The 144179-nt window shown below is 42.1% G+C and overlaps 2 protein-coding genes across 5 annotated transcripts in view; both read left to right on the top strand.

Annotated features, from left to right (window-relative positions):
• The first annotated feature begins 27491 nt into the window (after positions 1-27491).
• On the top strand, positions 27492-88588 carry LOC127003894 (protein TEX261-like). Its single transcript, XM_050871002.1, has 6 exons — positions 27492-27668; positions 39304-39383; positions 51551-51704; positions 52645-52712; positions 66999-67113; positions 80665-88588. Exons 1-6 carry the CDS (start codon positions 27596-27598, stop codon positions 80781-80783), a joined length of 609 nt encoding a protein of 202 aa, XP_050726959.1. The 5' UTR covers positions 27492-27595; the 3' UTR covers positions 80784-88588.
• Positions 88589-110646: 22058 nt separating this feature from the next.
• Positions 110647-144179, top strand: part of LOC127003873 (uncharacterized) — a 56714-nt gene continuing 23181 nt past the window's right edge. For 2 of the 4 annotated variants that reach the window (XM_050870989.1, XM_050870981.1), the window contains exons 1-3: positions 110647-110842; positions 123399-123521; positions 126562-126684. In XM_050870989.1, the coding sequence (XP_050726946.1) occupies positions 110648-110842; positions 123399-123521; positions 126562-126684 (441 nt within the window). In that variant the 5' untranslated portion in view covers position 110647. Of the gene's footprint in view, positions 110843-116514; positions 116629-123398; positions 123522-126561; positions 126685-144179 lie in introns of those variants that run through there. The other 2 variants (XM_050870996.1, XM_050870993.1) reach the window with 2 other exon arrangements.

Raw genomic sequence — 144179 nt, 5'->3', positions numbered from 1 at the left:
CAAGAAGGAACACTCCAAGAACTCAACGAACATCTAGAAGATCGCTTCACTTGATTACAGCTACAGCTAAAAGCAGTACAAGATGGCAGTGAATCATTGCGAAGAGAAATGACTGATGTGACCACGAACTTGGGACAACGCCTGAAAGAAGTGGAGAAAGAACACACAAATCTTCAACAAGAAATGGAGGTGGTACGGGAGACGACACACAAAGAAATATTAGAAGTAAGTGACAGAGTGAAGGCTCTTGAAGACTGCTTGGCTGGACACGGACAGCCAGTGCCTGCAGGGGCTAGTTGTACCAAGATGCTTCTCCTACGCAAATCCGGGGTAGTTTGAGCCCTCTTACGCCTGATTTTACCCCCGCGAGAAGTTCCACCAGCCCCATGAGTCTGCTGGGACCACCTGTCAGAAGGAAGCCTCAGGAGTTTCATGGCAAGATCTCCTGGGAGGCTTACCGCGCTCAGTCTGAGCTGTTGGCAGCTCGGAAGGGATGTGATGGCCAAGAGTGCGCGGTTCAGCTGGCCACTAGCCTGAAAGGGGCGGCGCTGGAGCTCCTTGCTCAACTCGACAATGCGACAAAAGGCAGCTACAGCGGGCTGGCACAGGCGCTGGAGCACCGATATGGGACCACGCACCAGAACAGGCTCTTCAGGGTTGGGTTCAGAACCCGCAACAGGAGGCGCGGCGAGTCTCTTCAGGAACTCGCTCAGGACCTTGAGCATGGCGCACAAGGCATACCCAGGTGCCACCCCTGCTGACGGTTTTGCTGCGTGATCAATTCATCGATGCCCTGGACAGCCCTCAGCTGAAGATACAAGTGAACCAAGCTAAGCCAACATCAATGCAGGAAGCTCTGGCACGTGCCATGGAGTTTGAGTCCTTTGTTAGGTCTAGCTTGTCAAGCTTCAGGGACGACTCGACTTCTGGCTTTAGGGCACGAAAGGGCGCTGTCAGCGACACAGACAGGTTCAAGGAACGTGCTGGTACTGCGAAGGTTGGACACAAGGAGAACGAATGCCATAAGAGGAAGAAGGAATATGAAGGTGGCGCTAAGAAGAAGCCCAGGGAAGGACCCAAGTGCTGGACCTGTGGAGAAAAGGGGCACTGGAAGAATGAGTGTCGGAAAAATGTGCCCCAACGAGCGATCACCACTCAGGAAACTAAGAAGGACTGGTTCACAGGGGCAACGACCAGTCTGTCCTGTACATGCCCCGAAGATATCAGTGTGCAGGAGAACCACCATGACAAGCTGCCAAGTGGAGGGCAAGGTTGACGGAGTGTTGTGGCCTGTGGTCGTCGACACAGGCTCGGAACACACATTGGTGCGGCCTGACATGGTGAGTCATCGTCGGCTTCCTAAGACGCCGCATCGACTGTGCAGAGTCACAGGACACTACGCAGAGCTCAGAGGCCCAGTGGACGTGAAGTTTGAGCTCGGAGGAAAGGAAGAGTTCCTCTCTGTGTACGTGGCCTATGGATTATCTTGTCTCCCACAGGTGCGAGCTGGACTTCCGCGCTAAGCAGCTGACTGTAGGAAGGAAGGAGGTGCCACTGACGACTGTGAACAAGGAAGACCTGCCAGTGACGGTCAAGCGCACCACCATTATTCCTCCGAGGTCGGAGATGCTGTTACCTTATCAAATTACAGGTGCCCCCAGCTAGCCTGTGTGTGGTAGAGAGTGGAAGTCGATGCCCGGTAGAAAACAGGGTGATTGTAGGCAGAACTTTGGTAGACCCTGCTGCAGGGGAAGTGCCTGTCGTCGTGGCCAATGTCTCCTTCAGCCCAAAGAAAAGAAAACAAGGGACCATAGTGGGGTTGTGCCAAGAGATCGACCAGGAACCGAGAACCTGTGTCTGCAGGAGAACCCTGACGAAGCCACAGGAGGAGCTGCCCGACTACCTGCGCGATCTGTTTGCCAGGAGCTCGCAGTGTCTAAAGGAGCTCCAAGTGGAACAGCTCAGGGAGCTTCTCGTGAGGAATGCAGTTGTGTTTTCCACAGGAGACCTGGTTGAGCACCACATCGACAAAGGTAGCCACACCCAGTGAAACAAGCTCCTCTAAGGATGGCACCAGCCCGTCGCAAGGAGATGGATGAGGTGATGGATGATCTCCGGCAACAGGGGTTAATCGAGGGGTCCAGCAGCCCGTGGGCGTCTGCTGTAGTGCTCGTCAGGAAAAAGGACTGTTCCCTCAGGTGCTGCATGGACTACCGAACCCTCAACGATCTCATCATCAAGGATTCATACCCACTCCCACGGATCGACGACACGCTCGACGCTTTGGTGGGCTCCAAGTGGTTTTCAACGCTAGATATGAAGTCTGGGTATCACCAGGTCAAAATGGCGGAGCAGGACAAAGAGAAAACTGCTTTCTCCTACGATCAAGGCCTGTGGCAGTTTAAGGTGATGCCCTTTGACCCGTGCAACGCGCCGGCTACGTTCGAGCGGCTGATAGAGAGGGTGCTGGAGGGACTACACTGGAAGACGGCACTCATCTACCTAGATGACGTGATTCTTTGGCCAGACCTTCGAGCAGGAGATGGAAAGGCTATCAGAGGTTTCCGCCCGGTTTAAAGCTGCACACCTTAAGCTCAGCCCGGAGAAGTGTTGTCTGTTCCAAAAGGAGGTCCAATACTTGTGACACATCGTGAGCAAGGCTGGAGTACGCACTGATCCTGAGAAGGTGGCTGCGGTAAGGGACTGGCCGACACCCACCAACGTGAAGGAGCTGCGGAGCTTCCTCGGGTTGTGCTCATACTACCGCAGGTTTGTGAAAGGCTTCGCTACGATTGCTGCACCACTGCACCTCCTGACGAAGAAGGGGCGCAAGTTTGAGTGGACAGCGGAAACTCAGGTTGCCTTTGAGAAGCTCAAGGAGGCCCTCATCAGCTCGCCCGTACTCACCTACCCAGACCCCTCTAAGCCTTTTATACTGGATTGTGATGCCAGTGATGAGGAAATTGGTGGAGTGCTGTCCCAGGCATGTGCCGACATGGAACGGGTTGTGGCCTACTTCAGCAAGAAGCTCACTCCAGCCGAGAAAAACTATTGCGTGACCCGGAAAGAACTCCTGGCAGTAGTCAAGAGCTTTGACTTTTTCCATGCTTACCTGTACGGTGCAACTTTCACCATCCGCACGGATCACGCTGCATTGCGGTGGTTGAAGTCACTAAAAACCCTGAGGCCAGCTTGCTCGCTGGATAGGTAAACTAGAGCAACATCACTACACTATTGTGCATCGATCTGGGCTAACACACGGTAACGTGGACAGCGAGCCAGCGCCCTGCCTACCTGAATGTCAACATTGCCTCCAGAGGGAAAGCGTCCAGAATATGTGCCGCCGCACTACAGTGGAACAGACAGCGGAGGTACCAAATGAAGACTTGGGAAAACTGCAGCGGGAGGACCGAGATCTGAGACCAATTATGGAGTGGCTGAGTCAGTCGTCAACGCGACCTGGATGGGAAGTAATCTCGAGAAAGCCTACCAGAATTACTGGATTCAGTGGGACACTCTACGGATGGACGACGGGGTGTTGCAGCGACGCTGGGTCTCTCATGATGGTCTTGACCACTACTGGTCCACGGTGCTACCTGTGAAGTCCCGGGAAGGCGTCTTGAAAGAAATGCACGACAGCATCACCAGCGGACACCTTGGGGTAAAGAAGACACTGAGTCGCCTGCGCCAAAGGTTCTACTGGGTTGGCATGAGGAAGGATGTGGAAGAATGGTGTCACGCGTGTGAGGTGTGCTGTGCAAAGAAGCGTCACCGTGCCCCATTGCAACTATACCAGGTTGGAGCCACCATGGAACGGGTGGCAGTGGATATAGCAGGACCCTTGCCTCTGACGACGAACGGAAATAGGTACATCTGCGTCACAATGGATTACTTCACCAAGTGGCCGGAAGCCTACGCCATCCCTGACCAGGAAGCCACTACCATCGCCAAGGTTTTGGTGGAGTTCTTCTGTCGCTTCGGTGTGCCTAACGAGCTCCATTCCGACCAGGGAAGGAATTTTGAGTCAACAGTCCTTGCGGAGTGCTGCAAGCTCCTGGGTATCAAGAAGACCCGGACCTCTGCACCCACAGTCAGATGGAATGGTGGAGAGGTTTAATTGGACGTTGGGCCAGGAGTTGGCCAAGCAGTGCAACAATGATCAGTCTTCATGGGATCAGAAGCTGCCTGCGCTTCTCATGGCCTACAGGTCTGCCGCCCACGAGACTACGGGGTATTCGCCGGCAAAGCTGATGTTTGGACGTGAGCTGCGATTGCCGGTGGACCTACTGACAGGAAGGCCTCCTGGGGAAAGCCTTCAAGGGACGCCTCCAGTTTTGCCCGTCAACTAGAGGACCGGCTGGAAGAGGTGCACCATCAAGTCCGAGGTGCCTTGAAGTTCTCCGGGAGGCCATGAAGCGCGGTTACAATATGAGGGCAAGCCACGTTGACTTCAAGGAAGGAGACCGAGTCTGGCTTTACAACCCGCAGAGGAAGAAAGGACAGTCTCGAAGTTACAGAGCCCTGGGAAGGCCCTTACACTGTGCTACAACGCCTCTCCGACGTGACTTACCGAATCCGGAGAACGGAAAGGACCAAGCCGAAAGTTGTCCACGTCAACCGCCTATGGAGGTACCACGGTCCGGGAAACTACACCTGGAACAACTACAGACACTCAGCAGCCGACGAAAACGCAAGGGACGTCCAGGACCGAGAGGAGGTCGACGACGACGTAGGCCTTCTGGACCTTTCAGCCGAGGAAATAACCTCCCGGCTTCGGCAGATGTTCCAGGGACACCCCGAGAAGCGGACGACGACGAGGCGCACCAGGAGACAGACGTGCAGGAGGCACCGAGCAGAAGACAGAGACAACGCAGGCGTCCACAGCGATACGACGATTATTATGTTTTTGATTAATTCTCTTACGTTTGTATATAGTTAAGTGTGTGATCGGGACGATCACAATTAAGAGGGGGCGATAGTGTTGTGCTGGAAGCTTCCCCCGGCGACCATAGGCCTCTAGAAGGCTCCCGGAGAAACGAGCAAGGGGGCGGAGGGCAAGGCGAGCCGTCCGCGCCCCGCGGGGGGCGGCCCGGGGCCAGGCGGGTAGGGTTGCCAACTCGCATATATTTTTGCTACATGTTCTTGTATGATCTAAAATACACTGTAACATTCAAGACTGTACTGTTCTGGATATATATAGGAGAAGAGGGCGAGAGAGGCCAGTTCCAGTCATAGTAAGCTAGTGGTTAGTGAAGTGTCAGAGTGAAGTGTACTACTGAGGAAGAATATTAAACTACAGAAGCGGTGCAAAGTGTTTACATATCCAACTCCCACGGAGTCTCCTGACGGCGACACGGAACCCAAGTAACACGTCCGGCATAACAGTATCTTAATAATTTACTGCATGTAAATAACGATTAGTAATCGGAAAAAAAATGAAATCGTAAATAATAACTGTTGAATGCGATACTGGGCTATTTTGCATATTAGGCTACCCATGTTATTTACATGCAACACATCAAAATTCCTTGTGTATATGCACTTACGGAGTCGGATGTCACTTTACGTAGCTGAATGAGATGAAATATGGGTATCTGAAAGGCACAGACTTACATACTAGACTGCTCGTCCTCTATCTCCCTGTATTGTGCTGAGAGAAGCCGGCCTGGGGCCGTGGGTGTGCCCAGTTCATCCAAAACCGACGACTTCACACACCTCACTCCCACCCAGTTTCCTGACCCCAACATTCATTTTTAAGAAAAACAGAGACCACCATCATCTTCCTGAGAAAACTCTGCATCACACTAACATAGAATTGTGACAATAATGTAGTAATACACATACGAAAATCAGAGTTAAATGAAGTAGGGAGTACACATTTTCTTGCACTTATTTCCCTTCAACTCCTTAGTTCTCGGCTGGTTTTCGTCGCATCACTTTTATAAGCCCAGATTTAGACCCTAGGTATATTTTTACCTCGGAACGTACCCTACACCATCAGAAGCAGAAAAGCATGCAGATTTAGGATCTTGGCTTATAAAAGTGATGCGACGAAAACCAGCTGAGTACTGAGGAGTTAAAAAAGTGCAAAATTTATTGCAGTGTGATGCAGGAAGATTTTTCTTAAAAAGCCTTGGCGAGCAGTCTAGTATGTAAGTCTGTGCTGAAAGGCTATAAATCGTTCGAGTATGATCAGACTATACTGCTTGATATACAAGTTGTTCTCTTGTGTGTTAGTATGGTAGTTATCGATGCAAATCGGCATGTTTGCTATTCATTTAAGAGGGCCTGAGGGTTTTTTGTATACACATACATCAAAATATGTCACTGAAAATATAAAGTTGATCATCATGCAATTGCGAACCAACAATGCGCAGTTGCCACATCTACGTTCGCGAGTGGACAGACGAAATGAAACGGACTATACTACTATTACTTCTACAACGGGATACGCTTTTGTAGCGAGATGGCCCTTTCGCTTTCACCCTCCCCCCACCTCATTGCGCATGGGATTGGCTGTGTGTGGGTGCAGCTTAGGCCACTGGGAGGGCCTTTGAAAGGAATTCGTTTTGCCTACTCCGGATAATCCCTATTCCAACTGGTACTGTGGTGATCTTGCTCATTCTTGTTACTCTCTCTCTCTCTCTCTCTCTCTCTCTCTCTCTCTCTCTCTCTCTCTCTCTCTCTCTCTCTCACTCTCTCTCTCTCTCTCTCTCTCTCTCTCTCTCTCTCTCTCTCTCTCTCTCTCTCTCTCTCTCTCTCTCTCTCTCTCTCTCTCTCTCTCTCTCTCTCTCTCTCTCTCTCCACACACACACACACACACACACACACACACACACACCATCTGTTATTTCCTCCTCCTCCTTTTGCTGCTGCTCTAATTAACCTTTTCCTTCTTCTAGCCCTTCCGTTAAGTCTCAGGAATAGTCATTACCAGCTTGGGTTTGACCTTCCGAGGGGTGACGGGAGCTGTCAGTTGACTTCTTTCACTCGTGCAGCAGTTTTCGAAACTTCAGTAGTTACTCTAGTTATTTTCTTGGATATTTTTCATCCCAGGTGATAAAGCAGTCATTTGCGATGAGGACCGAACGTCTCATGACACAAATCTGACGGTAATTGACGACATAATAAATGATTAATGAGAGCACCTATATTTACCCACGGGGCTCGCAGCCTCCGGGTTTCTCCTTCTAAAACGGAAGGGACTCGCGCTACTCAAGCGTGTGGCAACTATACTACTACTACTACTACTACTACTACTACTACTACTACTACTACTACTACTACTACAACTACTACTACTACTACTACTACTACTACCAACAACAACAACACTTCTTATAGTACGTAGTGACACCAGGTAGGCAAACAATAATGTCAGCAGAGGAGTGAAATAACTTCAGAGAAAAAATCGAGACAAAAGCTCCAGACAGCGACCGACCAAGTTTGGGTGGCGAGTGGAACATCAGTGCGCCGTTTGGGACTCATTCCACTGGTATAGATTCCTCGAGAGTGACTTTCTGATGGACGTCCAGGAAAATCTTCTGACATTTTTCCCCACCATTCTGCCTTCAGGACCAGAATTGACACTATAAAACCTCCCACGTAAGAATAAAAATGTGGATGCCACTTTACATGTTGCATTCCGAGTGACGTTCGCCCCAAGTATATTAAGAAACTACACTTCGGAGTCTCAAAGGATTCTGCCAAGCCTTCGCGTTCGTTCTGCGCATGCAAATTTGCGTCATAGTTTGCTCTCCACAGTTTTTTTTTTTCTTTTTTTTTTTGCTGACCTCTGGTCACCTCCGGGAATACTGAGGTCATGACAAAAATATCAGTATGAAAATATATGCAAATAAGACGAAGAGTTCAGGATTTTTTTTTTTTTTTTTTTTTTTGGTATGCATAAAAATGTTTTACATGCATGAGGTCATGACCTCATGACGTAATGCAAATAATGAATATAAAAATGCCCTAGCGGCCTTATTATTAATCATTGAAAAACGTATTGCCACATTTGAATACGGGCACAGTACTTTAAATAACGTCCATATTGAATTTTTCAAAATTCCCGTACGTCATGAACTGCTGCGGCTGTGTTGACGTTACGCGTCATGGTGTCACCATCATATGCGATTTCAGACGTTTACTTCCTTCTTAAATGTATATTATTTACCTTTTGAAATATCTGATATAAACGATTGTTTTCCTCCTCATTATCAATACACACAGCAATTTTCAAGTCCATATATTGTGTTTTAGATTATGATGAATGTTTTTATTCAAAATTTCATGTTTCGAGTTTGGAGTGGCCAGTATCGGCCATTATTTCATTCAATAGTTAGATGATGACTTCTATATATGTTACTCATGAACATCTATTGATTTTTCTTTCAAACTCTTTTAAGAAGATTCGAAAAAAGGCATCTGAGAGGTGGGATACTTTTGAATAAGTGCAAGTCATCTGTGAAATTAATGGAAGGAAAAGCACTTTTATTGTGGTTTATCGACCTCCAGATTCAAGAGCAGAGGTGTTTATTGATGAATTTCGCACATACCTGGAGTCTGTGGACATGGTGAGTGCAAATGTGTTCATCTGTGGTGACTATAACCTATGGATCGATGATCCTGAAAATTCTTTTGCATGGCCTTCACTGAGATGATGGACTCTTTCAACCAGATCAATAAAGTGAATGAGGGGACCTCTATGGGGGGACATGTGTTAGACTTGGTTTTCAGTGCTATAGACTGCGATCGTGTGCAAGGGATGTGTGTCTATGAAATATGTAGTATATCCCCTGTGCATAAATTGGTAACCTTTGAAATTTCAAATTCGAAGGAAGCAGTGCAGATAAAAAAAAATACGTTCAGACAGCGAAGAAATTTTCAACCAGAAATATTGATAAACTCTGTGATGCAGAAATTTACCATTAAAAGTCGTGAAATCTGTGAACATGGCTCGGTGGTATGTGAAAATTGTGTTACCTACCTGGTTAAGCTATATAATGGTATAGCTAGAGATGAGTATAACAGCCTCTGCCCTCTGATTGAAAAAGAGATAGTGTCGAAAGATCATGCGCCTCGGTTTGATGCGGAAATACTGAGGCCATATGACGGAGGCTTAAAACAGATGAGGCAAGAAGAGCATACCAGGAGGCAAGAAATAAAGAAAACCGGCTTGTGATAAAGCGGAAAAGAGAATACTATCGGAACAAGGTTGTGGAAGCAGGGCCTAACATCAATAAACTATATAAGGTGCTTGACAGTTTGACTGGAAACAAAAAAGTTAACAAACTACGGGATGTGTTCGCCGATGATGTGCTGCCAAACATGTTTCTAGACTTTTTTGGTAAGAAAATTGAGAAAGTTATCAGAAACATGGTCTAAGAAGGTAAGGTCGACCGATGCGCAGCCCGTCGATGACGTCACGAGAAGGGAGCCTCTCAGCCGCGGTACTTCTCCCATTCTCTTTCACAATTCAGCGGTAACTAGGTTATTTTCAAAAGAGGAAGTGTATCTCTCTCTCTCTCTCTCTCTCTCTCTCTCTCTCTCTCTCTCTCTCTCTCTCTCTCTCTCTCTCTCTCTCTCTGTGTGTGTGTGTGTGTGTGTGTGTGTGTACACACACACCTAGAGAGAGAGAGAAAGAAGAAAAGCAGGAGTGAGAGCAGTTAAGTAAAAGACAGTGAGCGGAGAACATAACGGTGTGAGTGTGACTGATGGAGTTGCCAGCCTGCTGCCTCGCTCTGCTGTTTTTATACCCCGTGTTACGTCACGATTAGGAAGGGGAAGATGCGCGGAATGGAACGAGCTTTGGGCCGCCCGTCGGTTGACCTTACTTAAGACCCAAATACACTGCCGAATTTTTGGCTCACGAATGTGCTCGAATATGCAAGTCATCCTGTGTCGCGAACAAGTTCGGCATCTTTCTTGCCTGTTCTTGGCCGTTCGGGGACATGTCTGCGTCTACCACGCGACTTTTGACAATTGGTCACGACCACCACTAAAGTTTCATGTTGCATGAAAAATTCGCAGCCGTTCGCTGAATGTGCACGAATGCAAAATGGCCGCCGAAATGTCGCCGAAATGTCGCCGACATGTCGCTGACAATTCGGCGTCCGATTCGCGGTGTTCGGCGAATTATCGCCGAATTTTGACCGTTGAAATTTTAATTTTATTGGCAAATTTGTCGTCGACATGTCGCCGACTATTCGGGGACATGTCTCCGACATGTCGCCGAATGGCCAAGACTATTCGGGGACATGTCCCCGAATATTCGGCGAACTAATCACGACACGGCAAACGGGTCGCGGAGGGAGGTGTACACGGGGGTCTGTCTATCTAATTATCTATCTATCTATCTATCTATTTATGTATTATCTCTCTCTCTCTCTCTCTCTCTCTCTCTCTCTCTCTCTCTCTCTCTCTCTCTCTCTCTCTCTCTCTCTCTCTCTCTCTCTCTCTCTCTCTCTCTCTCTCTCTCTCTCTCTCTCTCTCTCTCTCTCTATATATATATATATATATATATATATATATATATATATATATATATATATATATATATATATATATATATATATATATATATATATATATATATATACAAACAAAATAATACGATAATAATAAATAGTAAACAAGAAAATATGAAAAACAAGAAGAATCATGAATATATAAAATAGGTATGGAACTAACATTTTCATTTACTTCATAATTAATTTACTATTTATTACTTTATTTATTTCTTAATATCATTACTCTGCCATTATTTAATCTTTGTTTCATTTTCAGCTATTTAGATTTATTTCTTCTTTCAGTTACTGGTTTGTTTACTGATATTACGTAAACATTCATTCATTCTAAAATATTTGTAGGAGAGCAAAACAAAAACGTCACATTTATACATTTTATTACACATACTATCATACATATTACCACACATATTACCACACATGGTATTTACTCGCCCACAATTCTGTCCTGCCAGGCCACTGCTCCCCGGGTGTTGTAGTAGTCCATGAGGTAGGCGCGGATTCCCGTGCTTTTATATGCCACATGGGCATCAGATGATCAGCTGTCAGAAATCTTGGCACTGTCGGAGAATTGTCCCCGACATGTCGCCGACACTTCGGAGACATGCGAAGACAATTCGGAGACTTGTCGCCAGTTATTCCGCGACAAAAAAAAAACGTTAAAATTTCAGATTTTGAGCTCGGCGATATGGACACCGAATAGTCGGCGACATGTCTCCGAATTGTCCCCGAATTGACTTGAGCATTCGCCGACATGTCGCCGAATGGTCACGAACTGTAAGAATCTTGGTCATGTCGGCGAACCGGTCGCCGAATTTTTTCACGAACTGATTCGGCGTCAAGTTCGTGGCCAAAATTCGGCAGTGTATTTGGGGCTTTACTTAAGCCCCGGCCGGTCACACTGTGCCGACTCTAGGCCACGTCAACCCAGCGACTTTTCCATTTGACAAGTTGGTTCCCACGCTCCAAGAATGGGGGGGGTTATTAGGGGTCTTGGTGTTTTGCCGACTGTCTGGGATATTCGGCCAACTAGTTGCCAGCATGTCGTGCTAACCCTCACGACTCCATACTCCCGTCACGACGTCGGCGCAGCATTCGGCAACAGTTTCAAGACCTCTTTCAAGACATGCACGAACCTTTCACATTAACATCCAAGAACTCGTGTACCCTAGAACCGTGGGTAGTCGTGACCCAGAGTCAGCACAGTGTGAACATTCATTCACGAACTTTATTTAGATCATGATCAGGAACTTTAAAGCCGCCAGTTACCATGGACCCGCTTTGGAAACTCCAGTCCCTGAAATTAAGTTACCAACTTTCAACAAGTGGATGTGGCTGTGGTGAAAACTATCGTACACATGGTGAAACTGACGTACTGTGATAATGATCCCTTGCCGATAAGTGACATCATTAAAAGAGCGGAAACTTTAGTGATTTCTCAAATATTATGACTGAGATGGTTAACATTAGTATTGAAAATAAGACTTTCCCGGAGAGTGAGAAAGTGGCGATCGTGAAACCTATAGTCAAGGGTAAACTGGATCGACAGTGTTTTAAGTTCCTTTAGACCAGTATCCAACTTGACGTTTCTATCTAAGATACTTGAAAATGTGATCTTAGATCAGCTAATGGAGCATCTGCTAGTGGTGCAAGCTTTGCCGGATAATCAATCTGCTTACAAGAGGCTTTACTCAACAGAAACTTCTCTCTGTTCGGTGGTAAACAATTTATTTGTTCTCATGGATGAAGGGAAGTGTGGTGTTCTGATTTTGTTAGACTTGAGTGCTGCGTTTGACACAGTGGAGCCAAGTTTATTGCTTCAGGATTGTAGAAACATTGGAATTGTGGGTGGTGCGCTGGATTATCTGAGGATCTTCTTTGAGAACAGAACATACTGTGTGCAAATAGGTAAATTGTTCTCTGCTCATAAAATTTTGCAAAGAGGAGTCCCTCAAGCCCCAAATATACTGCCGAATTTTGGCTCACGAATGTGCGCGAATATGCAAGTCATCCTGTGTCGCGAACAAGTTCGGCATCTTTCTTGCCTGTTCTTGGCCGTTCGGGGACATGTCTGCGTCCACCACACGACTTTTGACAGTTGGTCACGACCGCCACGAAAGTTTCATGTTGCATGAAAAATTCGCGGCCGTTCGCCGAATGTGCACGAATGCAACATGTCGCCGACATGTCGCCGACAATTCGGCGTCCGATTCGCGGTGTTCGGCGAATTGTCGCCGAATTTTGACCGTTGAAATTTAAATTTTATTGGCAAATTTGTCGCCGACATGTCGCTGACTATTCGGGGACATGTCTCCGACATGTCGCCGAATGGCCAAGACTATTCGGGGACATGTCCCCGAATATTCGGCGAATTAATCACGACACGCAAACGGGTCGCGGTGGGAGGTGTACACGGGGGTCTGTCTGTCTATCTATCTATCTATCTATCTATTTATGTATAATCTTTCTATCTATCTATCTATCTATCTATCCATCTATCTATCTATCTATCTATATCTGTATCTATCTATCTATCTATCTATCTCTCTATCTCTCTCTCTCTATCTATCTATCTATCTATCTATCTATCTATCTATCTATCTATCTATCTATCTATATATATATATATATATATATATATATATATATATATATATATATATATATATATATATATATATATATATATATATATATATATATATATATATATATATATATATATATATATATATATATATACACGGAATAAAATAATACTATAATAATAAATAGTAAACAAGAAAATATGAAAAACAAGAAGAATCATGAATATATAAAATAGGTATGGAACTAACATTTTCATTTATTTCATAACTAATTCACTATTTATTACTTTATTTATTTCTTAATATCATTATTCTGCCATTATTTAATCTTTGTTTCATTTTCAGTTATTTAGAAATATTTCTTCTTTCAGTTACTGGTTTGTTTACTGATATTACGTAAACATTCATTCATTCTCAAATATTTGTAGGAGAGCAAAACAAAAACAAGTCACATTTATACATTTTATTACACATACTATCATACATAATTATTACCACACATATTACCACACATGGTATTTACTCGCCCACAATTCTGTCCTGCCAGGCCACTGCTCCCCGGGTGTTGTAGTAGTCCATGAGGTAAGCGCGGATTCCCGTGCTTTTATATGCCACATGGGCATCAGATGATCAGCTGTCAGAAATCTTGGCACTGTCGGAGAATTGTCCCCGACATTTCGCCGACACTTCGGGGACATGCGAAGACAATTCAGAGACTTGTCGCCAGTTATTCCGCGACAAAAAAAACGTTAAGATTTCAGATTTTGAGCTCGGCGACATGGACGCCGAATAGTCGGCGACATGTCTCCGAACTGTCCCCGAATTGTCTTGAGCATTCGCCGACATGTCGCCGACATGTCGCCGAATGGTCACGAACTGTAAGAATCTTGGTCATGTCGGCGAACCGGTCGCCGAATTTTTTCACGAACTGATTCGGCGTAAAGTTCGTGGCCAAAATTCGGCAGTGTATTTGGGGCTTCAGGGAAGTGTACTGGGTCCAGTCTTATTGTATGTGTACACTATTGGACTTTCACATTTGCTAAGAAAGCATGGAGTTGATTTTAAACTGTATGCCGATGATACACAGTTCTATCTGTCGCTGAGTGACGTGGAAAACACTGAAGATAAGCTGAGCAGAATTATGGATGATGTTGGGGAATGGATGAATTCTAGGCAATTGAAGCTGAATGAGTATAAAACTGAATGCTTAAGGATGTCAGTACGTTTCTAGGGTCGAAAAAAAAATTGAAAAAAATAGGAAAATTTCTAAAAAGTAACCTACAACACTTGGGAACATCCTCCCGAGAGATCAGCGTCATCTGAATGTAAACAAATCACCCGCTGGGATTTAATTAAGGGTGGGTTTTAAAATCTCGCATCCCTTGGTAAATTCCTTATGTTCTAAGTGTAACTTTTCCCGTATATATGCGCCGATTTCTTTCATTCAAAAAGCATTTTAATCAGGAAGGATGAGATATGAACGCTTGCTATCGTTTGGATCTATACAATAGCAAAAAAAATTTTTTTTTAAAGTTCGATGAAATAATATAAAAAAAAATTGACAAATATTTTTCAAAAATCAAAATCAACTTCAAACATTATTTTGATAGCAGACCCTATTTCTTACACATACTATCATAAGCTGCAGTAGGAGAAGAAGTGCAAAGGAGGAGATATTTTTTTAAAGTGCAAAATCATGGTTTTGAGATATCAAGTGATGAAGTTGAAATATTTTGTGTATTTTACCTATTCCAACTGGGGATTTGAAATCCACAGGATATATACTTCAGGATATGAAGAAAAAGCAGACATGGTTTCCTTTATTTACTTGCATTGGTTGTGTAGACAGGCTGCTTTGTTTACCCAATGATACGTCTTTTTTACGGGGTCACAAATGAATGTACCCGAATTTGACCATATTTCGCCATATTTCAAAGTAAAATCCAGTGTTCTACTGTGTAAAATCAATAAAATATCATTCAAAAGACATCTGAGGTGGAGTCCCATATGGACTGGTAAAGGCCTAAGAATATTTGATTCCTACATTTATAAGCGGCATGAAACATCACCTGCAATACATTGTTCTTTCATGTATTATATAATATTTGTCAATACTTGTGCATATTTCACTTATTGTTCCCATTTTATCTATGTACAGGGATTGACAGTAGAAGTAAAACTTTAACGCGCGTTTCCCGTAACTTTAATTTTGATAAAGTTATAGGTACAATAGTTGCATCTGCTCTAAGATTCCTTGCTATATTTTTATTTTCTTTGCTTTATTTGAAGGCTGACACTTTTACCTAAATACTTTGGCAGCATTAGGTTTTTATGTTGAGTATCTGATTTTTCTGGCACTATTAATGCTTTATTGCAGAGGAACACATGGATAGGGTACATTAGTAATGTCTTCATGGATTACACAATAGCCCTACAACAGTGAATCTTCCAAAATTTCATGTCCATGTCCAGAGTATTTCTCAAAAAAAAATTGCAAGGCATAAGTCATAATATCAACGGAGTAGATGCATGATGAAAATGTTCATTTTTTATGCATGAAAATATTGTTATGCCGGACGTGTTACTTGGGTTCCGTGTCGCCGTCAGGAGACTCCGTAGGAGGGGGAGATATGTGAAACACCTTGCACAGCTTTTGTAGTTTAATATTCCTCCTTAGTAATACAATTCACTCTGACTCTTCACTGACCACTAGCTGACTATGACTTACTATATATATATATATATATATATATATATATATATATATATATATATATATATATATATATATATATATATATATATATATATATATATATATATATATATATATATATATATATATATATATATATATATATATATATATATATATATATATATATATGTATATATATATATATATATATATATATATATATATATATATATATATATATATATCTATATATATATATATATATATATACCGAACAGCACAGTCTAGAACGTTACAGTATATTTGATCATACAAGAATGAACATGTAGCAAAAATCTGGACGAGTTGGCAATACTTCCCGCCTGGCGCCCGACCGTGCCCCGCGGAGCGCGGGCGGGGCCTTGCTCCCCGCCCCCCTGCTCGCTCCTCCCGGAGTCTTCCAGAGCCCCATAGACCCCGGGGAAAGCTTCCAGCACAACACTACCCACCCCCTCTTAAGTGTGATCGTCCCGATCACACACTTAACTATATACAAACATAAGAAAATTAATCAAAAAACCTAATAATCGTCGTATCGACGTGGACGCTTGCGTTGTCTCTGTCTTCTGTCCTCTGCCTCCTGCGCGTCTGTCTCCTGGTGCACCTCGTCGTCGTCCGCTTCTTGGGATGTCCCTGGAACATCTGCCGAAGCCGGGAGGTTATCTCCCTCGGCTGAAAGGTCCAGAAGACCTATGTCGTCGTCAACCTTCTCTCGGTCCTGGACGTCCCTTGCGTTTTCGTCGGCTGCTGGGTGTCTGTAGTTGTCCCAACTTCGTGGTCACATCAGTCATTTCTCTTCGCACTGACTCACTTCCATCTTGTACTGCTTTTAGCTGTAGCTGTAATCCTGTGAAGCGATCTTCTAGCTGTTCTTTGAGTTCTTGGAGTGTTTCTTCTTGTTGTTGCTGTGCTCTTTCTTGTTGTTCTTTGAGTTCTTGGAGTGTTTCTTCTTGTTGTTGCTGTGCTCTTTCTTGTTGTTCTTTGAGTTCTTAGAGTGTTCCTTCTTGTTACTGTGCTCTTTATTGTTGTTCTTTGAGTTATTGGAGTGTTTCTTCTCGTTGTTGCTGTGCTCTTTCTTGTTGTTCTTTGAGTTATTGGAGTGTTTCTTCTTTTTGTTGCTGTGCTCTTTCTTGTTGTTCTTTGAGTTCTTGGAATGTTTCTTCTTGTTGTTGCTGTGCTCTTTCTTGTTGTTCTTTGAGTTCTTGGTGTGCTCTTTCTTGTTGTTGCTGTGCTCTTTCTTGTTGTTCTTTGAGTTCTTGGAATGTTTCTTCTTGTTGTTGCTGTGCTCTTTCTTGTTGTTTTTGAGTTCTTGGAGTGTTTCTTCTTGTTGTTGCTGTGCTCTTTCTTGTTGTTGCTGTGCTCTTTCTTGTTGTTCTCTTGAGTGCTTGGAGTGTTTTTCTTGTTGTTGCTGTGCTCTTTCTTGTTGTTGCTGTGCTCTTTCTTGTTTCTTCCCCTATAGTCTCAAAGCTTCCAAGAGTTCAGTCAACACGTCGTCCCTCTGGGCAGCTTGGGAACGAGTCTCCATGGCGAAAAAAACAAATGCCTACACTCCTGACGCCAAATGTTATGCCGGACGTGTTACTTGGGTTCCGTGTCGCCGTCAGGAGACTCCGTGGTGGGGGAGATATGTAAAACACCTTACACAGCTTCTGTACTTTAATATCCCTCCTTAGTTGCTACAATTCACTCTGACTCTTCACTGACCACTAGTTGACTATGACTTACTATGACTGTGACTGCCTCCTCTCGCCCTCTTTTCCTATATACATACCGAACAGTACAGTCTAGAACGTTACAGTATATTCGATCATACAAGAATGAACATGTTGCAAAAATCTGGGCGAGTTAGCAACACACCCCGCCTGGCTCCCGACCGCGCCCCGCGGGGTGCGTTCGGGGCCTTGCTCCCCGCCCCCCTGTTCGCTCCTCCCGGAGTCTTCCAGAAGCCCATAGACCCCGGGGAAAGCTTCCAGCACAACACTATCCCCCCCTCTTAAGTGTGATCGTCCCGATCACACACTTAACTATATACAAACATTAGAAAATTAATCAAAAAACCTAATAATCGTCGTATCGCCGTGGACGCCTGCGTTGTATCTGTCTTCTGTCCTCTGCCTCCTGCGCGTCTGTCTCCTGGTGCACCTCGTCGTCGTCCGCTTCTTGGGATGTCCCTGGAACATCTGCCGAAGCCGGGAGGTTATCTCCCTCGGCTGAAAGGTCCAGAAGACCTATGTCGTCGTCAACCCTCTCTCGGTCCTGGACGTCCCTTGCGTTTTCGTCGGCTGCTGGGTGTCTGTAGTTGTCCCAACTTCGTGGTCACATCAGTCATTTCTCTTCGCACTGACTCACTTCCTTCTTGTACTGCTTTTAGCTGTAGCTGTAATCCTGTGAAGCGATCTTCTAGCTGTTCTTTGAGTTCTTGGAGTGTTTCTTCTTGTTGTTGCTGTGCTCTTTCTTGTTGTTCTTTGAGTTCTTGAAGTGTTTCTTCTTGTTGTTGCTGTGCTCTTTCTTGTTGTTCTTTGAGTTCTTGGAGTGTTTCTTCTTGTTGTTGCTGTGCTCTTTCTTGCTGTTCTTTGAGTTTTTGGAGTGTTTCTTCTTGTTGTTGCTGTGCTCTTTCTTGTTGTTCTTTGAGCGCATGGAGTGTTTCTTCTTGTTGTTGCTGTGCTCTTTCTTGTTGTTCTTTGAGTTCTTGGAGTGTTTCTTCTTGTTGTTGCTGTGCTCTTTCTTGTTGTTCTTTGAGTTCTTGGAGTGTTTCTTCTTGTTGTTGCTGTGCTCTTTCTTGTTGTTCTTTGAGCGCATGGAGTGTTTCTTCTTGTTGTTGCTGTGCTCTTTCTTGTTGTTTTTTGAGTTCTTGGTGTGCTCTTTCTTGTTTCTTTTCCTGTAGTCTCAAAGCTTCCAAGAGTTCAGTTAACACGTCGTCCCTCTGGGCAGCTTGGGAACGAGTCTCCATGGCGAAAAAACAAATGCCTATACTCCTGACGCCAAATGTTATGCCGGATGTGTTACTTGGGTTCCGTGTCGCCGTCAGGAGACTCCGTGGGGGGAGATATGTAAAACACCTTGCACAGCTTCCGTAGTTTAATATTCCTCCTTAGTAGCTACAATGGACCGTATTGGCTATACAGGCAGTGCCACATGTGGCCACTCAAGTCCAAGCTGCATTTTCCATAGAGTTCAAGTTACAGACTAGAGTGCGTCTGAGGCTGTCTCAGGGATACACGGCCATTATGCCGTCGTCGCTCCAAGCCGATGATTGCACAGTGCACACACTTCACTCCTACCCGATTTCAGTTTTTCTCCATGTCAAATAGTAGAGTCAGGAAATCAGGTAAGAGTAAAGTGTGTGCAGTCGTTGGCTCGGAGCGGTGGCGGCACCAAGGCCATGTATCCTAGGGGCAGCCTCAGACGCACTCTAGTACAAAACTTGAGTTCTATGGAAAGTACTGCTTTGACAGTTCACTGAGTGGCCACGTGTGGCGCTGCCTGTATAGCCAATACGGTCCATTCACTCTGACTCTTCACTGACCACTGGCTGACTATGACTTACTATGACTGTGTGTGACTACCTCCTTTCGCCCTCTTCTCCTATACATACCGAACAGTACAGTCTAGAACGTTACAGTAGATTCGATCGTACAAGAATGAACATGTAGCAAAAATCTGGGCGAGTTGGCAACATTTCCCGCCTGGTGCCCGACCGCGCCCCGCGGAGTCTTCCAGAGGCCCTTAGACCCCGGGGGAAGCTTCCAGCACAACAATATGTAAAAAAAAATCTGAAAATTTTGTTTCTTTTCAGAATGGAATGAAAACTGGTAGATATAGTCACTATAATGCCCACAACTTCCAATCCAAAACGTATCATCCTAGGACAGAAACTGTAGTTTTTAACCTTCTAAACGTACTGTCGTCCTTAATAGTGGGGAAGAACAAGGATTTCAGGAGGCTAGATATTTCCACTCTTCGGATTAAAGATGATAGTATGACTGTAAAAAAGGCAGTCAAAGATTTAGGTGCACATGTGATAATTGACTGCACTCTATCATTCAAAGAACAGATCAATCAGGTGGTGAGAACAGCGGGCTACCTTCTAAGAAATATTTCATTTGTCATGAAATACCTGGATGATAAGACCATGAAGATGCTTGTATATCATGTAACTAGTAAGCTGGATTATTGTAACTCACTTTATTATGGCCTTCCTAAATATCTGCTGAAGAAACTACAGCTTGTCATGAACAGAGCTGCAAGGCTACTAAAGGGTCTGCCGCCACGTGAGAGAATAACACCTGCACTTATAGACTTGCACTGGCTACCCATTAAGGCACGAATAGTCTACAAAATATGTGTCTTGACTTATCAAGCAATGCGACTCGGTAAACCTGGATATATGAGAAACTTACAACAGGATTTTCATTTGGACACCACAATGTCACAGACACACTGCAGAACAGTATAAACTCCATGAGCCCAGAGTCAACCTGGAACTGGGTTTTAGAGCGTTTGAGAAGAGTGCCCCACGGCTCTATAAATTTACCCGAAGACGTTAAGAACAGTTGCAATCTGGCAACCTTCAAGAAAGCACTGAAGATTCACTTATTCACTAAATTCCACGACGATACAAACATGAAGATTGAGGACAACTTTCGGTGCTCACATTATTGTTATAATGTTGACAGCCCTGTGGAGCGCTGCTCTGGCGGCGGACCGAGGCCTGCAACCTCATCAACGGTAACAACGGTAACAGTAGCTCAGGCTTCCCAGGTGGCCGGGTGGTTGCCTGGAGGTAGCCGCTGCCAGGATTGGGCTCCGGAAGGACTGGCGCACCGTGCCAGTATGCTACAATCCAGATGGAGCGGCCACTTACCAGGAGCAGGAACACTACCTCTCCTCCTTCCCGTGCACCTCCAGTGTTGGTCATGGGGTACTTGAACGCTCACCACCGCTGCTGGAACCCTAGCCTGCCTACACACCACAGGCACAACCCGGGTAACATCTTATTCCGGGTCCTTCAGGGCTCGCCACACCTGTGCCTCCTTAGCCAACCAAGTCCGGCAACTAGGTACCACCCCCACACTGGAGCAGCATCGGTCCTAGACCTGTTCCTCGGCGACCCAGCACTCAATACCCTAGTGTTTTCTACAGACCCTTACATGGGGAGTGACCACCTCCCCATCTTAGCATCTCTCCCTCAAGGGACACCCAGGCCTCACCCAGGATGCTTGCCACGGTGGAAAATAACAGCCACTGAGTGGCCAAAATTCCAGCAGGCCCAACAACCCCCCCCCCCCCCCCTTGGCCTCTCCTCCCGCCCACTGGGGGAGGCAGGAAGTGCCCTACACCAAACACTGGAGGGAGCTGGACGAGCAGCATTCCACCTCATCACCCGCCGCACCCCCCGTCGCCCGGGGAAGGCATGGTAGCTTAGAACGACACCTGCCAACAGGCAGTAAGGGCCCGTCGCCGAGCCTGGAACCAGCTGCGCAGGACACCGACGCCTCTGGCAGGCCAGGAGTACCGCCGCCTCGATGCCATCTGCTCGAGGACCATCCTCCAGGCCAAGAGGAAGGCATGGGGATCCCACTGCTCCTCCCTCTCCTTCTCTTCTTCCACCAAGAGGACGTGGGACTTTCTGCATGCCATGGAAGGCAGGAAAGTGTGCCAACCCCTTCCCCTCACCAATAACACCCAAGCCCAGCTGGACGATGAACAGAAGGCAGAAGTCCTGGCCAACTTGTACCACACAAGGATAGGTGTTGCACCCACCCTCCATCTGCCCCAGCACATCTACAGCACTATAGACGACGCCATCAGCTCTCCGGGCATCCCAGAGCTCATTCAGTCCTTCACCCCAGCAGAAACAACCCAGCCAAAGGACTCCCTAAGACCAGGAAAAGCCGCAGGCCACGACCTCATACCATACGACTTCCTCACATACCTCACTCCCGACATCCAAGAACAACACCTGCAGATCCTTAACACTAGCTGGCGGACAGGAGAGTTTTCTTCCTGCTGGAAGTTGTCCACCCTCATCCCTATCCTTAAACCAGGCAAGGACTCGTCGCTGCCATCAGCTTATAGGCCCATAGCCCTCATCTTCTGCATTGGCAAGCTGATGGAGCGCCTGGTGGATTCCCGACTGTCCTGGTGGGTGGAAGAGAAGCGCCTGCTGAGGGGGGAGCAGTGCGGCTTACGTCCCCACCGGAGCACCCTGGATGTTCTGGCGCAGATGGATTACCACATCTGCGACACTTACCGCCGCCGACAGGTCATGTCAGCCATCTTTGTTGACTTGGAGGGGGCCTTCGACTCGCCACCACACGAGGGAGTCACCTACAAGCTGGCCAGCATGGGGATTACTGGCACCATCCTCCCTTAGGTTAGAGACTTCCTCTCTGGCTGCTCCTTTCAGGTGGCGGTGGGAGCCTCCAAGTGATCATCACACCCAATACGAAGAGGTGTGCCACAGGGTTCTGGCCTCAGCCCCCTGCTATTTAACATCCTCATGTCGGACCTCCAGGTGCCTCACCACTCACATCTCCTCATGTATGCTGATGACATCACCATCGTCAGCAGGGCACCAACACTGGTTGAGTCACGGCAAAACCTCCAGGAGGCTGCCATGCACAACAATGGTGTAAGGCACTAATGTAGATAAAATCCTGCATGTAGGAATGATATGTGTCGAAGCACAGATCAGCATCGGACCACCGGATGTTTAACGACACGTAGCTGCTTATAGCCGTAAGAAGAGAGTATTACTGACGGTAGAATCAGCAAGAATCAGCACCGGAAGGTCACGAGTTCCGGCGAGTCATCATCGGAAGATGAATGCTTCCGGCGAACCAGCGACGCACATAAAACTTGCGACAAGCAGTTTAGTGATTCTCACCTTTGTTAGGATGAAATATGTAACGAGCAACCTTTCCGAGCTATCCTTTTCAAATTTCTCGGAATTGGAATCGGCTGTTCATGACTCTCTACCTGTTTACCTTGCCCCATATGTACATTACCCTTCTATTGTTGTTCCTGTGGTTATTTTTGTCATCATTGTCATCCCCCTGTTTTGCCTTGTTAAGCGGGCTCTGACTTTGTACACCCATCTTCAGGCAAAGGTGGCAATATCCCGCTGAGTTAGTATACATTGCGAGATTGTAACATGGGTAGGTACATTACTTCTAAAGGTCTGATGGGTCGCAAGGTCACGACTTTTAGGTGACCGAGCGATGTAAGGGACTAATGTAGATAAAATTTCAATCTTGTACATATTAATGTAGGAATGATATGTGTCTAAGCACAGCTCAGCATCGGACCACCAGATGTTTAACAACACATAGCTGCTTATAGATATGAGAAGAGAGTATTGCTGACGGTAGAATCAGCACCGGAAGGTCAGGAGTTCCGGAAAGTCATCACCGGAAGATGAATGCTTCCGGCGAACCAGCGACGCACATAAAACTTGCGACAAGCACCCAGGGAGGCAGAAGAAAATAGGCGAGGGCACGAGACAGAAGCCTTTGTTCTGGGTGTGCTCTTTTAGTGCGACTCCGCTCACTTTGTAACTATAGATGTAAAACTGTAATATACATATACATATACTAAAAAAACTTAAAAATCACACACCTTTTAATGTCCCAGTGAGAGAGAGAGAGAGTGAACTAAGTGAACTAAGGCTTCCGCTCGGCCATACATATCTACATCGCTTAATTAAAGGCTCTTTTTGTTACCCAGATAACTTTAATCAACGTATGGTGCAAGCAACGGTAACTCCGGCCTGACTAGTGAGGTAACAGTGTGATCTAAACACCAACAACAAAGTTACACGTATCAGCCTCAATAACCACTTAAAAACTTTAACGATGGCAGCCTGGGTGACCTCCTGGGGCCTCACCATCAGTCCACACAAAAGTGCCCTAATGTGTTTCACCCTCAAGAGGCTGCCAGCATCACCTACAGTATCCCTAAATGAAACACCCGTCCCCTACGCCAGAACACACAACCTCCTGGGGCTGTTGCTGGCAAAGGTGGGCAAGTGCTGTACTTAGTGCGGTAGTGCGGTAGTACCGCATCACAAAAAAAGTACCGCACTACCGCAAAATTTCTGAAAATACCGCACTACCGCGGACCGCACTAAAAAAATCCTGCGTTACTTGGAAAACTATCGAAGACGACAATAAATTTTGCGGCGCGGTATGCTCACATAATTATTTTTTTTTTTTTTACAATGAATCGGACTCAATCAGTCAATCGGTATCAGTCATCAGAATCAGTGATTCGGTCATTCTGACTTCCCAGATATTGTCAAAAATTAAATACTAAATAGACAGACTAAACTACACTGCGAGTCTCCTTCAACCCGCGCGGTGCCGGCCATTTCTATCCTGGACCCGTCCGTGGTGCCGGCCGATTTTTCATTTTTTTTTTGTGAGCTTAAAAAATCCTTAGCAATTGTAAGATAATGGAAAAACATGCAAAAAGTGGTTTAGCAAAGTGATTTTTTTTTAAACCCACCTTATATACCTATGTTGGTGTTGCCTCTTGTTGGTGCATATTAAATGACGGTACTCTCACTCGGTTTTACATAGTTTTTTTTATTTTTTTATTAGTAACTGAATCATCATCAGACATGTCTAATAAGTTGATACCCTCAATACCAAACGCGAATAACTCAGAGTAAATCTGTTCGTCACTCGACCCAAGGCGATGCGCCATGACTGCCTCTGACGATGACTGTACAAGCACTAACATGATCGCCGCTCATGTCCCGTACAAAGTTTTCTTTGATGCATAACATACTATATCTGTTTTTCTTAACTTCATTGTAACTTCTCTATTTTCTCTCTCTCTCTCTCTCTCTCTCTCTCTCTCTCTCTCTCTCTCTCTCTCTCTCTCTCTCTCTCTCTCTCTCTCTCTCTCTCTCTCTCTCTCTCTCTCTCTCGATTGATTCCTTTAAAAACAAGCTCGAACGTCACTTCCTTGAACTTAATATTAACTAGAGTTGAAATGCAACGTTTTGGAGCCATCTAATTAATGTAGAATCACTTAGGTTTAAGGACAGACCACCTAGTCTGAACCATGGGGTCTGTGTGGTCTGATTTTCTATGTAAATCTATGTAAATCTCTCTCTCTCTCTCTCTCTCTCTCTCTCTCTCTCTCTCTCTCTCTCTCTCTCTCTCTCTCTCTCTCTCTCTCTCTCTCTCTCTCTCTCTCTCTCTCTTCAATGCAGCCAAGATCAAGATTGTTTGATAATAATAATAATAATAATAATAATAATAATAAATTATTATTATTATTATTATTATTATTATTATTATTATTATTATTATTATTATTATTATTATCTCCTCGATTCAAATTTCCACGTGGTTGCTTCGCTGAGGCCTGAGATGCCAGTGCTTAGAGCTTTCCCACGGTCGATGTCTCGCTATTACCAGTTGATGTGTTTTGTCTTAATATGTTTGACAGTTTGAATAATGTTTCACACTGTTCCCGTCATGACTTTCCTATATTAGTAATCTTTCGTTTTCGCTCAAACGCCGGAGAATTCCTCCCCTTCCTCCCCTTCCCCTTCACTCTCCCATATCCTCCCTACCTTTCCTCCCTGGCTACTGCAGCTGTTATTCAAGGTCGCACCACCCTTCCTTCCTTCCTTCCTTCCTTCCCACCCCCCACTTCCTCCTCTCTCACATGACGCTGATCTCTCCTCTTCCCCCTTCCCTGTCCCCTCCCTCCTCCCTCGGAGTTGCAGTATTGACCACAGTTGTATTATTTGAAGCATGTTTCCTTTGTTTGGATAGCCAGGATAGGCACTGAAGTATTCTTTTATTTTGACTACCGCTACCGCAGTACCGCACACCGCGTACCGCACTGGGAAAGAAAAAAATGGGATCGCACTACCGCAACCGCACTACTCCGGAAAAAGTACCGCACTACCACAATCGCACTACTGATTTTTCAGTACTGCGCTCACCTCTGGTGGCTGGATGGGCCCCGACTCACCTGGGCCAGCCACATCGATTACCTGCATACCTCCTGCAACAAGCAGCTGAACATCATAAAGAGAATTGCAGGCATCCACTGGAGGGGCTAACCGAGAGCTGCTCCTTCATTACTACCGCACCACCATCAGAGCGCGACTACTGTATGGTAGCAGCATCAATGGGGCAGCAGCTCCCTCCACCCTCGCCAAACTGGACACCGTCCAAAATGCTAGCTCAATTGAGGATCGCAATGGGGGTCATGCGGTCCTCCCCAGTGGTCTCCCTCCACGCAGAGAGTGGCATCGCCCCTCCAACAACCTACAGAATGGAGGTGCTGTGCCACCACTACCACCACATCATGATCCTGCCACCTTCCCATCCCCTCTCAGAGCTGTACAGCACTTCAGGAGTGGACCAGCACGTACGCTCCAGTCTGGCTCCCTGCAGCCCGCCAACCCCTGATAGTAAGGACACTACTGGTGTACCTACTACTCAACCCCATTTCACCACCACCACAACCTATCAGCCCAAAATATTTCCTCCAATTTCACTTCTTCATCTTTTCGTCCTCTCCTTAACCCTGACGGTAGCACCGCCGTCTCATTTATCTCTAAGGCTGAACTCTTCTCTCAGACTTTCTGTAACAACTCCACTTTGGACGATTCTGGGCATATTCCTCCTACTCATCCCTCCCCCCCCCCCCCCTCTGACTCCTTTATGCCTGTTATTAATAAGGGTCTTATTATAAGACATTTCGTCGCCCAAGAACACCTATTTGACAAGGCTTTCGTAGGAGTTGTGGGCATTTCCAGGAGTAGTTTTATGAGCCTGGTGGTAGTTTGACCCTTCCTCTGTACCCTGAACCTGAAGAAACACACATTAGAACCCGACTGACCACCTCTTTGACCTTAAGAAATAGCTGATGTGAGCAGCGAAAGTGTCTTATAATACCGACTAGTAAGATTCTTAAGAATGATGTTTTCTATGACCTCTCTGGCCTCAACTCTCAGAAGGCTTATGGACCTGATGGAGTGCCTCCTATTGTCCTTAAAAACTGTGCTTCCGTGCTGACACCCTGCCTGGTCAAACTCTTTGGCCTCTGCCATTGACATTGGCGACTTGTTCGTCGACTACGGCGAAAGACCAATTCGCCGAAGTCGCCGACCTATTTCGCCAATGTGTGAACGGGGTTTTACTGTCTTAACCGGCATCGGCAAAGCAAATGTACCGCCGTCACACCTGCCATCTCACCACTCGGCGGGCCGGGGTTGGCGCGGTGGCGCTGCTGCCTGGCACACGTCGGCTGCCACCGGCTGATTAGAATGCGTCTCATCGACTTTGATTCGACTTCATGTTTCTGGGGCTAAAACGGTTTTAGCACTTAACGAGGATCATCATTCTACTTCCCTCCCTTCGACTGGCATACTCTAGAATAATCTCACTTCATTCGTGTGTATTCCCTCCTCCTTATGACGAATATTTTAAAAAGGGGGAGTGTATAAAGACATTTATCCAACCTAATCTGTCCTTCTGAGATTGAAATTCCCGGCTATCCCCAGTTTTCAGACGTAGTGCTACATCAGGATTTTTCTCTTTATACTATGCCTAAGAGCTGTTTCCTTTGCCATCAAGGAAAAAAAAAAATTCTCGACGAAGCCAGTACGTCACTGCACGGTGTCGGACGCAGTGTTTACCACTTACCAGGCAGTGGAAAGAACTCCGAGAAGCCGTAGAGGCCGCTCATCAGGCACCTGTAAACTGATAATGCCTGGCTTTTTGTACCTGTTGTCATGGGTGGCCACAATCGTACACATATGCATGGGGACACTTTCTCTAGGTAAGACAAGCGAGGTGTATTTGTGTGCTTATGTAGGCGAATCGTACGATTGATGGTGTGGAAGGAAATCGTGTATTAAAATTAAGAATGAGGCTATTCACCCAGCATAGCTTCGTAAATAAGGATGATGTATTTGAGTGATTTGTTGAGCAGTTCTGCAAATATGTCGATGTCGTGTATTTACTAAGCAAATTGGTACAAACAGGGCCCGAGAGAGGGGGGAGGAGCTGGTATCTCAGCACCAGGGCCCGGCCGCCCGGGCATGATTTGTATAAATTAAGATACTTAGGGGCCCGGAATTACTTGCAGCACCAGGGCCCAATGATAACTATCTGGCACTGGGTACAAATAGTAACATCTCGCCGCCTCATTAATTTAAGAACTACTCATAAACCAACGGACAGTAACCTGTCACTGCACTAATTAACTAAACTATTGGGGAGCAGGTAAAGATTCATTTTGGTACCGTGCCAGTATTTCATTAGCTACCTACCTTATGAAACATCACTATAGTCTGTCTCAACTAAACACACGGTTGTGGGCGCGTTCAGCGTACGAGATCCCTTGTACAGCGTAGCCACGCGTCTCCTAGCCATCGATGTAGAAATGTTCTAATATAAGTAAAACCATGGCAAATATGATCAGCAAATATGCATACACATTTAATCTTAGTATTATAATGTATGAAAGAACAGTTAACTTATTATGGATAAGATATTTATAAGCATATAAAGAAACGTGGCAGATATATTTTACAGTGTTGCTAAAAAAATGCTATACTTATTATTGAGTTTCCCTTACATTTTGAGATGGGTAAGTAGTTTCACAATTATATTTAGGTTATATCGTGAAGGAATGTACGTTAAAATAAGCTGACATAGGTATGAAAAAAAATATACATTCAAATCCTTGTGGCAGTAACACTCCCGGCCATCACCCAGACACTCCCGGCATCCACACAGATGGAGAGATTTTTGTTCGTATAATTTCCCACAATTTCTGTATTATAACATAATAAATCAGGTTGAATAAACGAGAGAGAGAGAGAGAGAGAGAGAGAGAGAGAACCAACGTGGGATTAAAAACGTGACAACACTGTACTCCCACTTATTCCCTAGAGACCTACGTCACAGCTGCACGTTTGGGTGAGCTAGACTATTGCTCTTCATATATCTTTTCTACAAACGTTCAACAATCATGGAAACGTTTTCAAAATCCAATTCAAGGACTATTTATTGTTCAAAATAGGGGATAATATGCACAAAAGCGCAGCCTCCTCTGGCGGCGGCGACGGTGCTGCCGCTACAGCCGCAAAATAGCTCGCAGAGGGTTTAGGGTGGGGGAGCATATTTAAACTACTCCAACCAAACTTTATAACCTGCTAACGGGGGGCTTCACCCCCATCAACCCCCCCGTTCTAACCAGGGGGGCTGCACCCCCTCCTGGACCCCCCCCACACACGTACATGCGACTTATTTCTGCGAGGAGGTATTTCTCGCAACCGGCTGCACCGCCGCCAAAGGAGGCTACGCTTTCATGAATATTACCCCCTATTTTCAACAATAAATAGTCCTTGAATCAGATTTTGAAAGCATTTCCATGATTGTTGAACGTTTGTAGAAAAGATATATGAAGAGCTAGTGATGTTTCATAAGGTTTACTCACCTGGTTTACTCACCTGGTGGGCTTCCCGACCCCACAATCCACATGATGGGGAGGGGGTGCTAGGAAGCCAGCACTGCTGATGCACCAGCTCTCAATGTATAATTACATAGACAAAAACAAATACTAATGAAAGATCTGGATAGTGCATCATCTGCAGTCAACTTGTAATTGAATTTATATGATTAGATGAAGAGCTATAGTCCATTTAATGATACACCATGTATTCGTTATATGCGAGGGTTACATTCTGCAAAAAGCTCGCATAATGTGAATTCCCATATATCGAACCTATCATCCCATGAATTATAGGGGGTTATGTTCCACGACCCGGTTTCAAACCCTCCAACTATTTATTCCGGCACCGTTTCACAATAATAAAGCACTAAAGCACTAAAGATTGCTTCCGGGGAGACACGCCCAAAGTCTATGATTTAAACTGATAATTAGCTACCTGAGGATTCATTTAAGGATCGGAGGGAGGAAAAGGTTAATTATAGGCGAAGAAAGTGCGGGGAAACATTTGCACCCTCCACCCTCTAGTGCGAGTCGTCCACCATACCTCACCAATCAGTCACACCAGCGCCGCTACTCGCATAATAGCAAACTTTTCTCGCATAAAATGAATACTCGGCACATTTAGGTTAGTCACATATGAGTGAATTCGCATATTTTGAACTCGCATATATCGAATACCCGGTGTATTCTAAAAGTTTGTCCCCAAGATGATGAGCTAGTGCTGATTTAAATAGAGATAGAGACTGGAGGGTGACTAGGGATTCAGGGAGGGAATTCCACAAAGGAATGCCTCTGACACTGAAGGACCTCTTCCTTAGTTCGAGCTGGGTCCTAACATGTGCTACTTTGTACTGGTAGCCTCTAGTGGGTAGATCAGGAGTTAGAACAAAAAGATCTGAAGGGGAGATTGCACATTTATTATATTATGAAAGATCTGCCAGTACTTGATCATGTCATGACGGAGCAAACGACCGTGTATTGAGAATAAATTTAGTGATTTTAACCTTTCAAGATAATTTAAATTTTCTAAGCCCCGAATGTACTTTGTCCAATGCCTCTGAACTGACTCTAATAATTTCAAATCTCCAACATAGCCTGTGTTCCACACAGCCAAGGAGTATTCCAATAGGGATGAGTAATGAAGAGGGGGACCATAAAGGAAGCATCACGATTAACTGTTGCTTTAAGGATATTCTGCATAACGCCTCTGGCTTTGTTGACTATATTAGCAATGTGGTGATGAAACTTCGAAGTGCAATCAACTGTTATTCCTAAATCAACAGCAATATCTTTTATATGAAGGGGTATGTTGTCCATGTAATAAAGTCCTGATAGGCCTTAAACTTCCCAGTCCATCTGACGTCTCTCGAATCTTAATAAAACGCACTTGGAAGAATTCATAGTAAGACCCCAGGATTTAGATGTAGTAAAAAGGGAATTTATAGCTTGTTGACATTGCATCATATCACTGACTGTATTTGGGCCAGAATCTGTCTTAGTGTTGACATACAATTTAGGGTCATCAGCAAAGATCTTGGTAGAAGCAGTTATGTTGTGTGTGAGAAAATTTACATAGATAAGAAAAAGTAAGGGGTCAAGCACAGAGCCCTGAGGGACTCCGCTATGTTCCAGTCTTGTATTACTAAACTTATGGTCCACAACAACATTAATTTCCCTGCCATTTAGAAAGTCTCTAATCCAGTCAAGTAGCTTGCCAGTGATGCCCAACATCCTCAATTTCATGAGTAGTATGTCATGTAAGTAAGGTAAGTAATGAAATACTGGCACGGTACTAAAATGAATCTTAACCGGGGAGCATACCCACGGGGCGCGTCACTCCACTCACTCGCTGCCTTCACCCATGATTCTCCTCTCCAGCAATCCACACATTAATCCCGTCTTATCTTAAGCCCCTCTCGGTAGGATTGATCAATTTACCCCAGCCATGAGTTGTGTGGGCGTTCCCTTGGTCTCCTCCAGCCAGGGTTGTCTTGCACAGAAACAACCCTATAAGCAGGATCAACATTCAGGAGGCATGCCATGCCTACAGAGCTAGAGTTGGCATTCACGAACTAAGCCTTGGACCGACCATCAGGATCCACCGGAAGAAGCCTACCGGCGCAATAGGCTGCAATGTAAAAAAAAAAAAAAAAAAAAAAGCGGAATCAGGTCATTTCGCCCATGTGTCATTTCATCCACACCAAAAGGTCATTTCGCCTAAAGTAAATTCGCTCACACACTGGGGGCATTTCGCCCACATTAGATTACAGTTGTAATATTAACCCCTTCCTGGCGGAGGATCTATATATAGACGTTTCGAAATTGGGACTTTTTGTCGGCGCGTCTATATATAGACGTTTGCTCTCATTTGCCCACACTAGATTGTAGCATGGTCTATATATAGACGATTCCTTACTACTAACAAAATTAACAAAATAAATCGTCATTTGGCATCTCAAACCCCCTGACACTTACCGACATTGCCTCTCAAGGACAGTCACCGCTTGTGCTTTGTCGGTGGCGGATGTGCTATGCACATCAGCTAACACTGAGAATTTATGCATTTTTTTTCCTATTTTATTTTATTATTAGTCTATCATGTCAAGGAGAAAGATACCTCTTAAGATGGAAGAAATGACTTCTTTGGTAGCTGAGGATATAGATGCTGATTTTTTGGATGTTTTTGATGATTCTGACTCATCTACTGTCAGTGATTACACTGATACAGAATCTAAACCTTCATATAAATATATCAATATACATATAACCAATCAAACTTAAATAACATCTATATATAGATTCAAATGTTTGTTCAGTTTTGCTGCAGAGTCTATATATAGACGTCAATCTGGAATGCCCACTTGCAGGGAATCTATATATACACGTATGGATGAAAGTTGACGGCGTCTATACAGAGACGTTTTTTTTTTTTGGTAGTACATACATCTTCCCTGCCGCCGGGAAGGGGTTAAAAAAGGTACCGGCAAGTATAGAATATGAACACATGAACTTGTTTTTTTTTTGTTTGTTTGTTTTTTTCACTTTTCACTCCTTTCTTGTGCAACATTTCAGCAAGTCACAGTTGGTAATATCAGGCTAAAAAGTAAAGTATGATATTTTCTTAGAGGCAATGAGACAGGAGTAAAAAAATATCTCCCATTATACAAACCAATAGAAAGAGGAAAGCAAGATTGGTTTAATGCAAGATGTGCAGGTGCAAGGAAAAAAAGGGACAAAGTGTGGAAAAGATTGAAAAGAAATAAGAACCAAAGGAATAAAGAAGACTTTAAGATAGCAAGAAATGAATATGTGAAAATAAGGAGGGAAGAAGAGAAAGGATACAAAAAGGATATTGTTGAAAAGTGTAAGGAGGAACCTAAATTGTTGTATAGATTTATTAATGGAAAAATCAAACTTAAGGAAAAAATAGAAAGACAAAGATGGAAATAAGGTAATTGAAGATCCTAAAAAAAAAGACATATCTGAACTACTAAATGAGGTTTCAACAAGTTTTTACAAAAAGAATCACAATTTAAGGAACCACAAGATAATAAGATAAATGTTCAAATGGAGGAAGTAATGGTAACTAAAGAAGAGATATATAAAATAATGGAGGAGCTGGAAGAGAGGAAAGCAATAGGACTGGATGGAGTTTCAGGTTTTATTTTGAAAGAATGCGGAAATCAGCTGGTTGGACCCTTATATGATATCATAAAGTGGTCAATATCAACTGGTAAAGTATATACCTAAGGAATGGCGAAGGGCTGAGGTGGTCCCTATATATAAAAGCGTGAAAAAGGAAGAACCTCTGAACTACAGACCAGTATTATAGACCAGTATATTGTAAAATATGTGAAAAAGTGATAAAGAAGCAATGGACAAAATTTCTAGAACACAATATAATTACAGAAAAACAGTATGGCTTTAGACAAGGGCATTCATGTGTAACAAACTTATTAAGCTTTTACTCGAGAGTGACGAACATAACACAGGAGAGGGATGGATGGGTAGACTGCATGTATTTGGACTTCAAGAAGGTTTTCGACAAAGTTCCACATACAAGATTATTATGGAAGCTGGAAAATAGAGAAGGATTGAAAGAGAAAATGAAAAACTGGATGGAAAGTTACTGAAAAGAAAGAGAAATGAGTATAGTGGTAAAGGACATGAAATCGGAATGGAGAAATGGAGATAGTGGGGTGCCTCAAGGATCGGTACTGGCACCAATACTTTTCCTAGTACATACGGTATATATAAATGATATGCCGGAGAAAGTAAATAGTTACATGAGTTTGTTTGCAGACGATGCGAAATTGCTGAGACACATAAGAAATAGTAAAGACTGAAATTCTGCAAGAGGACCTAAATAAGATTTGGGATTGAAATAAGAAATGGGAGATGGAGTTTAATGTGAAGAAATGTCATGTTATGGAAATGGGAAAGAGTAAAGGGAGACCAAAATGGACATAGGTATAGAATGGGAGATGGAGAAATATTAAAAGCTCAAGAAGAGAGAGATCTGGGAGTGACAATACAAGATAACCAACAGTCTGAGAGTCATGTAAATAGGATATTCGGAGATACGGATAGAATGGTAAGAAATATATGAATAGCATTCCACTACATGGATAAAGATATGATGAAAAAGATGATTACCACTATGATTAGACCAAAGATGGAATATGCGGAAACTGTGTGGTCTCCCCATAAGAAGAAACACGTGAAAAAACTAGAAAGAATACAAAAGTTGGCAATGAAGTTGGCTCTAGAACTGGAGGGATTGTCGTATGAAGAAAGGTTAAAGGAAATGAACCTGCCAACATTGGAACAAAGAAGAGAAAGGGGAGACCTAATACTAATTTATGTATTGTGGAATAAAATGGAAGAAGTAGATAACGAGGAGTTGCTACTAAGAGAAGGAAGAAACACCAGCAACACACGTGGACACAGTAAAAAATTGAGAAGAGGAAGATGCTTGAGAGACAAAAAACTATAGTTTCCCGCAAAGAAACATAGAGATTTGGAACAGACTAAGTAAAGATGTAGTATCGGCAAAGAGTGTGCACAACTTTAAGAAAAATGGAAAAGTACAGATATGGAGACGGGACCACACGAGCGTAGCTCAGGCCCTGTAAAATTACAACTAGGTAAATACACACACACACACACACACACACACACACACACACACTCTCCACCCTCACAAAAACAATTACGCAAAATCAATTACACGGGAAAGGGCTTTTTTCGTGTGTATAATTTCTTGAAGCTAAAATATGACATGTTGTTTTCCTCTCAACACAGTAATGATATTATGCATGTCCCCAACTCATTGCTCGAAGTGTGAGAAGAAGAGGAAGCGAAAAAACTGTATACATAAGGTTTCGCTAAGCCGCTAACTCTAGCGCGAAATATCTTGCGCGCCATAATACCACTTCCAGTTAGTTCTTGGCGCAATGACTGTCATTTCCATTCCTCTCACATCATAGGCTGGTTTTGCCAAGAAAAAAAAATCCAAGATATAGCTGGTACAGGCGTAACCACAAGGTTTCATATTTGCCGTCGCTTTATGGATTAATTCCATGAATTTTGCTCACTATTTCTTTTACAATTTAGTTCTAATGTTTTTTTTTGTCTTCTTATGTGTTTTAATTGCTAACTGTATATTTTTTATGATTAGAATTATGACGAATGTTACTAAGTTTTAATGTTCTTATGTTTTTATTAGGTTTTAACCCTCTCATGCACCGGGACGCCAATGGCGTTTAAAATCTTTTAGGGCCAAAGTGCACTGGGATGCCATTGATGTCAATTTGAACAAAAATATTACTTCTAAATAGTTATATTCACTCCAATGGCAACATTTTTTGTTTGAGGGTAAGTTTCCTAACCCTCTCCGAAATGAACTAATTGGCAACACTCTCCGTGTCCACAGATTTGAGCGCAATTGAGAAAACATTAACAGTTTCCGTTCACTCTCTCATCAGTCAAGCTGCACGTCTCACTGCTGTGGGCTTTAAACTTTTTGTGGGCTAGCGTGCCCATGCAGCCTAGTGATAATAGTGTTATATAGTGCAATACAGTGATTTGATTGGGTGCAACTTGTGTTCTTTTCTCTTTACAGGCAGTAGCGTATTATATTTTGTAAATTACATAAGTTCGTAAATAATAAAGTAAATAATAAAGTAATTATGATGAATAGAAGTGAGAGAATAACATTTAATGTTTATGCAACTCTACAAATCCTTCCTTGCACTCAGTCTAAAAGCTGAAAGAACTCTCACATTCAGGAGAGTTTAGCGATAGCAAAACTCGAAAGAGTGCTGTATAGTCAAATAGGGAAAATAGGGTTTCGTTCTACCATCTCGATCAAATAAAAAAAAATGGATTTCTAAGGCATTTCTAAGCATTGTTATATAGTTTTACATACACATAAATCACAAATTAAATATGGACTGTAATAATTTAACACACATCCAGGCAAGGGGTAATGTAGGCTCTGTTTTTCCCTATATATCTTGTGTTTAAGCTACTATTACTGCTCTCCTGGTGATCTTAATTGTCTGATGTGATGGTTAGTTGTGTTATTTAATCCCCTAACATGCCCAGTAAGCGAAAGTGAGTGTGTAAAGTTTTGTGGCCTCACCGTCCTCGCCGCGGCCGCCATCACCGTACTTAGCACATAGTATATTCCGTTTCCTGACCCATAACTATTCTATAAAACATCCCTAATCAACGGTTTTAACAATAACTTTAACTGAATATTATTATTAGTGTGGGGACAGCGTTGCCAAGCTTGAAAAACCCGAAAAGCATCTATGTGCATCATACTGAAGGATTATTTCGCTTACTTTAGCACTGTAATGTTCCGTTTGGGAGGGAAAGAGATGTAAAGTTATTCCAATTTTATTAATTATGCTTTCTGTGTCCTAGATTAATGAGTTTTCAGTGCATGTAGGATAACTGTGGTTCTTAACTACCATGATCCTGTCAGCCAAACATCAGACCCACAGGGAAATACGTAGTGTGAATAGCACTGCAGCCTACCATGCATGAATATGACACTTAAATCGAAATTTAATGTTTAGAAAGCAAAAATAAGTAAGTTTCCTTTAGAAAGAGACAGTCCCGTACATCCCGCCCCAGGGACGGTTTCTTTGTTTACATTGCGCAACGTTCGAGCTGGGCGCTACAGACCGCGTATATGCGAGTTTTCACCTACGTTTGGCGAGGGGTGTCGCAAATACCCTACCTGCTTATAAGTGAATCCGTGAACAGTGAGGCCGTGAACGGCGGGGGGCTTCTATATATATTTTCTGAATTTAGGCTAGTGTGTTAGGGCATCGTAGACATCAAACACCCTGCCCGCCAACAGCCAATCAGCAGCGTCCTTACTCAGTTAGGAGCCAAGGATCCAGCTTAAGTGAATGGACTATAGCAATTCCAATTCTATTTCAAGGTGTTTACCACCAACCTCATACTGACTCATCCCTCAAAATGGTTTAAATTCTCAAATGGAGCCACCTTAGTGGTTGTAAAAACATCGACGATGGTTGAAAAATTATCTACCAATTTATGAACTACTTTTCATACACCGAAAATCAAGATGTCTGCAAATAATGTACAGTAAAGCCTCACCATTTGCGCACTCATCATTTGCGCCCTCACCATTTGCGCGGCCTTAATTTACGGTCATCATCCCACCATTTGCGCAACTCGCCGCTATGAACGGCGTCTCGCTGGCAGCAAAATGGCGTCCGCTGATCTTCTGAGGACGTTTACTAGCTGTTTTGGCAGCAAAATGACGTTCGTTGATCTTCTGAGGACGTTTACTAGCTGTTTTGGCAGCAAAATGACGTTCGTTGATCTTCTGAGGACGTTTACTAGCTGTTTTGGCAGCAAAATGACGTTCGTTGATCTTCTGAGGACGTTTACTAGCTGTTTTGGCAGCAAAATGATGATCGTTGATCTTCTGAGGACGTTTATAGCCTCTTCCATTTAGCGTAACCCGTTTCTGGGTCGTGATCTGTAGAGTTCCTCATAGAGTCCCGACAACCTAAGATTTGGACGCCATTATTGGCCCTGTGTTTTCGCCGCGCTTTTCAAACACTAGCACACGCTCTCGCGGCGAAAAGACAGGGCCAGTAATGGCGTCCAAATCTTTGGCTGTCGGGACTCTATCTATCAAGGGACTCTACAGATCACGACCCAGAAACGGGTTACGCTAAATGGAAGAGGCTATTACTAGCTGTTCTGGCAGCAAAATGGCGTCCGCTGATCTTCTAAGGATGTTTACTAGCTGTTCTGGCAGCAAAATGGCATCCGCTGATCTTGAGGACGTTTACAAGCTGTTCTGGCAGCAAAATGGCGTCCGCTGATCTTCCGAGGACGTTTACTAGCTGTTCTGGCTGCAAAATGGCGTCCGCTGATCTTCCGAGGACGTTTACTAGCTGTTCTGGCTGCAAAATGGCGTCCGCTGATCTTCTGAGGACGTTACTAGCTGTTCTGGCAGCAAAATGGCGTCCGCTGATCTTCCGAGGACGTTTACTAGCTGTTCTGGCTGCAAAATGGCGTCCGCTGATCTTCTGAGGACGTTACTAGCTGTTCTGGCAGCAAAATGGCGTCCGCTGGCGAGCTACAGCTGTCTACCACCCGTGCTCCCTCTGCCGCCAGTGAAGAACACTGCCAACGTACACAACATGTCGTTTCCCGCCATAACCCGATCGCCTCTCCTCGTCTCGTGGTGACTGCGAATATTCGATGTTTTCTGCCTCACCTTTGCACCACCATCATGCTGCAAACAGCGTCATCGAAGCCTAAACCCCGAAAGAACCCGATGATGACCATTGCACAGGTGGAAGTGATTAAGAAGGCGGACAGTGGAAGGAAAAAGTGAGAGATTGGCAGTGAGTGTGACGTGTTCCTTGCCAGCAGCCCCCTTTTTTTTTTTTTTTTTTTTTTTTTTGGGGGGGCCGTGACCGCCCATATGTATTTTTCCCTATAGGTTATTAACCCTTTCATTGCTAAAAGCTTGCAGCGGGTATTAGGCGTATTTGCTGGTGGCGCTAAACGCTCGCTGCGACCTCCAGCCGCACTCAAATCTCCCGCTTATGAGAGTGTTCCGACACTAATTCTCACAACACAGGATTGCCAATTGAGTGGATTCTTCACTAAATTTGGTGGAAAATCATGTCAGCCCAGCACGGAAAATCTACGAACGAGCAACTGGTGGATGTTAATTGTTGACCAATATAGTGACATTTTTGCATAGCTGCACCTATCACATGACTGATATTTTGACCAAATAGTTATAAATTTAGCAGCTGGCAATGGTGCCCTGCCAGCCATCAAGAGATCTACAGTAGTTGCCTTACGGCTGACCGTCACGCACTTATAAATGTACGTCCTCACAGGCAACACCCCCCTGAACGTGCCTGTACTTTCTCAGGAGAGGCTTACATTACTGAATTGTATAGATCTTGGCCTCCTCTTTCCAATGGTGTTTTTGTTTTTTTAGCTGTGATAAATAGTTTTTGAGATACAGAGGTTAAAAGAGCGATCACTAGCGTCACTTGCTGGTGGTGCTAAAAGCTCGCTGCGAGCGCCAGTTGCACTCACAGCAAAAAACACCACCTGAACGTGCCTGTACCTTCGCAGGAGAGGCTTACATATCCGAATCTTACAGATCTTGGCCTCCTCTTTCCAATGGTGTTTTTGTTTTGTAACTGTGATGAATAGTTTTTGAGATATAGCGGTTAAAATAGATCCCCTTCCCCTGCTGGGGTGCCCGAGCGCGCCTGAGGGGATAGTTTCGTTGCGAGCGCTTAGCAATGAAAGGGTTAAGTTCGCCATTTGCGCACCTTCAGACCGCCCATATGTGCGCAAATGGTGAGGTTTGACTGTAGTATGTAATCAATATTCTATGTCCTTATCATGATCTTTTCTTTTTCAACAGCTGCAGCACTTTACTACCTTGCAGAGCTCGTAGAGGAATATACAAGCACAGTTGCCAAAGTCATCAGATACTGGATTTGGGCAAGTAATCTATTTCATAAATCACAACATATTATCATAGGACTGGTTGAATATATATATATATATATATATATATATATATATATATATATATATATATATATATATATATATAGATATATATATATACTTGGGTTAAAGGCCATTGAGGATATATGCTTTATTAGAGTCGACAGCAGATTTTGAGTTGTTCTCTTTATAAGTTGTTTTTTTCTATTTCACGCACTGTGGCGCGGCCTTCTGGTTGAAGGTAACGCAGATCCATTTCTCGAGACGTCTTTTGGCCTATGTGGCCATCTTCAGGAGACATTCTCTTCGTTGTGGTTGGAGGAGGAATGACTGAGCTGCTTCTTCTTCTTCGTGGGATTTACCCCCTAAATAGGGGGAACAGGCCTTTGTCTTACGACAGCCCGTCACAGGGGGGAACCCGCCGCTGGCGTGCGGCAGGTATAGGGACGCCTCCGCCGCCGCCACAGCCACGGGTAATAGCCGGTGAGCTGCTGGTTGGCGGGAGTTATATTGCCTCACTGAGCCTATGCAGTGGGGTGCGTGGCTCTCAGCCAATCAGCGCGCAGCTTTGTGCTCGATGTCTTTTTGTAGGGAGTGACATGTTGGGTTGCTGCTGGATGTTTATTACAGGTATCTAAGTGTAGATTAGCACTGCCTCGGTCATCTTGAGTCTCTTGTTGTTTTCTCTTGTCAATATTATAGTGTTATCCTCCATATGTTTTCTGTTCAGGATGAGTCCATGTTCACTGAGGTAGTGTCTTCTTATTGCCCCGTCGGTAAGGTGACAAAACCATAGACCTCATCTGTCGAGGCATAAACCACTCAGAAGACGAAGAAGAGCCACTCAGCATCCCCGAAACCTCACTATGCCTCCTCCTACAAGCATGTACTAAAGAAGCACCATTATACAGACCCAACGGCAAGATGTACGTGCAACGAGACAGTGTGGCCATGCAGTCACCCCTCGGCGTCCTCTTTGCCAAATTCTACATGGGCTCCATCGAAGAGAGGATATTCGCATGGCAGCCTGAACTCGAACCAAAAATCTATGCGAGATACGTCAATAACATCTTCATCAGCGTTGACACCGAAAACCATATCGACAAGTTGATCACCGAATTCAAGACCGACCCCTGCTTAAACTTCACGCATGAAATATAGCAGAACAAGAAGCTCCCTTTCCTAGACGTCATGGTGCACCGTGAGGACACATCCTATTCAACAGAAGTGTACATAAAAGCTACTAACCTCGGGTTCTGTCTCAATGGCATAAGCGAATGCAGTGTAACCAGTGCATTCGTCAAGAGGGCCCTCACACACACCTCCACATGGGCAGCCACGAATACCAAGCTTACGAGAGTTTCCTGGCTCCTCGTCAACAACAGTTACCCGCAGCAAGAAATCGACGACGCGATTAGACGATGACTTGACACCTTCATGAGTCATGAACCACAAGAGCAAGATACACCGAGCATCACCCTATACTACAAGAACACCACGTCGTCAGAATACAAAGAAGACAAGAAGGTCCTTAAGAACATCATCCACAACAACGTAAAACCTACCAACCCCGACACCAAGCTCGACCTCATCATCTACTACAAATCAAGAAAAACTACCAACCTGATCATGAAGAACAGTTGTTTACATTCAACAAGTCCACTACAAGAGGTGAACGTCATGTACCAGCACACATGTACTTTTGGTGACAGTAGTCGCCTACACTCCAGGTACATCGGCGTCACCACCAGGGCCCGAGAGAGGGGGGGAAGCTGGTATTTCAGCACCAGGGCCCGGCCTCATAGGGGGCCTGGCCGCCTGGGCATGATGTGTGCATGGGGAAATGAGAAGGGTGTGGGGAGGGAGTGGCAGAAGGGAGCGTTAGGTCAGGGCTTTGGTCAGGACATGACCATGTCGCCATGATACGCGGCGGTTTCCTATGGTGCGGCCGTTGCTCAGAATCAATTAACCGCGCCATACGCGACTCGACTGTATGTATGTATATATATATATATATATATATATATATATATATATATATATATATATATATATATATATATATATATATATATATATATATATATATATATATATATATATATATATATATATATATATATATATATATATATATATATATATATATATATATATATATATATATGGCCTCAACTCTCAGAAGGCTTATGGACCTGATGGAGTGCCTCCTATTGTCCTTAAAAACTGTGCTTCTGTGCTGACACCCTGCCTGGTCAAATTCTTTTGTCTCTGCCTATCAACATCTACCTTTCCTTCCTGCTGGAAGTATGCCTTTGTACAGCCTGTGCCTAAGAAGGGTGACCGTTCCAGTCCCTCAAACTACAGCCCTATAGTTTTACTTTCCTGTCTATCTAAAGCTTTTGAATCAATCCTTAACCAGAAGATTCAAAAGCACCTTTCCACTTCTAACCTTCTATCTGATCGCCAGTATGGGTTCCGCAAGGGGCGTTCTACTGGCGATCTTCTTGCTCTCTTAACTGACTCTTGGTCATCCTCTCTTAGCCATTTCAGTGAAACTTTCTCTGTTGCGCTAGACATATCGAAAGCCTTCGATAGAGTCTGGCACAAGTCTTTGCTTTCTAAACTGCCCTCTTTTGGATTCTATCCCTCTCTCTGTTGCTTTATCTCCAGTTTCCTTTCCGGCCGTTCTATCTCTGCGGTGGTAGACGGTCACTGTTCTTTCCCTAAACCTATCAACAATGGTGTTCCACAGGGCTCTGTCCTATCACCCACTCTCTTCCTGTTATTCATCAATGATCTTCTTTCCATAACAAACTGTCCGGTCCGATTCTAGGACTAAAGTATGTATGGAAATAGTTCGTATGCATAAAGTTCATACGCAATTGTTCGTAAGGGATAAAGTTTGTTTGAAAATAGTACGTACGCAAAAGTTCGTACGCTAAAGTTCGTATGCAGATGTTCGTATGGTATAAAGTACGTATGTAAAATATTCGTAACAACAAAAGTTCGTCGGGACAAAAGTTCGTATAGAAAAAGTTCGTATGGAAATATTTCGTATGAAATTGTTCGTAAGCAAAAAGTTCATACGCAAATGTACGTCAGGGACAAAAAATACGTCGGTAAAAGTTCGTACGCTAAAGTTCGTATACAGATGTTCGTATGGTATAAAGGATGTATGCAAAATATTCGTAATGACAAAAGTTCGTCGGGACAAAATTTCGTATAGAAAAAAAATCATGTGCAATTATTAAATGCGTAACTGTTCGTCAGGTATAAAATTCTTCTGGGTAAAGTAGTACGTACGGAAAAGTTCGTAAGCATGTTTGTATGGTAATAAGTCGCTATTCCTACACGAAGTTTTTCTATACGAACTTTTGTCCGAAACTCATGAAAAATGGGAGGGTGTCGCTGAGGGCCGACCCTGCCGACAACCACCATCACCACCGCCACCGCCTGCCTCGCCTTTGCCACCGACAACCAACATCATAACCTTACACTCTGCCGCCGCCGCCTTCCCGGTAACGCAAAATAATACACATTGACCACACAGACATGATGAGCCACTGCCTCCAGGAATTATTTCAAGAATAAAGATCTTGTCGCACAGTAAACTAAAATAGTTTCATACTGTACGACTGTTTTTCACCACTGGGAGACCTTTTGGTCGCTCAGTTATGTTAAACACACACACACACACACACACACACACACACACACCTCTCTCTCTCTCTCTCCCTCTCTCTCCCTCTCTCTCTCTCTCTGTGTATATATATATATATATATATATATATATATATATATATATATATATATATATATATATATATATATATATATATATATAGCTATATACAAACTATTTCCATACGTACTTTGTTCCTAGAATCAAACAAACTTTATTCTACGAATTATTGCCATACGAAGTTTTTTTCTATACCATACGAACTTTATCTCTGACGAATATTTGCGTACGAACAGTTGCGTACGAGCATTTGCATACGAACTTTTTCCATACAAACTTTTACGTGTATGAACATTTTTCTAATGAACATTTGCACGACGAACATTTAACTTTACGATTTTTTTCCATTACGAACTTTTGGCATGACGAACTTTATACCCTACGTACTTTATCCTGACGTACTTTAGGCAAACGAACTTTTTCCTACGAATTATTGCCGTACAAAGTTTTTCTATACGAACTTTTGTCCAGAACCCGTCCTGTCCACTCATACGCCGACGACTCCACCCTGCATTATTCAACTTCTTTCAATAGAAGACTCTCTCAACAGGAAGTACATGACTCCAGACTGGAGGCTGCAGAACGCTTAACCTCAGACCTTGCTATGATTTCCGATTGGGGCAGAAGGAACCTTGTGTCCTTCAATGCCTCAAAAACTCAATTTCTCCACCTGTCAACTCGACACAATCTTCCAAACACCTATCCCCTATTCTTCGACAACACTCAGCTATCACCATCTTCAACACTAAACATCCTCGGTCTATCCTTTACTCAAAATCTCAACTGGAAACTTCACATCTCCTCTCTCGCTAAATCAGCTTCCTCGAGGTTGGGCGTTCTGTATCGTCTCCGCCAGTTCTTCTCCCCCGCGCAGTTGCTCTCCATATACAGGGGCCTTGTCCACCCTCGTATGGAGTATGCATCTCACACGTGGGGGGGCTCCACTCACACAGCTCTTCTGGACAGAGTGGAGGCTAAGGCTCTTCATCTCATCAGGTCTCCTCCTCCTACTGATAGTCTCCTACCTCTTAAATTCCGTCGCGATGTTGCCTCTCTATCGATATTTCCACGCTGACTGCTCTTCTGAACTTGCTAACTGCATGCCTCCCCTGCTCCCGCAGCCCCGCTGCACACGACTTTCAACTCATGCTCATCCCTATACTGTCCAAACCCCTTATGCAAGAGTTAACCAGCATCTTCACTCTTTCATCCCTCACGCTGGTAAACTCTGGAACAATCTTCCTTCATCTGTATTTCCTCCTGCCTACGACTTGAACTCTTTCAAGAGAAGGGTATCAGGACACCTCTCCTCCTGAAATTGACCTCTCTTTTGGCCACCTCTTTTGATTCTTTTTTAAGGAGCAGCGAGTTCCGGGCTTTTTTTTTATTATTGTTTCCTTTTTTTGTGTGCCCTTGAGCTGCCTCCTTTATATATATATATATATATATATATATATATATATATATATATATATATATATATATATATATATATATATATATATATATATATATATATATATATATATATATATATATATATATATATATATATATATATATATATATACACACACACACACACATGACCTTGCTGCTCCAGAGAGACCTGGACACAGTGTGGGAGTGGAGCAGGAAGTGGGAAATGAAATTTAATACCAAAAAGTGCAGTGTTATTGAATTGGAAAAGAGTGGAATGAGAGTAGAGGGACATTATAAGATGGGTAAGGATAAGTTAGACAAGAAGAAAGAAGAAAGAGACCTTGGAGTGATGATCACAGAAAACTTGTCTCCAGAAAGACATGTGAATAAAATATCAGCTGAGACATACAACCTGTGGAGGAACAAAAGAGCAGCATTCACATACCTTGATGAGGACATGGTAAAGAAATTAATTGTGACCTTGATACGCCCTAGACTAGAATATGCATCAGTGGCTTGGTCGCCATCACTTAAGAAACACGTTAGAAAACTGGAGAGGATACAGAGAGCAGCAACAAAAATGGCACCTAGGCTGAGTGACCTGCCTTATGAAGAAAGATTGCTGAGACTGAACCTCCCTACAATGGAAATTAGAAGAGAAAGAGAAGATTTAATAGCGGTGTATAGGGTGATGAATGGTCTTGAGAAATTGGATAGAAATGACCTTTTGATAAGAGAAGAGAGAAACTTAAGAAGAAATGGAAAACTGTTGAGAAAAGGAATTTGTAGAAGAGACATCAAGAAGAACAGCTTCCCGCAGGGATGTGTGGGGGTCTGGAATGGGCTGGAGAGGGAAGTGGTACAGGCTAAGTCAATAAGCGCATTTAACCTCTTCACTACGAGCTGTCAAATCGCGCGCCCTTCCCATATCCGAGTACTATACCCGAGAAGAAATAAAACACACACTGGCTGAAATGACCATGACGCAGTATACGCGTCACTCGGATATGCTACGAGAGACGAAATGACGCGTATACTGCGTCATCGGATGCAAGGGGTTAAGGCCAAATTAGACGGAAGTAGTTGGAAAGACAGGACAGCACGAGCATAGCTCCATTCCTGTGAATTACAACTAGGTAAAATACACACACACACACACACTCACACACACACGGTGCACGGAGCTCCGGGAGATTTTAACTTTTTAGCTTTTAGCTTTTTAGTTTTCTTATAACTTTTAGACTTAACGTTTTTATATATTTTATCCTGCTGGCGCTGGGAGGATGCGGGAGGACGGAGCCCCGAAGGATTATTTTAATTATTTTAACTTTTTAACTTTTTGACTTCTTGACTTTTAACGTTTTAGCTTTTAATTGTTTGCCTATTTTACCTTTAACCTGCGACATACAGGGGAGGGCGTTACTGGCGCTGTCCCCGGAAAGAGGTTGGGAGGAGGAGAAAGTGATATATTAGTGGATACAGGATTATAAACATTGAGAACCGGACCGAGCCCGAGATGGCTTTGTTTACGCCGCCATCACATAAACAAGAACTGGCGGCTGATTTCTCTGGATTCGAGGGAAACAGTGAGTTGCAAAATAGACTATTGCAGAGAAGGGTGAAAGGGTTGGAGAGTGATTTTGAAGTGGTGATGAAGATGGTGAGTGAGTTGAGAAGGGAGAGACAAGACGACAAGAGAAGAATAAATGATTTAGAAGCAGAAGTGAAGGAACTCTACATTCAGCTGATAAAATGCTCCGAGGGGATAAAGGAAAACATGGATTCGGTGGAAAAGATGAATAAGGAGCGGAATAAGTGGGAGGAGAAGCGAAGGGATGAAAAAGTGGAAGTGGAGCAAAGACTTAAGAATTTGGAACAGAAAGTTGATAATGGTGGAGAGATGGTGCAGAGTGGGAATGTACGGAGCTTTAAGGAGATTGTGGAGGAGCAGTTGGAGGAGAGGATGGCTGAGAAGGTGGTGAAAGTAATCAAAGAAAACGAGGCACTGGTAAGAGGCACGGTGGAGAAAAAGAAGAGCGTCATTGTGTTCGGGATCAAGGAGAAGACCCCAAACAAATCTGTGAGGGAAAACAACTTGAAAGATATAGCGAGGAAGATCGTACAGAGGGTACAAGAAGAGGGAAGAGACCTGGTGAAAGAAATAGATGACTGTCATAGGATTGGCAAATACAATGGAGAAAAAGATAGACCAATTAGGATTCGATTCAAGGCACAGAGCGAAGCAGAAGAGCCCCTGGCAGGAGCTTGGAAGCTAGCGGGAGAAGAAGACACCAAAATGATGTGGCTGAGGAAAGATCTGAATGAACAAGAGAGAGACAAGTTGAATGAACTTAGAGGTGAGGATCGTGATTTAAATGAGAAGAGATCGGAAGAAGAGAAGGAGGAGGTTTTTTTGGAGAGTAATGGATATGAAAGTGAGGAAGTGGTTCATGGTGACGAGAGAAAGGAGATAAGAAATCTAACAGGAAAGGAGGAAGGATGGAAAGTGTCATATACGAATATCAATGGAATAGTGTCATTGTGGATAGAGTTAAACGACTATTTGAGAGACAAAGAACCTGATATTGTGGGGCTGACGGAAACCAAGTTGTGTGACCCAGTTGAGGTGGTGGGGGTTGGAGAAGGTGAATACAATATATGGAAGAGAGACAGAAAGAGAAAACAGGGAGGAGGTGTGATATTGATGGTGCTGTCCAGAAGACCACCTATCAACCCGGACTCTAGATTCTAGGATTAAAGATGAGCTCCGGTAGGGCAGCATGAGCCAATGCAAGATGGCGCCACTATAAACACTCGCCTGCGCCACAACGGGCTGGGCCGACCATCAGGCCCCACCGGAAAAAAGCCTTAAGCCAACCATCAGGCCCCACCGGGAAGAAGCCGTAGGCCAACCATCAGGCCCCACCGGGAAGAAGCCTTAGGCCAACCATCAGGCCCCACCGGGAAGAAGCCTTAGGCCGACCATCAGGCCCCACCGGGAAGAAGCCTTGGGCTGACCATCAGGATCCACTGGGAAGAAGCCTACCAGCGCAATAGGCCATGACGTAAAAAAAAAAGGGGGGGGGGGGAGGCATTAAGGTGGAGAAGGTGATTGAGGGTGAAGGCTGGGCAGAGGTACTGAAAGTGGAAACTGTGGGTGCTGAAGGAAGAAGGAGGCAGTATGTAGTAGGGTATGTGCCACCAAGAACCAATGCATGGAAGGCCCGAGAATATGAAGTAATGATACAAGACACAGTGAGTTGCTTGGATGGAATGTTAAGAGACAGTGAGAGAATAATTTTGATGGGCGATTTTAATTGCAAAGAAGTAGAATGGGAGGATTGGCAAACACAGGGAACAAAGAGTCGTGGGGAGGAAGACTCCTGCAACTGGCAATGGAACATGTGCTGACGCAATGGATTAAGGAACATACTAGATTCGGGAAAGAAGGAGAGGCATCAAGACTAGACCTGGTTTTTAGCAAGGAACCGGAAGTAATAGAAAATATTGAAATAGACTGCCCAATAGCTAAGAGTGACCATGCGATTGTGGAATTTGAAGTAAAAGAAAAGAGAAGGATTGACTGAAAAGAGGATCATAAAATAGGGAGAAGAAACTACTTTAAGGCAGACTTTGTTAATATGAGAACTTTTTTTGAGAATGCAAATTGGAGTGGGCTGTACAAAGCCAGGAGTATGCAAGACAAGTGGGAGGAGTTTTTAAAGCTGTACAAAGAAGCCGAGAATAGATATGTTCCAAAGGTAACCAAAAAGGATGTTGATAAAAAGGAGTGTTTTAACAAAAGATGCGAGGCGGCTTGAAAAAGAAAGGAGGAAGCCTGGAAGGGATGGAGGAGACGAGGAAGAATTAACGCATGGAACAATTTCAAACAAGCAAGGAATGAATATACAAAGATTAGAAGAGAAGAAAAACGGAAATATGAAAAAGATATAATCGACAAATGCAAAGACCAACCTAAATTATTTTATAGACATGTGAACGGCAAATTAAAGAATAGAGAAACAATCAATAAACTGAAAATGGATGTAACTACATATGAAGACCCAGCAGAGATGGCAGAAGTGATGAACAACAGCTTTCAAAAAGTTTTCACAAAGGAAGACGAATTCGTACAACCACCGGGCCAGGAAAGAGGAAGGGTTACGCAGGAGATACAGTTAACGGTGTAGGAGGTCAAGGAAAGCTTGAACAAGCTGGATGTAAGAAAGGCGACAGGGCCGGATGAAGTATCAGGGTGGATCCTGAAAGAATGTAGTGAGCAACTTGCAGAGAAACTGCACTCCATAATGAATGCCTCCCTGAGTGAAGGAAAGGTACCACAAGATTGGAAGAGAGCAAACATAGTACCAATATATAAAGGAGGAAAGAGAGAGGACCCATTAAATTATTAAATTACAGACCGGTATCACTCACTAGTGTGGGTAGTGGGGTAGTGGGGTGTGGTTGCGAAGATATGTGAGAGGCTGGTTAAAAACAGGTGGTCGGATTTTTTAGAAAGGGAGAGAATTATCTCGGATTGCCAGTTTGGATTCAGGAGAGGGAGATCTTGTGTCACCAACTTGTTATATTATTACTCAAGGGTGACAGATTTAATACAAGAGAGAGAAGGCTGGAGGGATGGAGTGTACCTGGATTTGAAAAAGGCATTCGACAAAGTACCACACAGAAGACTAATTTGGAAAATTAAAAATTGGGGTGGAGTGGGTGATGGACTGATTAAGTGGCTGGAGGACTTCCTAACTAACAGGGAAATGAGGACAATAATTAAGGACAAGGTTTCCAACTGGTGCCCAGTGAGGAGTGGTGTCCCACAAGGTTCAGTGCTGGCACCAATAATGTTTGCTGTTTATATAAATGATATGGTGGACGGAGTGACCAGCTATGTGAGTTTGTTTGCAGATGATGCAAAGCTATTGAGACGAGTCAATGATGTGAAAGACTGTGAGGCATTGCAGAGGGACCTGGACAAAATATGGGAGTGGAGTGGTACATGGCAAATGGAATTCAACCTTGGGAGATGTAAAAAAATAGAGTTTGGTAGGAGTGGTAGATGTGAATATGATTATAAGATGGGAAGTGAGATAATATGCAGAGGAGTGGAAGAAAAAGATTTGGGAGTGACTATTTCAGAGAACATGTCACCGGTCAAACACATCAACAGGATCACGGGACAAACTATGAATTTGCTGAGGAACATAAGGACTGCATTTATGTATTTGTACGAAGAGATGATGAAGAAAATAATAATTACAATGATAAGGCCAAGGTTGGAGTATGCAGCAGTGGTCTGGTCTCCTCAAAAAGAACATAAGAAAGCTGGAAAGAGTACAGAGAGCGGCAACTAAGATGGTACCGGAACTTAGGGATCGGACTTATGAGGGGAGGCTCAATAGCATGGGTCTCACAACCCTGGAGAGAAGAAGAGAAAGAGGAGACCTGATAGTGGTGTACAGGGTGGCGAGCGGGGTGGAGAATCTGGACAGAGAGGACCTGTATGTGTGGAGCGAGAGAGAAACGAGAGGACATTGAAAGAAGTTGAGGGCGATCACGTGTAGGCGAGATGTGAAAAAGTTTAACTTCCCAAACAGAAGCATTGAGCTATGGAATGGACTGGAGGAGGAGGTGGTTTGTGCAAGAAACATTCATGATTTTAAGGAAAAGTTGGATAAGAGAGGATATGGAGACGGGACAGCGCGAGCGTAGCTCTTTTCTCATATGTCACAACTAGGTAAATACACACACACACACACACACACACACACTATCCCCAGAAAAGCATGTAAACAAGTTATTTGGAGAAACCTACAGGATGATGCAAAATATAAGGGTATCATTCCATTATATGGACAAGGAAATGAAGAAAATTCTAACAACACTGATAAGACCAAAACTTGAATATGCTACAGTTGTTTGATCGCCTCACAAAAAGAAGGATATCAGAAAGTTGGAAAGAATACAGAGAATTGCAACTAAAATGGTCCCAGAACTTTTGAATATGACGTATGAAGACAGATTGAAGGAAATGGACTTGACGACATTGGAACAAAGAAGGGAGAGAGGAGAGCTGATCACACTGTATAAGTTGGTAAATAAGTTTGATGAGGTGGATAGATATGATCACTTCTCTACTGCAAGAACGCAGGGGCTGAGAGGACATGGAAAGAAACTTAATACAGGAACCTGTTTGAGTGACTTGAAAAAGTATAGTTTTCCACATAAAAGTGTTGACACATTGAAGAGCTTGCAGGAAGAAGTGGTGGAGGCAAGCAGTGTCCATCAAATGAAGGAAAGGCTGGATGAATGTAGATATAGAGACAGGACTATTAGAGCTTAGCTTGGGCCCTGTAGACTACAAATAGGTAAATACACACACACACACACACACACACACTATATGTATGTATACTTCTTTTCTTAGGTATTTTAGTAATGGACAGAAAAAGAATGGACAACATTGAAAACATAGTTGCTCCACACAGTATGCAGAGGCAGGTGATAAATCAAAATAATCATGTAATAGGAAGAAATTTATTATTTAAAAATTTCTGAGTAATATCATTTTTATATTAATAAAATTATGTGTTTTGAAGAAAATTTGAATGATATATCATACTGAAAGTATCATATTAGGTTTGGACCCCATTAACCAAGCCCTTTAAAAATTAAAACATGCTCATAAGGAGTTACACAATTTTTGCTTGATCTTGTGGTAATAACAGTAATTTTTGGTCAGCTTCATTAAAGATTACTGTTGTCAACAGTATTATTTTTTTAGATATAGATGGTCACATTATATAACTAGTTTGTTTTATGTTCCCTCATATTCAATATATTTTATACCCATGGTATTCATATGTAAGGAAAACATATGGTACATTATTAATCAATTTTAGTTGTCAGATCACATAGTTAATGAATAATTCCTTCATTTTTATAATCTACTTATTATTTATGATATTTTCTTCAACAGGTCACCATGGGATTATATATCCTACTCTTCATATTTGAGAGTTTGCCAACATCCATCATTGCTTGTGGCCTGGTGTCACAACTAGTCCACCTCTCCATTCTCAGAAATTTTCCATTTTTCTTCCTAACATCATTGCCATTCATCTTTGGCATAGGTAAGTGTGAGTTTACTTTATTTGCTGTTATGATTTGCCATTGAAACATAATGAATGCAAAGCCAGTGTGATCCTAAAATAAAATGGTAGCTAAAATATGAATTTTGTAAAATTTGATTTGTATAAATGTTGCAGTCTTGGGACTTTCAAGGAGAGCCTTTCCTAGGTTTAATGAATCTCTACAGGCACATATGGTTCTTGTTCTAAGGTGAAGACCACTAACTCCTCCTCAATGGCCCACACCTACTGTAACATCTAGGTATATCTTTCTTCATCATCATTATTTTTGATGGACACAAACTGATGTGCTGGTGTTCATTGGAAAGTCCTATATATTTTTTTCACGTGGTGAGGTTTTTTGGTGGCAGAATCTGATCTCCATTTATAATTGTACCAATCAAAGTGTGAACAAAGCACAATTATGTACTTCCCCCTTGCCCCTCCCACCAATTCTTCCAGATTTTCTTAACTAATATTACAAGAATCTCTTGCTCTCAGGTCACTTCAATCAAAATAGGCAATTCACTGCTTGCCTTGTGTGAATTTACTTAGCTGTACTAAAAAGATTTGAGCTAATCCAATGTTGCCCTGTCTCCATATCTGCTTTTATCCATTTGATAAATGAGGCAGTTGATGATCCTCCGAGAGGCTCAGGATGTTCCAAGAGCCCATGCCCTCTGAAGATTTACCCGAGACCTGGTTCTACACTATAATTATATTCATAGAGGCTTAAAAATTTTAATATCAAGTTTTCTACATTCAAAGCTTTTGCAGAGTGTAAAGACTTTCCTTAAGCTTATAATCTTGCGTGCTGCTCCTCATTCTCCCACACAATTCTTATCTAATTGATCTTCATCATCATACATCTCCCCTCCATGCCATATATTTTTCAGAGGAATGCTGAGTTTTATGTCTAACAATGGTTTCTTTCTCTTTTCAGTTTTGTTTTTTGCCAATCATTATCTTGCCTTCTCCTACTTCAGCTCATTTTATTACCCAGCATCAGAGGTAAGAGTACCCAGTAATAGCAGTTGGGGATCCACAAGGGTACAGATATTTGATATTAAGGACTCAACTATAAAAAAAAGATACTATATATTTGAATAATCATAGGTAGATTTTCCTGGAGACATAAAAATATATAGTGTGTGTGTGTGTGTGTATTTACCTAGTTGTATTTACCTAGTTGTAGTTTTACAGGGCCTGGGCTTACGCTCGTGTGGTCCCGTCTCCGTATCTGTATTCGTCCAACTTTTCCTTAAAGTTTTGCACACTCTTCGCTGATACTACATCCTCACTTAATCTGTTCCAAACCTCTATATTTCTTTATATCTCTCAAACATCTTCCCTTCCTCAATTTTTTACTGTGTCCTCTTGTGTTCCTGGTGTTTATTCCTTCTCTTAATAGTAACTCCTCATTGTCTAATTCTTCCATTTTACTCAATAATTTATAAATTTGTATTAGGTCTCCCCTTTCTCTTCTTTGCTCCAGTGTTGATAGATCCATTTCCTTTAATCTTTCTTCATATGTCAATCCCTCCAGTTCTGGAACCATTTTTGTTGCCACCCTGTGTATTCTTTCTAGTTTTTTTGTGTGTTTCTTCTTATGGGAGACCGCACTGCCTCCACATATTCCAATTTTGGTCTAATCATAGTGGTTATTAACTTTTTCATCATATCCTTATCCATGTAGTGGAATGCTAATCCTATATTTCTCACCATTTTATATGTATCACCGAATGTCCTATTAACATGACTCTCAGGCTGTTGATTATCTTGTATTGTCACTTCCAGAGCTCTCTCTTGTACTTTCTTTAATATTTCTCCATCTCCCATTTTATATGTCCATTTTGGTCTCCCATCAATCACTCTTTCCCATTTCCATTACATGACATTTCTTCACATTGAATTCCATCTCCCATTTAATACTCCATTTCCAAATCTTGTTTAGGTCATCGTGCAGAATTTCACAGTCTTTACTGTTTCTTATATGTCTTTGTAGTTTTGCATCGTCTTCAAACTGGCTCATATAACTGTTTACTCCCTCTGGCATGTCATTTACATATACTAGGAAAAGTATTGTGCCAATACCGATCCTTGAGGCACTCCACTTTCTACAATTCTCCATTCTGATTTCATGTCCTTTACCACTGTTCTCATCTCTCTTCCCCTTAAGTAGCTTTCCATCCAATTTTTCATTTTCCCTTTCAATCCTCCTTTATTCTCCAACTTCCATAGTAGTCTTGTATGTGGAACTTTGTCGAACGCCTTCTTTAGGTCCAAGTAAACACAATCAACCCATCCATCCCTCTCCTGTATTTTGTCTGTCATTCTTGAGGAAAAGCTCAGTAAGTTTGTTACACATGAGCGCCCATTTCTAAAGCCATATTGTTTACTTGTAATTATATTATGCTCTTCTAGAAATCTCGTCCATTGTATCTTTATCACTTTCTCACATATTCTGCATACTACACTGGTCAGTGATACAGGTCTAGAGTTCAGGGGTTCTTACTTTTTTCCACTTTTGTATATGGGGACCACTTTGGCCCTCCGCCACTCCTTTGGCTCTTCACCAGTTGTTATTGAGCAGTTAACCCATTCAACACGAGGACGCATATACTGCGTCCCTGCTTGCCCTGTACCGTATCCGAGGACACGCATACTGCGTCCTGGCTCGCTTTAGCCAATATACGAGTTATTTTATCTCTATATTTATGATTACATCTCAAAGTTATCAATTAATTTATGTTTCTTTATGTGCACCATTTAATTTTGCCTTTTTTCATATATAATACATGATAAATATGTTGAGTTTATGGCTGAAAACTTGTTATATTCAATAGCGACATTTGAAATTTGGCGTGCGCAGCAATCTTGGATACGGCACGAGGCGCTGTTTTGGCCCGGCCGTAGTGAAGGGGTTAATGATATCATATACCGGTCCAACTGGCTGATTTCTACATTCTTTCAATATATAACCTGATACTCCATCCGGTCCTACTTCCTCTCTTCTAGATCCCCCATCATTTTATATATCTCTTCTTTAGCTACTATAACTTTTTCCATATGAACATCTATCTTGCTTTCTTGTGGTTCATTGAATTGTGATTCTTTTGTAAAAACTTGCTGGAACTTTTTGTTTAGTAGCTCAATCATGTCTTTAGGATCTTCGATTATCACATTCCTGTCACTCAATCTTTTTATTGTTTCCCTTGGTTTGTTTTTTCATTTATGAATCTGTAAAACAGTTTAGGTTGTTCCTTACACTTTTCTTCAATATCCTTTTCATATCCCTTCTCTTCTTCTCTCCTTATTTTCACGTACAGTAAAACCTCACCATTTGCGCACACACCATTTGCGCCCTCGCCATTTGCACGGCCTTAATTTGCGGCTATCGTCCCACCATTTGCGCAGGTGGTCTTGCCATTTGCGCACCTCTCCAGCTGTCCTGGCTGACGAGCTCCTTGCAACAGAAGATGAAAAGGAAGTTGTAGTGGTTATGGTGGCACAGAGGTGAAATGCAATGGAAACACTTATGTGTGTTTGTCTGGGCCGCCATATTTGCTGATGACGTCATCACAGCACCAAGGCGCTCCACCTCTCAAAGCCGGGAGGGAGCAGACGTGCCAAGAGGGCAATCCATGCTGCGGCGTCACGCGTTTGAGAGCTCTCGGAACATTCTGAAAGTCCCAATTCCTTCTCTCAAATGCAGCCCTGTGCTGCGTTTGAGAGAGGGAATCGGGCCGCCCGGACTGCCCTTGGTCCTCTCAAACGCGTGACGCCGCAGCACAAGTTGCCAACTCGGACCACGTGCTGCAGCCCGGTTTGGAAAGGTGGAGCACCTCCATGCTGTGAGGACGTCATCAGCAAATATGGCAGCCCAAACAAACATATATAGGTGCTTCCATTGCATTTCACCTCTCGGTGCCACCATAACCACTGCAGCTTCCTTTTAATCCTCTTTTGCAAGGAGCTCGTCGGCCAGGACAGCTAGTGATGCATGTTTAAATGTCATCATGAAGATCAGCGGACACCATTTTACTGCCAGAACAGCTAGAGAGAGAGCAGCGGACGCCATTTTGCTGCCAGTGAAACGCCGCTGGTCTCGTAGTGACTGCAATTATTTGATGTATTCTGCCTCACCCTTGCACCACCATCATACTGATCCATTAATCTGTTGTACAGGTACAGGTAACTCTCGATTTACGCGAGTATTGTGTCCCTGAAGAGGTCGCGTAAAACAAAAACATATCTATCGAAAAACAGATATTCACTTCATTCAGTGGAGAGAGAGAGAGAGAGAGAGAATATCCATATCACTGAGATATCCACTCAGGCACTCAGCCTCACTCGTGTGAGGAAGAAATGAGGGACATCATGAGCGACTGGCTGGTATTGGTACCTGTACCAAGCCGTCTGGTACCGGTACAGAGCAGTCTGGAACCGGTACCGTACCGTATAGCTGGTACCGGTACCTGCCCACCAATATTGTTGAGTAGCGTGGCAGCGTGGGTACTGTATTGTTGTTCAAGTGGCGCACGGGAAGAACTGAGCTCAGCTGTGTGGCCACGGCGCCGTGTGAGTCCAGTTGCGTGAGACATCTGGTGGCCACTCCATAAAATATCGCATATAAGTGAAAAAATGTGTAAATTAAACATTTATTTGGATTTTGGACCCCGTGTTATTTCAAAAATGTGTAAACCAAACTCGTGTAAATCGAGAGTTACCTGTAATTATTAATTTAATGTGTTTCCTGCCAGCACACCATTTTTTTTTTTTTTTTTTTTTTTTTTTTGCTGGTTGGGGGGGAAGGCTGGCCTGTGACCGCCCTTATGTATTTTTCCCCATAGGTTATTAAGTTTGCCATTTGCGCATTCGCCATTTGCGCACCATATGTGCTCAAATTGTGAGGTTTTACTGTATTCATTTCTTGCTATCTTAAAATCTTCTTTATTCCTTTGGTTTTTATTTCTTTTCAATCTTTTTCACGCTTTGTCTCTTTTTTTTCTTTTTATCCTAGCACATCTTGCATTAACCCTTTCATTGCTAAGCGCTCGCAACGAGACTACCCCCTCAGGCGCACTCGGGCACTCCAGCGGGGGAAGGAAATCTCTTTTAACCGCTGTATCTCAAAAACTATACATCACAGCTACAAAACAAAAACACCATTGGAAAGAGGAGGCCAAGGTCTATAAGATTCGGTTATGTAAGCCTCTCCTGCGAACATACATGCACCATCAGGGGGGGTTTTTTGCTGTGAGGGCGACTGGCGCTCACAGCGAGCTTTTAGCACCACCAGCATGTGACGCTAGTGCTCGCTCTTTTAACCTCTGTATCTCAAAAACTATTCATCACAGCTAAAAAACAAAAACACCATTGGAAAGAGGAGGCCAAGATCTATATGACTCGGTAATGTAAGCCTCTCCTGCGAAAGTACAGGCATGTTCAGGGGGTGTTGCCTGTGAAGACATACATTTATACGTGCGCGACGGTCAGCCGTAAGGCATCTAAAGTAGATCTCTTGATGATGGGGTGCTGGCAGGGCACCATTGCCAGCTGCTAAATTTATAACTATTTGGTCAAAATATCAGTCATGTGATAGGTGAAGCTATGCAAAAATGTCACTATATTGGACAACAATTAACATCCACCAGTTGCTCGTTTGTAGATTTTCCGCGCTGGGCTGACATGATTTTCCACCAAATTTAATGGAGAACCCACTCAATTGGCAATGCTGTGTTGTGAGAAATATTGTTGGAACACTCTCATACGCGGGAGATTTGAGTGCGGCTGGAGCTCACAGCGAGCGTTTAGCACCACCAGCAAATACACCTAACGCTCGCTGCGAGCGTTTAGCCATGAAAGGGTTAAACCAGTCCTTTCTTCCTTTTTCTTTAGGTTTGTATTCTGGTACAAATTCCATAACTCCTGATTTACACACCTCCATGAAAATATACTTTTCTTGCACCTCTCTTGTTCTCTTTAACTCATCCCAGTCTAGCTCTCCATAGTATTTCCGGAGATTTTCTACGTCTGCCTTCTAATAGTTTAACCTGTTTCTTTTATATGATTCATCCCCCTTACTTGTTTCAATCTCTATTATCATGTGGTCACACTTTCTCAGGGGGCATCCTTACCTCAATTCATTCATCAAGTGCATTCCCTTTGTTAACACCAGGTCCAGTCTCGCCGGTTCGTTGTCACTTCTGTGTCTCGTGTTTTCCTTCACCCATTGCATCATCAAGTTTTCCATCATCAATCTTAAAAATCTCTCTCCCCATGCCATTTCACCACCTCCACTTTCAAACATCTCCCAATTTACCTCCTTACAGTTAAAATCACCAACTAGCAAGACTCTTGTTTGCTTTGAGTAGTCTACTCAAACTCTGAGTGGTATCTTCAATCATGGTCTCATATTCTTCTTTACTCCATGAGTTAGTCCTTGGTGGTACATAGGTTGTTATTATCATCATCATTTCTCTGTTTTTGTTCTCCAGATTTACACTCACTATTTCCGCCTTTCCCTCTCCATATACTACTGATTTCACTAATAACTCCTTCCTCGTCATTATCAACACTCCTCCACCACCTTTTCCCTGTCTATCCTTCCTCCATACATTGAAGTTATTATCAAACACTATTTGGATGACCTCATTTAGTTTAGTTTCCATTAAGCATACAATCTTGGGCTCTCTTTCCTGTAAGTAGTCTTGTAATTCTAGTTTACTAGATATTATCCCGTCTACATTCGTATGCATCACACTGAATCCCTTATTTGTTTCAATCTTGTCTAGCTTCTGCTATCTTTCGACTTTTCCCTCATGTACCATTTCTTCACTCGATCTCCCATAACGCTCCAAAAAAATTCCTGTCTATCCTCTTCTGCTCTTTCATTATTTTTCTGTTTAGCCTCTGCTTGCAATTCATTCCATTTCTTTCTTTCATCTTCACATCTGTTTTTCTTTGTATATATTTCCTTACAATCTTACACTTCCCTTAGTTTAGTTGTTCTGTATAATATTTCCTCCACTACTTTCTGCGATTTCAATCTTAGTTTAACTGGCCTTGTTTTTCCTTCTATGTAAGGGCCCATCCTGTAGATTTCTTCCACTTCATCCTCAAGGTCTTTTATTTCATCATCATTTTAAGTTTTTCAGTAAATCTTTCACTGACTTTAGCTCTTCCTTCTCCCTTTTTGGCTTATAAGTTATGTTTTTCTCTTTCATTCTGAAAATTATAACTTTTTTCTTATCCACTACTTCTTTTACTAAATCTTCATTCTTTTTAATGATCTTGACCATCTCCTTTTCCACATTTTCCTTCTCCTTTAGTTGCTTCTCAATTATTTCCTTGAAGTCTACATTTGCTTTTTCGTGCTCTACTTTCCAGGTCTTTATTTCGCCCAGCACTTCCTCCCTAACTCTCTTTTCCTCCTTGTCCATTATCACTTTCAAGCCTTCATTTTATTTTTTTACTACTCCTAGTCCTTCCTTCATCATATTTTTGTATTTTGCCAGCTGTTTTTTCAACTCCTCATTCTCCTGAACTATAGTCTATTCATTTGGGCAAGGCTGCTCACGGTAGCTTAGGCCCGTACCAAGAGTCACGAAGGTTTAGCAACGAAGATCGAAGGGAAGGACGGTGCGTACCTATAGTCATTAGCATTTTTGGAACGAAGATCTGCGGGAGAGACGAAGGGAAGGCAAGGTCTGCCCCGTGTCTTCCCTCCGACCTTCGAGGAAAAATACGTTTATTTTCCAAATTTGGCGTGGCAAATAGTTGTGGTTCAGTTAAAACAACCTGAGAAAATATTTTCCCTAATTTGAAAGTCGTATATTATAGTTGCAGCGAATATGTTTGTCTTGTCTACAACAACGGCATACGCCTTCAAAGCACAGAGGTACCAGCCAGGCGGGAAGATTCATGGCTCACATTCTCCAATGATCTATGGTTTTTCAAATTCTTTCTCATTTCAGTTAAGACATCTGGCTCTGCAAGTGCAAACAAAGGGTATCTTAATAATTTACTGCATGTAAATAACGATTAATAATAAAAAAAAAACATGAAATAATAAATAATAACTGTTGAATGCGAAGCTAGGCTATTTCGAATATTAGGCTACCCATGTTATTTATACATGCAACATCAAAATTCCTTATGTATATGTGTTGCCTTCAGCTTCGATCCTCTGTTTTTATTATCTTACTAGAAGTGTGTTTCCTGGTTGTTAGGGTGATGCAACACAAAGGTTAAATTATGAGGTTTATTCACATTATGTTGGTATATAATGGTAGCGAGCTTATTGAAGTTAAGTAACAATATTATTTACAATTCATCATTCTGTTGGTAATGGTAGCGAGCTTACTGAAGTTAATTAACAATGCTATTGACAACTCATTCTTCTGTTGGTATTGGTAGCGAGCTTTTACCGAGTTACTTTACAATACTGATTACAACTCATCATTCCAATCACCAGTAGGGCATACCCATCACGGAACATTTGATAATAGAGAGAGAGAGAGAGAGAGAGAGAGAGAGAGAGAGAGATAGGTAGATAGATATAGTCCTGGCCATAGCTAACAAAACTACCCTAGTCAAGTTTCTATAAAATGTATCCCTTCAACCACCGATATGTGTTCACAAAGATGATCATGGGGGCAAGGTATTCGTGTGGGGTTAAGATACCAAGGGGATGATCATGAGCCCACACAAAAGGGGATGTTCACGTACTACATAGCGACACACAACAAGTGAAGTACCAGCTCAGTCAGTATGCTAGGGAACCTGTGGGGGTGAGGTCAAGATGGTGTGTGTCAATTCAACTCTTTAAGTAACATTAATATTGTATCAAGATAACACACTAACAAGCTTGGTCCTTGGAAGCTGGGTTCAACATACCTGTGGGGGTGAGGTCGAGATCGTGTGTGAAGGAGACTCCCTCACACCGTTGGCTTCTCACCCCCCCCCACTGCCCGCGGGCTAGCCATAGGCTAGTGAACGCATTTATCGGTGGTTTAGTTAACATACAATTGGCCTGGTCTACCAGTTCAGAAGGAGTTCTGAAGCAACTGGTTCTCTCACTCAATACAGGTGAAAAATTCTGCTCGTCAATCCTCCATGAAAAATATAACTAATGATCATTCGGCACCTTCGGCCGAGGCGTAGTCATGCCACCAGCTCCACATCTGGTTCGTCTGTCTGTCTTGCGGTTCGTAACCACCTGATTCACAAGCAACGCATCTGTTATTACAGGTTATCGATTTCTCAGTTTTCCCCGCATTACATATAGTATATCGTATGTCACTTTATATCCCTTTATGAGATGAAATATGAGTATCTGAAAGGCTATAGATCGTTCGAGTATGATCAAACTATACTGTTTGATATACAAGTTGTTTCTTTGTGTTCTTGTATGGTATATTATCGATGCAAATCTTCTATTTGCTGTTCATATACGATGGTTTGAGGATTTTTTGTATACACAAACATTCAAATGATCTTCACGCAATCACAAACTCACAATGCACAGGTGCCACATCTACGTTCATGAGTGGACAGACGGAATGAAACGGACAATATTATGGCTGTAATAGCACCATGGAGGTATTTTACCTCCATGAATAGCACTGTGTGTTTGTATGTGTGTGCGTGCATTAGATCTGGAAGGTGAAAAGAAGGTTGCAGTGTGTGTATGTGCATTTACCTTCCCGAGCGACTTGTGGTAAGGATTGAAGGCACGGTCTGAGGCCGTGCCTACATTGTCGAAGGGAAGGTACGCGGCTCGACTTTCGCGACTCTTGGTACGGGCCTTAGTCCCAGCGACTCCACTTCCCCCTTCTGGCTGGGTAGCTCCGAGCAGGATGATGTAACCTACTTGTCATGTTAAGTCATCATAAAATGGTAAGTAGTGATAACCAAATGTTAAGTAGTCAACATAAAATGATAAGTAGTAATAATAAAATGTTAAGTAGTCAACATAAAATGCATATCTAACAGCAGTTTGTGTCAGATATGCATTTTATGTTGACTACTTAACATTTTATTATCACTACTTAACATTTTATGTTGACTACTTAACATGACAAGTAGGTTACATCATCCTGCTCGGAGCTACCCAGCCAGAAGGGGGAAGTGGAGTCGCTGGGACTATGCTACCGTGAGTGGCCTTGCCCAAATGAATAGACTTTAGTTTCATCTCTCTATCTCCCAGACTTCTTACTCTTGATCTTAATTCACTATGTAATCTCTTACCTTGGAACTCGTCTTCTTCCATAGCTTTAACTCTCCCGACCCACGTATTTAACTTCTTCTCCACCAACAACATTCTTCTGAACATAGATGATTCCATATTGCCGAACCCTGAGAACGTAGGCTTAATGCTTTCATAACACTCGTCACTGTCGAAGCCTCCCATAGCTTCTCGAACTTTCCGTCTTGTTCCAGAACCTCTTCCGCCACCCTTTGGCGTCCACCACCCCTCCTCCTCCTCACTTATCCTACCCAAGCTTTTTAAGTTCTTTAGATGGGAGACAGACCACTAGCGCATCCCCGACCCTGTGTGTGTGTGTGTGTGTATTTACCTATTTGTATTTACCCATTTGTGGTTTACAGGGCCTGAGCTAAGCTCAGATAGTCCTGTCTCCTTGTCTATATTTATCCAACCTCTCCTTCATTTGATGGATATGCCCTTCCTCCACAATCTCCTTCTGTAGACCATTCCACTCATCTACACTTCTGTATAGGAAGTCGTACTTCTTTTTATCCTTCAGACATGTTCCCCTGTCACAACCAGGTCACTTCTATCCAATTCGTCCAATCTACTAATAAATTTATATAAAGCTATTATGTCTCCTCTTTGTCTCGTCCTTCATCAATTCCATTTCATCCAATCTGTTCCCATGTGGCAGACTCAAAATCTTCAGTACCATTTTGGTCGCTACCCTCTGTATCCTTTCCAGCTTCCTTATATCTTTTTTCCTGTGGGGGGACCAAAGCAATGCTGCATATTCCAATCTTGGTCTTATCATTGCCATTATGGTTTCTTTCATCATGTCTTTATCCATATAATGAAATGACATTCTAGTGTTTTGTAACAAATTATATGTCTAAATATTTATGTGTTTATCAGGGGTCAGTGTATCTTAAACAAGGGGTCAGTGTATCTTGAACAATCACTCCAAGGTCCCTTTTGTTGTTTACTGCATCTATTACTATCTCACCCATCTTATATGTTGCTATGGATCTGTTCTTGCTCTTTCCCATTCTCGTTATATGGCATTTTTTTGTTGAATTCCATTTCCCATTACTTACTCCATTCATGTATCTCATTTAAGTAGTTTTGAAGCCTCTCACAATCTTCTTTTCCTTTGTCCTTCTCAGGTGTTTGGCATCATCTGCAATTATACTCATATAGCTTGGCACTTCCTCCGGCATATCATTAATGTATATTAAGAACATTATTGGTGCCAACACCAAGCCATGTGGCACTCCACTCATTACTGTTCTCTGACTTTTCATCCCTCACAACCATTCTTATTTCTCTGTTCATCAAGTAATCCCTCATCTAGCTCCTTATACTTCCCCCGACTCCTCTATGTTCCAATTTCCGTAGTAATCTGTTATGTGGTACTTTGTTAAATGCTTTTTTAAATCCAAATATACGCAAATGGCTCATCCACCTCGCTCCTGTACAGTGTCAGTTACTTTCGAGTGAAAACAGACCAAGTTTGTAACACTTATCTTCCTTGTCGAAAACCTAATTGGCTGTCATTATTATTTTTTCATTTTCCAGATGGTCAACCCATTTCTTGTATTATTCTTTCACATAATTTACAAACAACACTTGTGACTGAGACCAGTCTATAATTTAGTAATTCTTCTCTGTTTCCCTTTTTATATATGGGAATCACATTGCACACACTTAAATGGGCTCATCGCCATCCAGTTTCTACTACTAAAAAAAGGTTTTAATTCGTTACACTTTGCCTTGTTGTAATTTCTCATCTTATATTTATGTTCTTTACAGTAATCTTGATAATTCTTCATCCAGTTCGACTTCCAGGATTTCATGGTCACTTTTTTTTTTCAGTAAAGGAAACAGTTCAAGGGAAAAAAAAAAAGAAACTAATGAAAAAAAAAACTGCTACTCACTGCTCCCACAAAAGAGTTGAGAGGAGTGGCCGAAAGAGAGGTCAATTTCAGGAGGAGAGGTGTCCTGATACCCTCCTCTTGAAAGAGTTCAAGTCGTAGGCAGGAGGAAATACAGATGAAGGAAGATTGTTCCAGAGTTTACCAGCATGACAGATGAAAGAGTGAAAATGCTGGTTAACTCATGCATAAGGGATTTGGATAGTAAAGGGATGAGCTTGAGTAGAAAGCCGTGTGCGGCGAGGCCGCGGGAGGGGGGGAGGCATGCAGTTAGCAAGTTCAGAAGAGCAGTCAGCGTGAAAATATCGATAGAAGATAGAAAGAGAGGCAACATGGCAGCAGAATTTAAGAGGTAGAAGACTATCAGTAAGAGGAGGAGAGCTGATGAGACGAAGAGCCTTAGACTCCACTCTGTCCAGAAGAGCTGTGTGAGTGGAGCCCCCCCACACGTGAGATGCATACTCCATATGAGGGCGGACAAGGCCCCTGTATATGGTTAGCAACCGTGCGGGGGAGAAGAACTGGTGGAGACGATACAGAACACCCAACCTCAAGGAAGCTGATTTAGTGAGAAAGGAGATGTGAAGTTTCCAGTTAAGATTTTGAGTTAAGGATAGACCGAGGATGTTTAGTGTTGAAGACGGTGACAGCTGAGTGTTGTTGAAGAATAGGGGATAGGTGTTTGGAAGATTGTGTCGAGTTGACAGGTGGAGAAATTGGGTCTTTGAAGCATTTAAAGACACAAGGTTCCTTTTACCCCAATCAGAAATAAATGCAAGGTCTGAGGTTAAGTGTTCTGCAGCCTCCAGTCTGGAATCATGTAATTTCTGTTGAGATGGTCTTCTATTGAAAGAAGTTGAATAATGCAGAGTGGAATCGTCAGCGTATGAGTGGATAGGACAGTTTGTTATGGAAAGAAGATCGTTGATGAATAACAGGAAGAGAGTGGGTGATAGGAAAGACCCCTGTGGAACACAACTGTTGATAGGTTTAGGGGAAGAACAGTGACCGTCTACCACAGCAGAAATAGAACGGCTGGAAAGGAAACTGGAGATAAAGGAACAGAGAGAGGGATAGAATCTGAAAGAGGGCAGTTTAGAAAGCAAAGAGTTGTGCCAGACTCTATCGAAGGCTTTCGATAAGTCTAGCGCAACTGAAAAGGTTTCACCGAAACGGTTAAGAGAGGATGACCCAGAGTCAGTTAAGAGAGTAAGAAGATCGCCAGTAGAACGCCCCTTGCGGAACCCATACTGGCGACCAGATAGGTCAGAAGTGGAAAGGTGCATTTGAATCTTCTGGTTAAGGATTCATTCAAAAGCTTAAGATAGACAGGAAAGTAAAGCTATAGGGTGGTAGTTTGAGGGATTGGAACGGTCACCCTTCTTAGGCACAGGCTGTATGAAGGCGTACTTCCAGCAGGAAGGAAAGGTAGATGTTGATATGCAGAGGCAAAAGAGTTTGACCAGGCAGGGTGTCAGCACGGAGGCACAGTTTTTAAGGACAATAGGAGGCACTCCATCAGGCCCATAAGCCTTCTGAGAGTTGAGGGCATAGAAAACCTCATTCTTAAGAATCTTAATAACAGGCATAAAGTAGTCAGAGGGGGGATGAGTAGGAGGAATATGCCCAGAATCGTCCAGAGTGGAGTTGCTACAGAAAGTTTGAGCGAAGAGTTCAGCCTTAGAGATAGATGAGATGGCAGTGCTACCGTCAGGGTTAAGGAGAGGAGGGAAAGAAGTGAAGTTGGAGGAGATATTTTTGGCTAGGTGCCAGAAGTCTCTGGAAGAATTAGAGAAAGCTAGGTGTTGACATTTACTATTGAGGAAAGGGATTTTCGTAAGTCGAAGAATAGATTTGGCACAATTCCGGGCGGAAATTTAAAGATCATGATTAGCGGGAGTTCAAAGGCTCTGGTACCTTTTGTGAGCTGCCTCTCTATCTTTGACAGCATGAGAACAAGCGTGATTAAACCAAGGCTATTTAGCATGAGGAATAGTGAAAGTGCATGGAATGTATTCCTCCATTCCAGTGACAATCACGTCTGTGATGTGCTGGGCACACACAGAGGGGTCTCTCTCCTGGAAATAGTAATCATTCCACAGGAAATTGGAAAAGTACATCCTCAGGTCGTCCCAACGAGCTGAAGCAAAATGCCAGAAGCATCGTCTCTTCGGTGGGTCCAGAGGATGTACAGGAGCGATAGGACAGGATACAGAAATAAGGTCGTGATCGGAGGAGCCCAACGGAGAGAACAGTTTGACAGAGTAAGCAGAAGGGTTAGAGGTAAGGAAGAAGTCTAGTATATTGGGCCTGTCTCCAAGACAGTCGGGAATACGTGTAGGGTGCTGAACCAACTGCTCTAGATCATTGAGGAGAGCAAAGTTGTAGGCTTGTTCACCAGGCTGGTCACTGAGAGAGGATGAAAGCCAAAGCTGGTGGTGAACATTGAAATCTCCTATGATGGAGATTTCAGCGAAGGGAGAGTGAGTCAAGATGTGCTCCACTTTAGAGTTCAAATAGTCAGAGAATTTTACATAGTTAGTAGAGTTAGGTGAGAGATAAACAGCACAGATTTATTTAGTAATAGAATGACAATGAAGTCTTAGCCAGATGGTGGAAAATTCAGAAGAGTCAAGGTCGTGGGCACGAGAGCAAGTGATGTCGTTGTGCACGTAGGCGCAACATTTAGCTTTGGATTGAAATTTAGGATAGAGATAGTAGGAGGGAACAGAGTAGAGATTGCTGTCAGTAGCCTCAGAAACCTGTGTTTCGGTAAGGAAGAGAAGGTGAGGTTTAGAGGAGGAGAGATGGTGCTCCACAGAATGAAAATTAGAACAAAGACCGTGAATGTTGCAAAAATTGATAAGAAAGAGGTTCGAGGAGTTATCAAGACACCTCTCAAGTCAGCAGCCAGAAGGGGAGTCCTCCCTGGGGGAATTTGTGTTCCCACCCCCAGGCGGGGACTCCGAGTTATAAGTTAAACAAAGGTATACAACTAGATGTTCACTGATGAGTATTGACACTGAAGCCAAGTTTATCAAAAGGTAATTTAATATTTATAAATCAAAGAAAAGCTGGTAAATGCAAATATTTTTTTTCAAATTTTCCTTTTCACAATTCTAGTAATCTGTTCTTTAATAATTTCAGGTCCTGGGATATTTTACCATGTGTGTCTGGCTGATCCCATTTATGTTCTTCATCTCTCTGTCTGCTAATGAAAATGTATTACCCACACATGCAGAAAGCAGACCTTTCCTCTCAAGTAAGTCTTGTTAATTGACTGTAGATATAACTGTGTTGTAATAGCTTCCTTGCAGCAATATAATTCAACTTCTTGACCATTATTCAGTATCCGTTAGTGAAGCTTGGTGTCCTCTCCTTACTGAAGCTATTTCTGCTTCTTTTTAGAGCACCATGTTCCATAATGGTGTTGCTCACTATTCACCCAAGCACACTAAATAAGTTTCAAGAATCTGTGAGATAAGTATGAATCTCAAGGACTCTTAATGTGTGTGTATGTGTGTGTGTGTGTGTGTGTTTACCTATTTGTAGCATACTGTGCCTGAGCTCAAGCTCAGACAGTCCTGTTTCCTAATCTATATTTGTCTAACTTTTCCTTTGTTATATGGACACTGCCCGCTTCAACAATGTCTGTTTAATCCATTCCATGTATCCACACTCCTGTATTGAAAAATGTACTTCTTTGTCTTTCAAAAAAGTCCCTTTCCTCAATTTCTTACTGTTTCCTCTAAGTTGAGACAGAAGAGAGGGCTCCGACAGAGTGGGGAGTAGTTACACTATCCCTATTTAAAAAGGAAAGGGAGATGCACTTTTGTGTGGAAAGTACAGAGGAATGAGGTTGCTAGAGCATGGAATGAAGTTGTGGGAGAAGATTCTGGAGAGAAGGTTGAGAGATATAGTTAAAATAGAGGAAATCCAGTTTGGCTTCCAGCAAGGCAGGTCAACTACTGATGCTATATTTGTGATGAGGCAATTGCAGGAGAGATATGAGAAGAAAAGATGTTGTATCACATTTTTGTGGATTTGGAGAAGGTTTTTGACAGAGTTCCAAGAAAAGTGATACCATGGGCTCTGAGAAGGCAGATGGTTCCTAAGAGATTGATCAAATTGGTGATGGCATTGTATGAAAACTCAACGAGTAAAGTGAAGGCTCCTGCTGGAATATCAGAGGAGTTTAGCATCAGAGTTGGTGTCCATCAAGGGTCAGCACTCAGCCCATTGCTATTTATAGTAGTGATGCAGGATTGAAATTTAGGATAGAGATAGTGTGAGGGAACAGATTAGAGATTACCGTTTACCGTTGATGAGGTTTCAGGCCCTGCTCCGCTGCTAGCTAGCGCTCCCAAGGGCCATCAACAATTACAATGTTAGCCTCAATAATAATCCTCAATGCACTTTTTCGTAACGTCATAGTGAGTGAGTGAGTCTTGATTGGTTTCATGAATAACCTACTGATGTCTTTTTAATAAACTTGGCATCATCATAGTCACTTGGCCATATTTAGGTTCTTACTTATCTCCATATCTTTCCTTTTCATACGTAGTATCACAAATACAGTCGTCCCTCAAATAGTACGGTTTCCAATAGTACGGTTTCGGTTTTACACGGATTGTCATGGAAGAATTTTTTAGGATTTTTAAATTTCCCGCTTGTCGCACCAAGTAGCCATGGTGTGAGTGGCAACACTGTTCTTCCAAAACACCTGCTGAAAGCATCCCAAAGCATTCAAGAAAGTGTTCACCTTGCAGAAGAATTCAGATTTAGGAGAAGTTACGTTTCGGGATGAGTTACGCTATGCAGGGAGAGCATACCACTTGAATGAGAGCAGTGTTCGCTGTATCTATCATAGTGTAAAAGAAATTCTTGCCACAGTAACTGCCAGTGCTCCAAGAGTGCTGCAAGAGTGGAGATAAAGCCCATCCTTTTCTGTTTGTTCATAAATTAACCTATTATAAACACATAAATAGGCATTTTCTTACCTTAAACAAGAAATTGGTAGGCAGGAGTGGGCACTCCTATGGAATCCGGGTTTCCCGCCTGGCTCAGCTTCTACTCGCCGGCCAAAGTTGCTAGTTATGCATTTTCTGCTGTAGTGTTATACCACGCTGGGCAAGCAAGGCATCCTGGCAGCGCTTCCTTCCACATAATAAGCGAGTGAGCCATGTCATACACTCACACTCTCTCTTACTCTCAACCACAATTTCTATTGCTCTCTAAATCATACTTTAAATAAGATAAGAAACGGTAATTGTGGAGATTGACTCCACGCCTCCAAACTACAACATTAACCCTCCATATTATATAGTTAAGGGACGCATATTTAAACTACTCCAACCGAACTTTAAATAACCTGACCTCTAACGGGGGGCCTTGCCCCCCTCGTTCCCCCCCCCCCCCCCCCCCCCCAGCGTGGTAACACTGCACTGTGACTGCAGCAGAAAATGCACAACTGGCAATTTGGGCCCGTGGGTAACAGCTGAGCCAGGCAGGACCCGGATTCCATAGTGTTTCTAGGGGGAGACACTAATTTTATATGGATTTTCGAATAGTACGGGGGTCCTGGGTCCCTAACCCCCATACTATTTGAGGGACGACTGTATCCATTGTTTCATTTTCCATTTATCTGATATTTTTATAGTATCTAACGATTATTTCCAACTCACTTAACATTTAACACGCAAAGTATCTTTGAGTCTCAAACACTGATTAATAGCCATGATCGGTTATGTAACGAATTCTCTCAATTTCAGTCTGAAGAACTACACAATACTGGTCATTTGCTAAATGGTTGATTTCAGGTTTCTTGTACCTCACATAATTTATGCATTTCTTCTCAGCCTTTTTTTTTTTTTTTTTTTTTTTTTTTTTATATATACAATAAAGGAGACAGCTCATGGGCGCAAAAAAAAAAGAAAACAATAATAAAAAAAAGAGCCCGCTACTCGCTGCTCCCAATGTGCAATCCTTTGATTTATGATCACCAGCACACATGTAACATCTTGGGGCTTCTCCATTGTTTTTGGCAGTACAGTTGGCCTTAAGATGGCCATATCTTTGACAATGATAACCAGGGCTGGATTTAGGGCAGGGCCCATAGGGCCCCGCGCATTTAGGGGCCCCGCGCATTGAGGGGCCCCGCGCCAACTCCATTACAATAATATAAGCACTTTTCCGTTTAATTCAAGGATACCACTGCCATCCTTTCGTGCCATATCAATAGAATCCCTGACTTGAGTCACATAAAACATTTGAGCTTATTAGCAAGTACAACTTTTTCTTTCGGCACATTTACAGAAACATGCCAACCTGGGAAATGGTAATATAAACTACCTCTCCTCAACAGTATGTAATGAACTGATCGATGTGTTGGGTGAAAATGTTATGTCTACCATTGTAGCAGAAGTTAAAAAATGCCAAATATTACTCCATATCTGTGGATTCCACTCCAGACGTGTCTCATATGGACCAGCTATGCCGAACCATTCGCTACATGTTGCCAGAGGGACCAGTAGAGCGTTTTTTGATGTTTGTACCCTTACTGAATTGCACTAGAAAGGAAATTGCAGAAGTAGTACTGAATTTTTTGCAGAAACACAATATTCCCATCTGTGACTGTCACGGTCAGTCGTATGATAATGCAAGCAACATGTCTGCAAAATACAATGGCACCCAGGCACACATAAAACGTCATTGTGAATTTGCAGAGCTTGTTCCTTCCATGGCTCATTCACTGAATCTTGTTGGGATGTGTGCTGCTGAATGTTGCACAGCTGCAGTGACTATGTTTGGTACGATTCAACATCTATGTTTATCTGGTCAAGTCAACATATCGTTGGCGTAAACATCGAGATGCGCTGCAATGCTTACCAGTTATCAAGTGCTTGCCAGACACACGATGGTCGGCCCAAGCAGATGTTGTAGAAGCCATAGCCAATGGCTACAAGCAAAACATAGTGGTACTAGAAAATCTAGCAATGGACGAACATCTAAATGCCGATGCTAGATGTGAGGCATCTGGTCTTTTGCAGGAAATGCAGAAACTTGAGACAGTAATTCTCTTAGTAACATGGCAGAACATCCTTAAGAGATTTAATGCAACAAGTCAGCATTTGCAGAAGCCAGGCCTTGATTTGAACACAGCATTAAATCTACTCAAATCACTGTTTGAGTTTGTTCAAGATCAACGGGATCGGTTCGATGACTATGAACAGATTGCTGTCCAAAAATGTGGTCATAATAAATACAAAGACGATCGAGGACGTGTGCGAAGGCGGAAACGACATCATGATGAAGCAGATAGCAGAGGACACAAAGCTGTCACCCAGGGAGATTCAGGACATCATACATACCCGTCCTTGATCAGCTAATATTGTTACTCAGAGATCGCTTAAAATCCTATGAAACTCTTCAGCAGCAGCAGCAGCTGTCTAACATCATGACTATGCAGACAGACAAGCTCAGGGACTCTGCAGCCAATCTGGTCAGGAGCTATCCAAACGACCTGCAACCTTGTCTGGTTTCAGAAATTGTGCATTTCCAGGCATTCCTCAAGACAGCTCTAGAAGAAGGAAGCCAGGAAAATCGACTCAAGTCACAATGCATTCAACCATACACAACTGTGATGTGATTGCAGCATTCGCCAACATGGAGATAGCTCTATGTATCTATTCGCCAATGTTCGTGAATGCACTGGAAAGAGATCATTTTCTAATCTATAAATAATCAAGAACTCTGCGCAGTACCATGGGAGAAAGTAGCTTGGTGTGTTTGGCCCTTTTGAGTGCTGAGCACAAACTTCTCAGGAGTGTTTGTATTCGTGAAGTGATCAAAGACTTTGCAAGAATCAAAGCCAGGAGGAAGCTATAAGCCTTTGTAAGTGTTTATTGCAGTCAATTTAACTTAGGTTAGTTTAGAATTTACTCAAAGTTGCAGATATAAATCGTAACACAATGAATTTTTTGTTGATTTTCTCTGTGTCCCTCTTTCACATTGTGATGTAGTACTTTGGGTAAATAACTTATCTTTAATAAAGGACTGTATTATTACATGCATTATAAAACTTTGTTTCCTGATTTTCCTACGTTACATCTAATGAGTAGTTGGTGAGTTTGTATAAATATGATGATTAGTATATGACAGATTTACTAAATGCTTGTGGGGTGTGAACCTGACAGGGCCCCGCATACTTTCAGGGCCCAGGGCCCTGCAACGTGTAAATCCGGCCCTGATGCTAACATATGATTGCATGGTATCTGTCTCTCACAGTATACACTCTCCATTCTAGTTTTATCTTGTCATGATGCTTGTGAATCAACTCTCTAACAGATGGGTCACATTTCAAAATATAGTGCATTGTGCCACCAGCAGCAGGCTTATTAAAAATCTTTTCAATTTTCCCCTCAACTCCTGGAATCGAGTTTAGGAACTCATTCCAGTTTAACAATGTCTCAAATTATCTTATCTCCAGTCTCCTCCTTATGCACATTGGCATTGGCCTTAGTTTTCCCACACTTTTTGTGCTAACTTGCTCTACATTTTCCAATTTCTGAGCTGCTTCATTCCTTATATTCTCATCATCAAAGTTCATAACAATCTCACCTCCATTTGTGAATCTTGAATCAATAATCTGAAAGCCGTGTAATGCCTGGGAAACTTCATTTTTCATCTCAGTAGCCTTTTTGTCTCGATCAGAGGCCTTGACGACAAGGAGATGCTTCTTCCTCCTCCACATTGCTATGTCAGCCCAGCTGGCGCCAGCCGACTCTGTCTTGTCAGCGCAAAGCACATCTGCCACCTCACCCAACTTCTCTTTCACACTGAGTGCCCGAGTTTCAACTTCATCTTTCACAGCTAATGTTTCTTTAGGTAATTCTTGCTTAAATTCATCCAATTTTTCCACATTGTTGGTTGCTAAAGATGCCTTGTGTAAGCATGGCGAACACACCCAGTTTATTTTGGATATATTATCCTACTTGACCCCTGTCAGATGAGCACACTTCACATGACACCACTTAGGGCACAAACAGCATGCAATCCACTTATCGCCTGAAAAGTCTTCACAGATGCAACACACATCTCTCAGAATCCTGCTCCTGCTGCTCGCCATTGTTGAATCAGCAGTTTCAAGAGCACACACACGACGCTCATCCACTCCCACTGTCACTCACTCACCATTCACTTACTGCCAGTAGCCTCAAAAACCTGTGTTTCAGTGAGGAAAAGAAACATGGAAATGTAGGCAACAGAAAGCTTATTGGCTTATTACGAGATTGCCCACTTTGGTGATTTAATCTGCTCGACAGCCACTTGGAGCTTGAGGAGCAGATGAAAGCACCTCGATATTCAGTTTACTCCTGACGCAACGAAATGACGGTCGATTTGATATTTGAAGGAGTTGATGGTATTCGCATTTACTACTTCTGAGGGAAGATTGTTCCAGTGGCGGATGACTTGGTTTGAAAAGAAACTCCTTCCAATGTCTGTGTTACATCGACTCGACTGAATGGGTAAACCGTTATATCTAGTTCTTGGGTTGGGTTGCAGTTAAAAAAATTTGGAGTAATCGACGTTATTGAACTTTTTCAGGTCTTAAATCATATCCCCTCTTAGGCGTCTTTTCTCCAATGTAAAGAGATTGAGTTGCTTGAGTCGTTCTTTGTACGGTTGAGCTCTTAAGGTTGGAATCATCTTCGTGGCGCATCGTTGATTGCTTTCCAATAAATCAATGTCCTTTCTGTAATTAGGAGACCAAAACTGTACTACATACTCAAGGAATTATACAAGGATAGCATCACGTCTGCCGCTTTACACTCGAAGTTCCTCGCTATGAACCCAAGCATAGTGTTGGCTTTGTTATATGCTTTTTTACAGTGATTCGCATGTTTCAGATCACTGCTGATAGTGACCCCAAGATCATTTTCCTCTTGTATTGCCTGCAGAGGTTTCCCATTGATGATGTATGTGTGGTTACTATTTCTGGACCAATGTGCATGACTTTGCATTTGTCAACATTAACTCTTTCAATACGGTGACGCAGACGTCAGCGTCACAGTATGGAAAGGGTTAAGAGGAAGTGGAAGAGGATTAATCCTCTTCTAAACTTCTTAATTCTTTTCCATTTCCTCTTGAGAGGTTTAGAAGAGGATTAAGAGGTTTAGAAGAGGATTAATCATTTTCCATTTCCTCATGACCCTTTCCATACTGTGACGCCGACGTCTGCTTCACGAATTGAAAGGGTTGACCCCTTCACTATGGCCGGGCCAAAACAGCACCCTGCGCCGTATCCGAGATCGCCGCGTGCGCCAAAATTCAAATGTCGCTATTGAATATAACAAGTTTTCACCCATAAACTCAACATAATCATCATATATTATATATGAAAACATGCAGAATTAAATGGTGCACATAAAGAAACTCACTACAGTCAGGCCAAAACAGCGCCCCGCGCCGTATCCATGATCGCTGCGCACACTAAATTTCAAATGTCGCTATTGAATATAACAAGTTTTCAGCCATAAACTCAACATAATCATCATGTATTATATATGAAAACATGCAGAATTAAATGGTGCACATAAAGTAATATAAATTAATTAATAATTTTGAGATGTAAGCATAAATACAGAGATAAAATAACTCGTATATTGGCTACAGTGAGCCAGGACGCAGTATGCACGTCCTCGGATATGGTACGGGGCATGCAAGGACGCAGTATACGCGTCCTCGTGTTGAAGGGGTTAAAGGACATTTGCCCTTTTTCCGACCATTTGATAATGTGATTGAGGTCTTTCTGGATGATTTCGCAGTCGGCCTTTCCACCCACCTTGGTGTCATCAGCAAATTTTGATATTGTGGATTTCAGTCCTGATTTTAGGTCGTTGATATATATGATAAGCACTGACCCCTGAGGCATTCCGCTAGTGACTGGAAGCCAATCGGAAGGCTGTCCATTGAGAAGTACTCGTTGTTTTCTGCCGGTGAGCCAATCTCTTATCCACGCGGTCAGATTGGCTCCAATGCCCATTGGTTGCAGTTTCTTAAGGAGTCGCTTGTACGGTACCTTGTCGAAGGCTTTCTGAAAATCAAGGTATATAATATCACTGGGGATGTGGTCATCCCAGTTCTTATATATATATATATATATATATATATATATATATATATATATATATATATATATATATATATATATATATATATATATATATATATATATATATATATATATATATATATATATATATATATATATATATATATATATATATATATATATATATATATATATATATATATATATATATATATATATATATATATATATATATATATATATATATATATATATATATATATATATATATATATATATATATATATATATATATATATATATATATATATATATATATATATATATATATATATATATATATATATGTACATATGTATATATATATATATATATATATATATATATATATATATATATATATATATATATATATATATATATATATATATATATTTTTTTTTTTTTTTTTTTTATAAGGGAGACAGCTCAAGGGCACAAAAAGTAAACATTAATAAAAAAAGCCGCTACTCGCTGCTCCTAAAAGAATCCAAAGAGGTGGCGAAAGATAGGTCAGTTTCGGGAGGAGAGGTGTCCTGATACCCTCATCTTGAAAGAGTTCAAGTAGGCAGGAGGAAATACAGATGAAGGAAGATTGTTCCAGAGTTTACCAGCGTGAGGGATGAAAGAGTGAAGATGCTGGTTAACTCTTGCATAAGGGGTTTGGACAGTATAGGGATGAGCATGAGTAGAAAGTCGAGTGCAGCGGGGCCCCGGGAGGGGGGGAGGCATGCAGTTAGCAAGTTCAGAAGAGCAGTCAGCGTGGAAATATCGATAGAAGATAGAAAGAGAGGCAACATTTAAGAGGTAGAAGACTATCAGTATGAGGAGGAGAGCTGATGAGACGAAGAGCCTTTGCCTCCACTCTGTCCAGAAGAGCTGTGTGAGTGGAGCCCCCCCACACATGAGATGCATACTCCATACGAGGGCGGACAAGGCCCCTGTATATGGACAGCAACTGTGCAGGGGAGAAGAACTGGCGGAGACGGTACAGAACGCCCAGCCTCGAGGAAGCTGATTTAGTAAGAGATGAGATATGAAGTTTCCAGTTGAGATTTTGAGTTAAGGATAGACCGAGGATGTTTAGTGTTGAGGAAGGTGATAGCTGGGTGTTGTCAAAGAATAGGGATAGTTGTTTGGAAGATTGTGTCGAGTGGATAGGTGGAAAACTGTTTTTGAGGCGTTGAAGGACACCAGGTTCTTCTTGCCCCAATCGGAAATAATAGTAAGGTCTGAGGCTAAGCGTTCTGCAGCCTCCAGCCTTGAGTCGTTAAGTTCCTGAAGGGTGGGTCTTCTATTAAAAGAAGTTGAATAATGCAGAGTGGAATCATCGGCGTAGGAATGGATAGGACAGTTCGTTTTGGAAAGAAGATCATCAATGAACAACAGAAAAAGAGTGTGAGATAGGACAGAACCCTGTGGGACACCACTGTTAATAGATTTAGGGGAAGAACAGTGACCGTCTACCACGGCAGAAATAGAACGGTCAGAAAGGAAACTGGAGATAAAGGTACAGAGAGAAGGATAGAAACCGTAGGAGGGTAGTTTAGAAAGCAAAGATTTGTGCCAGACCCTATCAAAGCTTTTGATATGTCCAGCGCAATAGCAAAAGTTTCACCGAAACGGCTAAGAGAGGATGACCAAGAGTCAGTTAAGAAGGTTAGGAGATCACCAGTAGAACGCCTTTGCGGAACCCATACTGGCAATCAGATAGAAGGTCAGTGGAAAGGTGCTTTTGAATCTTCTGGTTAAGGATTGATTCAAAAGCATTAGATAGAGAAAAAAGTATAGGACGGTAGTTTGAGGGATTATAACGCTCACCTTTCTTAGACACAAGCTGTATGAAGGCGTACTTCCAGCAAGAAGGAAAGGTAGATGTTGACAGGCAGAGGCGAAAGAGTTTGAGCAGGCAGTGTGTCAGCACGGAAGCACAGTTTTTAAGGACAATAGGAGATCAGGCCCATAAGCCTTCTGAGGGTTGAGGCCAGAGAAGGCATAGAAAACATCATTCTTAAGAATCATAATAACAGGCATAACAGAGTCAGAGGGTGGATGAGTAGGAGGAATATGCCCAGAATCGTCCAGAGTGGAGTTTTTAGAAAAGTTTGAGAGAGAAGTTCAGCCTTAGAGATAGATGAGACGGCAGTGTTGCTGTCAGGACTGAGGAGTGGAGGGAAAGATGAAGAAGTGAAGTTGGAGGAGATGTTTTTATATATCTATATATATATATATATATATATATATATATAGATATATATATATATATATATATATATATATATATATATATATATATATATATATATATATATATATATATATATATATATATATATATATATATATATATATATATATATATATATATATATATATATATATATATATATATATATATATATATATATATATATATATATATATATATATATATATATATATATATATATATATATATATATATATATATATATATATATATATATATATATATATATATATATATATATATATATATATATATATATATATATATTGGAAGAAGTCTAATAAATTCGTTAGGCAGGAGCACTTGTTTCTGAAGCCATGCTGAGTGTCGGAGATTATATTATTGTCTTCTAAATACTTAACAAGTTTGTCTCTAATAATCTTCTTGAGTATTTTTCCTGCCACTAACATCAAACTTATGGGCCTATAGTTTAATGCAACGCTTGGTCCCCTTTTTTGAAAATCAGTGTTACGTTCGCCATTTTCCAGTCTTCTGGGACCTTGTTCAGTTGTACTGACCGGATAAATATGTTAGTGAGTGGCTGAATTATTTGCTGTTTAAGCTCTTTTAATAACCGCGGGGACAAACTGTCGGGTCCCGTTGACTGGTTCATGTCGAGTTTGTCCAAGTACTTTTTCACTTCTTGGTCGCATATTGATTCAGTTTTCAGGGGCGTGATCCCCCTCGGCAAGTCGGCACCCTCAGGAATGGTTTCGATGTCCTCGACTGTGAATACGGATGCGAAGTTACTGTTGAGGATTCTGGCCATTTGTTTACTATCCTGAGTTACAGATCTGGTCTCGTCCGTCAGGGGACCAATATTGGATTTTACTTTCTTTTTCGATCTGATGTATGTGAAGAATTTTTTGGAGTTGGTCTTGATGTCGTGCGCTATTTGTTTTTCATAGTTGTGCTTACTACTCCGAATAAGGGTGCGACAAGCTCTGAGGCTGTTGTGGTACTGTGTACGGGCTTCGGCCGTGTCATTCGCTTTCATTAAGTTATAATTCCTTTTTTTTTAAGTTTATTGCCCTTTTTATTTCCCTGGTCATCCACGGTGGATCTACGGCACCATTTACTCGCCTGGATTTCGTAGGCACTGTAGCCTTTTCTACCCCCAAAAGCTTATCTTTGAAGGCGTTCCACGCATTGTCAATTGTATTGTCAGTGAGGTTAAGTTGGTCCCAGGTCGTAGGGGGAAGCAGCTCATGGGCTAAGTTGAAATTTGCTTTATTTGTTGTCTGGTATCACTGACGGATTGTCTACGAATTTGTGACTTATGTTGACATTAAAACGGATTAGGTGGTGATCGCAACCATTAATTTTCTCACCAACTTCACAGTTGCGAATGAGGTCGGGGTCACTTACTAATACCAGATCCAGCAGATTGTTTTCTCTTGTCGGTTGAGTTACAGCTTGAGTGAGGAACGAATCCTCCACCATTTCTATAAGCCTGTTACCCTCTTGGTCTCCAGTCAAATGTCCCCAGTCAGTGTTAGCACAATTAAAATCCCCAATTATTATTGCTTCTTTGCTTCATGTTAGAGAGTGAAGCTCTTCGTACAGGGCAATGTCGTTGGCTGCCTGGTGTTTGGGGGGCCTGTATACGGTCGCAAGTGTTAGTTTCTTATTATTCACGGTTATTTCCACATAGACGGAATCATATTTCTCTGCGTCCTGTTTGTCTATTTTTATGGCAAGGAGCGTACTTTTTACGTAGCAAATTACTCATCCTCCTTTCTTGTGCTTTCGATTTTTGTGGAAGCTTTCATACCCAGAGAATGACAGTTTGGATACTAGATGTGCAGATTTGGCCCAAGTCTCTGTGATGGCTACCACATCTGGTTTCTCTGTTGCAATATACGCCCTAATTTCGTCCTTTTTGGGTAATAAACTACGTGCGTTTGTGTACAAAACAGAAATGTAACTCCTTGTTTGGCCGCGACGAGTTGTATCAGTTTGCTTGTCGGAGGCGTTGTTGGTTACACAGTTTCTAGAAGCCGCACCGATGCTATGGTTTGGTTGATCAAGGGTTGCCTTTGCCCCGTCCTCGTCTGCAGTTTTTTTAATAGCTTTTCGAAAAGCTTTCAATTGCCTCGTTTAGGAGCCTTCCAAGTCGCGCTGAACCAACCTCGTTCAGGTGGAGGCCGTCATCACGAAACAGGTCTGGGTGCTCATTGAAGTGATGCCAGGCGTTTGTGAATGCTACATCTTCATCGTAACATAACTGCTTTTGACTAGTATTGACGCTGTACACTTTACCGTTAAATCCAGCGAATGTATTGACTCGGTAGAATCCCAGAGACGATGATGTGAGGGGACTTTGTCTTGTATTTCCGAATGACGACGGTATTTTGACAGCAGGTCTTGAGATTGAGTTGACTGAACGTCGTTAGTTCCCGCATGGATCAGATACACTGTGTCTTCCTTCGCACTTACTGAAACTGCATCGACAGCTGATTCAATATCGTCCAGTTTGGCTCCGGGTATACAGAAGTGCTGCCGTGTCGTTGTGTTATGGCCGCAAATCCCGCAAGCTGGCCCCTCACCAGAAGTAAGGTTTAGAGGAGAGATGTTATTCCACAAAACGGAAATTGGTGCAAAGACTGCAAATGTTGCAGAAGTTGATGAAGAAAAAGTTTGAAGAGCTATCAAGACACCTCTTAGTTCTAGGGCCAAGAGTGGAGTCCGATCTGGGGACATTTATTGTTTCCCCCTTCCCCCCGAGATTTTGACTCTGAGGCAGAAAAATGTAAACTTGCCATGATGAATTTTTATCAAATTTTGAGGAACTGGTGTGTGTGTGTGTTGCATGTATGTAGTGTGGTGTGGAGAGCATGAGAATTTAGACAGCATGCTGAACTACGTACTCTCTGGTGTAGATGAGACAGTAGGGAAATGGAAAGTGAGGACTCAGGAAAGGTCATTGATAGGCTTACAGCCCCCCCTTACTGCCAATATATACCTCACTGGGAGTGTCTTATGTCCTTTTTGGCAAGTGTCAACTCTCCAGTATGCCCGACAAAAAACATTAGGAAGTTGAAATGTTTGAGAATGATGAACCTCAGTGTGAATGTTGCAACAGGGGTGTAAAAAGGAGAGAGATATTAGGGGAACATTGGTTGCATTAACACCTGGCCAAATTCTCATGATTAGTATAGGTGGTTGTGAAGGAGGATGTGATACAAATCAGAAGTGCAAGTAAAGAAAGCAGGAAAGGTTTGTTCCAGTATTCCCTTGATATTAGGGAGAATATGCAGTCTGAAATTAAATGACAATAATATTATAAGTCATTATTAAATTTGCAACATAATAGAATATATAGCACACTGATAAACATTATTGTGTTTTCAGATGATATAGCACACTGATAAACATTATTGTGTTTTCAGATGATGATGACTTTGTTACTGGGTATTTCAACAAGAAGGGTAAGAAATACGGACTCTTATCATTCTTCAATTACCTCAAAGAAGAATTTTTTCCACAGCGCGGGAAAAAGGCTTTCTAAACTTTTTTTTTCTAATTTGTAAATTAAATAAATACACTAAGTATTTTCAGTTTATGTATGAACCACTATTGATTAACTCTGTATCTACATCCTTTTTACAAGCAGTGTGCATGCTTTTATTTTTTTCAATAGTTAAATCTGAAAACTTGCACAATAGTTTGCAAGTTGATATTGTTTTAAACAGTTTGAGAAAGTAGCTAATCAGATTTTTCCCTTAAAATTTCTTGACCTCATGAATTATACTGTGTAATAGGTATGACTCAGACTCATTTCATATCAAATTAAATGAACTGTGAATATGTATAAAGTGCACATCATTTTTTTTTTTTTTTTTTTTTTTATAAAAGTACAATATACATTATACTGGAGAGTATCCTAGTGGTAATTTCTGGCACTTTTTTCAAATGATTTGTGAAACAAATCAGACTATGCTTAAGAATTGTCCAGCAGGTTGGTGCTACAAGCTACAGATGGAAAAAACTTGTTTTCTTGTTATACTACTTCCCAAGGAAGTTGAAGCACAGAAGCAAGTGAAGAGGATAATATGATGTTTACCACTCTATGGTTGCAGCTCCAAAGTCTAAGGTGTGCATTATTGTGCTCTGGTAACCTGCTGTCGCACTACATGTCCAATTTTGTGGATATATATGGTAGCGTACGCATAGATATCAATAGTATGCAGGGAGCAGTGATGAATACTGTCATTTATAGTTGATTTTGAGTTTCACATTATTAATAATGTCACAGACAGCTGTTTTGTTAATTTATGAGGTCTCTGATTATGATTATTAAATAACCACTACCACCAAATAGGCAATACCATCCTCAGAGAAGAGTATAATAAAACAACTTTCTGCGACATTAGTATTAATTGAAAATTCAAAATCAACTACAATTGACAGTATTCGTCATTGCTGCCTACATATTACTGATACTGACAACTGTTTCCTATGTGTTGGCTATCATATGTTATCCACGAAATCAGACACTGCATGTGACAGCAGGTTGCCAGAGTACAATAATGCACTCCTTAGACTTGGGCGTTGTGCCTATAGTGTGTGAAAATGAAAAAAAAAATTTTTGGAAATTATCTTCAAAATAGTGCAATGGAATTTTTCAGACACACACAGTTAGCATTTTATAAACACACACACACACACACACACTTGGTTTTTAGCAAGGAACCGGAAGTAATATAAAATATTAAAATTGATTGCCCAGTAGCAAAGAGTGACCATGCGATTGTGGAATTTGAAGTAAAAGAAAAGAGAACGATTGACCGAAAAGAGGATCACAAAATAGGGAGAAATAACTACTCTAAGGCAGACTTTGTTAATATGAGAACTTTTTTTGAGAATGCAAATTGGAGTGGGCTGTACAAAGCCAAAAGTACACAAGACAAGTGGGAGGAGTTTTTAAAGCTGTACAAAGAAGCTGAGAATAGATATGTCCCTAAGGTAACCAAAAAGGATGTTGGTAAAAAGGAGTGTTTTAATAAAAGATGTGAGGTGGCTTGAAAAAGAAAGGAGGAAGCCTGGAAGGGATGGAGGAGACGAGGAAGAATTAACGCGTGGAACAATTTCAAACAAGCAAGGAATGAATATACAAAGATTAGAAGAGAAGAAAAATGGAAACATGAAAAAGATATAATCGACAAATGCAAAGACCAACCTAAATTATTTTATAGACATGTGAACGGCAAATTAAAGAATAGAGAAGCAATCGATAAACTGAAAATGGATGGAACTACATATGAAGACCCAGCAGAGATGGCAGAAGTGGTGAACAATAGCTTTAATAGAGTTTTCACAAAGGAAGACGAATTCATACAACCACCGGGCCAGGAAAGAGGAAGGGTTATGCAGGAGATACAGTTAACGATGCAGGAGGTCAAAGAAAGCTTGAACAGTCTGGATGTAAGAAAAGTGACAGGGCCGGATGAAGTATCAGGGTGGATCCTGAAAGAATGTAGTGAGCAACTTGCAGAGAAACTACACTCCATAATGAGTGCCTCCCTGAGTGAAGGAAAGGTACCACAAAATTGGAGGAGAGCAAACATAGTACCAATTTTTAACGGAGGAAAGAAAGAGGACCCATTAATTACAGACCGGTATCACTCCCTAATGTGATTGCAAAGATATGCGAGAGGCTGGTTAAAAACAGGTGATTGGATTTTTTTTAGAAATGGAGAGAATTATCTCGGATTGCCAGTTTGGATTCAGGAGAGGGAGATCTTGTCACCAACTTATGTTATTACTCAAGGGTGACAGATTTAATACAAGAGAGAGAAGGCTGGAGGGATGGAGTGTACCTGGATTTGAAAAAGGCATTCGACAAAGTACCGCACAGAAGACTAATTTGGAAAATTAAAAATAGGGGTGGAGTGGGTGATAGACTTATTAAGTGGCTGGAGGACTTCCTAACTAACAGAAAAATGAGGACAATAATCAAGGACAAGGTTTCCCACTGGTGCCCAGTGAGGAGTGGGGTCCCACAAGGTTTGGTGCTGGCACCAATAATGTTTGCTGTTTATATAAATGATATGGTGGAAGGAGTGACCAGCTATGTGAGTTTGTTTGCAGATTATGCAAAGCTATTGAGATGAGTCAATGATGTGAAAGACTGTGAGGCATTGCAGAGGGACCTGGACAAAATATGGGAGTGGAGTGGTACATGGCAGATGGAATTCAACCTTGGGAAATGTAAAAAAATAGAGTTTGGTTGGAGTGGTAGAAGATGTGAATATGATTATAAGATGCGAAGTGAGATAATATGAGAAGGAGTGGAGGAAAAAGATTTGGGAGTGACTGTCTCAGAGAACATGTCACCGGACAAACACATCAACAGGATAACAGGACAAACTCTGAATTTGCTGAGGAACATAAGGACGGTATTTGTGTAGTACTTGGATGAGAAGATGATGAAGAAAATAATAAGCCGCATTTTCGCCGTGGTATGGGGTTGGCTAACATCAGGGACCTCGCCAGAATGCGCCCTGTTGCCTCCTGGGAAGCATCTTTGTTTATCTGACATCACTAGTTGCGATGGTGGTGCCTCTCAACATTGTCTCAACATGGAATCTTTCCAGGTTGGTCCTGGAGCAACATTTTCTCAAAAAATGTTGACCAGAAGTTGACTGCCAAAACGGTTTGAAGCAACACGGGATCAACTTGTGACGTATTCGTGGCATCACTTCAGCAAATGTTGACGGCAAAAACGCGGCTATAGTTACAATGATAAGGCCAAGGTTGGAGTATGCAGCAGTGGTCTGGTCTCCTCACAAAAAGAAGAACATAAGGAAGCTGGAAAGAGTGCAGAGAGTGGCAACAAAGATGGTACCGTAACTTAGAGATCGGACTTATGAGGAGAGACTCAATAGCATGGGGCTCACAACCCTAGAGAGAAGAGAAAGAGGAGACATGATAGCAGTGTACACGGTTGCAAGCAAAGTGGAGCATTTGGACAGAGAGGACCTGTGTGTGTGGAACGAGAGAGAAACGAGAGGACATGGAAAGAAGTTGATGGCAACCATGTGGTCGGAGAGATGTGAAAAAATTTAGCTTCCCAAACAGAAGCCTTGAGCTATGGAATAGGCTGGAGGAGGTGGTGGTTTGTGCAAGACACATTCATGATTTTAAGGAAAAGTTGGATAAGAGTGGATTTGGAGACAGGACAGCGTGAGCGTAGCTCTTTTCCTGTATATCACAACTAGGTAAATTCAACTAGGTAAATACACAACACACACACACACACACACACACACACACACAGACGGGACAGCGTGAGCGTAGCTCTTTTCCCGTATGTCACAACTAGGTAAATACAACTAGGTAAATGCAAATACACACACACACACACACACACACACACACACACACACACACACACCAGTAGGGCAATAATTAATACGCCTGCCTCACAACCAAGAGGTCCTGGATTTGATTTCTGGGCAGAGTGGAGACAGATGGGTAGGCTCAGTCTCCTTTACTTCATACCTCCCTCCCACCCAGCACTGAATGGTTATCGGGTATCATTCGGGTTGTGTACTGGCTGGCAATCACAAGTTCAGTGCCTGATCTGACTGTAGTGAATGACACACTCACAAACACATTTATTGAGACAATTTAGAATAAATTAAAATTTGCAGCTCCTTTCATACATTGAAACTTCTATACTCCTTTCACATTCATTGTCATAAATTCATGCATTCACTTATTCACAAACTTCTTTCATTCTTTCAAAATCCAGATAGTCTGGATTATGGTCTTTCAAATATAGTTGTGTACAACAATTTTATTTATTTTTTAAAAAGCTGCTGTAAGGTAACAAGTTCGTTTGGTATGATTCATTAAACAACTAAGTAGTTGCCAAAACTGAGAAACTTCAAATCCCAAGTTTTGCTAAAGCATCCATTCTGTTACCAAACACACCTGTTGTCATAGTCATGTGGTCATTATACAGTAAAACCCCTAGTAACCGGCAGCTGCAGGGATTCAGAGGTGCCGGGTAAGTGGAAATTCTGGATACTTGGAGTACATTCCAATAATTCCTTATGAAATTTCATTGAAATAACACAGGTACTATTCACTCGGAAATGCATCTCCTGACCATAAGTATGTTTGTTCTTACTGGACGCTGCTTGACCCTTCAGCCATGCAAGTTGTGCAGCGTTACCAGTAGTTCAGTAGCGAGTGTGAAATTGCCTTTGTAATATCAATGACAATGGACCTAACAAGTTTTGCCAAAAGGACAATGTTAGCCAAACACCTAAACCAAAACTAAGCCCAAGCCCCACACATTGTAAATAAAGGAAACATCATTATTAATGGGTGTGACCAGTATCACCTCTGTTGCAATCGGGCACAAGACAGCCCTGCATGCAGTTAATCCATCTGCCATACAACTCCCACAGGTGGGATGGTGTGTCCATCAGAACAGTGGATCATCTGAGCACAAGATGGTGTCCCACAAACAACTCTTCACAATACTGTATTCCCTTAGCAGCTCTTATAGGCAACCCTTTACTGAAAAAAGCAATCATGGTTGAATGAAACATTCATACAAAGGAAGATGCAGCAGAGGTGACTCTGGCTACACTCATTAACTATGGTGACTTTCGTTTAAAATCTCCAGCTTACTGTGCATCCCCCTGAGTAATGACTCAGCACGACTCTGTCTTGGTCTCGACTCGGGCGCCCAGCCATCACTGCCATCATGAAGGCAATCCCACGCCTACTAATGGACCACCGGCAACGCTGCACATTGCTATATGGCTAATGGCTCAACAGTAAGCAGGGCAGCCCTACTCAGGAAGTGCTGGAAGTGAAGTTTGGCACAGGCATCCTACATCTTTCACTGGGCAGATATTCATTTTTCAATGATTTTTCTTAGTTTTTTCAGTCTTTGACCAGTCAGATTTGCTGGATACTTGGAGTTTCCATACACCCGGGGCCAGATAGTTGGGGTTTTACTATATCATAGCTTTTTTTTTTTATTACAAACTTATTTTGTGGGGATATTATTCATTCTTTGCTTTGGGTGCCCTTGAAGTATTGCTTATAGTGTAGGTAGACTATTACTGAGAGGTACATGGTTCATATCTTGAAGCACACACATACCCTTAGGGAGTATGTCCCTCCATATTGTATCCCTGTTCTCCTAGCTGACAACAGGAAAGGCAAATGAAGGATTGTGACCTTGGTCTCTAGCAAGTACAACTGGCAGTAATGAGAGCTTGGACACTGGCAAGTGACAAACCTGACATATCAATTAAAGCATTACTCCCTCCTTACCCCTAAAATTTGAGGGTCTGCTTCTGTCCTCCAAAATGAACTGTGCAAGACCAGTTATTAAATAATTATATTATTAGCATAAATTTTAATGCTTTATTGTTTCTCTGAAGTAAAAATATATCATTGATGAAATTGAAAAGTCAAGTCAGATATTTGTTCTTTTAATGTGATGACAAAAGTATCTAATCATGTGTTATGCTGTACAGTTTTCTGCTCCAAGAATCATGAAAAATCAGACCAAGAAAGCCTGCAAATGCAGAAAGTAAGTTTTAAAAAGCCCTGGTACTTTTTTTATTATTTTTTTATGATGAAAAAGCTACCTGATTCCAAAAGTATGAAATATGTTATATTAGAACATTGTTTCTTTTAAGATCATTAGAAAATTATTAATGAAAAAACTGAGTTACTTCAGTGGTTAGCTCCCTGAGCATGAATCTGCAGGCCTGGGTTTAAATTCTGGCCTGAGCAGTCGGCTTGCAGCCTACCCAGCTGTTCATCCTTTCTTTCAACCAATGGTCAATAAATGGGTACCTGGGGAAACCTGGGGAAGGTAAACTGTGGTAACCTAGATGTTACACTAGCCTGTGTTGGGTTAAAGGGTTCCCCTCCACCACAGACTCAAAAGGCCAATGGGACAGAGATGAGCATGACTGCTACACACAGCTATAGCATATGTCCCAACTTTACCTAAATGTGTTGGAAAAAAGTTGTTAGGTTAAAGATAAAATATTCAAAAGAAATGGGGATGTATCAAGAGGAGTGATTTGAACAATCAGAAGAGTGAAATGTTTTTCTTTACAAAAGATGCACTGGTTCTCACCCAAATATTTTTCTAAGCACATAACTTAAAGAAAGACAATAGCTATGAGGTGCATAATATGTAATGTGTCATGGTAAATCTTTGGTCAGAAATAGTTTCCCTTCAGTCATGATATCAGTCATCAGCAGTCACAGTTAAAGAACAGAATTATCCTGCTGAAACTCATGACACCATGCTTAGCCTCCTGCTGAACCATGTCCCCAAAGTATCCGAGGCCAGTGTCGTACACATACTGATTTCTGTGCACCAGGTTGATTCATCAAGTTGAGTTGAATTGAAATTATGAATTTATTCTGTGCAAACTACTTTTATGCTGAAATTTTTTTACTTGTCCCTCTTACTTTTCATTTCTTGATTATTAGGTATTTACCATACTGTGACTGCATAATAAGTGCCCTTTTGCTTCAGAAACTATGGATATCCAAGAGTGTGAGTTTCTCTCTCTCTCCAATGGTAATTTCTTTAGGGCTCTTCACAGGATGTGCAGGCCTGGTTTCTTGTTTCTTGCATATAGCCTCACATATTTTCATGGGGGCAAAGCTTGCACTTTGTGGACTGACAGTAGCAGCATCCATGACAGTCAACATTATAAAAGGAATCAAGTATTTGAAGTGTGAGTTTTTAGCTAGTCATGGGGAGAAACATTTTTGTTTGGGATTTTTGTTCCTTATTGCATAATTTAACGATTAATATGAAAGCATCTGGAAATTCTCAATATTTATTTATTTATTTTTTGCACCCTAACATTGAAACTGGATCATGGACCATTATAAATTTTTCATTCTTTGTTTGCCTCATCTTACTTAGAATTTTCATTCAACATCCATTTTATTATAATAATTCAACATGTAAAAGTTTATCATTTGTACTAATTGCAATTAGCAGCCATTTTTAGCTCAGCTAGGGTTGATAGAGAGCATAACCAACTCTACAAACTGTAGTTATTAGGAGACAAATTGCCTTCTTAACCAACTATGCATTTCTTTACAAGTATAGATGATTTCTGTGACATGACATACAGTATAACAGGGACTACAGGTTGTATGAGTTTCCTTAGTTTTACTCCAGCAGCGGAAATGACAACTATGAGCTGTTTCATAAGATTTTGTAATAATGTCAGTATAGGGTGGAAAGTTTTATGATAGTACAGGAAAACCTGAATACTATCATTAAAAAAAAAAAAAAAAAAAAAATTTGATAACAAATCTTTATAAGAACTAGATGGTGTCCATCTTGTTCCACATAGCCAAGTTATAATATAATGAGATGCAGCAAATCTATGTTGTGTTGCATTGGCTGTTCCACTAAACCACCAGGTTGTTATTAGAGAAATGTAATATGAGGATTATATATTATTTATTTTAGGCAGTTGGGTTAGTAGTCCTGAAAATTCTGGTTCTATTATAATTAATTAAATAAGTACTATAGGTACTCTATTTTGTATTGTTGTTTTGTTATCCTCTTCTTAATAATCAATGGAAATACAAGGACGAAGCTGGTACTGGTGATATTTCTATGTGGATCTGCGGTAAGATTTTCTAGATGCATGTAATGCCTTATTCCATTCCTCCAAAGATGTAAGGATATTGTGACGTGTGGGAACTGATGAAATTTGCCCACAGTCATCAAGAAACACTTTTATTTCCCCCAAATACCTTGAAAGTTGATAAGTCTCTAAAGGCAACACATTGTGCTCCGACCCTGCCATAGCGTACTCCTTCTGACACTTGTAAGCTACATATATAACAATCCTCAGTACTTGCCAGAATAAACTCAAACATTTTCTCCATAATAGAGGTATCCTCATGTATCATTCTGATTAGGAGCTGCTCAGGATTTGGCCACTTTTTAATGTAACAATGCTTTGCTGCCTAGCCTTCAACTGTAGCAACAGGCCACAGAGGGGATACAAAGTTTATAAATTTCCTGCAAGCACGCTGAGAAGACAGTTTTTCATCTTGGGAGGAAACCATCTCATTGGTCAAGTTTGTGCCAGATATGCAGTGTGTGTCTTCCTGTCATAACCACCCTCCATTTGTACTGTCTTTGGAAATCTTTGTGAGAGAGATACAGCTACAAGGACTGAAGTAATCGCTCACCTCAGGTCCAGACATCGAAGCTGATGAGTGAAGCTGTTGCCCTTATGGCCAAAATTACTGAATGTGATTTCTCCCACAGGGATGTTATAACAGACTTACATTGGACATTTCACAGTCTCATAAACTAGATGTGTTACAAGATATTAGATGAACAGAAGGTAGCTTTTGGTGTGCCATACCTGTCTTGGTATAACTATAACTCTAGAATCACACCCAATTTGCTAATGTTAACACATTATTTATTTTTAATTGTATTTGCTAAGCATCACTCTGCTAACCATTTCCATTATTATTAATTATTTCTGAGATTTTGAAATGCGAGGAAATATTGTTATTTTGCAGTGATAGATTACTATTTGCTCATGTGATGGGTTTTCTGCTAGAAGCCCCTCTAAGTAGGGTTATAAGTCCATCTTTATCTAATATCCTAATGTATAAGGTTGCACAGTCTTCATTTCCATGGGTACCAATGTCATTACAATATGCTGAAGACATTCTCCTACAATATTCTCTAAACCTATTTTGACCCTCAAGCAAAATTAAAAGTTTATATGGCCTTAGTATTTTACTGTATTGTTGTGCTGGAAGCTTCCCCCCGGGGTCTATGGGCCTCTGGAAAACTCCAGGAGGAGCGAGCAGGGGGGCGGGGAGCAAGGCCCCGCCCGCGCCCCGCGGGGCCCGCGGTCAGGCGCCGGGCGGGAAGTGTTGCCAACTCGCCCAGATTTTTGCTACATGTTCATTCTTGTATAATCGAATATATACTGTAACGTTCTAGACTGTACTGTTCGGTATATATATATATATATAGAGAGAGAGAGAGAGAGAGAGAGAGAGAGAGAGAGAGAGAGAGAGAGAGAGAGAGAGAGAGAGGAGTCTGTCACAGTCATAGTAAGCCATGGTCAGCTAGTGGTCAGTGAAGAGTCAGAGTGAATTGTATTACTAAGGAGGAATATTAAACTGCAGAAGCTGTGCAAGGTGTTTTGCATATCTCCCTCCCACGGAGTCTCCTGACGGCGGCATGGAACCCAAGTAACACGTCCGGCATAACACTGGCGTCAGGTGTTTTTTTTTTTTTTTTTTTTTTTTTTTTTTTTACGTCTTGGCCTATTGCGCCGGTAGGCTTCTTCCCGGTGGATCCTGATGGTCGGCCCAAGGCTTCTTCCCGGTGGGGCCTGATGGTCGGCCCAGCCCGCTCTGGCGCAGGCGAGTGTTTATAGTGGCGCCATCTGGCATTGGCTCATGCTGCCCTCCCGGAGCTCATCTTTAATCCTAGAATCTAGAGTCCGGGTTGACAGGTGGTCTTCTGGACAGCATGTGGGTTGTTTTAAGCCACTCGGCGGCGGCTAAAAAATCCCAGCTTGGTGGCACCGGTTGGGAATTGAACTCGCGTCCTCCTGAACGCGGGGCCGTCTTGCTATCTGTTCAGCCACAGCCTCCCCAGAGTTTAGGCATTTGTTTTATTCGTCATGGAGAGTCGTTCCCAAGCTGCCCAGAGGGACGACGTGTTGACTGAACTCTTGGAAGCTTTGAGACTACAGGGGGAGAAACAAGAAAGAGCACACCAAGAACTCAAAGAACAACAAGAAAGAGTACAGCAACAACAAGAAGAAACACTCCAAGAACTGAAAGAACAACAAGAAAGAGCACAGCAACAACAAGAAGAAACACTCCAAGAACTCAAAGAACAGCTAGAAGATCGCTTCACAGGATTACAGCTACAACTAAAAGCAGTACAAGAAGGAAGTGAGTCAGTGCGAAGAGAAATGACTGATGTGACCACGAAGTTGGGACAACTACAGACACCCAGCAGCCGACGAAAACGCAAGGGACGTCCAGGACCGAGAGAAGGTTGACGACGACATAGGTCTTCTGGACCTTTCAGCCGAGGGAGATAACCTCCCGGCTTCGGCAGATGTTCCAGGGACATCCCAAGAAGCGGACGACGACGAGGTGCATCTTTTCTCTGAAGAGTTCGGCTCGGCTCGAGAGTATGCGCCAATATAAACTCCACTACAACCAGTCCAGCGAGAAAGCGGGGAACACGTATGGCGATGAGAAGGAGCCCAGCGGTGGCGTCAAGTTCTTCCTCGAGAAAAACAGCGATGACAGGCAGAAATTCAACGAAAACCAGCACTGCGTCATGCCTCTCAATCCACCTGGTGGGGCACAGGGGAACAAGCTTTTCGCGCTTGGCCGAGGTAAGCTTGACAACCTTTGTGAAGCGGAGAGAGCGCATATTCGAAAAATGAACGAAGTTGTACACCTCAGTCAGTGTTTGAAGAGCGATCTTCACTTCCTTGACGTCACACGCCTTCGTCAGTACTAGATTCTGCCGGTGGTTAAAGCAGTGGATTGGCTTGGCCAAGGTGTACTTCTTCATGAGTACTGCGGCACACCCTTTGAATTTTCCCATCATGGCACTTGCTCCATCGAAACCAAGTCCCCTGCACTTGGCCATGTCCAATCCGAGGTCTTCAGCGGTGCGCAAAAGGAGCCAGGCTAAACCTTTACCGGTGAGGTCTTGGGCGTGCACAAAGGCAAGGAAGTCTTCCCTTATTTCCTCTTCGAAGTGCCGAATGATGATAGTGGCCTGCACTAAAATTCACTTTCTGCTTGCATGTGAGGAATGAGGTCACCAAGATTTTATCCTAGGCCTTTAAATCTTGCTCTATAATATTCTATATACGATTCCGTAACTTAGATACTGAAAATAAATAAAGAAAATCCTGAGTTCTCCAGAAATGCAACAGAAAGGTATCAGTTTTCGTTTTGACTCTCAGAAAGTGAACATTTTAGCAGATGGGGGGGGTCGTCCGACACCCCCGGCTGATGGAAACGGAAAGCAGGACAAAATGGTGGGAACTTGTGGAGACGGTCAGCGGGGCAGTGACTCCGCGTCTACACACAGGGCCCATACCGCGTGATACCACATGGAGGCGGGCGGGCGAGCGCCGAGCGTCACTAAGATCCAAACGGTACCGGTACTAGCGGCAATGCGCAGTGCCGAGTGATCATTAAGCTTCCCGGAACCCAAGTGATCATGATGCTTCGCGGTACCAGTACCGATACCAGTTATCGATACCAGGTACCGGCGAGTGATCATTAAGCTTCCCGGAACCCAAGTGATCATGATGCTTCGCGGTACCAGTACCGATACCAGTTATCGGTACCAGGTACCGTAGCTTAATGATCACTCGGCACTGCACATTGCCGCTAGTACCGGTACCGTTAGGATCTTAGTGACGCTCGGTGCTCGCCCGCCTCCATGTGGTATGAGCCCTGTGTGTAGACGCTGAGTCACTGCCCCGCTGACCGTCTCCCCAAGTTCCCACCATTTTGTCCTGCTTTCCGTTTCCATCACAGCTCCCGTTTCCATTATTTTATTTATTTATTGGAGTTACTGGATAATTTTTCATGTCCGATTCTTTTTCTTTTTTAGGTTGCTAATAAATATTGTTATTGTTATTAGACTATGATCGAGTACCCACTACCCATATCACCGAGATATCCACTCACTAAAGTCTCTCTCTCTCTCTCTCTCTCTCTCTCTCTCTCTCTCTCTCTCTCTCTCTCTCTCTCTCTCTCTCTCTCTCTCTCTCTCGCCTGCTACACCTCCAATATTTAATCATCTTATATAATTCAGCATGGAATTCTTTATAGCCAGAAACTCTCGCCAAGGGATTCAAACTTTTTTCGTTAATGCTTTATTGGATAAATATGATCTCTCTCTCTCTCTCTCTCTCTCTCTCTCTCTCTCTCTCTCTCTCTCTCTCTCTCTCTCTCTCTCTCTCTCTCTCTCTCTCTCTCTCTCTCTCTCTCTCGCCTACTCACCTCCAATATTTAATCATCTTATATAATCCATCGTGCAATTCTTTATAGCCAAAAACTCTCGCCAAGGGATTCAAACTTTTTTCGTTAATGCTTTATTGGATAAATATGATCTCTCTCTAAAAGTTAACGAGTCATACGAATTTAACAGTGGCAAGTAAAAAGAAAACGAAGTCTTGGGTTAAAAGTTAGTGAGTCCCACGAGTCTTTAGAAAACGCTAATATATATTGTTATTGTTATTAGACTATGATCGAGTACCCACTACCCATATCACCGAGATATCCACTTACTAAGTGGTGATCTCTCTCTCTCTGAATGAAGTGAATATTTATTTTTTCGATAAAAAAATAGCATGTATATAGTTATTATGGATGTACTCGATCATAGTCTAATAACAATAACAATATTTATTAGCAACCTAAAAAAAAAATCGGACATGAAGAATTATCAATAAATCCAATAAATAAATCCGAGCAACTGGTACCGGTACCGAGCAATCTGGTACCGGTACTGTACCGTTTAGCTGGTACCGTTAGTACCGGTACTGGTACCGGTACCTGCCCACCCCTAGACTAGGGATGGGCAAGTACCGTTAATTTGAGTACCGGTAGTACCGCTACCGAAAACTCAGGTGCCGTTAGTACCGGTACCGGTACGTGTACCCGAAGGATTTTTTTTTTTTTTTTTTATCTATGATTTCTGATGAAATTCCCAAATAAATTTCCTGTGAAGAAAACTCTCTCTCTCTCTCTCTCTCTCTCTCTCTCTCTCTCTCTCTCTCTCTCTCTCTCTCTCTCTCTCTCTCTCTCTCTCTCTCTCTGAATGTGAAGTGAATATTTATTTTTTCGAAAAAAAAATAGCATGTATATTTATCATGGATGTACTCGATCATAGTCTAATAACAAAAACAATATTTATTAGCAACCTAAAAAAGAAAAAGAATCGGACATGAAGAATTATCCAGTAACTCCAATAAATAAATCAAATAATAAAATAATGGAAACGGGAGCTGTGATGGAAATGGAAAGCAGGACAAAATGGTGGGAACTTGGGGGGACGGTCAGCGAGGCAGTGACTCAGCGTCTACACACAGGGCCCATACCGCGTGATACCACATGGAGGCGGGCGGGCGCCGAGCGTCACTAAGATCCAAACGGTACCGGTACTAGCGGCAATGCGCAGTGCCGAGTGATCATGACGCTTCCCGGCACCCGAGTGATCATGAGGCTTCGCGGTACCAGGTACCGGTACCTCATTCCTCACATGCAACCAGAAAGTAAATTTTAGTGCAGGCCACTATCATCATTCGGCACTTCGAAGAGGAAATAAGGGAAGACTTCCTTGCCTTTGTGCACGCCCAAGACCTCACCGATAAAGGTTTAGCCTGGCTCCTTTTGCGCACCGTTGAAGACCTCGGATTGGACATGGCCAAGTGCAGGGGACTTGGTTTCGATGGAGCAAGTGCCATGATGGGAAAATTCAAAGGGTGTGCCGCAGTACTCATGAAGAAGTACACCCTGGCCAAGCCAATCCACTGCTTTAACCACCGACAGAATCTAGTACTGACGAAGGCGTGTGACGTCAAGGAAGTGAAGATCGCTCTTCAAACATTGACCAAGGTGTACAACTTCGTTCATTCTTTGAATATGCGCTCTCTTCGCTTCACAGAGATTGTCAAGCTTACCTTGGCCAAGCGCGAAAAGCTTGTTCCCCTGTGCCCCACCAGGTGGATTGAGAGGCATGACTCAGTGCTGGTTTTCGTTGAATTTCTGCCTGTCATCGCTGTTTTCTCGAGGAAGAACTTGACGCCACCGCTGCGAAAAAACGGCCGACTACTCTTTGCTTAGTGAGGCACTTCTTGAATACTTGGGAATTTGTAAATATATTTCTTTACATCAGCCAATCTTTGCAAATGTGTTACCTCAATCCCATGTAAAAGAAGCCCTATAAGAATTCCTTTTTATCTTCAGCTGTGTCTAATTTTACATATTAACTCCTTTTTGTAAACGTTAGGTTTGTAATTTATATATGACCTGTATTGTGATCACCCTTGCTGCTTACATATCGAAATAAACGTTTAGTTTTCTTCAAATACTCGTATGGTGATGATTTCCACCTGTTCAGATCTGCCTTTTCACTGGTCGGATGTACAATTTGAATTGTTTCTTGTTATTACTTGCCAGCTTAAATATTGATTGCACTTCATATATATATATATATATATATATATATATATATATATATATATATATATATATATATATATATATATATATACAAGAAAAATTCATTTGACACATATACATTGATTGCTCGGAGATGCGATTTAAGCAAAGAACCGCCATCACTATCCATTGGTCTTCACTGTGTTGAGGCTGTCGCTAACTTATATATATATATATATATATATATATATATATATATATATATATATATATATATATATATATATATATATATATATATATATATGAAATTTTACCATCGGGCCCCACCAAAATTGATTTTCTGGATCCGCGGCCCTGCCCGGTACCGGTACCAAGTGACCAACCTGCCTAGGCGCCAGGAATCTAGCTTAAGAGAAGAGGAGGATGAAGGTTTAGAGGCTGCCTAATGGTACAGCCGTGAGAATCGAGATAGGCACTTCTTCGTCAGCCCCCTTCGCATATTTTATGCGTCAATTCTGCATTTCTTTCATTAACATAATGTTATGCCGGACGTGTTACTTGGGTTCCGTGTCGCCGTCAGGAGACTCCGTGGGAGGGAGATATGTAAACACTTCGCACAGCTTCTGTAGTTTAATATTCTTCCTTAGTAGTACACTTCACTTTGACTCTTCACTTACCATTAGCTTACTATGACTGGGACTGGCCCTCTCTCGCCCTCTTCTCCTATATATATATATATCCAGAACAGTACAGTCTAGAATGTTACAGTATATTTTAGATCATACAAGAACATGTAGCAAAAATATATGCGAGTTGGCAACACTTCCCGCCTGGCTCGCCATGTTCCCCGCCCCCCTGCTCGTTCCTCCCGGAGCCTTCTAGAGGCCTATGGTCGCCGGGGGAAGCTTCCAGCACAACAATAATAATAAATGATCCAGGAATTATAGTAAAACGTATTTGATCTAATATGAATCTGCAAAAGTTTTTTTAAATAAATGATTTAAAGTTTTGTTTAAGATTTTAGGGTTGTATTATGATTTTTAACCCTTGCCGAGTTGCCGTGTAAACACGCCTCCTTGGTCAACTCAATTAGCTAGGTAGTCTTTTCCTATAGCTCCGATGGGGCTCGAGCACTTTTCTAACGGCCCCTTAATAATTGCTTGACGGGATGGTAGCGAGGGGCAGAGAAGTGATAACGCCGAGCACATATGGACTCCCTGGCTGTGTGCGTGGAGAGAGGTGGAAACCAAGGGTGCTGACGTCACTCCCCATCCCCAAGGCCTCCCGTCTCATAGGCCTCGTGGAAACACTGGCCGCGCAGGGATGCCAACCCTATCACTCGCGCTATGTTCCCTATTATACCTATATTTGCCTTTCAATCAACCATTTTCTTCGTGATTATACATTGAAAAATATGCATGATTACACTAATATATGTAAATTGCTTCAATTATCAATATTTCCGTGTAGAGATGTTTACAGAGGCTACCAACCCAACTCGGAAGAAGCTCTAGCGGAGGAAGGGACCGAGATGACCTTATAGTATCCGGCAGAAAGGGGACACCGTTTAAGGGAAGAGGAGGAGGAAGGTTTAGAGGCTGCCTAATGGTACGGCCCATCAGTGTTCCCAGATAACTTAGCTCGTCACAGTTATCTGTTATGTGTTCCAGCTCTGTTATAATGTGTCAGACATCAGTAACATCAGTATAAACATCTCAACTGTTGAAAATGTGTGTTCTCACGAAATAATTAACATATATTTGATAAAACTGTGTAAATACAGGGTAAGTAATGACGTCACGAGCTAGCAATACGTGGCCTGGCTGAGCGCGCGCTGTGATTGGTCCTAATTTCCCGTAGAGACGAGGTGTTCCAGACTTGGCAAATATGCCACCGGGCCCGCGGGCCGCGGCGCACCGCTGGCGTCCCCACGCCCGGCTGCCACCCAGCCTTACGTGCCCCAAACTAGCACCCCCCTATACAAACAACACAAATACTGATGTTAAACTAATTGGTCTATAGTTGAGGGCATCAGAATTAACTCCACCTTTGAACAGTGGCATAACATTAGCATCTTTCGAGTCTGATGGGACTTGCATTGATTAAAGAGATTTTCTGAACAGTAGCAAGAGGGTACTAATAGAATGGGCACATCTTTTTAAAAAGACTGAGGGAATACCATCAGGGCCAGAACAAGCAGGTTTTAATTGAGCCAAAATATTCTCAATTTGAAAAACAAAACTATAGACATTGAATATAAATTTATCACACCGTTGTAAAGGATAAGGATTAAGCAAGAACTCTAGAAAATACGGTGGATAAAGCACTAACGAAATGGTTTGCCATATCTGCAGCCTCATCACGTACACCGCATCCGTCCTCACTATATAACGGCCCAACTGCCGGACGCTGAACCTTCTTGTGACGGAGGTAAGCGTGAAAATGCTTCACATCATGGTGACCAGCAGAGACAATTAAGAGATTTTTCATAATTAATGACCGACAGATGGACATTCTCTTTGAATTCCAGGGATAAACGGCTAAAAAACATACTACAATCTTAAGGCAATAGATAATCTGCCAAACACAGAACGAGCATCTTTTTAGTTAAACCAAGCCTGCCGCTTACGACGTTTGATATTATGTATGCTTGTTGTCCAAGGAGGCTTAAGTGAACAGGGACCTGGTGTCTTTGGGAATAAAGCGGTGGAAAGTATCGAACAATAAACACTTAATTAAGATATCAGTGACTCTGTTGTCAGTATAGCTGGTTACAATTTCTTTAGAATTGATTCTCATTCTAACCCAAGAAAACATGGTGTTGGAATTTATATTAGGAATGACATTAAGGTTGGTAGAACCTTTAATGATCATCGCAATAAAAAAAAAAAAAACAGTTGGGGTAGGGGGGCTCCCGTGGTCCCGTGGTAGGGTCTCTGCCTTGCTCTTCGGCGGGGTGTTGGAGCGTGGGTTCGAGACCTATCATTTACCATGGGGGTGGAAAGGTGGGCTCTTTCCGACACCCTCAGCCCCGTTGTTGGGCCTCCTCCTAGAAAGAATTGGGCATCTCTACCAGTCGTCTGGGGGGTTGCGCGGCATGCACCGCCTTCCTCCATTGGGGTATATCCCCAACGAAATACCAAAAAAAAAAACCAGTTGGGGAATGTTTGCCGGATTTTGGTGTTACTGTTTTGGTTGTTTACAGACCTCCAATTAAGTAATTCTTTAGTGGACAATATATAGCTCTCATCTCCTACCTTGAGTCTGTTTGTGAGGGTACAGAATTTATTCTGGCTGGAGATTTTAACCTGCCCTCCATTGATTGGTCCTCTGACGTTCCTGTTGGTAGTTCTTTACTCGGTGAGGAATTTCTTGATTGGGTTTTTTTTTTTAGCTCTGGGTCTTATGCAAAGAGACTATATACGAAGAGATAGTGGTATGTAGTAATTCCTCGGGCGTGCGGAAGTAGCGCCATCTATTGCAGCCCACCAAAAACGTCACTTTTCAGGGGTAGCTTTACTATTTTGAAGTACCTGCCACAGCACCCTATCCGGCCTTTACTTGTTTTTTTCAATATTGTAAAATTATTTTACTAATGGGGTAAAGAAAAATATATTTGTTCTTATGTTTTATTAGGTATTATCTACACTATATCAATTAAATAATAATTGTTATTTTAGGAAAAATATGGTGTAGAATGCATTTGCTAATATATATATATATATATATATATATATATATATATATATATATATATATATATATATATATATATATATATATATATATATATATATATATATATATATGTGTGTGTGTGTGTGTGTACAGCAAACATATCCAGTGCTTTAAATACAAGCAAAGCATACAACATTCTATGCATGCTAAATTACTATAATGCCTTTGCAACTGTGGTAACCCGGATGTCACACTGGTCCTGTGTCCCAGGGTAATGGGTTCCCTAACACCACAGGCTCAAGGGCCAATGTTACGGAGATGAGCACCGAGGCCACGCGCTGCATGCTACAGTGTATGCCCCCAACCGTACCTTTACCTTTTGCAACATGCTCTTAGCTGAGTAAAAATATCATACAAACTGTACAAGTGCCAAATAATGGCAAGCATTGCATACTGTTTGACAGGGCAGAGAACAAAAGCTTCTAAGCATTACAACTGAAATAAACAATGGGAGACACTCAAAGCTTGTTAACTGAACATGACCCAATTTATAACAGGCAAAACCAACAATGGTGCGTTATATACAATAAAAACTGTATAAAAATGTTGCAAGGCACATCAATATAAGAGTAAGGCATCATAAAACATGCTGAAATACACGATGGAGGACATCAAGAAGGTAACACATGAGTTGTCTTAAATGGAATGCAATAACTTGGTGGTCTTGGGAGACAGCCGAGCCGGGAGGTGAAAATGGGATGTAGGACACGGTATGATCTCACAGGCTCTGACCTTGGTGTCAGTGTCATGAAGCTATTAAGCTCAGTAGGCACAACTATGCAGCAGAGGCACATATGATAAAAGCAAATGAGACAAAATAAGGCAACTCATAGTGTAAGAAAATGCCAGGAAAGTTATGCTGCACTATGTGACACAACAAATTACAGGGCAGAGTGATGTATTACATAGGCTACATCAGTAAACATGTAGCATTCATTGCAGGAAGCACACATTAAAGTTGGATGTAATAAAATATATGTTTTTAGCACACATTAAAGTTGGATGTAATAAAATCATTTGATATGAAACTCCTTGAACTGGCCAACCAAACAAACCACTCTCTGTCCACCCCTCCCCCCTCAAAAAAGCATTAATTTTCACAAGGTTTATGAGGCATTAGTCAAGAATATCAACTGCCATTACATTTTGTCAAAAAATATCATACCTATGTGATTATGTATATCATATAAAGCAGAAAAAAACATTGCATGCTGTAATACAAACAAGATTACTCCTGGAAGCCACATTAATGATGCCAGACACGTGATGATAGACACTTAGTGTGATGAAATTACAAGCTGTATTTCACATCATGAAACCAAGCCAAGTGTCACTGCAGCACATTATTAGGTAAGGCAGACATCAAAAGCTTGTTACCTGAACAAGATTAAACATAACAGGCAAAATCCACAATAAAGTATTGCATACTGTTGGGTAGGGAAGAGAACAAATGCTTCCAAGCATTACACCTGAAATAAACAATGGCAGATATTCAAAGCTTGTGAGCTGAACAAGATCTGATTTATAACAGGCAAAACCAACAATGGTGCATTACATGCGATATCTGGCAGGGGATTCCTTGCATTACAACTGGAAAGTGGCAGACACCTAAAGCTTGTTAACTGAACAAGATCTGATTTATAACAGGCAAAACCAACAATGGTGCATTACATGTGATATCTGGCAGGGGAGATAAATGATTCCTTGCATTACAACTGGAAAGTGGCAGACACCCAAAGCTTGTTAATTGAACAAGATCTGATTTATAACAGGCAAGACCAACAATGGTGCATTACTTGCAATATTTGGCAAAGTATATGGAAAAAATTTCTTGCCGTAACAAGAGTAATACTAAATAATGGCAAATCCCACGAAGTATCTAATCTTTTGACAAAGCCTGTGCTCTTTGCTGCAGGGCTGTCAGAGTCTGTTTGCTCCAGCCAACATTTACTGAAATACCCCTGAGTCATGAGTGAAGTGTTGAAACTGAAGGCAAGTGAAATACTGTGCTTAGAAATCTATTAGCATTTGGACTTTGATAGTATAAGGCCAGAGCAAACCTCCTCTCTTGTAACCCATATCTCCTACTAGGCTTAGATCTTGGCATCTTGCAGCATGTTGAACCTGACCTTAGAAAAAATCCACCCCTATTGGATCTAAAAAAAACTGCTGGCGCAGGGCAAAAACTGCCCAGGAGTTGTAATAGCCTGGGCTTTGAGCTGTCTTGCCTCCCGGTGCAGACGACAGACTGTTGTGTGCAGCAATTTTCACTTTTCATGTCTGAAAATACATGCAAAAATATTTAATCACAATTAATCACAATTCTAAATAATAAAATATGTGCATGTAATTGCATTATTTTCAGTGCTATAAGGACAGTGAATCTAAGCATTGACATTATGTCTGCACGCCAACTTCAATGTAAGGCTTCACTTAGATTGCCTGACAAGAGTAATATTTTCAGGAGAGATGAGGGAGAGGATACAACTGGAGACTCTTGACAGATATAATGTCAAGATCTAAAAGCACCCATTTTCCAAAAATATATCTTTATGTTCAGTCCATACTAAAACATTTGTCAATGTGTTGCCACACTAAAAATCTAAAAATTCCCTGTTTCTGCAATGTTAGTCATACCTAAGATCTGCTAAACCATTCAAGTGAAATGAGTTCCGCGGGGGCAGCATGAGCCAATACTAAATGGCGCCACTTTAAAAAAAATTGCCTGCATCATGACGGGCCTGGGCCAACCGCCAGGCCCCTGAAGAAAACCTACCGGAGCTGGTGGGGGGGGGGAAAGGATCACATCAGAAGAATGGACAAAGGTTTGCTTGTGGCACTTCAAGGTTATGCTATCTCTTCAAAGATTGGCCAGTCATAGTTTAAAGTGGAACAGGATAAACAAGAAACAGGCAGGTATCTGTGGACACTACTGTTACTATCAATTGCCAGCCTATGGCAAAATTTGAGCCTATGCTATCAAAAACATAAGACCCATATGCTGATGACTCGACTAATCGTAACAGTACTACAGCCATAGAAACATAATAGAGTTTAAATATATCATTCAAAATGTCAACCTTTTTACATACCTTTTTTTTATAGATATGTAGCCTACTGGTGTAACAGTTAAATATTGAACTCAATTTGTATGCAGAGATGTGAGGTATGTTATTAAGCTGTAATGTTTCCAACACATTAGTTGTGATTAAAGCAACACAGAATAGTAATTAAAGAGGATAAATTATCACTGAGAACAAGAGGTACCTTACTATATTGTGGTGAGCTTGATGGCCGAGTCGAGTTTCCTCCAGCCCCATCAAATCCAAACCCTGTTGAGAGGCAATTTTTTAATCAAAGTGAAAAATGGATGCAAATGGTCACTAAAATTAGTTATTATACTTGGTGTCACAAATTCAGGCAAAGAATTTAGGGAAGGACTCCTGGACTTGGCGTCACTGATGAGGTAAATGATCTCTTGCACTCATTGGGCTATAATATATACATTGTTATAATGTGTATTATTGTCTTGTTACTATATATTACCTACTGATAATGGAAATACATGTCAGGATTAATCATCAAATACAAGGAAAAAAGAATCATGTATGGAAATTGTGAACTTTTAAGTTCATGTAACAAACAAGGTTTATTATACACAAAAAGGTTGGATACTTCAGATGTAAAAGATTTTTGGATATAACATCACCCCCTTCCTCCATATTGGTTCTTTAAAGCAAGGGTTGACTACAGCTCATTATTATTTGCGGCAGGTTTAATGACACTTTTTTTGTTTTTGTGCAAAGCATCTGGAAATCAATGATCATTATAAGGAATACTTCTCATGAGTAGCTACTAAAACTTGACAACCTAGAAGGATGCACCATCAGACTGTAAAGGATAGATATATTATAAGACATAGCTACATTGGTGGATCCAAGGGGGGGCCCAGGGGGCCCGGGCCCCCCCCATGGTCCTGAGTGATACAGGAAAACTAGCTCAAAAGCGCGCTGCGGCTAAAACAATGCTTTGGCACAAAGTCCAGGCCGTTATACCCATTGATTTAGGTCAGTCCACCAGTTTTTCAAGACCAGGACTGCTGAGAATGGCTAATCGGTAATGCTAATGCTCCTTCCACCCGCAAAAAGTCTGACGTCCCCCCCCCAAACTCATTTCCTGGATCTGCACCCAAAGACATGCCGTAACATGGTTCCGTGATCATGGGAAAAAAAAAGAAAAAAGTCAGAATCAATATCCAATCATTTCAGGATACACAAATCAGCATCCATATGAAGGAATTCTACAACTTAAAAGTGATGTTGAGCAGGGCATGTGTTAAGTGACTTGCACAATCTATTTTGTGAAGTCATAATTAGATTAATAACACAACAATCAACAAACACTAGATGAAGTATTCATTCCAAAATCAGTACATGGAGCTGGTGCAGTGCAATGGGGAGCACCTCCTGCAGCTCAGCTAGAGGGTTGGATGATGCCACGTACTTCAGGGGGTGGCTAAATGTCTTCACCCTTGGCCTCTTTCTTGGACTCTCCCCCTTCAGCTGCCACATTCTCTTGGATAATATCAAACGTGTTCGGATCTGTTGGGATGTGGTTGTATTAGATGTGGAATAACATACGACAGTGGAACATGGAAGGAAAGAGTATGTCCACACGGTAAAATATGGCGATGAGGATTGCACTGCATTAGTTAAGTGATTACAAGAGGTAAACTGAAATTCTTTGGATACTGAAAGGATGTACGGGGACAACTGGGTGAGAAGGGAGAGAGATGCATATGTTGATGTTATATAGCTAGTTACACCAATGAAGACTTAGTACATACACATTCAGAAAGACCACAATTTTGGCTGCTAGACGGAAAAGCACTAGATGTCAAAGTGCCAGGACATTGAAGGAATTAATAATAAGAAAAGCAATAATAATTAATGAGTATAAATATATTTCTGATATTTTTGTTTATCTTAATACTAGTATTAGAATTTTCAAACACTAATAATATAATAAATAAATATTGATAAATTAATGAAAATAATTTTTTTTTTTTTTTTTTTTTTTTTACAGCAAAGGAGACAGCTCAAGGGCACAAAAAAGTAAACATTAATAAAAAAAAAAGCCCGCTACTCGCTGCTCCTAAAAAGAATCCAAAGAGGTGGCCGAAAGATAAGTCAGTTTCGGGAGGAGAGGTGTCCTGATACCCTCCTCTTGAAAGAGTTCAGGTCATAGGCAGGAGGAAATACAGACGAAGGAAGGATGTTCCAGAGTTTACCAGTGAAAGGGATGAAAGAATGGAGATGCTAGTTAACTGTTGCATAAGGGGTTTGGACAGTAGGGGATGAGCTAGAGTAAAACGTCGAATGCAGCGGGGCCGCGGAAGGGGGGGAGACATGCAGTTAGCAAGTTCAGAAGAGCAGTCGGGATGAAAATATTGATAGAATATAAATAGAGATGGAACATTGCGGCGAAATTTAAGAGGTACTAATACTACCACTAACAATATTAACAGCACTGCACCTAATAGACTGAGCAATAAACTGAGTCTGAAATATAACCATAATTGAACTGTCTCTGTCTGTGTGTTATGTGAAGCTTGCACCGTGATAGGAATGGCGTAGATGCATGCAGGTTGCTGAGATACTTAGTCACCAGCCACTTGTAGATATGGCACCAAAATGTGTTGGAAGCATTGGTTTAATGATAGGGTGGTGGGGGAATGGAACAGACTCAGCAATCACATAGTGAGTGCAGGGACGATAGCTTGTTTTAAGAATAGACTGGATAGCTATATGGACGAGGCTGACAGGTGGTAGTGGGGAGGAATCTGGAGCTGCCGTGTGTAGGCCATTCGGCCTCTTGCAGTCTCCCCATGTTCATGTGTTTAAATCAAGTGCAGCGGCCAGCGGGGCCGCGGGAGGAGAGGAGGCATGTAGTTAGCGAGTTTAGAACAGCTGTCATCGTGAAAATTATTAGAATTTCCACATTATCATTATTTATATATATCACTTACCCCCGGCTGGCATCCTTCCGTAATAAATGTAGCTTCACACCAGGCTACGTCCTCTTTTTCACCACAAAAGGACATGATTTCAAGTTCCGGCTGGTAAGCGTGGCGGCCGCGGCGGTGTTAATAAAAACCGTGTTATGTAGGGGTGGGCAGGTACCGGTACCAGTACCGGTACTAACGGTACCAGCTAAACGGTACGGTACCGGTACCAGATTGCTCGGTACCGGTATCATTTGCTCGGATTTATTTATTGGATTTATTGATAATTCTTCATGTCCGATTTTTTTTTAGGTTGCTCCGAAATATTGTTATTGTTATTAGACTATGATCGAGTACATCCATAATAACTATACATGCTATTTTTTTATCGAAAAAATAAATATTCACTTCATTCAGAGAGAGAGAGAGAGAGAGAGAGAGAGAGAGAGAGAGAGAGAGAGAGAGAGAGAGAGATCACCACTCAGTGAGTGGATATCTCGGTGATATGGGTACTCGACTACTCGATCATAGTCTAATAACAATAAAAATATTTATTAGCAACCTAAAAAAGAAAAAGAATCGGACATGAAGAATTATCCATTAACTCCAATAAATAAATAAAATAATAAAATAATGAAAACGGGAGCTGTGATGGAAACGGAAAGCAGGACAAAATGGTGGGAACTTGGGGAGAAGGTTAGCGGGGCAGTGACTCAGCGTCTACACACAGGGCCCATACCGCGTGATACCACATGGAGGCGGGCGGGCGAGCGCCGAGCGTCACTAAGATCCAAACGGTACCGGTACTAGCGGCAATGCGCAGTGCCGAGTGATCATTAATTATGCTTCCCGGAACCCAAGTGATCATGAGGCTTCGCGGTACTAGTACCGATACCAGCTACCGGTACCAGGTACCGGTACCTGGTACCGCGAAGAATCGATTCCTCGCGGTACCCGGTATCGGTACCAGGTACCGCGAAGCCTCATGATCACTTGGGTTCCGGGAAGCTTAATGATCACTCGGCACTGCGCATTGCCGCTAGTACCAGTACCGTTTGGATCTTAGTGACGCTCGGCGCTCGCCCGCCTCCATGTGGTATGGGCCAAGATCTATAGTATCAGGTCTCCTCACATTACCTCCACTGCGCAGCCTGTGACGTCAGCTGGCTGTGAGACAGTGAGGAAGACGGGAAACTATTATATTTTCCCCGTTCTCTCTCATGGCGCTGCCATTCTCTCTCTCTCTCTCTCTCTCTCTCTCTCTCTCTCTCTCTCTCTCTCTCTCTCTCTCTCTCTCTCTCTCTCTCTCTCTCTCTCTCTCTCTCTCTCTCAAGAATACCCCGTATTTGCCCCCAGATGTTGATGCTGTCATTAGTAGTAGTAGTAGTAGTAGTAGTATTGTGTGTGTGGTGTGTGTGTACACACAAACTCAAATGTACGCATAACAGCTATAATATTTTGTATATCTCCCTACTTCATATTTTTTCTATATGTGATTCTTATAATGTGCCTTGTCAATGGCTATGAGTAGATACCCTCTACTCCATTCTTATTACTAGCTTACATGTGTGTGTGTGTGTGTGTGTGTGTGTGTGTGTGTGTGTGTGTGTGTGTGTGTGTGTGTGTACATAATTTCTCTCTCATTTTCAGGGAAACGATGAAAAATCACATTCGGATTATTTTCTCTTTGGTTTGAATAACATCCGTTAACCGCACAATAAGCCATATTGTCATAATGTATTAGCGTAAGTCTGTGACACGCTTATGAAAAACACTGTGGATAGATACCGCTCGACAGAAGTGAGAAACTGAGAGCGACTGCCAGCTAGCTGTTAATGCACGGAGGTTGGAAGAGCGACTGACCCCATCAGCCCCGTTGAACCTACCCTCGAACAGCCTGGTGACGTCAGTGCGCCAGCATCTGCGAAAATACGTCGGAAGTGAGGAGACCTGGTACTGTAGATCTTGGTATGGGCCCTGTGTGTAGACGCTGAGTCACTGCCCCGCTGACCGTCCCCCCAAGTTCCCACCATTTTGTCCTGCTTTCCGTTTCCATCACCGCTCCCGTTTCCATTATTTTATTATTTAATTTATTTATTGGAGTCTATGATTGGAGTTACTGGATAATTCTTGATGTCCGATTCTTTTTCTTTTTTAGGATGCTAATAAATATTGTTATTGTTATTAGACTATGATCGAGTACCCACTACCCATATCACCGAGATATCCACTTACTAAGTGGTGATCTCTCTCTCTCTCTCTCTCTCTCTCTCTCTCTCTCTCTCTCTCTCTCTCTCTCTCTCTCTCTCTCTCTCTCTCTCTCTCTCTCTCTCTCGCCTACTACACCTCCAATATTTAATCATCTTATATAATCCATCATACAATTCTTTATAGCCAAAAACTCTCGCCAAGGGATTCAAACTCTTTTTTCGTTAATGCTTTATTGGATAAATATGATCTCTCTCTCTCTCTCTCTCTCTCTCTCTCTCTATATATATATATATATATATATATATATATATATATATATATATATATATATATATATATAAAAGTTAACGAGTCATACGAATTTAACAGTGGCAAGTAAAAAGAAAACGAAGTCTTGGGTTAAAAGTTAGTGAGTCCCACGAGTCTTTAGAAAACGCTAATATATATTGTTATTGTTATTAGACTATGATCGAGTACATCCATAATAACTATACATGCTATTTTTTTATCGAAAAAATAAATATTCACTTCATTCAGAGAGAGAGAGAGAGAGAGAGAGAGAGAGAGAGAGAGAGAGAGAGAGAGAGAGAGAGAGAGAGAGAGAGAGAGAGAGAGAGAGAGAGATTTACAAGATTTACAAGATTTACATAGAAAATCAGACCACACAGACCCCATGGTCCAGACTAGGTGGTCTGTCCTTAAACCTAAGTGATTTTACATTAATCAGAAGGCTCCTAAACGTTGCATTTCTACTCTAGTTGATATTAAGTTGAAGGAGAGAGAGTTTTCTTTACAGGAAATTTATTTGGGAATTTCATCAGAAGTCATTAAGAAAAGAAAAACTCCTTCGGGTACCGGTACCGGTACCGGTACTAACGGTACTTGAGTTTTCGGTACCGGTACTACCGGTACTCAAATTAACGGTACTTGCCCATCCCTAGTGTTATGATTTTTGAACGAGACAGCGTTCCAATCGGAGCAGAGAAAGATATTGCTGCGAATAGCGGTATAATAAACAGTAAGTTACGCCGAGATAATTATATTCACTCACTCTTTCCCTTTACAAATCAATGATTCAATGTAAATCATTACTGATGGAAGTCAGCGTGCGTGCTAAAACAATGAGTTTGGAAAAAAAAACATAATCACAGTTTTTTAAAGAACGGCAATAGGGCTACAATCTTTGTTCATTCCAGTATGTATACAGAAAGGTTAAACACATAAAAAACATCTAACCACTGGTAGCCTCCTACAAATGCAGAGAAAGTAATATAATTGCGGTACAATAATAGGATTACTCATGACATGCAGTCAGGCTATATCTCCCGGGTATATATATATATATATATATATATATATATATATATATATATATATATATATATATATATATATATATATATATATAGTTCCTACTGTTCATTTTAATGTTTATCTCCCTATATATATATTTTTTTTATATAAAATGGGAAATAACCAGACTGAAGAAAAAGAGTAGCAACATTTGCTGCTTGATCCCATGTAGCAACAATGCTGATGGGTACTGGGGGTTGAGGGTCGGTGTCTGGAAGGGGGGGGGGGGGTCTCCTGGATGTAAACAAAACTGCTCCTGCGCCATCTGTTGCAACCGACATACACCACCACCCGCCCACGGTCTCCCATAGAGGCCCCCTCTCCTGTTCTATAGTCTCCTTGGTCTTATGCGTAGTGGGTCAAGCAGGCTACTTATCTTCGATCTACCAATGTAATGGATTTGATCTTTACCACAGAAAATGATAGAATATCAAATGTTAATTTGATTGCACCCTTTTCTGGCTGTGACCAATTTCCTGTAATATTTGACTATCTGTAGATTTTGCCCCCCTGAATCTAGCCCAATGAATTCAAAGGATGAATACGATTTTTTTCAAAGAAAAGTGCAGTTTAATAAACAAACATTTAGGACATTGACTGGGACATTGAATTTATGGGATTAGATATTTATCAGTCCTACTCGAGATTTAATTAAGTGAGGCCCACAGTGGCCGTTAATTTTCTCACGCCAGAATCCATCCCCCCTCCCCGGGGTTACTCCTCTCCGTCAGACATACTCTCTGACCCGCCGCACGGCCAGACACGCCCTGCAGCCTTCACGCCCAAATTCTTGGTTTGGCGTCCCCAACCTCGCCCTTGTTCCTCCCCTTCCCTCCGAGTCACGTAGTCAAATCTTTCTAGTAGCTTCCTTGCTCCGGTGAAGGAGATATTTTGACTGCCTGGCAGGCGGCAAGAAACGAGTCTTGCGAATCGTTCAAAATATCTCGCCACACCCGCGCGCGCAGTGCTTAGATGCCATAAAGTCCCTTATATAATTACCTCCCCCGTAAGTATTGAACCCAAAATAGATTTCTGCCACGAATAACCTTGAAAACCATACCATCTGAATTTCTTTGAAACACATCAGTGGACCCTGTTAATTTCCTTCCCCTATTATTAATTTAAGAAATGTAAGCCTTTCCGGCAATCTCCCTCCCATCTCTGCCCTCTCCCGGGCCCGGATATAAAAGCCAGCAGCCCCTCTCACCGCCCTCTTTCTGCCCCCTTATTCAACTCCAGGTAAGCGGTTGTGTGCATTGAATAAATAATTTGCTCAAATTCATCAAAAAAGTAGAGATATAACCCCCGTGAGATCCCGGGGCATTACAGTAGATTGACTGTCTAGCTGTAATGTAGCCTTATGTGGTGTGTGTGAGACATGGCTTAACACTTACATGTTGCACTTTATAAAAATCTGGCACTACACTATACTAACTAACTTTATTCACCAAACAATTTAAATTCAAAAGATCGAAAGTAATAAAAAATAATGCACAGGGACGTTATAACATCAGTATATAATTATGTTTGGTACTGGAGAGGTCTAATGATCGATCGTTTTTTTGTGGTGCCAAGAGTACTAGGACGGAGAAGGGGGTCAGGCTCAGGACAGGAGCCGCAGCAAGACCTGAGCCACTCTTAGGACCCTTTGTTAATACCACCCAGATCTGTCAGTCTTCCCTTCTCCCCCAGAAGCAACGCTCTCTCTCTTTAAGTCTCAGAGATCCGCAAATCAATTGATTTTACTGAATTACTGAGACCAACAATGGTGGTGAATTCTCGTCTCTTCCCTTTGGGTTAATATTCATATGTATATCCATATACATCCAGTATATTATTAATTAATTTCAATGTTTTCTGGGCCCTTGAAAGGTCCATTTGTTGCTGTTCCCGGCGGTACGCCCGTACAAACTTTATACCCGTTCCCTCTGCCAGTATCCGCCATGTTTGATTTACTCCTCAAAGCAGCGGCAGGAAGACACGCGCGGAGGTGCAGCACACTTCAACCATCTTATAGGAAAAACAAGGGACACACTGTGGACAAGGTAAATGTTCAGGAGTGACTGCGAAGAGCCAGAAGGAGGTTACAGGCAGCCTGGAGTAAGGGAGTGAGCTGTGAGAGGTGTGACGACTGGCACCATGTGGGCTGCGTGGTGGTGAAGGGGGCGGCAAAGCCCGAGCACATGAAGGTCCTCAAATGTACGAACATATGGTTTGTGTGTGACGCATGTCAGGTTAGAACAAGGAGAGAGTGTAAGGGAGAAGATAAGGGAACAAGAAAAGAGGAGGATGCAGCAGGTGACAAGAGACATCCCCTTGGTGATGAGGATTGGGTTGTGCTGTCTTACCAGGAGTCAGACGTGTCCCACCGGCTTCCTTCCCCTTCCCGCTTTATTATTTTGTGTTTTTGTTCTTCCCTGCCATATTCATGCCATTTCATCGTTATTGATAAGTATTGCTATTGTTGTGGCCGTCTTGATTTATCAATCTTTAAATTTCTTCTACAATTCCCAAATTAATGATCATCACCCCCTCAGGGTAGGGGAGAGCGGTGATGATTCGGACAGTGGGATGGTCCAGCCACAGGACTTATTGTAAACTGTATGGGACTGAGTGTCGCGAGATTTTGTGTGAATGTGCAAAACTTTGTTGCCTGGGCCCACAAAGGGACAACCTCGCCCTCAGAGCTGTTCTTTTCGATGCAAGTCCGATTTTTTTTTTTTTTTTTTTTTTTTTTTTGCATCTCGCATGTAATATTTCCAGAGTGTATCGTAAGCTCTCACTTCAAGAAAGTGCCAATTAGCGAGATGTAAATTATTTCGGTGACGCTGCGATGCACGGCGAAGGTATTGCCGTATAACACGATCACCCAGCTCTCGTGCTGGAAAAGGAGTGTGACCACACATTTGCTTTTTATAGAGTCGTGATGATTCGCACGGTTGATTTTCTCATGATTTTTATTAAATTTATATCAATTCAAACATTATAGGTGCTGCAACAGTTATAAAAAAGGTTAATTTGGTTGATTTATATTCAGATATTATGCTTGTCAGAAGAGAAGGAAGCCATAATACCAAAATATTTGAGATATTTCTTGTAGTTCTCCTTTTATTTATTCCCCTATAAATATTGAGAGGATACTTTTGTCCTTATACAAATGTTTTATAGTAGATATAGTCTTGTTTATTAGCCAATCAAACTTAAGTTATATTAATATTATGGCGAGTATTATGAGTGTCCGTACCATCCCACCTCCCTGGCCGAACCATCACCACGGGTGGGGATGGTTTGGATAATATTTAGAAACTTGTCTTTCATCACCTATATACATCTGAAAACTGAAAATAGCTATGAGTGTCATATTAGCAACCTAAAGAGCCAAATGATGGAGGAACATTTTAAGATGAACAAAATTACACTACTTAAATTTTTTTTTCTAAAAAGTGGCGAAATCATCACCGCTCTCCCCTACCACTACTAGAGTTAACTACCGTACAACGGGGTTATTTGGGACATTTTTTTGGTAATTTTGAGAAAATGAATGAACAAATTATGTGAAAATAAACATTTTATTCCTTTGGATTACAGATTATAGGGCTAGCTAACCTGGCAAAACTTTTCAAAATGAAAGGAATATTTTCTATATTTTTTTTCAATTTTTTAATGCCTGTCCCGAATTACCCCTTACTTTGGGGTAATTCTGGACGGGTACCTGTATAACGGAAAAAACATAAAACAAATCAACATTTAACAGAACAAATTAATATATATCACATGTTTATAGAAAAATAAATACAAAACACACACACACAAACAAACAAACACACCAAACACAAATTAACGCATCAGCAGTTTGCCAAAGCAGTTTTTAAATGAATGAATGCCTTTGTTAATCACTGGTTTCTCTAATTTAAGCACAATGTCATCTGAATGGGCTTCATATATATCTTTGTTTTCTGGATACTTGAAGGCTACAAAGCCTTGAACTACCTTGTGTTGCTGAGTTTTTCTCAAGTAATCACCTGTGAACTGTTTCTTTTCTTCATCAAACTGGATAATTTTACAAACAAAATAGGGTGGATTTTTTGAGCTCAGACTACCAAAGCGAACTACAACAAAGTCTCCCTCACTAAATGACAATGCATCTTCTACTGGTATTTCAGTCTCTTCTAGTGTTTTAGCTCAATCTCTGGTGTCACTGGCACTATTGAAGCTTCAGGAATACTGGTACCGGCAGTGTTGTCAGAGTACTGGTGTGTAATGCCTAGGCATCTTGGCCTGGAATGAAAGTTCTATGGCTGTAGGAATCATATAACATTGGATTAAGCATAAAAGTTGTGTTACTGTAGAGTTCACATTCAAAATATACTAAAAATCTAAGAAAAACGCTTTTACGTAATCCCGTCCCAAATTACCCCGTGTCTAATGTGCGGTATTTCTAGCAAAAATTATTGGCTCAGATCCATAAAACATTATCTGCAAACTTACCTCATAGGACAAGGATTCTGGCCTCAAAGTTTCAGGTGTGCAGCTATATTAGAAGTAGTGTAAAAGAACTGAAGTGTTTCCTTCATGCAGAGGGTGGGATTAAAGGTCATGATTTAAAGGGCAGCCTGTGGAAGGACATTTAAATTTTGTCAAAATTTTTATTAAAGAAAAAAAATTTGGGAATTTTGTATCCTACCTCTACAGGTCCTAAAGTAAAGGTTTTAAGGAGTTTAGAAAATCATATTAACTCGGTAATTAAATTACATAATTTGTCCCAAATTACCCCGAATGTCCCAAATTACCCCGTTGTACGGTACTTGTTTAGGTTTTTAAACTTTTAACCCTTTTTTTAATATATAGAGTTTTACTAACTTTACATATACTTTTACCAATTTTTTAAACCTTTTTAACTTTTTATCATTTTAAAGTTTTATCAGACAAGGTGCAGGGATTCTTAGTGTATCATAACAGCTAAAGTAGGCAATAGCAGTACAGGGGTTAGGATTTTTGCTTGTTTATATATGTGTTAGCCTAGGTAAGAAACATGTACAGACGAACACTACACAAAACAACACAATACACAATAACATTGATTTATACATTTTACATTATATATTTACTCTACAACACAAACAACACCCAACACAATGGCTGTGAACACATCTACACATCAAACACACTAACACCCAACTTTTACACTTACAGGCGAGGGAGTCAAACCCATTGTCTGCCTGAGCGTGGGTGGGAACGACATAAGCAGGTTAGGTAGCGAGCAGCTTGTGCATCGCTATAGGGAGGCTCACCGACGAGTTACGTCGAAAAAGTAGGGTTCTGCCAAGGCGGCGGGTTGGTGGCATTTGGCTGTCCAGGGCTATTGCATTAAACTGCAGGTTGGCAGATTATTGCAAAGCAAATGGATGGACATATGTCAACACCTGAGACTGATTCTATGGCAAGAACCACCTATACCAGAGGGACAGGATTCACCTTTCACGGGAGGGGGTTCAGATCTTGTCTGATGCCCTTGAACATGGATTGGGGGCCCTTGCAGGGCTTTTAGGGTAAGTAAGAAGGGGCCTAAGATGGCAGTACCTAGTGGAAACATCAAATGTAGTAATAATAATAGCAGCTGCAGGGTAAAGCAAGGGTTAGGTCTAAATGTGTACTATACAAACAGTAGAAGTATTAGGAATAAGGTAGATTTATTGCGGGGAAAGGCGTGCATAGAGAAATTTGATATGATAGCGATCACAGAGTCATGGATAAATACTGCAGACAGCCACTTTCTCCCTGAATTAGAGATTGAAGGGTATAAGTTATTCCACCAAGATCTAATAGGCAGGAAGGGAGGTAGGGTCGCACTCTTCGTCAGGGACAATCTTAAGTGTGTCATTAACAACTCAATCAAGGTAGATAGCAATACAGAATCCCTCTGGGTAGAAACAATAGGTAGGAAGGAGAAGCTTGTCATAGGAGTACTTTACAGACCACCCAACCTTAACAGGGATAGTAGCCAACCCCTGTTACAGGAAATTATTAGGGCGTCAGGATATAGAAATGTGCGTGTAATTGGGGATTTCAATTATAGGAACATAGAGTGGAATATTTTATTAGGAGACCAAGAGGCGCAGGATTTGTTAGATGTGATACAGGATAGTTTCCTTTAGCAGTTAGGCTAATTAGAACACCAACAAGGGAAGAAAATGTTTTGGATTTGTTGTTAACTAATAGAGAGGACATTATAAGCAACATTGAGGTTGGGAATTCATTAGGTAATTATATTTAATATTAAATGGGAAGACAGAGTCAGCAGTAACAACACACTAATACCCGACTTCAAGAAGGCAGACTACAAGGGGTTAAGAAGGCAGTTGCAAAGGATTAGGGGAGTAAGATCAGAAGTCAGTCAGGACCCATGCAGAGCAGGGAGGGGTGATAATCTGGTGAGGTCACTACGTCAGGTCAGTAGCTTGGAGGTTGAGTATAATAGTCTGGTCAGGGAGATTAAACTAGGGCACCAACAGCTTATACCTCACAGGGAAGTCATGTCAATAGGTAATTACCTGTGATGGATGACAGACAGGCTAAAAACTGAAATAGAAAGGAAAAGAGGACTACCGTAAAGTGGGGTGACCGGACGATTTTGACCCGTTCTAAGCAGTAACTCGGTATAGTATGCCTTAAAAAGATTTTTTTTTTTTACGTGAAAGTATGGCTTAACGTAGGTTTATGATAGTAAAGCTGAAAAAAATCCAGGTCTTTGCTTGTTAAATCACGTTTATAATGGTGTCCGAAGACATAATAGATCGGGGGTCACTTTGGACAGGTGTGAAGTGACTTCGTACACTTATTCTCTTTCCCTTTAACTGGGAGTGGCCGCATTAGAGGTTGGCTTCGGACGTTGCTGAGGTGATCGGACACTGAGGGAAGTTTAAAAAAAATCAAACTATGAAAAACATATATATCTGGCTCCTATAGGAATAAATAAAGATCAAAAGTAATTTTGCACTCCTTTTCTGACATTGAACACATAATATGTGCAGCTGATATTTTTTGTTCATTGTTGGCTCTGGCTTATTTGACTTTCAATGTTATTATAGTAAAATAACATTAGTGTGTCTTGCGCGCATTAGTACTTGACAGTAACAATCAATTCTAACAGAAAATAACAAAAATAATGAGAAAGAAATGATATATGTGTATGTGTGTGGAATTTCTCTTCCTTTGAGTTGCCAAGTGGCTGGCTATAGTAAGTGCACTACTCCCTCCTGTCGTCCCAAGGACGCGGCCTCCCCTCACTGCCTCTCCCTTACATCCATCCCGGATTCCTGCTGTTCCTTGTCTTCTTCCATCCTAACTTCCTTCCTTGTGTGTGTGTGTGTGTGAGAGAGAGAGAGATGGAAACAGTAATGCAGGCATCAGAAAGCCTATTGGCTCATTACGAGGTTGCCCGCCTTAGTGATTTAATCTGCTCAACCGCCACTTGGGGCTTAAGGAGCAGATGAAAGCACTTTGATATTCAATTTACTCCTGACGCAGCGAAATGATGGCCGATTCGATATATGAAGGAGTTGATGGTACTCGCATTTACTACTTCTGAGGGAAGATTGTTCCAGTGGTGGATGACTCGGTTTGAAAAGAAACTCCTTCCAATGTCCGTTTTACATCGACTTGATTGAATGGGTAAACCGTTATTTCTAGTTCTTGAGTTGGTTTGCAGTTCAAAGAATTTGGAGTAATCAACGTTATTGTTTTTTTTTCAGGTACAGGTAACTCGATTTACGCGAGTATTGTGTCCTTGAAGAGGTTGCGTAAATCAAAAACAACGTAAATCAAACAAGAGGTAGGTTTGTACCTTTATTGCCTACTGTACCACTCTGACTCCTCCCTCTCGTGGTTCCTCCTCTGGCTGCCCTTCCCCTCGTGGTAGCACAGCAGCGAGATTGTTGTTGTTGTTGAGTAGCGTGGCAGCGTGGGTACTGTATTGTTGTTCAAGTGGCGCGCGGGAAGAACAGTTCAGCTGTATGGCCGCGGCGCCATGTGAGTCCAGTTGCGTGAGACATCTGGTGGCCACTCTTTAAAATATCGCATATAAGTAATAAAAAAACGTGTAAATTAAACAATTATTTGGATTTTGGACCCTGCATTATTTATAAAACACGTAAACCAAACTCGCGTAAATCGAAAGTTACCTGTACTAGAAGACTTGAATCATATCCCCTCGTACTCGTCTTCTCTAATGTAAAGAGAATGAGTCGCTTGAGTCGTTCCTCGTACGGTTGGGCCCTTAAGGTTGGAATCATCTTCGTGGTGCGTCATTGAATCCTTCCTAGTAAATCAATGTCCTTCCTGTAATTAGGAGACCAGAACTGCACTGCATACTCGAGGTGCGGTCTTGCCATTTTATTATACAAGGATAGCATCACGTTTGGCGTTTTACACTCGAAGTTCCTCGCTATGAACCCGAGCATAGTGTTGGCTTTGTTATATGCTTTTTTACAGTGATTTGTGTGTTTCAGGTCACTGCTGATAGTGACTCCAAGATCCTTTTCCTCCTGCTTTGTCTGCAGAGGTTTCCCATTCATGATGTATGTGTGGTTACTATTTCTGAAGAGAGAGATATGCGCTCTCCCCCCCCCTCTCTCTCTCTCTCTCTCTCTCTCTCTCTCTCTCTCTTACACACACACACACACTAATACATGATGATTATGTTGAGTTTATGGTTTAAAACTTGTTATAATCAGTAGCGACATTTGAAATTTGTCGCACGCGGCCGAGGTCACCCCATTAAATCTGAGAAAAGAAAATATGTTGCTGTTAGGCCTGTGGATATTGAAACATGGACACAGAAGCCAAAAATGTGTGTATGGTGTCCCAGATGTTTTTGCTACATTCTCGCATTGGTCCTACGTCTTCACACCTTCCCGCCTGTTACGCTCAATATTAGTTTGACAGATGAAAAAAAAACATGCTTTATTTCATAACATCTTCAGTGAATATTTACACATTTTGTGAAAATGGGTTTCCAGTTTGATTGTATCCATGTTATTTTATTTATTTATTTTTTTATTTTATTTATTTTACGTCTTTGGCCTGTTGCGCCGGTAGGCTTCTTCCCGGTGGATCCTGATGGTTGGTCCAAGGCTTCTTCCCGGTGGGACACATCACTCCTTTTTATTAAAATGCACATTTTTTTCACTACCATGTCTGTATTTCTCTATACTATAATTCAATTACATTTTATCCGGAAATGTCCGAAGTCATTCACAAGTCAGAAGTCACCCCACTTTACGGAATATGTTAGAATCAAAAGAGGGGAAACTCGCCTTAGGGACATTTACAACGATTTAGCTAGAACAGTAAAGAAAAACACCCATATAGCAAAATGTAATTATGAGATTAGAATTGCCAGGGAAGCAAAGACCAATCCAAAGGGTTTCTTTCAGCTTTATAAGACCAAGGTTAGGGATAAGAGAGGGCTGCTTAAGTCAGGAGAATCACTGATTGGTAGAGATGAGTAAATGAGCGAGGCGTTAAATAGATATTTTTCACCTATTTACTAAAGAAAGATTAGATGATATACCTCAGGGAGAACAGATCTACAGGGGAGAAGAGGTAGAAGGATTAACCGACATCAACACAAGTAGGGAGCTCGTGATTAGACATAGATAGACTTAAAGTCACTAAGGCACCAGGGCCATATGAAGTTTTCCCCAGGGTATTAACCCTTTCCTTGCGCGCGGGACGAGATGTGACTATCCCCTCAGGCGCAGTCAGGCAGCCCAATGGGGGGTCTCTTTTTAACCTCTGTATCTCAAAAACTATTCATCACAGCTAAAAGCCAAAAACACCATTGGAAAGAGGAAATCCAGATCTATAGGAGTTGGTTATGTATGCCTCTCTTGCGAACGTACATGCATGTTCAGGGAGTGTTGATGTTAACACTTACTTCAGTGCGTGCGGGATGATCAGCCATATTGAGAGAACTGCAGACATCTCTCCTTCAGATTCTGGCAAGGGAGTATTGCCAACTGCAATATTTACAACTGTTTGGTCAAAGAATCAGTCAGGTGATAGGTGAAGCTATGCAAAAATGCCACTATATTGGGCAAGAACATCAACCAGTTACTCGTCCGTAGATTTGCCGCGCTGGGCTGATTTGATTTTCCACCAAATTTAGTGAACAACCCACTCAATTGGCAATCCTGTGTTGTGAGAATTTGTGTTGGAACACTTTCATACGTGGGAGATTTGAGTGCGGGTGGAGCTCGCAGCGAGCGTTTAGCACCACCAGCAAATACGCCTAACGCTCGCTGCGAGCGTTTAGCAATGAAAGGATTAAAGGAATGTAAAACTGAAATCAGTGGGCAGCTAACAATTTTTTAAGAAGTCACTAAACACGGGTGGTGTCTGTTTCATGGAGGCAGGCACACGTTATTCCAATATTGAAGAAGGGAGACAAATCTATGCAAAACTATTGGGCGATTAGTTTGATGTCAGTTATAGGTAAAATGCTTGAGTCAATAATAGCTGATAATATTAGGGATCATATTGACAAACATAATTTAATTCACGACTCACAGCATGGGTTTATTAAAGGAAAGTCATGCCTCACTAATCTTTTATCCTTTGACAATAGCCTAGAGTATACGAGGCAGCTGACAATGATGAGAGCTATGATGTATTTTATCTTGAGTTTTGTAAGGCCTTCTATAAGGTACCTCACCAGAGACTTAAATAAAGTCAGGGCTCATAGAATAGGAGGGAAGGTTTATGATTGGATTAGGGCGTGGATTAGCGACAGGAAACAGAGGGTTACCATTAATGGTAAAAAATCTGAATGGGGTAATGTTACCAGTGGGGTTCCTCAAGGTTCAGTTTTAGGACCGCTTTTATTCATTATCTACATCAATGACATAGACAATGGGATAACTAGCGACATAGGTAAATTTGCAGATGACACCAAAATAGGACGCACTATTACAACAAGGGAGGATGCTAGAGCACTGCAGGAGGATCTCAACAAAATCAGCCTGGTCAGAGAAATGGCAGATGAATTTTAACATCAAGTGTAGCGTACTAAGTGTAGAAACATGCAACCCATTACACGGGTATAGTTTAGACTCCACAGTGATAGGTAGAGCAGAGTGTGAAAGGGATTTGGGAGTGTTAGTGAACTCTGACCTAAAGCTAAGGAAGCAATGTATTAAATGTATTAGTGCAAGGAATAGGGCTAATCAGGGTATTAGGCTGTATTAACAGGACAGTAACCAACAAAAGTGCAGAGGTCATCCTCAGACTATTTAGCATTACTTAGGCCACGCTTAGATTATGCTGTCCAGTTTTGGTGCCCACACTACAGAATGGACATCAACTTGCCAGAATCAGTTCAGAGGAGGATGACCAAGATGATTCAGGGGCTGAGGAACCTCCCATATCAAGATAAGCTGAAACATCTCAACTTACATACACTAGAAAGACGAAAAGTGTGGGGAGATCTGATAGAAGTATTCAAATGGGTCAAGGGTTACAACAAAGGTGATATTAGTAGAGTACTGAGAATTAGCCAGCAGAATAGAACACACAGTAATGGATTTAAATTAAAAAAGTATAGGAGGGAAATAGGCAAGCATTGGTTTAGTAACAGGGTGGCGTGGGAATGGAATAGACTAAGCAATCACATAGTTAGTGCAAGGATGATAGCTTGTTTTAAGAGTAGACTGGATAGCTACATGGACAAGGATGACAGGTGGTAGTGGGGGGGAATCTGGAGCTGCCCTGTGTAGGCCATTAGGCCTCTTGCAGTCTCCCTATGTTCTTATGTTCATATGTACATGTACACAAACACCTACACACACTTGTTAGGGACCCTGGACAGTTCCCTTGGGACAAATAAATTTAAAACTTTTAAGATTTCTAATTTTTGTGGTGCCCTGTTGCTGTTGATGTTGTGTGGTGACACTGGGGCTCTGATCAAATCCGGCCCCCGTGCCCCTAAGTACCTTTGCCAGCTGTGCTGGCAAGCGGTCAAATGGGGCCAGCGGGCCATCCAGTGTGACTGCTGCTGTGAGGTCACCCTGCATAATGGCTGGTGTCATATCAGTTGTGAGGGGGGCTTCATGGCGGCGTTCAACAGATTGGAGGGTTGGAGCCTCTCATGGATCTGCTAGGACTGTGGTGCGCCTAATTTTACTTCCTCTTTTCCACTCACCTTTACTTAATAACAATAAATTCAGCTCCTTAGACACCACATCATCCCTGCCAGCACACACAACTCCCATCACTACATCATTGTTAGATAGGGTCACCCGACCGTTCGGTAGAGACAATTTGGACAATTCCTCCCCCACTCAGAACCGGCATGAAGACTTGACAGCAGGCAATCCCCAGACATCATCCACTCCCCCTATTCATCTAAATCATTCCACACCTAATCATTCCCACAATAGATCCTGTTCCTTATCTATAACTCTCATCACCATCCCCAATAGATCCTCTATCCTCAACTCCCCCTCATCCACCACTTCCACCTCCACATATGACTCCACCACCAAGGGGTCATCTTCCCTCCATGCCCTCGTCATCAACTTCCGTAGCATCACTAACAAAAGAGTCTCCTTTCATCAAACCCTCCTGACTTATGACCCAGACATTGTTATAGGGACAGAGGCATGGCTCACTGCTGACATAAAAGACAGTGAAGTCTTCCTGACAGACAGTCCCTATAATATGACCCTACACAGAAAAGACAGAATGGACAATAACCACAGTGGAGTCCTCATTGTGACGAAGGTGGTACTAGTAGTGACTCCAGCCACAGAACTAAACGTGGACTCAAAAATTATTTGGATTAAAGTACAACTTCAGGGCTGTAGAACTCTCTTCATTGGATCTTTTTATCGTCCCCCAAATTCAAACTAGAATATCTGCAGACCCTTGACAAATCATTATCCAAAATTGACCCCTCCAAAAACATGTGGTTGGCTGGCAAATTCTGTCTCCCTAACATCGATTGGACAACACAGGCGACACTGGACAACCCCACCCACGAAGGCAGTATACTACCACACTGATAGGAGGAACTTACATGAACGCTATTGAGATAATCAACGCACACACTTACACAAATGTACATGAACCAACACGCACACAGGTCAGTGTAGGAAGACACAATCCTAACATAAAACATGGGGTCACATCCAACACACTAGACTTGTTCCTCACAAACAACACTTCTTTATTCACACGTGCACGAGTACTGCCAGGTCTCAGTGACCATGACATGGTACTCATTGAAAAATGGAAAACTGCTTAGTGCAATAAAATCTTTTTATGAGGATACATCTGCATGTGTCAAATTTACTAGAGAAACAAGTGAACATTTTCAGATAAAAGTGGGCTTAAGGCAGGGGTGTGTCATGTCACCATGGTTGTTCAATATTTATATGGATGGTGTTATTAGAGAAATGAAGGGCAAAGTTGGGGAAGTTAGAGTAAGAATGTTCGATGAGGGAAGGAAGTGGGTACTGAATTCGATACTGTTTACTGACGACACAGTGCTCATTGCAGATAATGAAAGTGACTTACAAAATTTGGTCACTGTTTTTGATAGTGTGTAAAAGGAGAAAGCTGAAAGTAAATGTCAACAAAAGTAAAGTGATGGTTTGTGAGCAAAGTAGAAGTGAGGTTGTAGATTTTGTATGCCTATATAGAGTGGAAATTGAATGTGAAAAAGAATGCAAAATTATTTTGAATGGTGAAGAAATGGAGGAGGTCAATGAGTTTAAGTACCTTGGATCAGTTATGTGTAAGCATGGTGGTACAGAGGGAGAGATAAGAGAAAGGGTATTGCAAGGAAGAAGGGTGGTAGGGTCTTTGGGACGAATCATGAATGGCAGAAGTGTGAGCATGGAGGTAAAGAAGGATTTGAGAAATACAATAATAGTACCAACCCCTCACATATGCAAGTGAAACGTGGGCCTGGAATGAAAGCCAGAGGTCTAGAGTGCAGGCAGTGGAAATTAGTTATTTGAGGAGTGGTTTGGGTGTGAGTAGAATGGATGGAAAGAGTAATGAAAGTGTGTACGAGCCTTTTGGAATGTGTCACAGGGGTGAAGGGAAAAAGTGTGGAGTGGTAGAAGAAGTGAAGCGACAGACTTTAAAGTGGTTTGGCCACATGAAGCAAATGGAGGAGAGTAAGATGACCAGAAGGGGGTTTGCGAGTGAGATAGAGGGAGGGAATGCTAGAGGACGACCTCCAGTGAAATGGAGGGATAGGGTGCAAGAGTACGTTAGGGAGAGGGGGGAAAGATCTTTGAGAAACTTTCAGCAGGCAAGGAGGGAGTGTCTGGATAGAGAAAGTTGGAAACTCTTCTGACGTGGCCATTCCCTGGTGGGAGCTCCTAGGAGCAGGCGTCAATGAAATAATGATGATGAGAGAGAAATAATTTATATAACAGTATCTTAATACTCTTATGACTGTCAATGTATTTGTATGATTTTTATGTGAATATTTCTCCCTCTCCTTATGCCATATCTTATTTATTTCTTCTGTTTTATGTCTACTTTGATGTTTATAAGATATTAATGTTGGAAAATGTTTATTTATCACAGAAAAACATGAGGGTTCTTCGGAGCAGCAAGCCCCTTCCTTCGCCACGTTCCCTCAATTCCTCAAACTCCCGCAAATCAGGTGTCAACAAACAGCGTCCGTTCAAAATGCCGTTGCCTGACCTGGTGAGTTACCGCTTATCAAGTTTATTTTGCTGCCTACACACCTTCAGGAGACACAGGGCTGATGGTGGTAGGCTGTGGGCGTGTAGACGTGTTAGGGAAAAGAGAAAATGAGTAGTGATGGACAAGGAATAGAAGGTAAAGAGCCGCACCCTATCTCTTCGTCCTTATCTCTCCCTTTCTCTACCTCTCTTTCGGCCCATATATTTCGCTGACTACCTACCTTCAGGAGACACAGGGCTGGAGGATATGGTGCTGGTAGGCTGTGGGCTTGTAGGGGAAAGGAGGGAATAGGTGGTTGAAGACAAGTAAGAGATGGAAAAGAGCCACAACCTTTCTCTACCTCTCTTGGCCAATATTTCTCGTTACTACACACCTTCAGGAGACACAGGGCTGGAGGATATGGTGGTGATAGGCTGTGGGCGTGGCGGCGTGTAGGGGAAGGGAGGGAATAGGTGGTTGAAGACAAGGAATAGATGGAAAAGAGCCACCTGTAACCTTTCTCTACCTCTCTCATGGCCACTTATTTCGTTGACTCTACACCTTCAGGAGTAAAGTGATGGTTTGTGAGGGAAGTAGAAGTGAGGTTGTAGATTTTGCATGCCCATATAGAGTGGGAATTGAATGTGAAAAAGAATGCAAAATAATTTTGAATGGTTAAGAAATGGAGGAGGTCAATGAGTTTAAGTACCTTGGATTAGTTATGTGTAAGCATGGTGGTACGAAGGGAGAGATAAGAGAAAGGGCATTGCAAGGAAGAAGGGTGGTAGGGTCTTTGAGACTAATCAGGAATGGCAGAAGTGTGAGCATGGAGGTAAAGAGGGATTTGAGAAATACAATAATATTACCAACCCTCACATATGCAAGTGAAACGTTGGCCTGGAATGAAAGTCAGAGGTCTAGAGTGCAGGCAGTGGAAATGAGTTATTTGAGTAGTACTTGTGGTGTGAGTAGATTCGATTTAATGAGTAATGAAAGTGTGTTCAAGCGTTTTGGAATATGTCACAGGGGTGAAGGGAAGAAGTGTGGAGTGGTGGAAGAAGTGAAGCGGCAGACTTTAAAGTGGTTTGGCCACATGGAGCGAATGGAGGAGAGTAAGATGACCAGAAGTGTGTATGTGAGTGAGATAGAGGGAGGAAATGCTAGAGGACGACCTCCAGTGAAATGGAGGGATAGGGTGTAAGAGTACGTTAGGGAGAGGGGGGAAAGATCCTTGAGAAACTTTGAGCAGGCAAGGAGGGAGTGTCTGGATAGAGAATGTTGGAACCTCTTCTGCCATGGCCATCCCCTGGTGGGAGCTCCTAGGAGCAGGCGTCGATGAAATGATGATGATGTATTAGAGAAATGAAGGGCAAAGTTTGGGAAGTTGGAGTAAAAATCTTCGCTGAGGGAAGGAAGTGGGTATTGAGTTCGATACTGTTTGCTGATGACACAGTGCTCATTGTAGAAAATGAAAGTGACTTACAAAATTTGGTCAGTGATTTTGATAGTGTCTGTAAAAGGAGAAAGGTGAAAGTAAATGTCAACAAAAGTAGTGATGGTTTGTGAGCAAAGTAGAAGTGAAGTTGTAGATTTTGTATGCTGATATAGCGTGGGAATTGAATGTGAAAACGAATGCAAAATAATTTTGAATGGTGAAGAAATGGAGGAGGTCAACGAGTTCAGTTACCTTGTATCAGTTATGTGTAAGCATGGTGGTACTGAGGGAGAGATAAGAGAAAGGGCATTGCAAGGAAAAAGTCAGAAGGAAAAAGTGCAAGGAAAAGGTCAGAAGCCGGTATATACAATGCTTTGAGTACGATAATCTGGCAAGTCTGAGGGCGCAGTGTGGTACTGTTGCCAGTTATTAGCATTTTCAACAGCAGATCCTTTACATTATCAATGTTTAAGGAGTTTTGAGACATCTAAGTGTAAAGTGATGGCACACAAACATTGTTGCAATCACAATTTTTTTTTTTTTTCTCCTTGATTGCAGTTACAAATATTAAATATTTTCAGTATTGGCACATGGAAAATAGCTAAAGGCATCAGTTGATGGTGCCCTCCTTAAATATCTGACATTGCAGATTTGATGTTCAATTTTCTAACTGTGGTATATTCATAATCTCTGCATTAGACATGAAATTAATGCATATCAGGAAAACTTGATATCATTCACAAATAGAATTACATAATACCTTTGTTAGAAAATCTATCATTTAAATATATTTTTTTATATATATTATTTTTGCATGCTTATGAAATACAGTTTGTTTTAAATGTTTTTCAACATAATTCATTTGAGGCAATGACTACTGTAATTCATGTACGTTGAGATACGTCAAACCAAAAATTCATTCGACGTTTCACTTAACAAACACCTTGCTGAAAGTTTAAGTCCAGAGCGGGCAGTCGCAAGCGCATCGGGGGCATGGCTGCCCGCATTCAGCCACCCCCAGCCTCTCTTAAGCCGATGGTGGGCTGCCGGTCATTGTTTGTTGGGTTATTTGAGGAGTGCTTTTGGTGTGAGTAGAATGGATGGAATGAGTAATGAAAGTGTGCATGAGTCTTTTGGAATGTGTCACTGAGTTGAAGGGAAGAAGTGAAGCGACAGACTTTAAAGTGGTTTGGCCACATGAAGCGAATGGAGGAGAGTAAGATGACCAGAAGGGGGTTTGCGAGTGAGATAGAGGGAGGGAATGCTAGAGGACGACCTCCAGTGAAATGGAGGGATGGGGTGCAAGAGTACGTTAGGGAGAGGGGGGAAAGATCTTTGAGAAACTTTCAGCAGGCAAGGAGGGAGTGTCTGGATAGAGAAAGTTGGAAACTCTTCTGACCTGGTGGGAGCTCCTAGGAGCAGGCGTCAATGAAATAATGATGATGAGAGAGAAATAATTTATTTAACAGTATCTTAATACTCTTATGACTGTCAATGTATTTGTATGATTTTTATGTGAATATTTCTCCCTCTCCTTATGCCATATCTTATATATTTCTTCTGTTTTATGTCTACTTTGATGATGTTTATAAGATATTAATGTTGGAAAATGTTTATTTATCACAGAAAAACATGAGGGTTCTTCGGAGCAGCAAGCCCCTTCCTTCGCCACGTTCCCTCAATTCCTCAAACTCCCGCAAATCAGGTGTCAACAAACAGCGTCCGTTCAAAATGCCGTTGCCCGACCTGGTGAGTTACCGCTTATCAAGTTTATTTTGCTGCCTACACACCTTCAGGAGACACAGGGCTGATGGTGGTAGGCTGTGGGCGTGTAGACGTGTTAGGGAAAGGAGAAAATGAGTAGTGATGGACAAGGAATAGAAGGTAAAGAGCCGCACCCTATCTCTTCGTCCTTATCTCTCCCTTTCTCTACCTCTCTTTTGGCCCATATATTTCGCTGACTACCTACCTTCAGGAGACACAGGGCTGGAGGATATGGTGCTGGTAGGCTGTGGGCTTGTAGGGGAAAGGAGGGAATAGGTGGTTGAAGACAAGTAAGAGATGGAAAAGAGCCACAACCTTTCTCTACCTCTCTTGGCCAATATTTCTCGTTACTACACACCTTCAGGAGACACAGGGCTGGAGGATATGGTGGTGATAGGCTGTGGGCGTGGCGGCGTGTAGGGGAAGGGAGGGAATAGGTGGTTGAAGACAAGGAATAGATGGAAAAGAGCCACCTGTAACCTTTCTCTACCTCTCTCATGGCCACTTATTTCGTTGACTCTACACCTTCAGGAGTAAAGTGATGGTTTGTGAGCGAAGTAGAAGTGAGGTTGTAGATTTTGCATGCCCATATAGAGTGGGAATTGAATGTGAAAAAGAATGCAAAATAATTTTGAATGGTTAAGAAATGGAGGAGGTCAATGAGTTTAAGTACCTTGGATTAGTTATGTGTAAGCATGGTGGTACGAAGGGAGAGATAAGAGAAAGGGCATTGCAAGGAAGAAGTGTGGTAGGGTCTTTGGGACGAATCAGGAATGGCAGAAGTGTGAGCATGGCGGTAAAGAGGGATTTGAGAAATACAATAATATTACCAACCCTCACATATGCAAGTGAAACGTTGGCCTGGAATGAAAGTCAGAGGTCTAGAGTGCAGGCAGTGGAAATGAGTTATTTGAGTAGTACTTGTGGTGTGAGTAGATTCGATGGAATGAGTAATGAAAGTGTGTACAAGCGTTTTGGAATGTGTCACAGGGGTGAAGGGAAGAAGTGTGGAGTGGTGGAAGAAGTGTAGCTACAGACTTTAAAGTGGTTTGGCCACATGGAGCGAATGGAGGAGAGTAAGATGACCAGAAGTGTGTATGTGAGTGAGATAGAGGGAGGAAATGCTAGAGGACGACCTCCAGTGAAATGGAGGGATAGGGTGCAAGAGTACGTTAGGGAGAGGGGGGAAAGATCCTTGAGAAACTTTGAGCAGGCAAGGAGGGAGTGTCTGGATAGAGAATGTTGGAACCTCTTCTGCCATGGCCATCCCCTGGTTGGAGCTCCTAGGAGCAGGCGTCGATGAAATGATGATGATGTATTAGAGAAATGAAGGGCAAAGTTTGGGAAGTTGGAGTAAAAATCTTCGCTGAGGGAAGGAAGTGGGTATTGAGTTCGATACTGTTTCCTGATGACACAGTGCTCATTGTAGAAAATGAAAGTGACTTACAAAATTTGGTCAGTGATTTTGATAGTGTCTGTAAAAGGAGAAAGGTGAAAGTAAATGTCAACAAAAGTAGTGATGGTTTGTGAGCAAAGTAGAAGTGAGGTTGTAGATTTTGTATGCTGATATATCGTGGGAATTGAATGTGAAAACGATTGCAAAATAATTTTGAATGATGAAGAAATGGAGGAGGTCAACGAGTTCAGTTACCTTGTATCTATGGGGAGGCGATGGCTGAGTCGGCAAAGTAACGGCTCTGTGTTCAGGAGGACGCGAGTTCAATCCCCGACCGGTGCCACCAAGCTGGGATTTTTCAGCTGCCGCTGAGTGGCTTAAAACTACCCACATGCTGTTCAGAAGACCACCTGTCAACCCGGACTCTAGATTCTAGGATCAAAAATGAGCTCTGGGAGGGCAGCATGAGCCAATGCAAGATGGCGCCACTATAAACACTCGCCTGCGCCAGAACAGGCTGGGCCGACCAACAGGACCCACCGGAAAGAAGCCTTGGACCGACCATCAGGATCCACCGGGAAGAAGCCTACCGGCACAATAGGCCGCAATGTAAAAAAAAAAAAAAAAAAAAAAAAAATAGTTATGTGTAAGCATGGTGGTACAGAGGGAGAGATAAAAGAAAGGGCATTGCAAGGTAAAAGGGTGGTAGGGTCTTTGAGATGAATCATGAATGGCAGAAGTGTGAGCATGGAGGTAAAGAGGGATTTGAGAAATATAATAATAGTACCAACCTTCACATATGCAAGTGAAACATGGGCCTGGAATGAAAGTCAGAGGTCTAGAGTGCAGGCAATGGAAATTAGTTATTTGAGGAGTGCTTGTAGTGTGAGTAGAATGGATGCAATGAGTAATGAAAGTGTGTACAAGCGTTTTGGAATGTGTCACGGGAGTGAAGGGAAGAAGTGTGGAGTGGTGGAAGAAGTGAAGCGACAGACTTTAAAGAGGTTTAGCCACATGGAGCGAATGGAGGAAAGTAAGATGACCATGTCGTGCTGTTCATGGGCACTCATTCAATTATGTAGGTTCATTATACCTCAAAGTAGAATAATTGTTGATCATTTAAACCAGGGGGTAGAATTAATTGTTTATTTACTAAGTCTTATAAGGCACCATTAATGTTACTTGAGGTAAATATATTTGTTAAGAGATTCTGATGGTGAACTAAGGGTCAAGGGACAGGGTCCACTTATTAGAGGTTAGTTTACGTATCTTACATCACTATTTACACTTGTAAACACCATGAACACCGGATAACATTAGTATGTTGCCTTCAGCTTCGATCCTCTGTTTTTATTATCTTACTAGAAGTGTGCTTCCTGGTTGTTAGGGTTACGCAACACAATGTTAAATTATTATGAGGTTTATCCACGTTATGTTGGTATATAATGGTAGTGAGCTTATGGAAGTTAAGTAACAATATTATTTACAATTCATCATTCTGTTGGTAATGGTAGCGAGCTTACTGATATTAATTAACAATGTTATTGACAACTCATTATTCTGTTGGTAATGGTAGCGAGCTTTTACCAAGTTACTTTACAATACTGATTACAACTCATCATTCCAATCACCAATGGGCCATACTCATCACAGATAATTTCATAAAATTATATATATAGAGTCCTGGCCATAGCTAACAAAACTACCCTAGTCAAGTTTCTATGGTGCATAATTATACAATAAAATGTATCCCTTCAACCACCGATCGATATGTGTTCACAAAGATAATCATGGGCAAGGTGGTGTGAGTGGGGTTAAGATACCAAGGGGGTGATCATAAGCCCACACAAAAGGGGATGTTCACGTACTACATAGTGACACACAAAAAGTGAGGTACCAGCTCAGTCAGTATGCTAGGGAACCTGTGGGGTTGAGGTCGAGACGGTGTGTGTCAATTCAACTCTTTAAGTAACATTAACATTGTATTAAGATAACACTAACAAGCTTGGTCCTTAGGAGCTGGGTTCAACGTACCTGTGGGGGTGTGGTCAAGACGGTGTGTGTCAATTCAACTCTTTAAGTAACATTAACATTGTATTAAGATAACACACTAACAAGCTTGGTCCCTAGGAGCTGGGTTCAACTTACTTGTGCGGTCGAGACGGTGTGTGAGGGAGACTCCCTCACACCGTCAGCTTCTCACCTCCCCCCCCACTGCCCGTGGCTAGCCAGAGGCTAGTGAATGCATTTATCAGTGGTTGTGGTTTAGTTAACATACAATTGGCCTGCTCTACCAGTTCAGAAGGAGTTCCAAAGCAACTGGTTCTCTCACTCAATACTGGTGAAAAATTCTGCTTGTCAATCCTCCGTGAAAAAACTAACTAATGATCATTCAGCACCTTCGGCCGAGGCGTAGTCACGCCACCACCTTCACATCTGGTTCGTCTGTGTCTGGCGGATTGTGAGCACCTGATTCACAGGCAACACTTCAGTTATTATAGGCTATCGATTTCTCAGTTTTCCTCGCATTACACGACATTTTCCCCCCTCAAGAATTTTTTACCCCCAAATCCTTCCTTCACAATCCAAGGTTCACTCTGCCTTTCCCCTGTAGGGGAGTTATCTATCTTCCCTGACTGTAAAAACACCTGGCACTTAACATTACTCTGGATGGAGCTCATTATCCCCAAAGTGACCACAATCCAGTCACTACTCCACGATGTCCCTTTGAGACATAACTCCACAATGTCCCTTTGAGACATGACACCAAGATTAGTGATAGGCAGCTCCACCCCAGCCAACCTCTTGATCCGCCAGCAGTGTGGGGACTCTACCTTAAGTCCCCTGGTACTCTCGATGGCAAGATTCGGCACCTCAGTCACCCATTCCTTTCATTCTAGTCTACTATGACTCCCTCATTCATTCTAACCTTTCATTTTGTCAGGTCTCTTAAGGTGGGGATACGAGAGCTTGCCACGTCCTGAAGTCGGCCCACCGTGGAGCGACCCGTGTTGACTGTTAGTTGCAGCCAATTTCTGCGAAATAAAGTGGCTACCATATCACGAAAACCTTCCAACTACTACTCGCGTCTCTGCCAGGTGTGTTAGTGCACCACAGGGTTACCAGTAGCCTTACAAACATTCTAAACACTCCATGTCTCACTGGATCGTCACTCCTAACTCGTCTGGAGAAGTCATGGCCACTGTAAAAGATGACCCTGGCACAGCACAGCCAGGAGAGACTTGTGTGCGAGGCATCCTCTCCATGACGACTTTTCCAGTGGGGTGATAGATGGTAGGGGAATATAATGTTTTAGGTGTTGCTGGCAGAAATCTAGGAAGGCGTTTGATGTGAACTCGCCTGTTGTCCAGGTCAATACCTTCTCGGGCGTCCCGTAGTCAGTCACATACTGCCCTAGAGCCTCCACCACTTGTTGTGTGTGCTTAGATTTAAGGGGGTAAAATTTTACGAATCAACTTTAATGACTGATGAGGGTGAACATGTATCGGGTTTTCTGACCTCCCGCAAACAGGTCGGTCAGATAGACACCTTTTTACAATGGTTTCCCTATTGATAGTAATTCCTGCCAGGGATTCTATAGTCCTCGAATCATTGTCTAGTTGGGCCTTGTTCTACATAGTGGCAGACGACTACTTTCAAGTTGCACCAATATGGAACATTTACTGGTGATTAATAGACTTAAGTTAAACGTTTATCAAAATGGAGAGAGGATTTTTCCAAGAAATATTACATTAGGTCAAATTTAAATACCTCATTTAGCAAACGAAAATTATCACCTCCAAACCCATGTTTAGAAACTGCTTCAACCGACAGTTGCAATATGATGGATCCTTTTAAAGTAAGATCACCTATCCTACTTCTAACTTAAATTCTACCTATTTAGACTCAGCCAGATCCTTAAAACCGTATTTAACTTGCAGTGATAGGAGGCCTTTTCACGAGTTTTCTCCCGACTGGTAATTTTAGTAAAACAAAGTATATGAGTATGTAAGTCTTATAAATAAATTTTAATCTAAGAATAATAATGATTAATATTTCAAACTTTTAGTAATAAAATTCTGCATTTGCATACTGGCTCTTCACTCGGAAATAACCTTAAAAATCCTCACTTAAAAGTTGAGCTGCTTTCGAATTTGGCTATGGCCTATTAAAGCCACGGTCACATGGTCTGTGATTAGTAAGCACTTAGGTAAATAATGATGAGTATCCCACCGCTGCCACCAGTGTGTTGCCTTCAGCTTCGATCCTCAATTTTTATTATCTTACTAGAAGTGTGCTTCCTGGTTGTTAGGGTTACGCAACACAATGTTAAATTATTATGAGGTTTATCCACGTTATGTTGGTATATAATGGTAGCGAGCTTATGGGAGTTAAGTAACAATATTATTTACAATTCATCATTCTGTTGATAATGGTAGCGAGCTTACTGATATTAATTAACAATGCTATTGACAACTCATTATTCTGTTGGTAATGGTAGCGAGCTTTTACCAAGTTACTTTACAATACTGATTACAACTCATCATTCCAATCACCAATCGGCCATACTCATCACAGATAATTTCATAAAATTATATCTATAGAGTCCTGGCCATAGCTAACAAAACTACCCTAGTCAAGTTTCTATGGTGCATAATTATACAATAAAATGTATCCCTTCAACCACCGATCGATATGTGTTCACAAAGATGATCATGGGCAAGGTGGTGTGAGTGGGGTTAAGATACCAAGGGGGTGATCATAAGCCCACACAAAAGGGGATGTTCATGTACTACATAGTGACACACAAAAAGTGAGGTACAGTCGACGCTAGAGAGTAGTGTCACGGTTTTCAGAATGTTTAGCCTGGTGGAGGTATATGGCAACTATACCACGGTGACGCATTCACTGGTGATGTTAGTGACGCGTATCAGTGTGTACCGTGTGTGTGTGACCGTAAAATTATAATGTTGTATAATATTATATTATATTATAATATAATGCGGTTAGAAATATACCAGATTACATGAATTCAATTTAGAAATGCGATAATGAATGTCTTCTACATGATGATGATGATGATGATGACGAGGTAAAACATCATGAACTGTCTGAAACACTTTTTCTTATTAAACTTTGAAAATACCGCGTGCAATGCTGTCCCTCATAGAGGCAGGCAGTGACTAATGCTCCTTACCATCAAACAGCAAATAGGCTTGAGGGTCTGTTTAACTCGCAGCCTTAATCCCGGTCACTATAAAGCCTCAAAGACAATTCAGATCATCAAAAATCTAAAATCATTTCTCCGTGAAGATTACGTAATATATAAGTATAAATACGTGTGTGTGTGTGTGTGTGTGTGTGTGTGTGTGTTGAGTGCGAGGGTAGAAAAGCCCGCGGTCGACGACGCCATCATGCGAACGTTTATAGCCTATTATTACATATATAATTTTTTTTAATAAAGAACAAGATCTTGGCTGTCAGGGATTTATTTTTTAAGTCAAAAGGCATAACAATCTCCCTTAATAAGTGCAGTATATTTTTAAATGTATCATAGTTTGATAAACAACTTAGAGTTGCTCTTGACTAAATTTGAACGAAACTAAAAGCTCGTGTCAAAATGTAACGACAGAGCCTAAAGAAAAAATATTTATTAAGCGTTAGCGACGGCCACTTTTGATAAATATCTATCTTAAAATTATGTAGAGTGCACCTGTGACCACCGATCACCACAACAGTACGATTTCGATAGGATGTAATAATTTTCATGTCGCGTGGAGGGGTTGCCAGATGTCGCTTTCTGAACGAAACTTACTGGACAGTGTGTCACTACTCTCTATAGCCGACTGTACCAGCTCAGTCAGTATGCTAGGGAACCTGTGGGGTTGAGGTCGAGACGGTGTGTGTCAATTCAACTCTTTAAGTAACATTAACATTGTATTAAGATAACACTAACAAGCTCGGTCCCTAGGAGCTGGGTTCAACGTACCTGTGGGGGTGAGGTCGAGACGGTGTGTCAATTCAACTCTTTAAGTAACATTAACATTGTATTAAGATAACACACTAACAAGCTCGGTCCCTAGGAGCTGGGTTCAACGTACCTGTGGGGTAGAGGTCGAGACGGTGTGTGTCAATTCAACTCTTTAAGTAACATTAACATTGTATTAAGATAACACTAACAAGCTCGGTCCCTAGGAGCTGGGTGTAACGTACCTGTGGGGGTGAGGTCGAGACGGTGTGTCAATTCAACTCTTTAAGTAACATTAACATTGTATTAAGATAACACACTTACAAGCTCGGTCCCTAGGAGCTGGATTCAACGTACCTGTGGGGGTGAGGTCGAGACAGTGTGTGAGGGAGACTTTCTCACAGCGTCGGCTTCTCATCCACCACCACCACCACCACTGCCCGCGGCTAGCCAGAGGCTAGTGAATGCATTTATCGGTGGTTTAGTTGACGTACAATTGGCCTGCTCTTCCAGCTCAGAAGGAGTTCCAAAGCAACTGGTTCTCTCTCTCAATAGTGGTGAAAAATTCTGCTCGTCAATCCTCCGTGAAAAAACTAACTAATGATCATTCGGCACCTTCAGCCGAGGTCTAGTCACGCCACCAGCTCCACATCTGGTTCGTCTGTGTCTGGTGGTTCGTGACCACCTATTCACAAGCAACACTTCAGTTATTACAGGCTATCGATTTCTCAGTTTTCCTCGCATTACATTAGCACCTTAAGCTAACATGTACACATGGGAACAAATAGTACTGATAATATAGTAATTATTTCCTCCCATACGGGGAAACACAAACTCCACCATTCCACATCTTAATTATGCCCTAGCCAAACTAGTGAGTGTTTGTGCTTATCCATTGTTACCCCTGAGAATGACACACATACCACCCCTTTGACCTTCCTTCCTCTCTTCACACACCCTGCCACAAGTAATCCCCACAACGCCACTTCAAAAAGTGTTTACGGCTGCATGCTGGACTTTGTCTTGGGGATTCCCAGCTTCCCATCCCATCAGTCAGACTTGCCTTTGGCGCACCTGAAAGGGGCGATGTCACTCATGAGAATCACGGTCTCAATTATAGTATTATAGCCAAAGTGAGTTGAACACAGTGAACAGCTCTTTCCTCACCTGAAAGGGGCACTGTTGATCGTGAGAATGACCTTGCTCCCACAGCCTAGAGCGAGGGAGGACAGTGAGTCTCGGTCCCAAAATGCCTTGGTGTGACGTCACGGAGTGACAAAGTTGTTGCAGGTTAGGCCTGCTTGAGAACTGAGATTTCCTTGGTAGGCCTCCAATATCAATATAAAGTGACTGGTATTTTATTTCTATCATAAATATTTACCGTTCTCCCACAATAATTAAAAGAAAGCAGATTGACCACTTTTGGCAAAGATACCCTGTTTTGACTTCTGACACCTCTGAAATTTTGTTGACATTACGGATTGTAGGGGAGATATGGGACACAATGGGCCTCTTTGTTTTGTCACCCATCTCTCTCTCTCTCTCTCTCTCTCTCTCTCTCTCTCTCTCTCATATTTCCTTCTTTCCTCATATATTTCTTTTTTTATCCTCTCTCTCTCTCTCTCTCTCTCTCTCTCTCTCTCTCTCTCTCTCTCTCTCTCTCTCTCTAAGCCAAATGGTTTCTGAACCAACTTGACAAAATAACATACTTGACCTTGTTATAGCGACCCAAGATAACCTAGTCAGTAATGTCACGGTAGGAGAACACCTCGGTTCCTGCGACCATAAACTAGTGCGCGTTGACATTAGAGCTCAAACATCGGTGACTGAAAATAAAGTTAAGGTGCCCAATTTCAAAAGAGCCAACTTCGTAGAAATCCGACGAAAACTAATAGATATGCAACTATCAGATGACGGCAATGCAGAGGATGCCTGGCTAAACTTTAAAAATCACTAACTCACTCAGCAGGACACATTTGTACCCTTGTGCGAGAAGCGAATTAACACTAATAAAAGTCCACCGTGGTTTAATAGCGAAATTAAACACTCAGTCAAGGAGAGAAAATTGTCTTACAGGTTAAAGAAAGACCAAAGCACGCCCGAAAACATTAGACTTTACAATGATGCAAGGCAACGAGTAAAAAGATTAGTGCATCAGGCAAAGCGTAGATATGAAGAAAATATTGCAGCCAACTGTAAAAATAATCCGAAATCCTTCTTCAGTTACATAAACAACAGAAAGGCGATCAGAAGTGGAATTGGACCTTTAACAAACAGCGACGGTGCACTAGTGACTGACAGCCAACACGTTGCAAACCTATTAAATAATTACTTTTCCTCGGTGTTTAATAATAACAGTCCTCCCACCACCACCACCAACACCAGTACTAATGTAAATCCCGAGCATGCATTGTCTAACTTTGAAATAAAACCCGATGAAGTCCTTAAAGCCCTCAAATCACTTAAAACAAATAAAAGTCCTGGACCTGATAAAGTATATCCAACTCTGCTGAAAGAAACAAAGAGCAAAATACTCTCCTCCCTCACAACCGTATTCAATATGTCCTTGCGACAAGGCATTGTCCCTTCAGATTGGAAAAAGGCTAACGTGACACCGATTTTCAAGAAAGGAGACAAAAGAGTACCAGGTAATTACAGGCCCATTAGTCTAACTTCGGTTGTAGGTAAGCTACTTGAGGGCATAATTAGAGACAAAATTGTGAGTTACCTTGAAAGCCACTCATTAATTGGGGACTCACAACATGGCTTCCAAAACAAAAGATCCTGCCTGTCAAATCTATTAACCTTTTATAACGACCTCTTCACTGTTTATGACGTAACCAAATCACTGGACGTAGTCTATCTTGATTTCCAGAAAGCGTTTGATAAAGCATCATAAATTACTTTACAAATTAAAGCAAATAGGTATTGACGGTCAGGTAAACCAATGGATCGCGAATTGGTTGAGCAACAGAAAACAACGAGTAGTGATTGACGGATTTAACTCAGAGTGGGCGCCGGTCACTAGTGGCGTCCCTCAGGGCTCGGTTCTTGGCCCAGTGCTCTTCATTATTTACATCAACGACGTGGATGTTGGACTCAATAACCGCATAAGTAAATTTGCAGACGACACAAAGATTGGTAACTCGGTTCTCACTGACGAAGACAGGCAAAGCCTCCAAGAGGATTTGCACAAAATTTCAGCTTGGTCGGATAGATGGGAGATGCCCTTTAACGTAGACAAGTGCCAGGTCCTTCAAGTTGGAACGAGGAATAAGAAGTTTGATTACGAAATGCGCGGCGTTAAACTCAAAAGCGTTCAATGCGTCAAGGACTTGGGGGTCAAAATCGCGTCAAACCCAGGGGCGTCATTTGGGGGTCTTGGGGGGGCCAGTTGCCCCCCCCAAGACTCAAGTTGCCCCCCCCAAGCCTCAGTTTGCCCCCCCTACCAGCGAAGCCTCAAGAAGTAACAGCAGCTGGATTTAGTTATATATATATATATATATATATATATATATATATATATATATATATATATATATATATATATATATATATATTTTAATTATTATTATTATTATTATTTTGTTGCTGTTGTTGTTGTTGTTTGTGTGTGTGAACAGTCAACACTGAGCGGCAGTTAGGGTTCCGGAGCAGCAAAGACAGATGCTGTAGCCTGTTTAGGAGGTGGGCCTCAGAACTGGTGACGTCATGGGGAGCCTGTGAGATATATATATATATATATATATATATATATATATATATATATATATATATATATATATATATATATATATATATATAAAGAGAGAGAGAGAGAGAGAGAGAGAGAGAGAGAGAGAGAGAGAGAGAGAGAGGAAGCTGATGAAGCTCTTTGCTCACCAAACTGTCTCTGCCCCCCCCAAGAAAAATCTGAAATGACGCCCCTGGTCAAACCTCAAATTCTCACAGCAATGCTTCGATGCAGCAAATAAAGCGAACAGAATGGTGGGCTTCATTAAAAGAAACTTTTATTTAAGAATAAAGATGTAATACTCCGCTCTACAACAGTTTAGTCAGACCCCACTTGGAATATGCGGTACAGTTTGGTCTCCCCACCATGCAAAGGATATTGCTAAATTAGAAGGTGTTCAGCGTCGGCAACGAAAATGATCCTTCCTTGCGCAACAAATCCCTCTGAAAAGGCTTTCTACCCTTAACATGTTCTCTCTTGAGAAACGTCGCCTCCGAGGAAAACTGATCGAATGTTTTAAAATACTTAATGGTTTCACGAATGTAGACAGATCAACATTGTTTCTGATCGATGACACTTTGCGCACGAGGAACAATGGCGTAAAACTCAGATGTAGACAAGTAAATTCAGACTGCACCAAATTTTTCTTCACCAACGATGTAGTGCGAGAATGGAATAAGCTCCCATCATCAGTGGTCCAGTGTAACACGATTGACTCCTTCAAAAATAAGCTCGACCGTCACTTCCTTCAACTTAATATCAACTAGAGTAGAAATGCAACGTTTTGGAGTCTTCTGATTAATGTAAAATCACTTAGGTTTAAGGACAGACCACCAAGTCTGGACCATGGGTCTGTGGTCTGATTTTCTATGTATATCTCTCTCTCTCTCTCTCTCTCTCTCTCTCTCTCTCTCTCTCTCTCTCTCTCTCTCTCTCTCTCTCTCTCTCTCTCTCTCTCTCTCTCTCTCTCTCTTCCATGAGAAACCCATATACATATATAATTGGTTGCACAAACATCCCAGGTTAACTCTATTTACAAGGGGAAAAATACCATTACAATTGTAGTTACATTTCGGGACATTACACGACCTTCCCGTTTGATTTGGTATTTTTTCCTATAAGTAAATCTAGACCAGAGCCATAAGAAATAATACTAAGTACATGAGATTGTTGACACACCTACCATGGGAGTAGGAGGCTAGCAACAACTGCAATACAACATCATAATCAATATTCATATCATCGACGTGGATACTTCCACAAATAGGAGTCATAAACAAGATCTGCTCCTACAGGGTGTACTCCAAATACTGCCTCCGCCCATTGCGTGAGAACAGTTTCTGTGCCTAGACTTGGCTAAAAGTGTCCCTTACGGACCTTACTACTCCCTTCTTTGCCTTGAGCTGCCAGTCCCAGTATCCCTCTTGGGTAACAGGATGGATGAGCGTCCGCAACAGGGATAAACTCGTATTTTTCTTTTTTCTTTCCTACTCTTGTGTACCCCCCCCCCCCCCTCTCTCTCTCTCTCTCTCTCTCTCTCTCTCTCTCTCTCTCTCTCTCTCTCTCTCTCTCTCTCTCTCTCTCTCTCTCTCTCTCTCTCTCTCAGATTCGGAAGGCTCCTCAACGATGCAGTGTGTGACACCTGATCAAAAAACCGCTCACAGCCACGTCCCTCCTGCCCACCTGCGTAAATAGATGCCATGCATCGCAACAAACGCGTAACCATGAACACGCAAGTACCACCATCTCTATTACCAAGACACAAGATAACCTAAGAGTCCTTAGTTTCAATGCGCATAGCCTAAGAAACAAGATTGATGAACTGAGATGTCTTGCTGTGACAAAATTTTGACGTAATTGCTATAACCGAAACATTTATCGACACCACAAATATTGATTTAAGTACAGAATACAACATAGATGGCTACAGACTCTTCAACAAAGATCGTGTAAACCGTAGAGGTGGTGGTGTCGCCCTTTTTGTCAAAAGCTATTTGCAACCCCCTGACAGAACACCGAGAGAATGTAACATTTGTGCATGCGAGAAACATTGCAAAGGTCAATTTAGATATATCTGTCACCTACATGCCTCCGGGGCAATCACTCGATTCCAGTCTTGAAATGTACAGCGTTTTAAGGCAGTCACTTAATAACAGCGACTCACTGATACTAGGAGACTTTAACCTCCCCCATATCGACTGGGTGACACTGTCTGGTACAGAAAGCGAGTCTCATAGAATGGTTGAATTTTTAGAAAAAAATTATCTAAGCCGAATTGTTTCTGAACCAACTCGACAAAATAACATACTAGCTCCAAAATGATAATATGTACCTCTGGGGTTTTACACAATGTCCGAGGATCTAATGGTAAATGTGGATCATACTGTGTCCTTGAGATTGATAAAAGGTCTCTCAGAGCTGAATGATGAATTTGATGCTTAATTGCCCAGTTTCTAATTAGTATTTGAGAACTCGTAATTGTATTTTCCATTGTACCTGAAGGCACAATATCAGAGTCAACTTCATTTTCTGAATATTCACTACTTGAAAGGTTACCGGTGATGTTCACTGACCCAGATACAGCCCCCTCGTTACTAACGTCCGGATCAGATTCTCTCTGCATTCCAGTGTGTGTTCCTGAGCTGGGGCTCGTATGCTGGAGCTCGTATGGGTTCCTTTATCTCCAGTTTCCTTTCCGGCCGTTCTCTATCTGCGGTGGTAGATGGTCACTGTTCTTCCCCTAAACCTATCAACAGTGGTGTTCCACAGGGCTCTGTCCTATCACCCACTCTCTTCCTGTTATTCATCAATGATCTTTCCATAACAAACTGTCCTATCCACTCATACGCTGATGACTCCACTCTGCATTATTCAACTTCTTTAAATAGAAGACCATCACAACAGGTAGTACACATGACTCCAGACAGGAGGCTGCAGAACGCTTAACCTCAGACCTTGCTATCATTTCCGATTGGGGTAAAAGGAAACTTGTGTCCTTCAATACCTCAAAAACTCAATTTCTCCACCTTTCAACCCAACACAGTCTTCCAAACACCTATCCCCTATTCTTTGACAACACTCAGCTGTCACCCTCTTCAACACTATAGTCCGTCCAAAATGTTGAGTCCAGTCTGGCGGAGCCTCGAGAGGGGAATTCCCTTGGTGCAGCGTTGCCTGGTGTACTAGGAACAATTAAAGGCTTAGTAAAGAAGTGTGAATTATTTCCTCTCTCTCTCTCTCTCTCTCTCTCTCTCTCTCTCTCTCTCTCTCTATTTAAACATATTTCTACAAAAAGGAGGCTCAAAATTACACTTTTTTGCTCTCTCTCTCTCTCTCTCTCTCTCTCTCTCTCTCTCTCTCTCTCTCTCTCTCTCTCTCTCTCTCTCTCTCTCTCTCTCTCTCTCTCTCTCTCTCTCTCTCTCTCTCTCTCTCTCTCTCTCTCTCTCTCTCTCTCTCTCTCTCTCTCTCTCTCTCTCTCTCTCTCTCTCTCTCTCTCTCTCTTATTTAAACATATTTCTACAAAAAGGAGGCTCAAAATTACACTTTTTTGGACTCTCTCTCTCTCTCTCTCTCTCTCTCTCTCTCTCTCTCTCTCTCTCTCTCTCTCTCTCTCTCTCTCTCTCTCTCTCAGATATTTAATCTGACAGTTTTCCATCTGAACTTTCCTCCTCCACATTGATGATGAAAGATTCCACAAAGTGATCCACCGCAACATCTTGTCTTGTCTTCCTGAAGGCCCTCAGCATGCTGTACTGCTTGCATCCAATTGCATGCTGTGACCAAGCTTAAGGCTTCCTTGACAAGAGGTTGTAGGGAGGCCATTTTAAATATGTTATTCTTAGCCACATGTGCTTTCACTTGAGCTCAAATGAGCTCAATGGGGTTGTAGTGGCAGTGGTAGGGTGGAAGCCTTACAACCTTATATCCTGTTTCCTCCGCAATGGGGTCGATGCGGTACTTCTTGCCGACTGCAATTTTTTTTGTGAGCTCGTACAGCTCTGCTCTGAGCAGGTCAGGACTTAGCTGAACACCCTTCCTCTCAAGACAATCCCTCAGGTCAGCTATCCTCCATGATGAGGTGGGATTTCTCTCACGCAGAGCAGAATGGTAGGGAGTGTTATCCATGATGATGGCAGAGTGTGGCTCGATGTTTGGCAGCAGCTGATCCTTGAACCATTCCTCAAACATGGTGGCATTCATCTGCATGTGGTAGTCGCTGTCGTTCATGGCTCGAAAGATCAGTTCACAATTATTTATGAAGCCATCTTTGGTTCCGGCATGCAGCACAATGAGGCGACTTCCTTTGCCAGTCGGTGGATTAATGCCTGTTGCTGCACGCGATGTGGTGTCTGTCCAGCATTTCCTGACGGTGTAATTCTGGTTCACCCAGGTTTCATCGAGATACAGTGTTGTGTGAGGACTGCTTCACTTGCCGGATTTCTTGCAGAAATCGGATTCGCGCAGCCACAACATCAGTCCTTTCCATAAGGAATTTCCGGCCATCCACTTTTCCATACTTGAACCCGATATCATTGAGAGTCCTGCGCAGCAACTCTGAGCATCCATCAAAGGAAATAATCTGCTTAAGTTCTTCCTTTATTTTATTCAATGTAGGAATTTCTTTCCTCTCGTAATGTTGCAACACTGTTCTTCTCACCACACGTCTGTCGAAATCGTCCAAGTTCGTCACAGTTGCAGAGCGCTTCTTTTTTGGCGATGAGAAGAAAGGCTGTTCAGGAGACCCTCGTGTCATGCGGGCTTGATTGATGCCAGAGCAGATTCTCCGAACAGTTTTTTTGCTGACATTTGTTGCTTTTGCAGTCCTGGCAGCAGCTTTTGAGGGATGAATTAAAGGTCTCTCTCTCTCTCTCTCTCTCTCTCTCTCTCTCTCTCTCTGTGTGTGTGTGTGTGTGTGTCGGGTAATCATGAGAATCGACCTCTCCGTTTACCTGCGGATTAGCGCGGTTAATGTACCCTTGACCCAGCCTCAAAAATGGCAACATTGGAGAGCAGAGCTGCCACATTTTGTGGCATCTATACAAAGTCATTGTTATTATTCCACTAGAACAATATTCAAAGCTCTCTGTACATCCTTATTAGAAATTTATATAAATGCACTATTATGAAGATTCATTTAGAAGTAATCTAACAATAAGACAATAATTGTTGCTAGTACACCAGGCAACGGCGCACCAAGGGAATTCTCCTCTCGGGGCACCGCCAGACTGGACTCGACATTTAGGATGGACTATAAATATCCTCGGTCTATCCTTAACTCAAAATCTTACCTGGAAACTTCATATCTCCTCTCTCACTAAATAAGCTTCCTAGAGGTTGGGCGTTCTGTATCGTCTACACCAGTTCTTTTCCCCCGCACAGTTGCTATGCATATACAGGGGCCTTGTCCGCCCTCGTATAGAGTATGCATCTCATATGTGGGGGGGGCTCCACTCACACTGCTCTTCTGGACAGAGTGGAGTCTCAGGCTCTTCGTCTCATCAGCTCTCCTTCTCTTACTAATAGTCTTCTACCTCTTAAATTCCGTCGCGATGTTGCCTCTCTTTCTATCTTCTATCGATATTTTAATGGTGACTGCTCTTCTGATCTTGCTAATTGCATGCCTCCCCCCCTCCTTCAGCCTCGCCTCACACGACTTTCTGATCAAGCTCATCCCTATACTGTCCAAACCCCTTATGCAAGAGTTAACCAGCAACTTCACTCTTTCATCCCTCACGCTGGTAAACTCTAGAACAATCTTCCCTCATCTGTATTTCCTCCTGCCTACGACTTGAACTCTTTCAAGAGGAGGGTATCAGGACACCTCTCCTCCCGAAATTAATTTCTCTTTTTGGCCACTCTATTCAGGAGCAGTAAGTAGTGGGCTTTTTTTATTCATTATTGTTTCTCTTTTTTATTCCCTTGCACTGTCTCCTCTGCTGGAAAAAAAAAAAAAAAAAAATGTGTGAAGGCTCAACCTCTCCACCACAAAACCTGCTAGTGCTGACACCACCTTCATCAAGATATGATTCATAGTTTTGCTTCTCCCTTGGCTGTTGACTTCACTTGGAAGACATTATTTGGCTTGCCTCTGAATTCCCTTACCACTGAGCAGTGATCACATCATCTCTCACCCAAATATTATATTTACCTAACTTACAAATACTTACAAATTACACAGAAAAGCAAGCAATGGCCAGGGTTTACAGCAGTAGGTATGTTCATGAGATTGATTTGTGTGGTTGTATGCGGTGGTTGTCTCGGTCGCCCTGTCCCGGATGTAAACAAACATTCCAATAATATTTCATTTGCTTAAGATATTTTTAATATATTTTGCTATTTCTTTCCAAGTATCTTGTAATGTTCTACATAATGCTTATTTATTC

The sequence above is a fragment of the Eriocheir sinensis genome, chromosome 3 (genome assembly GCF_024679095.1).
Source record: "Eriocheir sinensis breed Jianghai 21 chromosome 3, ASM2467909v1, whole genome shotgun sequence".
NCBI lineage: Eukaryota > Metazoa > Arthropoda > Malacostraca > Decapoda > Varunidae > Eriocheir > Eriocheir sinensis.
The sequence above is the reverse complement of the archived record's forward strand: the minus strand, read 5'-3'. Positions and strand labels throughout refer to the sequence as shown.

Coding starts and splice junctions, on each gene's coding strand:
- LOC127003894 (XM_050871002.1), top strand. CDS start 27,596: ATGCCTGGCTTTTTGTACCTGTTGTCATGGGTGGCCACAATCGTACAC. Junction 39,384..51,550: donor TCATCAGATACTGGATTTGG/GCAAGTAATCTA, acceptor TTTCTTCAACAG/GTCACCATGGGATTATATAT. Junction 52,713..66,998: donor TTTATTACCCAGCATCAGAG/GTAAGAGTACCC, acceptor TAATAATTTCAG/GTCCTGGGATATTTTACCAT.